Here is a 131002-nt window from a genome sequence, read left to right as displayed (position 1 = left end):
TTTCCCCAGCTGAAAGAGAGAGGAGGTGAGATAACACTTTCGACAGCTTGAGACCGCACCACAGCTTAGGAAACTCCTCCAGCTCTGAAATCCTTTTCCCTGGGGAAAAAAAAAAAACATTCCTGGACAATGGGAAGAGGTTTCCACGGGACCCCAGCTGCACACTAAGGCGGGAGGGTGGAAATTTGGAGCTCCCAGTAACACCAGTATGCCCAGTACGTGGGTGACAGCTCTCTTGTGAGGGTTATGATGTCAGGCTCTTTACAAAAGTCTCTTTTCTCCTGCTTCATTATAGTTCCATGTTAATTGTAGCTAATTGCTTCACTGGGCTAATTGTAGCACAGCAGCTGGAAGTGTTCACACCAAAAATAATCCAAATAAAAGGAGCGAACAGAACCAATAATCCAGCAGTGGAAAAAGGAACAAAAGCAGAACAGGAGATGATCCAATTCCAGCTGCATTGACCCTGAAAGTACAAACGCCCCATTAATTTAAGGAATGAGAAATGTTGGGGCTCAGCTGGCCAGCACCATACACCTCTTGTTTAAAACTCATTTTCTTAATTTCATCTCATCAGAGCTCGCATTTATCCTGCCATAAAGGTCTCCTGGCCAATTTCATGGGTCACCTCCCGCACATCAACGTGCCCAGACCATGAACCTCCAGAACCTTCCTCCCAAGGCCCCTGCGGGCAGCTTTCACCCAAAACGATCAAAAACAGCTTCCCAAGGCCCCTGTGGGCAGCTTTCACCCAAAACTATCAAAAACAGCTTCCCAAGGACCTTTTCCTTAGTGCTGCTCCCCAGGGAACACAGGGATCAGGATCACCACCAGTGCCCCTGCACGTCTGAGTGTCCAATTTACTCAGAATTCCACTGAAAATTCCTGTGCTTATGGAATTTTGAAATCTTAAACAAGATGGTTTTTAGGGGGTTTTTTTGTGGGTTTTTTTTTGGTTGTTTTTTTTGGTCTTTTTATTTTAAGGTTTTCTCATCGTTGTGATTCAGCCATAATCTAAAATTCTTACTTGGGATGCTCCAGTTCTAAATTTAATTCCCTAATTATTTGGAAGTTAGGGGAAAAATTCACACAACTACATGGTAAAAGAAGCCCAGCAGGTGTAGGAGAGTCAGCAGAACCACACGAACAGCAAATCACAGTCGTGCAGCACCCAAAATTGGGACAATTCTCCCAGATGAATTGCTGCACCCCAGGGCACAGACGTGGACAAGTGGCCACGTGCCAGGCTGAGCACTGAAATTAAAGCAGAACAGGCAGATTTGCAAATGAAATATTACAGAACGTGGAATAATTAACTTTCTCTTAATCACACACAATGATCGATATTCATGCAGCAAAAGCAGCCCTGTCCTCTAATCCCTACCCAAATAATTTCAATTATTTTTCCCTCAAACACCAAACAACAGCTGAATATCCTGAAATCCCACCACAAACTGAAAAACTGGAAAGTCAGGAGCAAAGCTGGACTCAAAGTGAAGATTCTCAGGTCCAACATCAAACCACCCAAAGCAGCCCTGCTACAAATGTGTTGTAGTCAAGGGAATCAAGGAGCTGCAATTAATGAAATGTTCAGGCAGAATAATCCCAGGAAATTAAGAATTCAGGGTTTGTGAGCTTACAAAGGAGGACTGATGCCTCCTGAGATGCTCCAAAGGCTGGATCTGAGCTTATCCCAGGACTCCACCAGGAGCAGATAAAAGGAAACGGGCTCCTCTTGACTCTGTCCTCACACCCAGCGAGGGAAACCCAGCCTGCACCAAACAAAGCCCCTTGCTCCAAAGCACCATCAACTTTGTCCTTCATATTCCTTCCAATAAGCAATCTTCTGCCTGAATTTGAGGAGCCCAAATCCTGAGAATATCTCCAGGCAACTTCCATGGGAACTCCCTGGCTGGAAGGCTCTGATTCAGGGGTGGAGGTCGGAATTAACTCCGAGAATTCCCACTTGTCATCATCCCTGCCTGCTCCACCCTTATTGCAGCAGTTGCTCCATCAGGACAGGTAAGAGCTGATAAACTCTGCTGATCCTGGGGTTTCAGGACAGCCAGGACAGCCAAGGCTTCCTTTTTATAGGAATAAGGAGGTCCAAGCTCAAAATAGGCTGTGGAAATTGTTTTGTGTGGCCTGATATAAGTTATAGCCCTCCTCAATTACCGACACACATTAGTCTGGGTTTAAAAGTGAAATTAAACCCATGCACCCTCTGCATCAAAACAAGAATCTCAGTGCTGGGATATGCTCAGGCAAGGGGAAAAAATCAGGAAACAGGACAAAGAGGAGAGGGGAAATATCTACATGACAGAAAATAGGGTAAATCTGGCAAATCCATATTAAAAAAAAAAAATGAAAAAACAGATTCTGCTTTTCTTACAATGACTGAGCAAAGAGGGAGGAAATGAAGGTAAATTGTGGCATGGTCAGGAACAGATCCATTGGCAGCCAGGGTGCTGTTCCCGTTATTTTCTCTGGCAGCTCCCATCTTTGCTTTGTAATCATGGAGTAAATCAGAAATATCTCTTATTTCAAGGTCGTACTCAAGGATGAGTTACACTCTGTGAATTTTTAGGAGCTTTAGGTACTTAAAAAAAAAAAAAAAAGAACAGGGGGAGAAAATGCAGGTAAAACGTTCATCACTGGGAATTTGATACAGAACAAGTGAGGCCAGGCTCAGGATAAAGCAGCCTGGCATGGAAAGGGCTGGGATGGGATTGCAGCACCCTAATTAAAAATGGGGAGCAACAGCCTCACCCATGGGGCTGGCAGAGGAAAGGGCTTCCAGCAGCTCCTTGCATTTCCCACAGCCACAAATTGCACAAGAGAGAAGCCTTGCTGAGGCAGTAATTATCTGCCAAATGCACAGAGATTGAGTGATTTATGAAGGAACAGCTCAAAAAAAGATGCTGCCAACTAATGCAGCAAGTCCAGCTCTGGACACGATGGTGCCTTGCTCAGGGGAAGTTTGGGATGTGTCTGGTATTTCACTTCAGGTAAATAATACATCTCAAGAAGTTTTCTCCACACGTTTTTGATTTCCCTTTCCAATATTTCTCCCCACGTGGGAATTAAAGGTGGAATCAAGTGGAATCAGACTGGTACTGAGGTGTGGGTACCTACACCCAGCAGTCCGTGCTGCCTCAGGCTTGGTGTGGAGACACATCAAAAAATTCCAAGTGCTTCCTGTGCCCAAACCTTCCACAGCTGGCTACAGGTGCCTCATGTGCTATCCAACAAACTGTGGGAATTGGTATCCAAATTTTGGCTAGTTTTGATAACTAAAAGCTCTTCCTTATCACAGATGTATTTTAGTGGCACCACCAAAGTACCTCAGAGCCCCAGTTCAGCATCAGAACTGGATTTTGGAGAGAAATCCTTCCCTGGGAGGGTGGGGAGGCCCTGGCACAGGGTGCCCAGAGAAACGGTGGCTGATCCATCCCTGGAAGTGTCCAAGGCCAGGTTGGACAGGGCTTGGAGCACCCTGGAATAGTGGAAGGTGTCCCCATGGCACTGGATGGGCTTTAAGGTGCCTTCCAACCCAAACCATTCCTCTCCAATCCCCTCCACCCATGCCAGGACTTGGGCACTGAAACAGCCCCTTGCAGCAGCCCTGGCTCCATGGCCTCTTTTCCCCAAGAAATCCTCAACTGCCAAACCAGCATCACTGGGATCATCTTTCATACAAATGCAGATACTCCTAAATAAATAATGAGCTGCAGCAGCGGGATCAGCTGGAGAAGTTTCCACTCCCTTGGCCATGCAGCGAGGCCTGGTTTTGCAATGCTCTGGCTGAGCAGCACCTTTTCCCAGGGATGTGTCAGCATTCCGTGTCGTGCCTGTGCCAGCGAGGTGGGAGCGGTGGGAAGGATCCATCCCACGACAATTGCGACATCTCCCCCCGGGAGTTTATCTCGCTGAATAATTGTAACAGGCAAATGCCATCAGAGAGGACTGGAGCAAGCAGAAAGAAGTCATGAATGGTTAAGAAGAAGGAGATGATTGTCATTTCATTTAGTAAATTTCATTTATTTCAGCACATCTTAGGTTGCCACTGGGAAGATGGTTAATGCTGAAATGTCCCAGTGGTCTGGTGAAGCCCTGGGTGGACAGAGAGTCCATGTCCTCCTCCCACTCCTCCTCCTCCTTTTTCCATGTTTTCCTTCCCTGACTGTTTAAGCAATCTTCATTCACTGAACTGTATTTTTGGCTTTTTCTCTGGTTTTGTCTCCAGCCAGACAGAGTGAGGCAAGGAAAGTCAGGAAAGTGAAGTCTGGAAATGTCAGCTCTCTCCATAATTTTTATATGCAGCTTTTGAGCAGGAATAATGTGCAAAATATTTTTACCTGCATATCGCTCTTCTCATGCTCTCTCATCAGGGAACTCAGAGTGAAAAATACACTCATTTTCCTGATCATAGAATTGCAAAATCATTGAGGTTGGAAAAGATCTCCAAGATCACCAAGTCCAACCTTTAACCCACTAAATCATATCCCAAAGTGCCACATGCAGTGCTGTTCAAACACTTCCAGGGATGTGACTCCACCACTACCCTGGGCAGTCCATTCCAATGCGTAACCACTCCTTCAGTGAAGGAATTCTTCCTGACATCCAACCTGAACGTCTCCTGATGTCCACACTTGTCCTCTCCCAGCAGCTCTCAGCTCACCCCAGCTCTCAGCAGGATTCCTTTAATGGGATGAGATCTTGTAGCTAGCACACGGAAATTACCAAAGGCAAGTGGAAAGCAAACAGCTCCTGTATGATCGTCCTCATGTTTTGATGAGCAAATATTTACCTTTTTAAAACAACTATTTCTTTGGTCTGAGTCTGAGGTTCATGCCTAGTGCAGCCTGGTAACAAACATACCAGGACTAAAGGAACACCTCCTGGCTCCTGTCCATGCTTTGCCTTCAAGTGAAACCTTGGCCATGGCTGTCCATGGTTATCAAGGAAGGATAAGCCGTGATGTTTGAGTTATCACAATTTCACAGAACCACAGAATCCCAGAATGGTTTGGGTTGGAAGGCAAATTAAATCCCATCCCATCCTCTCCCCTGCCATGGCAGGGACACCTTCCATTCTCACAGGCTGCTCCAAGCCCCAGTGTCCAGCCTGGCCTTGGAGACTCCCAGGGATCCTGGGGCAGCCACAGCTGCTCTGGGCACCTGTGCCAGGCCTCACAGGGAACAATCTCCCCCTCATCTCTAATCCAAATCTACTTTCATTAATCTGGGATGTCTCCTTGGTTGAGCAGCTCAATACAGTTTGGATTATGAAGGCTACTAAGAAAAATCCCGCTGCTTGTAAGCCCACGGTAGGCACAGCAGGAGTTTTTGAAAGGTTCCAGGGATTTAGGAAGCAGAGGGTGCTGTTTGGTCCCCTGAGTGCACAATCTCAGCAGCTCTGCCCCTGGCACACTGAGCATCCAGCTGTTCCCAGCTGCCTCAGCAGGGCTGGGGGTTATCCCCCTCTCTGACACAGGGCAGCACTTCCAGAGGTGTCCCTGAACTGCATCCAACGTGTTTGACGTGCAAGTTTCACACACACATGAAAAGCAAGCCAACCCACGGGTATTTGTGCTGTGACAACGCTCATTAAAGCTGGTGATGCAACACGGTTTCACCTCCATCAGCTGAGAGTGGCATGTCACAATATCCCCATCCCTGTCACAAAGCTATTTTAAAGGAGCTCTTCTGGCCCCTTTTGTTCCTGCCTTGAAGTTCAGCGGTGATAATGCTCCTGGCTCGCACTGTAAATTGGATTGCTAATTGGATTCCTCACAAGAACTGAAGAAATAGGCAAGAACTGGAAAATAACTGGAGCATTATCCCAGTAAATTTAGTGCAGGTGAACGCACAGCGAGCAGCCCCTGGAAGTGCCGTGTCCCAGTGGAATCAGGGAATGTTATTCCTCCCGTTCAGACCACGGAGGACACGCTGAAGCAGCAGCCCTTGCTGAAATTACCAGTTTGCAACTTCCCAGCTGCAATCCATGAAAAATAAGAGAGCCCTGCTTTCCAAAGGAATAGACAGCTTGGAGATGTCTGATTACAAACTGGGAGCTGGATCCTGGCTTGGAATAAACCTGGGAGTTGCCACCCCACACACAGGCCAGGCACAATCTGTTCCTGCCCAAGAATGTCTCTGGTGGCACTGGGAACTGAAACAGCTCCCGTAAAAAGCCTGCCTTTAACTCCCCTCTCTGAATCCTGGTGACTCTTCTGTTGCTAATTCCCCTCTCTGAATCCTGGTGACTCCTCTGTTGCTAATTCCCCTCTCTGAATCCTGGTGACTCTTCTGTTAATTCCCCTCTCTGAATCCTGGTGACTCCTCTGTTGCTAATTCCCCTCTGAATCCTGGTGACTCTTCTGTTGTTAATTCCCCTCTCTGAATCCTGGTGACTCTTCTGTTGTTAATTCTCCTCTCTGGAAATTCCTCTGTTGTCAGAATGGGAACTGCTCCATTTTCACTAAATCGTGGCTTCCTGCAATAGGAAGAGGAGCAAAATTGTCGGGAATGTGTGAAGGCTTGTGAGAAATAGATTTGTAAAGAAATACAGACTGGGTACCACCAGGATCCTCCTCAAAACTAAACTGGGCAGCAGTAAAGATCAGAAAGGTGTTTTAGTGTTATTGCACAGCCCTTCCCATGCTGTTACTAAAATCCTGCAGTTAAAGGAGGATATTTTTATTGTTTGTGATGTGGAGGTGCTGTGCACACTGCTCTGAATCCCCAACTTGAATGGGAGTGAATAGGAAAACGTAAGTGTAAAACAGTTTGGTTCTGTTCTTAAATTCCTGGGAGTTTTAAACTGAAATGAGCACAGGTAATGAAAGCAGCAGCCCAGAACAAACCCTCTTTGGGAAGGTCAGAGCAGCTCCTCGGGAGGAGAGGTCCAGGAGCTCCTGGAGCACCTCCTTTCCTGGATGCAGTTTGTGTGAGGGAATAGTGACCTCAGGTGTCTGTGAAATTAATCACAGGGATAGTCCCCATGAATTTACCATCTACTGGACATTCCTACTGAAAATGAAGCTGCTGGAGCTGCTGTCACTGGCACAAAGTCTCCTGGTTTTTCTGGCCTTGCCACTTGAGCTTTCCCAAAAACACCTACAGGGACTTTCTTGAGGGCTCAGCCATCCGCAAATAAGCCTGAGAGCAAATCTATATTGAAACCTGGTTTAAAAGAGTGTGAAATTTTTAAATTTAACATATATTTAAATGGTGTGCCCATTGTCCTTGCCTATGGCACAGATCCTTTAAATTATGTGAAAGAATACAGCAGTGGAGGCAATAAATGCCTATATAAAATCAATATAACATTTAATACTCACTGAAAACCACGCAAGAAATCAGTATAAAGTGATACGGTTTTCACTAGGGGTGAGATTCAGGCTGCTTTGCTTTTTACTTCATTTTGTGCAAAAATATAGAACCCTTCAGAAGTGGTTGTAACACAGTTTAAAACACAAATTTTCCACAGAAGCAACCAGAGCTTGCAGAGGCAACACAAAGTACCTTGATGACCACAAATAACCCAGTTTTGATATTCACTGAGGCTGTGCCTTGAGCTGAGGTGGGATTTGGTGTATCAGCACCAAAATTAAGTGGAGAAAATAAATATGCAGTTGAAAATAAATCTGCAACAGAAACTTTTCCAGCACTCTCAGGATCCAGTTCTCCTCCCAGTGACTTCAAAGATGTGGCTTCCATAAAGGACAGGCTTTGTCCTACCCCTCTCCCAATGCCAGACTCTCCAAATGCCAGCTGGAAGTGTTTTATTTCCAAAATCAAAGATCGAGTGATTCATCAGGGCTTCAAAGTAAAAACTGTGTAACACGCACTGTGTAGCAGAGGTTCTGAAACAAAACTTCAGAGCAGGGAAACATTTCTTTTATTTATTGTGCTTTTTCTTTCATTGTTTTTAATAATATGGTCCATAGTAAGTCTCCAGAGAGGTCTGCAAAGAAACTTAATTTCGAAGGAGCAGAAGTGAGTAACTGTGTGAACACAAGCAGCACACCAAACAAAAATGTGCCAAAGAATTAAAAACACGGCAGACAGCTCAACAGGCTGTGATTTTCTGTCCTCAAGTGAAAGAACTCTTCCATTTCCATCAGGATGTTACCACATTAAATAAATCCCACACAACGTGTTGATGCAATTTAGCTTTATTTTTCTGCGGCATAACCTGCAGGAAACAAATGCTGACCCACAAACAGACCTTGGTGTCACAGGATCATCAAATGACAAAATGCTTTGGGTTGGAAACGACCTTAAAGGTCATTTAATTCTGACCCGCTGCCACGGCGGTTCCCTTTCCATAGGGTACTCATGGTACATCACCAATAGAATACAAAGCGAACGGACTGTACCGGCTCCTCCTTGTAAATAAAAATATCATTTAATTTTTAATTAATAGTAATGTCCCTTAGGGTTCCCGCCCGCTCCATTGCTCCCTCACGCCCTTTCCGGGCTCACTCAGGGCTCCTCCATGGCTCCCTCACGGTTCCCGCCCGCTTCTCCACGTCGGCTCCATCACGGCCCCCTCACGGCTCCCTCACAGCTCCCGCCCGCCTCTCCACGGCCCCATAAAAGCCCTTTCCGCGTTCCCTCAGTTCTGCCATGATCCCCTCACCGTTTCCCCCCCGCCTCTCCATGGCCCCTGACTGCCCTTTCCGCGTTCGGCTCCCTCACGGCTCCCTCACGGCTCCCTCACGGCTCCCTCACGGCTCCCTCACGGCTCCCTCACGGCTCCCTCACGGCTCCCGTCCGCCCCTCCATGGCTCCCTGCCGGCCCTTTCCGTGCTCCCTCACGGCTCCCGCCGGCCTCTCCGTGTCCCCCTCGCTCCACCCTCCCGCGGGCCGGGCTGGGCTCGCCCCGCCGTCTCCTCCTCTTCCTCTGGCGGCCGGAAAGCGCCGCGTGTTCCGCAGCCATGGAGTACCTGCCGGCCCCCGCGGCCCCGGCGCAGGGACACATGTGAGCGGTGGCGGGGGGCCCGGGGTTCCCGGTGGCTGTGACTGTGACTGTGGCTGTGGCCGTGACTAACTGTGCTTCTCTTTGTCCCTGTGTCCCAGCCTGTGCTGCCAGTGCGGCGTCCCCATCCCGCCCAACCCGGCCAACATGTGCGTGGGCTGCCTGCGGGCCCAGGTGGACATCACCGAGGGCATCCCCAAGCAGGGCACGGTGCACTTCTGCAAGCAGTGCGAGAGGTGAGGAGCCGCGAAATCGCTGGGGACGGCAGCAAAATGCCCTTGGAGTGCACTCAGAATGCATCGGTCTCAGGGTTTAGGGAGGCAAAGGCGCTCAGGTTTGGTGAGGAGGAGCTGGGGGGGGCTCAACCTGGAGAAAAGGGGGCTCAGGGGGAACCTCCTGGCTCTGCACAGCCCCTGACAGGAGGCGGCAGGCAGCGAAAGGTTAGTTTGGATATTGGGAAAAATTCTTCATGGAAAGGATTGTCCAGCCTGGCACAGCTGCCCAGGGCTTTGGTGAAATCCCCATCCCTGGAGGGATTTAAAAGCCCTGTGGATGTGGCATTCGGGGATGTGGTTTATTGGTGGCTTTGGCAGTGCGGGGGGGTGAACTCAGTCACCTTAGCCACTTTGCCGTGATTTTATACGATTATAGAAGTTGTAGCTGCATTGGTGTTACTAAGCTGAAAGCTTTGGCAATAGCTGCTGGTCCTTGGAGTGATTTTAGAGTGCTCAAGCAGCTCTAATGTGCTGTAAAATGCTCCCTGCATCCCAGGTATCTCCAGCCTCCAGGAACCTGGATCCAGTGTGCCCTGGAATCGAGAGAGCTCCTGGCTTTGTGTCTGAAGAAAATCAAAGCTTCCCTGAGCAAGGTGAGAAACTGATCACAATTGTTACTGCAGAGATGGGAGCTGAGCAGAATGAACTTTGGGAAGCTGATGTGGTCTTAATGTACCTCAATTTCAGAGTTTTTTGCACATTCCAGAAATTATTTATGCAATATTTTTTCTCACTGGTTTATGATGATATGAAAAAGGGTTGCAGAGGTCTCTACCTAGATTAACTAAAATTCACATGTTTCAGTTGAATAAAGCATCCTCTAGGTTCAGAATATTTTTAGAGGGAAGGACCTGAGATTGAGCATCTAGATTTTATGTCAGTCAGCCTCCATGTTCTAGCTAAGCGCTATTAATTGGATATCTTTAATTCAGATTATTCACTTCTTCAGTTGTTTACTGAACCATAAGTTTCTGTTTGTGGAGTTAGGCTTGGTTTTACTGAGCTCTTGTCCTTCCCCACGGGCAGGTCCGGCTGATTGATGCAGGATTCATTTGGACAGAACCACATTCCAAGAGAATCAAGCTCAAATTGACTGTTCAGAAAGAGGTAACTGGAGCATAACCTTCTCCCTGTGGCTTTTAAAAAGCTTTTATGGCAAACAACGGGATTTTAAAATTATTTATTATTATTATTATTATTAGATTTCATCTTGCCTAAATTTTGTCACTAAAGTGCCATTCATCAGAAGGAAGATGAATGTCTGTTCCAGTAAAGATGGGAAAATACTGCAGTTATTTGTGACCCAAACAGAGCTTAAACCTTGGACACTTTTGTTTTGCAGGTGATAAATGGGGCGGTTCTGCAGCAGGTGTTTGTGGTGGAGTACATTGTTCAGTCTCAGATGTGTGAAGACTGTCACAGGATTGAAGCCAAGGATTTCTGGAAAGCTGTGGTGCAAGTCAGGCAGAAGGTAGAGGCAAACTGAATTTTTATTTGATCGTGGCAGAACAATCAGGCAAAGAACTGGGTGATTTTCTGGATTTCTCACACAAAAATGTACTCACACTTAGCCACAGGGATGTCTTGTGTTCAAGGTTGTTGAATTTTTTCTGAGTTTAGAAAAACTTTCTGCTGTCCAGTATTAACATTCTTTAAAATGGTGCTGGCAGGAGGATCTTATGTGGATAACTAAATACCCTCCTGTATTTTAAGGCAGTTTGGAAACAGTGGGACAAATATTTAATTCTTCTTTAAAGGAAATAGATCTCTCTAGCAACCAGTCACACAAAAAGGAGAAATGGAAGCTTTAAATAATTTGGTATAAGTAGAGCACTCTGAAATCTCTTTGTTTACTTGGATGTTCTTTTCTAGGTGTTCTCTTCATATTAATGTTTATTCTTCAGAGATCCTGCTTTGTACTTGATGCTTCTTAAATAACCTTGGTGCTTTTGTGTTTGTTTGGCTTTAGACTGTGCACAAGAAGACTTTTTACTATTTGGAGCAGCTGATTTTGAAGCACAGGCTCCATCAAAACACACTCAGGATCAAAGAAATCCACGGTGAGTGGCTCTGGAGGCAGAATGACCTGGATTTATGGTGGATGTTTTCATGTGTGTGTGCTGGGAGCTGTGTAGAGAAAAAGCTTATGAATTATATCTGACAGAATAGAACAGAAATAGATTTGTTTCCTTGCTTTTCAGATGGCCTGGATTTTTATTACTCTTCCAAGCAACATGCCCAGAAGATGGTGGACTTCCTTCAGTCTACAGTTCCATCCAGGTACAGCTCTCCTGGTCATTGCCTTGAGCACTCAGAACTTTGAGGAGCTGTCTTAAATCCTTCCTTTTGAAAGAATTTTGTAAGTGCAAGTGTGAGGAGTCTGTATTTTAATTAAAACAGACAAAATCCCTTCTACAGAAGTCCCGTATTTTCCACTTAGCCATGGTAAAATTAACCTCTGTTTCCTTAACATTTCCAGGTGATGTCTCTTGTTTCCTAAAAATTGTGTTTTCGTGTTTTACAGATCCAAATCATCCCAACGTTTGATCTCCCATGACATCCACAGTAATGTCTACAACTACAAAAGCACTTTCTCTGTGGAAATTGTTCCCATATGCAAGGTAGCTTCCCTCTGCTTCACCTTTAGGGTGTTGTGGGAAGAGCTGGGATTCAGAGATTGTAGGGTCTGGGGGGTAGGGAGGGATCCACACAGGAAATGCAGAGGCTACTGGGGCTAGAAAAATAAAACCACAAAGTTAAAACATTTATTTCAGGAGATTTGGTTAAAAATGGAGGAAATAGGAATGCCAATCGATTGTGTTGGTTTGCAGGACAACGTTGTGTGTCTGTCACCCAAGCTGGCCCAGAGCCTGGGGAACATGAGCCAGATCTGTGTGTGCATCAGAGTGACCAGTGCCATCCACCTCATCGACCCCAGAACCCTGCAGAGTGAGTCTGGGGTTTTCCTCAGCACCTCATTGTTCTGCTGGCACGGTTATTGTGGGTTTGCTTCCACAAAATCTTGGAATTTTGGACCTTAGTGTTGTTAAATTTATCTCTACAGCAGAAATTTTGTAGTGAGCTGAGAGTTCTCTGAGCTTGATTGCCATAGGATCCTGGGCAGAATGTGCAGGCTCAGTTTGAGCTTCTGGATGTTCTGAGGATTTACCTGTGTCAGCTTTATTCCCCTACAATTACATGGCATCTGGATTAAATGTTCAGCCACTTCAGTACCAGAAATTCTGTGCTTTGCTTGGTGTGTGCTGCTGAGCTTGGGCAGCAGAATCCCTCTAGAAGGATGGATCCAGGGAATAATTCCTTTGAGTAAAGTCTGCCACAGATCAGCTGCTCCTGCAGCAACGTGGGTCACATCCTAAATGACTGTGTTACAGTGATGAAAACATCGTGTCTGTCGTTAGCTTCATTTTGGTTTATGGTTCTTTTTCCACAAGAAATTCTCTCCCTGCTCATTTTGCAGTTGCTGATATCGATGGCAGCACCTACTGGCGCCACCCCTTCAACAGCCTGTTCCACCCCAAGCAGCTGGAAGAGTTCATCATCATGGACATCAACAGGGTCCATGAGAAGAAAAAAGGTGCTGGGGCAGGGGCTCGATCACTCAAGGTGAGAATGTCTCTCTTTAATTCGTGTTTTGGGCCTTCTGCTCAGCTGAATTCATGATCTGGGTCTGCCTGGAACAGTCAGACTGGGCTGTTCTGGATCTTGCCACTGGCAAAAGATTTTCTTGGGGCCATTTGGTTTGGAAATGGCACGGGCAGGATGTGAATTCCACTTGCAGGAATTCTTCTTGCAGAGATTAAACTCTGCTTGCTACTGGGTATTGAAATATTAACTTTGCAGCTTTAATGACTGAATTGGTTTTGTTAAAACATTTCTTTTTAATCAGAATTAATGGATCTTCTCAGTTAAAAGCTAAAACAGGGGTCTATTTATAGAAGCAGCCTTTGGGAATTCCAGGGAGTTGCTGTGTCCATTTCCTTACTTTTATGTAATGAGAAATGAGGAGTAGCAAGGGATACATTGGGTATGTGATGCAGAAACACAGGTTTAATGACAAGTGGAGTCTAAATCGGTGCAGATGTTGGGGTTAAGCTGGGTTTGGTTAAGGAATGTTTTATTTTCCTTTCCCAAAGCACACTCTGGCTGAAGCCTGGGTCAGGAAAACCTCAGAGCTGGACACGGATCACCAATATTTCTGCTGCACTCACCTGGGGCACATCCTGAATCCTGGGGACCTGGTCTTGGGGTCTGTTCTTCTTTTCTGAAACTTTTATTAAATGAGTATTTAATGACTGAATTCATGTGCTATCAAGAAAGTGTTGCACTGTTTTGGTTTCAAAATGAAAGCAGCAAAAGGGAGGGAATCATCCTGGTCCTAATCCAGGAAATCTCTTTTCTAGAAGGAGTTTTCATAAAAATTCTTAGAAATAAGAGAGCTGATTGCCTTCAGAGTGCAGCTTGGAATCACAATTTAGCCACAAATAAATGGGAAGGATTTTTAAAAACACCAATTAATTATTTGTTTGCTAATAAATATCATATCCACTGATAACAAATGTGAATTCTTTGTAAGATTAGGCAAATTAGGTGATGCTTAAAAAGGTTTAAACATGAATGTTGTGAGCCCAGCAGAACCTCAGTGGATGTTGCAGTTTGATTCCAGAGGTTGGGAAGTGCCAACAGAGCAGGATTTGGGAACAGCAGCTGCTCACACTCAGGAGAGCTGCACGTTAATGTGGATTTTTATTTGTTTCCCTTCCTCTGGAAATATTTCTGCTCCTTAGGAGCTGCACCTTGCACTGTGTTGCCCTTTAGCACAAACATGATACATTGGGGTCAGGGTTTTTATAAAGCAGAATAAAAACCCTGTTTCTGTTTTAGCTTCGACTTGGCCAACTGCAACTTAAATGATGAATTTGCCAACAAGATGAACCCCCAGCACATTCCTGACGTGGTAAGAAAATCCCTTTCTCTGTCCAAAGTTCTCTCCATTAGCCAAGGCTAGGAGGGAGTGTGATTTTATAATGAGCAGTGCCTGAAGGAAGAGAGGATATTAACAGTGAAATTTGAGCATCATCTGATTTTGAAGGATTATTTCCTTAAATATTTTAGTGATGGTTAAATTATACATTTATTGTTGTTTTTTTTTTTTTTTCCAATTGCCATGGTTAGATAATACACTAATTGTTGGTTTTATTCCAATTACCAATCACTGGGTGCTGAATAATAACTCCAGAGTGTGCCTGTCCCTTCAGGACCATTTCCCAACTGTTTGGAAACATTTGAACCAACAAACTCGGTGTAAATTCAATATAACACTGCTGAGTGCCAGTCCAGCTGGTTTTAGGTGCCCAAATGTGGATTTGGGTGCTGATTTGGGATTTTGGGAGGTGCAGAAAGGAGCTGCTTTTCCCTGCAGGTGCTGATCAAGAAGAGCTACGACCGCTCCAAGCGGCAGCGCCGCAGGAACTGGAAGCTGAAGGAGCTGGAGAGGGACAGGGAAGCCCCGGACACAGATGATGAAAGGTTCAGTATCTGCTCTCCCTGTCCAGTGGCAAAGCAGCTTCTAAATAACCTCCAGCTGAGAGGAGAAAAGGAGAAAATTAGAGATAAATGAGTTGGGATTAATAGGTGAGGGTAGAACAGCGGCGAGTTGGTCTCAGCTCTCAGGTCTGATGGGGTTTTGTTTCTGTGATTTTACTTTGTTGTGTGAATTTCCATCAGTCCAAAGGGACGGGGAGTAAATACATCCCACATCTTTTACAGACAATACCAGGACTTCCTGGAAGATCTGGAAGAGGATGAGACCATAAGGAAAAATGTCAACATTTACAGAAGTAAGGCCTTTCTAACTCCTCCAGGGGGTGTAATTAAATCATGTTTAAATCGTGTTTAAGGCAAAACCATTTTACTGAAATTCTCTATTTGCATTCTCCAAACTATTCACGCCTGGAGAAATGCTGTGAAGTGTTTCACAGATGTGCTTCACCTGATGGGTTTTGTTTCCTTGCCTTTAAGTGAAAGAGAACTTTCCTCCTACACCCAAAATCTCTGCTGGGTGAAGGATTTGATACAGAATTCATTTTTGTTCCGTGAGGGGACTGTTGAGTTTTTAGGAGGTATTTTTGGGCTTTTGGTTTTGTGGTTTGTTGGTTGTTTTAGTGTTGTTGGTTTGATATTTTTTTTTTCCCCCCCCATTTTCCCTTGGGGTTGCTCTGGTGGTTTGGGGTTTGTTTTCTTTGCTTAGCTGTTTTTTTGGGGGGGTTTCTGTGTGTTTCTAGATGCAGATATTCCAGTGGAGAGTGACACAGATGATGATGGAGCTCCACGGATCAGCCTGGCTGAAATGCTGGAAGATCTCCACATTTCCCAGGACGCCACTGGAGGGGAGGGAGCAGAAATGCTGACAGAGTAAAGACAGCACCTTACATCCAAGAAATATTCCCTTGGGGAGGAAAAACTCCCCAGACCACAATTAACCATCACAAGGCCAGGAAAAGTGACAAAACTCCCGCTGCACCCCAAAACAATGGCCTGGAATTCATATTTTATGGATGATACTCCAGAGAATCAGCGATTAAAGTTCAATTTCTGGTGGAAGCATTGCAATATCAATTCCACAAGTTCCTCCCATCCCTGAGGGATCTCTCCATGCAATTTCTGCAGTGGAGAAAATAAGGAAGGATGTCCAGAGGGAAAGATTTTACTCCAGTTTCCTGGATTTTAGGTAGAGTGCCTACCTACTGTTACAGCTTTAATTTCCCACATGGGGAAGGTTTTCCCCATTTTTTGGCACAATGGTTTGAAGCCTTTTATGATACTGGTAGATTATTCCATATATCCATATTTTGGGGAAGCTCAAGACTCTAATTTCTGTTCCCTTACACAAAGAAAACTTCCCTGCAAAGCCCTTGATGAGAAAGATTGGAAAATCCTGTGGAGTGTGATGAATATTGAACTATATCCCATGTCTGGATCAGTGGATTAACAGCAACATGCACAGCAATTAATTAATAAATCAGCTATAAAGGATTAAAAACCTCTTGAGATACTGTGATTCATCATTTTTTAGTTCATTTTCAAATCCAGTTGCCCTCTGCAAGTCCAAAGAGGACAGAATAATAAACTCCCTGTTGGTGGCAGGTGATGGGGGAATAATAAAATCTGGATTTAAACTGTGCTGTTTTCATCAATCCTTTTCCTCCTCCCTGTTTCCCTTGCTGGAGTCTCCCAGGAATGCTGGATATTTTTTGTGCTGTCTCATCCCCTTATCCCTGGAGATCTCCCTCTTCCTTTCCCCCTTTCCTTGCTCTGCTGCCAGCCTGGAAAAGCTTTCCTGGATCTTTCAGCAGGAGTTTTGTCTGCTTTGTGCTGCTGAAGCCTCGAATCCAAGGCTTGCCTGGGTTTGTGGGATTTGTTTGGCTGGAGCAGCTCCCCAGAACCAAAGCTGAGTCTCTTTGTAGGTTCTCAAGTTTCAGTGCCCCTCTGGGAGCTCAGAGGGGTTTAGGGAGTGTCCAGCAAATTAAATATTTGCCAATATTTTCACTGGAGTTAACAAAGGTATTCATTGTCATGGATAAAAGCTGCCACTTGCCCTGCAGCTCTTCCTGAAAATCTCTGAGTTAAGCCACAAAAAGCTCCTTTTATATAACAGAAATCCTTCAGGATTTTAAGTCAGACCTGCTCAACGATGCATTTCCACCCAGATGTTGATGAATTTTGAGTTGGAAGTTGTGGGAGAAGCTGTGCAGAACTTTGGAATTACGTTTTACTCAGAGAAAATGGTGGGGAAAAAAAAGTGGTGTATAAGTCAGAGCTTACAGCACAAAAGCTGGATAACTGAGGGGGAAAATGAACAGAAAATGGGGATTGGGGTGTGCAAACACTCATTTTTGATTTATTTTTCCTAGATAAAAGTCTTGTGTGTTAAGGGGATGATTTCACCTTTCACTGCTTTAAAAATCTGTTTGAGGATGGCCTGCTGTAACTCCAGGGGTCTCAAATTTTCCCAAATGGAAATGGCTGAGGTGAAATATTGATGGGAAAACACTTTTAACCTGTTCTTTAACCAGTTCCTGGGCCAATTTTGGGAGCTTGCAAGCTGAGGAATTGAGACACTGATCTGGTGGGGACTTCAACAAAATCAATGTTATTTCAGTCTCTTACTCTTGGAAGTAGCTTAAAATAGGGAATTCCAGAGGAATATTGTGTCAGGAAGTTTCCTATAAAAAGTTACACAAGGGTAGAGATTCCTTCTGCTGGGATTTTGGGATTTGGAATCATTTCACTGCAATGCCAGTGGGAAGAGTCTGGCTCCATTTCCACCCTGGGACTGACAGAGATGGATCCAATCCCATCTCTTCCCCCTTCTCCTGCAGGAGTATCCATGGAAAAATCGGGATGTGCCTGTGCTGAACGTGAGACTCCACCTGGGGTCACTGTTCCTGCACAGCCCCAGGAGCTGCTCCCCGCTCCGAGGGAAAGGTGGCTGAAAACTCAGGAAGAACTCTTGGTGCCCATGCAGTTCTTGGTATCTAAATTCAAAATAACACTGAGCTAAAGAAAAATAAGACAAAAACTGCTTTGAAGCTGGTGTTGGAGGATTTCATGTCAGCAAACTGCTCCTTCTGCAGGTTGATCTCAACTCGGGGCCATTTGTTTCAGCTGCACCTCCCCGAGCAGGTTAAAGGAGTGGGGGAATTGGAAATCCAGAGGCATTTGGGAATGGTTCCTGGAGCTCATTCCAGGACATAATCATGGAACAAAGAATCTTGTTGCTGTCAGAATCTATTTCCTCTTAAATACCTGGTTAAGCCAAGTCAGAAAGAATAAATGAAGTTTAAAACTTGTCAGGGTTTCAGTTCCACAACAAAACCAAAGCCTGATGGAAAAGCAAGAAACTGAAGAGATTTTGTGCAATTTAAATATTCAGCTTCCTAAAATGAAAGCATTTTGGATGACACAAATCCCCAACAAGGACTGAAAAGCCTTGAAAGCCAATTTTAAACTCATTTCTAGTCAGATTTGTGAGATGGAAGGAAACTCCTGAAGCTGTGGTGGTGTTTGTACCTGTGCTCCGAGGATGGTGTTTCACACCTTGATCCCTGGAAAATATCTAAATAAATCCTATTTCATATCCTACTGGAAATGTCAGCAGTGGAGGAGGGAGGAGTTTCCTGTCTCAGGGAGACTGGAACCCAACTGTTGCATGAAGCAGTTTCAGCTGAGCAGGGAAGTGAAGCAGAAACTTTCAGCCAAGCAGGACAGAGGAATTTCAGGTCAGCTCTGGAAAAGCAAACAGATCTGCTGGAAACTTCCCCCCCTGCTCTGAGCAAATCCCTGCAAGATGGAAATGTCCTGTGGGATGCAGAGGCCAGGAAGTGCTGACAGGTTCACTCTACAAGCAGGATTTTCAGGTCAGGTAATGAAGAGCAAAGATAAGAACTGCAATTACACGTGGCTGGAAAGAAAGCAAAGTGCAGCTGTTGGAGTGCAAGGAGTAACAAGGAGGAAGAAATTATCTCAGAAAGCTTCCAAAAACTGAATTGATCAGCAGCAGAGAGGCTAAAATTCGACATGAACACAACCATCTTTAGTGCCTTTAGGAAGTGCAAACTCTTAGGATCAATAAAATTAAAGTTTAATGGGAGATAAGGTGTGAAAGTCCTACAATAAAATCACTCCTAAGGAGGATGCTGGGAATCCACCAGGATGTTCTGGCTGGAAACATCAAAGGTTTCCTGGCGAGCAGCACGAGCAATTTGATTTTAGCAGCTGCTTCTTATTTTGTTCTTTAGTTTCCACTCGTGCTGAACCAGCGTGGGTTGAGTTGTGCAATTTGAATATTTCCCTTCCACATGGCAGGGATGTGAGTGGTGCTGAATGTTATCCTGACATTCCTTTCTGCCAGGACAGAAACTTGCCTCAGACAGACACAGCTGACCTTGGCGTGCTCAGGGAAGGGTGTGCAGGGAATATTCCACTTCCTATTCCTCTTGGAACTCTTCCTGCTCCAACCATGCATCATTTCATTCATTTAGGTTTGGAATGTTGAGCATCAGGTGGGAAAAACTAAATGTTGTGGTCACTCTGTGGAGCTGGTTGTTAAAATCTGGGGAAATATGGAAAGAGCCTGTTCCACCCCAGCAATCCCTCTGTGCATCCCTGGAGTGGTGTCCAAACCCTCCTGGAGCTCCAGCAGCCTTGGGCCATTCCCTGGGGAGCCTGGGCAGTGCCCAGCACCCGCTGGGGGAAGAACCTTTCCCTGCTCTCCACCCTAAACCTCCCTGGCCCAGCTCCAGCTGTGCCTGATCCTGATCCTGTTCCCAGCTGAGCCTGACCTGACAAATCCAGTCCCCCCCGGGCTGCCAGTGCTTCCAGCAGGAACCTGCCCAGGCAGTGCTGGGAACTGAAATGGGATGAAATCTTTTCAATCCTGGAGTCTTGGGACAGGCAGGGAAAAGGGGGTGATGAGGAAAATGAATCAGGAACTCTGGGGAGCTCCAGCTGCCACTTGGCCCCTTGTTTCCTCTGCTGGATTTTGGTGCTTTCCTGGCTCTGTCCCGTTCCTCCAGCCCAGCTGGGATCTGGGGATGGGAGCAGAGCCCCACCCTAATCCCACCCTAATCCCACCCCAATCCCATCCCAATCCTACCCCAGTTATTGTGAACGAGGCACTGGAGGCACCCCAAACACCACGTGGGAAAGGGCAGCAGTGACACAACCAGGGCAGAGTTCCTGCTCCTCCAGCCTGCTGTGGGATCCCTGAGTGCCCAGAAATGCTGGGGATGAACTTGTGGAGTCCTGCTGGAACTGAGGGTGACCTGCTCCTGCCCTGGGCTCGCTCCCTGGCACATCTTGAGCAATATTTATTTACACGGTCTTGAGAAAAACAGATTTGGCACCTGTAATGCAAAGTACTGCCTGTATTTCTCTGTATTAGAGACTGACAGGCTGGGAAAAAAATCACTGTCTCCATAAATAGTCTAATGATCTCCATAAATAGTCTAATAATTAAAATAGTCTGTGCTCCCTCTTATTCCTCAACATCAGTAAATACAAATTATATTGATAAATATCAGTAAATACAATATACAGACTAAGCATGAAAGCAAATCCACACTAATTACTACTTCAACCATTATATTACTGAATAAAACATCCCCTTGGATCCAAATTCAAAAGTATTGAATAGATTTTTTTTTTTTTTTACAAACTTAGAGATACTTGGGCATTGTTTAAAGACTTGGAAGTTTGAGTTCAGCTGTCCTCATTTTCCCAGAGAAATTATTTTCATCTCTTACCTTATTTCCCCATGATTATAAACTGGGAAAGCAGCTGACAAATGACATAATTATTGTCTTCACTTTGTTGTGTTGCCTTCTGTGGCCAAGCCTCATTCCCTAAGTCCCTGGGTTGCCACCTACAGCAAGAATCCACCCTCTGGAAGGAGAGGACATTCCAGGAGCTTGGAGAAAGTCCCAAAACCCACCTCAGTGTGGGTGGAAAAATATGGGTTTGTGTCACCCTGTGTGTCCTGCTCTGCTCCCTTCATCTCCTGAGGATTCCAAATCCCGATTCTCACTGCCAAGCTCATCCCAGTGCAGCTCCTGCCCACTGCAGGGAGCTGGCAGCACAGGAATCTGCTGCTTTGAAGGCTAAAAAGTCATGGAATTTGGAACAAAAACAGTCCCAGGCAAATCCAGCACATTTTTTACAGCTCAGGAGTTCGTGGTTGAGGCACTAAACAGGGAGAGTGTGAAAGGTGAAAAGGAGGGAGTAAAGGGTTAGGAAAAAAGGAGACATTGTATTTTTATATTTTTAAGGGGTTTATTTTCAGCTGACACCCTACCACAAGTGAATCTGTAGTGTTACATTCTCTATATGATGCAATTTGATTTACTCATCTTCTAAAGTAAACCAAAAATTATCTGTTTTTATAAAGCCCAAGAATCTGAGAATTTCATCAGAAATTTTCACAGCAGCACATCCTCTCATGAATCTGTGGCATTGTTTGCATCATGGTAACGAGCCAGCCAAGTCATCCATTGTATAAAACAATCAAGGAGACTGAAAAAATCCTGAAATCATTCCATAAAAACACAGCAAGCTCAGGGAAGCAGCTCCCACTCGTCCAGGATTTTTGCGTGCACATCTCTTCTGGCAGACAAGAACAAAGTCATGCTCATTTCTCCAGATGAAAACTTTCCATATCCAAGCAGCTTTCCCAGGAATAACAAAATCTTCAGGGGGGTTGTTCCTTCCCCCTGGAATAACAAAATCTTCAGGGGGGTTGTTCCTTCCCCCTGGAATACCAAAATCTTCAGGGGGGTTGTTCCTGTCCCAATCCCAGCTCTGTAATTCCAGTGGGTCATTAAAATTGAAAGCTCTTGAAGAAGCAAACAGTAAAAACAGGGATTGATTGGAGGAAAAATAATTTGCTGTCAGAGCAAAACACAAAGAGAGAATAAAGCAGAGTTTGCTGCTCCTGGATAAAAATGGGATAAGGAAACTCTTGGATGCCAAAGCCGGGTTGAGGTTTTACTTCACCACAGAAAGAGCATTTTCCCGTGGGTTTCCCAGGAAGCTGCAGAGGAGCTGGAAGGCCGAGCTGGCGTGGAAAGCCAGGCAGACATAGGTGGTGTAGAGCAGCAGCCCCAGCATGGCCAGGTTGAAGGAGTAGAAGAGCACCTTCTCCCAGGGCTCCATCAGGTAACTGCAGGTGATCAGCTCAAACTGGCAGAAGAGCCAGTACAGGTAGCTCGGGGTGCTCTTCACATCCATCCCCGATCCCAGAGCTCCCTGTGGGATGAAGAGTGGGGGGATCATGGAAATGGGAATCTCATGTTGCACATGAAGAGTGGGAACATGGAACTGGGAACCTCACATTGCACATGAAGTGTGGGGGGATCATGGAAATGGGAACCTCACATTGCACATGAAGAGTGGGAACATGGAAATGGGAACCTCACCTTGCACCTGAAGGGCGGGGATGATGGAAATGGGAATCTCACGTTGCACCTGAAGAGTGGGATCATGGAAATGGGAACCTCACCTTGCACATGAAGAGTGGGGATGATGGAAATGAGAACTTCACCTTCCTCACCTTGCACCTGAAGGATGGGGGGAGATGATGGAAATCAGAACCTCACCTTGCACCTGAAGGATGGGGGGAGATGATGGAAATCAGAACCTCACCTTGCACCTGAAGGATGGGGGATCGTGGAAATGGGACTCACCTGAAGGGTGGGGAGATCATGGAAAGGGGAATCTCACCCTGCACCTGAAGGATGGGGGATCATGGAAATGGGAATCTCATATTTCACATGAAGAGTGGGAACATGGAAATGGGAACCTCACCTTGCACCTGAAGGGTGGGGGATGATGGAAATGGGAATCTTACGTTGCACCTGAAGGATGGGGGATCATGGAAATGGGATTCACCTGAAGGATGGGGGGGATCATGGAAATGGGAACCTCACCTTGCACCTGAAGGATGGGGGATCATGGAAATGGGAATCTCACCTTGCACCTGAAGGATGGGGGATGATGGAAATGGGAACCTCACGTTGCAGCAGCCTCACCAAGGAGGCTCCCTGAGAGCTCATTTCATCCCCGAGCTGTGGCAATTCCATTCCCCAGGCCAAGCTCTGCCAGAATTTCACCTTGCACTGGGTTACTCAAGGCTCTGTTGGAGCAGCTTAATTAAAACTCCCTTTAAACCCTCTCTCCTTCCTCCCCCTCCTCCCCACCTCTGGATTTCTACACAGAATTTGCTACAAGGCTGATTCCTACCACTGCAGACTGGATTTTATGTCTCGTGCTCCAGTCAATGCTGGAAGTTCCAGGTGCAAACTGAGAGCATGGAGAACTCCACACAAACAGAATTCCAATAAAAGGAAACTCCATCCAGGTTATCCAGCTTTTTCTGCAGCAGGGATTGAATTGATCTTTGAATTTCATTGAATTTCATTGCCAGAATGAAATAATAATACTAATAATAATAATAATAATAATAATAATAATAATAATAATGTAAAATAATAATAAACACAGATTTCTTTTAAAGAAAAAATAAATCAGTGCTAGTAGTTACTGAGTATTGCATTATGGCATCAGCAGGACACAGAACTGGAGAGGAGAAGGGGAAATGGGACTATTTCAGTTATTGACACTTTCTGTCCTTTGGTGACTAAGAGGAAACAAACCAAAAACTCTGATTTCACACTTTTTAATTGGGAAGTAAAGAACTCCTGGTGGTGTCAAATTCTGTGGAAAGAAATTTATCCCTCAGAAATGGCATACAATTAACTCCATAGCTACAAATAGAGTGGGTTTTTATCCTAAAAAATCCACTTCCCAGAAATTTTAGTGACATTTTGCTTCCATATCTCCCCCGCCTCTTTTCTTCCTGCCAGGTGAGCGAAACAAACGCCTCTGCAGTTTGAGATATTAACAATTACTTGTGGCAATATCCCCATTAACCATCCCATTTCTGCCCTTCCACAAGTTATTGCTAAATCAGGTGACACCCGAGCCTCTTCCCACCAAATGCATGACTTTGAGGAAAAATTGGGGTTGTAAAAAGCAGAACTCACCTGTCCACGTGGCCCAGCGCGGCCGGGCAGGGGATGCTGCGGAGCTGGGCAGGGAGCAGCTCCCGTGTGGATGGAGAGGCAGAGCCCAGGAGCTTTGATCCTCAATTACAGAGCGTGTCCTCCACTCCCCGCCCTCCTCCTCCTGCTGAAATCTCCTCTGGCCACAGGACTCTGATTTATGCAATAATTTCTGCTCTGTCTGCAGGACACGGCACCTGGTTCTTGGAGCCGAGCCCAAGCTCAAGGACTCCGCAGGGAGGAGCACACCAGGCAAAAAATATTCACAGTTAATGCCTTCCCTGATTTCAAACCTCCCAAAACACCTCTGCCCCTGTGGGGCTTTGAGCTCCTACAAGGGGCAATTTAATGTCTACACAGAATTATGGGGTTAAGCAGCCACAAAAATGTGGCACAGGAAGGTCTGCAGTGAAGCCACCACCTTCTTTTGCAACCTCTGATTAGAATCATTTTCCAACAGCTCCCAATCTCTGCACCTCCCAAACCTCATCCAGAAACTCCAGGGTGGAGGGAATTTGGGGACGAGGTTTGTGTAAGGAAAAGAGAGTGAGTTTTCCTCAGAAAAGCTGCAAAATACGAGCAGGCCGCAAATGCTGGAGGCGTTTTAATGATCTAATTGGGCAAGTAAACGAGGCAGGAATCTGCATAATAGGTGGTGTTCTAAACTATCTGCCTGCAGCCAGATCATTTCCAAATATGAATCAGCTTCGCATGGGGATGATGTGCCACAAGCCATGTCTGAGCCTCACCTTTCCTCCCTCCCTCCCCAAACACAACCTGAGCTCACCTGCCAGCAAACCCCGCCCTACTCCCTCAACCTTCTGCTTTTCCCCCTCGTGTATTCCAACAAAATCCAGTTTTCTCTTTAAGAACTGGCCCTTTCCCCTAGAAAATCCAGCAATGGGGAAGGACTGCCCCAGGCAGCAGCAGTCAAAGTGCTCCATTTTCAACCTTTCAACCAAATTCTCCATGTCCAACCCTTGTCCCTCAGGACTTCCTGCTTCCAACCAGACTTTCTCAGCCATGGATTTCTGTGGAGTCTGGAGGGCTGCGGTGGGATGCTGCAGACAGGCAGAGATATTAGAAAAGGAATAAATAAAATATGGTTTAGGCCCTGCTACTGTAGCTAAGCTAGCAGTAGCTCCTAAGTTCCCTTAAGGAAAAATCATAAGAATGAAGGCAGCTAACACAATCATAAGGCAGTTAACACAACAATCTATTCTAGTAAGAAAAATAAGTTTGCACTTGCATAAACAGTGGATCTGTCCCATGAGAATCAGTGAAGAAAATATGTAAACAATCCAAGAACAGAGAGATCAGATGGGAAGGTAAAATGCCAGTTACTAACCAATGAATTGAGTGGCAAGAAAACTGTAGCCAACTGGAGCTGAACACGAGGTCTGTAAAAACTGTATCAAAATGAGTTATGTGAATAAAGAATTGGCTTTTCTGCACGAAGAAACTGAGTCCTGTTTGCTTTATTACTGCAACAGTGGGACAAGGTGGTTTCAGGTGAAAATCAGAGTTTGATTCCCACAGTGGGACAACATCCCTGTTCCAGGTTCTTCAGCTTCCCTGGCAGGTGGAGCAGCCTCTTCTGAATCCTCCAGCACCAAACCCAGGGCAGCTGAAGGCAGGGCTGGCACCTCAGGCTCCCCGAATCCTCCCCAAAACCATCCTCAGAAAAGCCAGAAAAACTCAGGGGATTCTTCCATCGCTCCCAAATACAAAACCACACAGAGATTTCCAGAATTTCAGTAATTCTCCACTTTTAATAACAAATTCCCTGAGTTGAAACAACACAAGTGAGACTCGTGTGGGTTTGTTTAGCTCCAGCAGTGTTCCCACAGTTTTACCTGATCCATTGGGAAGGAGCTGCAGGTGGGATGATGTTGGAATCCGAAATGCAGGGAACTCTCACAACTTCGGGCCTGTAAGCCAAAGCTTGGAATTAAACCCAGGATTTGATTTAAGACCTTGGAAAAGGCTTCCAAATTTAGGTGCTAGAAGCGAGAATGTGGATTTATGGTTTAAAGCAGAGACACGTTAAGCTAGGTAGAGGAAAGTTTTGAGGTTTAGAGTACAGTGCTGCAGGTTTGTGTGTCATAACACGATTGGCTAAGAAAGCTCACACTGGAGCATGAGTCCATAAGATGAAATACTTAAGGATTGGGTCAAAAGCATAAACATCCTTGCTGGCAGTGTTTTATTGGTCAATAAACCCCTAAAAGGTTTTGTAACTCGGGGTCTTGGCACCTTCTGAGCCATGCAGTGAAGATGTGAGCTGAATTCACCTTTCTTGCCTATGTAGGAAGATAAGAAAAACAAATCACACCATCTAAAGCAGAGGTCCCGTGTCTAATTCATTTGGAATTCCCAAATTCCAAATGGAATTGGAATGAGCAGGATGGAAAAGAATGAGCAGGATCCATTCCCCAGCAGGGCTTGGATGGAGGAGTGGAAAACCCCCAGGCATCCTCTGCTGCTGCTTCCTGAGCTGCTCCCACTGCTTTTTCCAGCTGATATCCCACGGGGAGATAAGGAATCATTAATAACTTTCACACTGCATAATGAAGTGTGGACAGCTTCACTCTGAATACAGGATTTGCTGAGATCTCTACCTTTTAAAGCAATTTTATCTTTTGTGCTCTAAGAGAATTTGTTGCACACTCAACCTAAAAAACATTCCAAAATTCTACAAAGCAACAGCGACGAAAAAATCCCAGACAAAACCATGTTCTGCCTTGGATGGATGACTGGAAATACATTAAAAAAAGCAATTTTTTTTTGCTAGGATCTTACCCTGAAGAGCAGGAATGAGACTCTCCCAGTAGCACTTTGACCCTTGTTTTAGATCTCTTGATCGTGTTCCCCACACAATTGGATTTCAAAATCTCTTTTTATTGCTGCTCCCTGTGCTTTCCCTCCCAAAAAATTTAAACTCAATGATAAAAGTGACACCAGGGCACAAGAATTGTTCCTAGCAAGGGAAAATTAACAGAACAAAGCAGAAATATTCAAATTGCAAAGGAAATCACCAACGTCCCCTTTTCAGTACCAAGTCTTTTTAGCAGTCTGATTAAATGGTGGCTGCAGTCCTCCTGGAGTGGCAGATGTGGTTCTGTTGAAGTGATGCCTCAGGTTTCAGCTTTTCTATTTCTCAGATTCTGTGCTGCTTTAGTGTGTGGGTCTGGGATTCACATTATGGGATGGTGAGCTCTCTGCACAGGGCAGGGAGACAAAACAATTCCTGCTCCAGCTGGGCACCAAGGACAAATGATCCAAAGCTCAGGCCCAGGAGCACAAACAGCGTGGGCTGGAGAGAGAAAAACAAGCAGGATGGGAGTGCCTGGGCTAAAGCTGGAATGGGACAATGAACTGCAAGGTGCAAATGGAGCAGAGCTGATCCCAGTGAGAGCCCCCGGGAGCGCTCGTGCATTTTGGGACCATTTTGGTTCCTCTTGGGTGCAGCCCTGGCTGGGCTCTGGTGCTGCCCAAGGTGGATCCATGGAGGAGATCCTTTGAATGAATCCCTGCTTTATTCTGTGACTCTGCCCAGCCTCTGCTCTAGGGCAGTTTTCACAAGGCATCAGAAGCAGAATCCTGGACAAGGCTGGAGTTTTCCTCTGGAGCTCCAGGGCTGCTGGAGATGGGCCTGGGCTCCCTCTGGGAATGCAGTGGGGCAGAAAGCTGCTCCTCTGGGAATGCAGTGGGCAAAGGCTGCTGTGGTGTTCCCAAGGTCAGATTGGATCCAGGTAGGAATGCTTGGCTCCTCCCCTGGGCAGAGCCTCTCCCCGTGGGATGATGGAATTTTCTCAGCCATGCAGGGACACTCACTGGCCATGAACAGAAGATAATTAATAATTAATGGCCCATGAACAGGAGAGATCTCCTGAAGGGAGGATTGGCTGTGGGAGAGATAAAGAAAAGTGCCCCATGAACAGCAGATAGCTGCCCCACGTGGTTCTAACAGCTGGCCCATGAACAGAGGGTGTCCCGCCGGAGTTCTGAGGGATGGGCCATGGAAGAGATCAAGAACACTGCCCCACCTGCTTTCAGCAGCTGGTGTAGAATACACACCTCTGGTTACATCCTGCATTGCAGCCTGAGACAAGGACACACCACAGAAACTGGATAAGGAATTTCTGGGACTCGATCAGGAATTTATCTGGGCTGCACTGCCGGGACTGACTTGCTGCTGTTTGGGATGCAAATCCCGGAGTTTAATTAGGACATTGCTGCCTGCCAGAGTCACCCCATTTCCCACAGCTCCCTGCACCCGCCAGACCAGTCCAGGAGCTTCCTCAGCTCTGCATCAAGGCTGATCATTAAACCAGGTGAGAGCGTGGAGCTGGGATCTGCAAAAGCACAGGGAGGTGCATGGAATATGCAAGGAATTGGCCCAGAGGATGGGGCACAGCCTATTGCAGCTCGAGGGTGGCACTGACACTGTCACAAATGAGTGTCCCATAAAAGCTGGCCGGGGAATTAGGGCAGCTGTGAAACCCAGAACTGCCCCGAAGGCCTTCAAATAAAGATCCCCTTTTCTATTACCTCCTTACTAAAATCATCTCAAGTTTCGTTTCCAAGTTGGAGAAAAGGCAACACCTGCTCTGCTGGGCTCTGCTTTCTCTGAGCTGGCACCAATATTTACCCCCCTCAGTTCTTCCCCCGTGCTGCCCAGGCTGTGCTTTCAGGGGCAAAACAAATTCCCTGGGAAGGAAAAGCTGCCTGAACCAGGTTGAAATCTAGAATGGCACAGATACAAAGCCATGAGGGACTGGCAGAGCTGAGACTAGGAGCTGATTAAACTGGGAATGCTTGAGACCAAGTTCTGACCATGCTGTTCTCTAATTTCCAGGATCATTCCGTATTTTTACTCTAAATCAGGGGTGATACCACCCTCACTGTCTTGCAGATCTTCAGCACACATTGTACAAGAACTGACTGAAGCAGTAAGAAAGAAATTTTTATTTGCTTATAGTAAAGAAATAACAGCATCTTATAACAGTTTTATACCTGTAGAGGAAAGTTTGGTAGTCATAACAAGCACAGGTCTTGTAGAATTTCCTTAATCTTGATGTATTTTCTTGTAGAAAGCAAACATTATGGGAGATTATATAAACAGGACTTTCAAAGAAAACAAAGTACATTTGGAACTGTCCAACCTGGGATAATGGAAGGTGTCCCTGCCCATGGCAGGGGATGGAACTGGATGAGCTTTAAGGTCCCTTCAACCCAAACCAGTCTGGGATTCTATTTTGTGATTCTCCACCAGATTATTCATTCAAAGAATGAATTGGAATACTCAAAGACTGTTCTGCCTATCATTAATCCATGGAAAATTCCTTCAGAACACCCTGCTAAAAGTGACAGCCCAGCAAAGTGGCCCACGATGGGAATCAGGGATTTTCCACTGCTCAGGGATCTCACATTCCCTCTCACTGCCATTGCCTCTTGTGCCCTCTCCTCCTTATTCAGCTTGGAAGTTGTGAGCAGTGGGAATAAACACACTCCAGAAAAGTTCATCCCTTCTGCAGAAATTCAGCTGCCTGATTCCATCCCCAGAAATGTTCATCCCTTCTGCAGAAATTCAGCTGCCTGATTCCATCCCTAGAAATGTTCATCCCTTCTGCAGGAGGATTCAGCTGCCTGATTCCATCCCCAGAAATGTTCATCCCTTCTCCAGGAGGATTCAGCTGCCTGATTCCATCCCAGAAATGTTCATCCCTTCTCCGGGAGGATTCAGCTGCCTGATTCCATCCCCAGAAATGTTCATCCCTTCTCCAGGAGGATTCAGCTGCCTGATTCCATCCCCAGAAATGTTCATCCCTTCTCCAGAAATTCAGCTGCCTGAATCAATCCCCAGAAATGTTCACCCCTTCTCCGGGAGGATTCAGCTGCCTGATTCCATCCCCAGAAATGTTCATCCCTTCTCCAGGAGGATTCAGCTGCCTGATTCCATCCCCAGCACTGAGGGAACCCCAAAGCTGCCACAAAACTCAGCCCAGCTGCAGCAGAGACTGGAAGGGCTCTTTAGAGAGCAGCAAGGAATTTTAAATCCCTGCAGCACGAAACCTTCCTCCAGCTCATGCTGGGACCACAGGGAATGGTGCACAGGGCCTGGAATGTGCAAAGGAACATTCCAGCAGGGAATCATCAAAAGGACATTTTGGGGTTAATAAGAACATAAATATAATAATGGGGTGTGCTCACTTCCCTCTCCCAGCTGTGCCAACAACCACAGGCAAGAGCTGAGGATCCCCCTGGGCTGTGCAGAAGATGCCTCTGGAAGATAAATCAGTGCAGGGTGAGGCCCAGGGAGCTGGTTTTAGGAGGAAAGGCAGGGAATTAAAATTTGGGCTTTTTAGGAAAATATTCAGGAGGAGAGGATGAGCTCAGTGATTTTTTTTTTTTTTAGGCCCCAAAGTGGCCACATCAATCTGCCTGTGTTTATCTCAAACTTGCATCAAGAGAGTATTTATCAATGTCATCAAAGTCAAACTATTCTTAAGCTTATTTAAACTAAATCTTCTTGTATCTGTACACTTCTAAAATTCTGTTTAGATCCCTGGTGCTTTATAATTCTGAGGAAGAAGAAAATTCCACAGAGCTGTAAAAGGAAAAAGGGGAGTAGGTGATAAATAATAATGGGGATGTTGCCAGAAGTTTCTCTTCCACTGAGGAATCAGCTCATGGGGGAGGCTGAAATACACAAATATATATATTTTTCTAAACTATTTTATACTTCTTGTTCTCCAGGCCCCACAGATTTGGAACCTTCAGCTTCTTTCAGTCAGCTCTGGCCATACTTGGTGGCAAAACCTCTCAGAAAAGTGGATCCACCTTCTCTTTTATTTCTGGGTGACAAAATGAATTAACTGAGAATGAGATTTTTGAGGCCGATTTTTCTTAATCCTGATTAAGAAATCCTTGATTTTTCTTGTAGAATCTTCTTAATCTTGATGTATTTTCTTGTAGAAAGAAAACCCTTCTGCATTTCTGCCCTGCCAACATAATCAGTGCTGCCGCTGCTTTATTCATATTATTTTGACAGAGGTTCAGACCTTTCCCTGGATATGAATCCTCTTTATTTAGATATTTCACTTACACATGTCCTAGTTTTTCTGGGACTGTGGTCCAGAGAAAGAAACAGGAATTTCTTTCTCCTTCTCGTAAGGAAGAGGAATTTCTTTTTAGTGTAAAATTCTGTGGGGAGATTTTTCTGGTCAGTTATTTATTCCCATAAAATCCTGCTTTGTATGAAGTTTCCCGGGTTTTGTTGCTGTCTTCTGGAAACTCTTTCACACTTTGCAGCAGAGGTTTCTGTTGTGCAGATTTATTTGCAATGGAATCTCCACGCACCTAAAAAGTGGATTCTTTGTTAAATATGATTAAATTATTTGGTAAATTAATGAATAAGAATTGGAATTTTGCAGTTTTAATCTTTGTTCTGCCTCGCCTCCCTCAGAGCTGCCACAAGGATCACTTTTAACATTTCTCTTTTCTTTCTCCCCCTTTTTTATCCTCCTCTTATTAAGAGCCATTTGTCACTGTGGAATTTTCAGAATTTTAGTGTAGATGTAAGAATATCTTCTTTTGTACATATCCATCTTTATGATTAATAACAGACTGGCCTAAAAAGAGCAATTATGAAAGGATTTCATCCCATCTCCTCATCCGATCAGAAACAAGAACATTTTGACTCCTGGAAAAAAAAAAAAAAAAAAAATGAGGCATTGCCACTCCTCTAAATCTAAATCTGAGCTCCCAGACTCATTAAATCACCAGAGAGGGATGGAGATTTCCTGGAAAACGCAGCCCTAGTGCTCAAGTGATGGATAACTTCAGCTCAGGGCTAAACCCCACCTCAGCACAGAGATCTGCAGGTGCCAGATTTTATTTCTTTATTTTATTTACTGCCAACCTCTGCAGTGGAACTCTCCCAGGTGTCGAGTCTTAACTTCTTTATTGCCAGGGTGGGGATTAAATGTGTGAGATATTTCTTGTTGGGACTCAGCTGTTTGTTAGTTCTTATCCATGCCACAGTCTCACAAACCCTGAGTTCTGCAGCACTTCACTCTGACAGACTAAAAATGGATCCCATCTCTCTCTCTACAAGGCCTTTTAAGGATAAACTGTCCAATTAACAAATTACACCTAAATTATTTTTGCTTTTAACCCAATAACCAACCACCCATGGCCCTCAATGTGGACTTTTTATCCAATTACACAAAACCACCCAAACCCTTGGAGAAGAAGGAGGAGGAAGAGGAGAAGAAGGAGAAGGAGAAGGAGAAGGAGAAGGAGAAGGAGAAGGAGAAGGAGAAGGAGAAGGAGAAGAAGAAGAAGAAGAAGAAGAAGAAGAAGAAGAAGAAGAAGAAGAAGAAGAAGAAGAAGAAGAAGAAGAAGAAGAAGAAGAAGAAGAAGAAGAAGAAGAAGAAGAAGAAGAAGGAAGAAGAAGAAGGACCAGCCTCCGCCCCAAAATCTCCATCTTGCTTTATATATATTACCATATTCTAAACCCTTAAACTCTGAGTTTTCACCCTGTGATATCACACACTTCTGTCCAAACTCCACACCCACAATCCCAGTTCTACCATTCCATTTTGGAAGCTTCTCCACGGCCTCAGGTCAGTGCAGAGTTCTCCTGGGGGTCAGTGCCTGGCAGCACAGAAAGTCTGGAATTCTCATAACCAGGGTTCCAACACCCAGGAAAACCTTTCCCAGCAGGAATTCGTGCCCAGAGCGGAGCTTTTGGATCCGCAGGGATTTATGAACCACGATCAATTCCATTTTTAATTCTTCCCTCACACACACAACATTTTCATTGCCTCAAACCATAAAAACGGGCTCTGCCACAGGGACTGATTTTTCCAAGACTTTACAGAGTTGCTGTTAAAGTCCATTTCATGTTCCATAAATTTTTATATCAGACATTCCTCCCTGGCTTGCTTTCCTGTCAGAAGCACCTGCTGGATCTTATTTTCAAGATAAATTCAATCCTTTCAGCCACGTTTTCCTTGTGCCAGGTGTAACCGTGGAGGGCTTCTGTAAAATATTGTTTGATGGGGAGAGAAAATAAAGTCAATTTTAACAAAAAAAGGAAAAAAATATCCATAGTTTGTCTCATTACTATTTAAATGTGGGAATCCTCCTCTGCCTGTCTCCATATGCAGAGTCCAACTTAAAATGAAGGATATTTATCAAAATAATCTTAATTTGCTGAGAAAAGGGAAAGCTCTGAGTACACAAAATTGTCCTTTTAGCCAAAATTCTGCCACAGATTCATGTATTAGGCCAAGATTTGGATGTGATTAAATGATCGTGGTGTTCTTGCAAATGATTTTTATTTAAAAGATGGCCAAGAAACAGTTGTCCACCAAAAAAAAAAAAAAAAAAACCAGCCAAACAAACAAACAAAAAAAACCAAAAAAACCAAAAAAGGTGTTATTTTCAAATATTTCAGTGAAAAATTTGGGTTTTATGAAAGCCCTAAAAGCAATGTAAGTGATTCCTGAAGCAGATATTTACAGCAACTTTAAATCTTCTACACCCTTTTAAAATAGGTCTAAAGATCTAAATTAAAGACCAATCCCAGGCCTATTTTAAAACTAAATCCTGAGGCTGTCAGGAGGCAGAGTGGGGATAAGGAGTTATGTGGGAACACTGAGAAAGCAGAGAATTGCAGCCTCTGAAATTCTGGCACTGAGGAAAAAATCCAAAATATTTACACCTTTACACCGTGTTCTTTTACAACTTTGATGGAGTTAAACACACCAAAATACAGCTCAAGGGGGAAATTACACTATTTATCCTTTAAACACACAGCTAGGAATGTGATTAAATAATTGAGCAAATTGCTGTCAAAATATATTCTGTGAGAAGAGCTAGTAGTGAACAGCGATGCAGGAGTGTGGAAAGAATCATTAAATTGGATTTTCCCTTTTTTTTTTTTTTATTTATGCACTGGGCTGTACAAATTCCACATCCCTCCCAGCCAGCCCCCACTGATTCCCCACATTCCCAAAAATCCAGAAGTGTGTGGAGGAGGACACAGGCTGAAGGTCACTGGGACTATTTCTGTGCTGAAAGATTTCCAGAGCAGGGTCCCAGTTAAAAACCTTTTTTCCATTTCAGATTGTTCAGCAGAACTTGGCCGTTTGGAAAAAGCCATTTTAAGCCCCAGCACTTCATTAAATATCCCTTGGTACCAGAGAGGAATAAGTGAACCTTAAGGCAGCAATGGAGCAGCTCGAGAAATGGCAACTTTTCCAAATCTGCATTATTTCACCCCAATATTAGCCAACGTTTAAAATCTATTTTCATTTAAAATGAGGGTTTCTTGCTCCTTCAGACAGGCTCTGTCTGACTGATTTTTTTTTTTTTATTGCTCCTTCTGCCTCGATATTTGTCCCTGTAAGACTTCTCAGACATTTAAGGACCCATTTTATTGGGGTCAGAGGCCTTTCTGGGCTGCCATCAAATTCCCTGGACAGGGACACTTGAACTTCCTCACATCTTCCCAACTTCTGACTCCAAACTGTTTTGGGGGGGAGCTCTTTGTGGTGACTCAGTGCTGAAGGTCACACAAGGCAACATTTACTGCCCCTGCTGCAGCTCCAGCACTGCAGATGCTCCTGAGAGTAAGAAACTTGGGAAGATAAAGAAAAATACCCTAAATGGTTCCAAATAATATGTAATAACTACTAGAGGAACAGAATATTTATGCATTTAGGTGTCGGTTTTATTCATTTCTCTTACAGTATTAATTTATCTTATTTCTCTTACGTGTTCATTCCTCTTCTCTTGCATTCATTTCTCTTTAATCTCCAACATTTGGGGTTTTTCCCCCGTAGTTCTGTTCATCCCCTCAGAGTGGTTCATCCCCTCTCTCTCGGGGCTGCAGTTCTGTTGACAGCAGCAGAGCTTTGGGACACGGATACCTGCGGAGTCCAGGTGTGTCCCGCCCCATTCCCTGTCCCAAAGCTGAGGATCCTCCGCACTGGAGGCGCTGGAGGTGCTCGAGGGTCTCGTGTGCTGTTCCCCAGGAGTCAGGGAGGAAAGCTCTGCGGTGCATGGAAGTGCTGCCGTGTGCTGGAGGGGTGAGCCAGGATTTCCCTGTGTCCCGAGGAGGGGAAGGCTCTGCTCCCATCCCATCCTCTGGATTCCCCTTTTTTTCCCCTGGTTCCTCCCATCCCTGCCTGGTGCTGGGGTGGCTCAGGGAGCCCAGACCTGACCTGCTACAAAAAGGGGCACCAACCCCTCTCTCCTGTGTCACCAGAAGTGACAGCAGGAAGTAGCACAGCCCTTCCCCCACAGGCTCTCATAAAATCCCAGAATGGTTTGGGTTGAAGGGACCCCAAAACCCACCCAGTGCCACCAGGGACACCTCCCACTGTCCCAGGTGCTCCAAGCCCCATCCAACCTGGCCTTGGACACTGCCAGGGATCCAGGGGCAGCCACAGCTGCTCTGGGAATTCCATCCCAGCCCCTCCCCACCCTCCCAGGGAAGGATTTTTTTTCCTACTTCAACTTCTGAGCATAAAGAATGTGCCTGAGGACAGGCAGCTGAGCAGAAACACCTTAATGAGAGAATTAATCCTGGGCTTTGGAAGCAAAGCCAGAGAACTGCGAGCACATCGAGCATTCTCCTTTCTGCTCCTCGCTGTAATGGGAAAAGCAAAGGAGTCAAGAAACAATTTCCCAGCTTGGCTGAGCATTAAGGAACAGCACTTTGTGTGTAACAAATACGTGCTGCTGTGGATTTGGAACAGAACAGGAGGTGGCTGAGGCACTTCTATGAGAGGAGCTGGGCCAGCAGCCAAAATTTGGGTTCTGCTGGTTATGTTCCCAAGCAGGAGCAACAGGAATTAATTCCTGACTTGATGTATGTGAGGACAGAAAAGCAAAACACAGCATAATGTGCAGGATCTGGGGGCTGCCTGCAGATTCACCCATCTTTCCTCGATTGTTTTTCTTTATCTGGCCTGTCTTGAGCTGAAAATGCGTAGAAATCTTGACTCACAGAAGCCTTTGGAAGTGGAGGGAGATGGATTTGCAGCCTGAGGGAGAACACCCCACTCCTGCAGTGCCTTTTCAAGTGTTCCCTCCAGCAAGACTTGCTTCAATCAAGTTCAATCAATGCCCCCTCAAGTTGCTGAGGGGCACTGACCACCCTGAGGGGACATTGACCATCCTGAGGGGCACTGACCACCCTGAGGGGACATTAAACAGTCTGAGGGGACATTGACCACCCTGAGGGGACATTGACCATCCTGAGGGGACATTAAACAGTCTGAGGGGACATTAACCACCCTGAGGGGACATTGACCATCCTGAGGGGCACTGACCACCCTGAGGGGACATTGACCACCCTGAGGGGACATTGACCATCCTGAGGGGACATTAAATAGTCTGAGGGGACATTGACCACCCTGAGGGGACATTGACCATCCTGAGGGACATTAACCACCCAGAGGGGACATTAACCACCCTGAGGGGACATTAAACAGTCTGAGGGGCATTAACCACTCTGAGGGGACATTAACCACCCTGAGGGACATTAACCACTCTGAGGGGACATTAACCACCCTGAGGGGACATTGACCACCCTGAGGCAACATTAACCACCCTGAGGGGACATTAGCCACTCTGAGGGGACATTGACCACCCTGAGGGGACATTAAATAGTCTGAGGGGACATTGACCACCCAGAGGGGACACTGACCACCCTGAGGGGACATTGACCACCCTGAGGGACATTAACCACCCAGAGGGGACATTAACCACCCAGAGGGGACATTAACCACCCTGAGAGACATTGACCACCCTGAGGGGACATTGACCACCTTGAGGGGCATTAACCACACCCCAGGACAGCTCCACTTTTTCCCCACTGCCAAACCCGCTCATCCCAGCTCCTGGGAGGTGTTTGGGAGGGCAGGGATGGGATCCAGGCCAGGGCAGGCTCCCCTCTGCTGCAAACCCCTCATTGCTCTAAGCCCAGCCCAGACCTGGCCTGGGTTTGACACTCAGCAGGCTCCAGAGAGGACAAAGAGCCTGGTTCCTGCTTTCTGTGGCTTTTTTCACAGAGTTCACAGAGTCACCAGGTTGGAAGAGACCTTCAAGATCATCGACTCCAACTCATGCCCTAACACCTCAACTAAACCCTGGTATCAAGTGCCACATCCAGCCTTTTTTTAAACACTTTTTAGGCAGGAATGACTGATTCTGACAGCCAGGAAATGTGCAAATCCCTGCTCCTTATTTGTGGGGCATTACTAATAGATTGGGAATGGGCTGCTGGGAGCCAGAGCCCGGGAAGAGGAGCTGCTGGTGTCAGCAGCTGATCAGGTTGCTGCTTGTGTGTCCTCACCTCCCTTCTTAAGTGCACTTGAGGTGATTTTCTCTCCACATCCCAGGTTTCTTCCGGAGAATCTCAGCTCTCCACAGTGACCAGAGTTGATAATAAGGCAAAAAAAATCATGAGGCACAGCATTAACAGTGGACTCACAACACAAGAAGAAGCTTTCCCCCTGTATTTTAAAGTTGTTTCGTTTACTTGGCAGAGCTGCTCTCCTGACTTCCAATTTGAGCAGGAAGGTCAGCACAGAACAATGTTTTTGGAGAAGTCACGAGCTATAAATAAATCCCTTCATCAGGCAGATAAACAGCAGAGGGATCTGTGGAATTACATCCCAGCCCTTCCAATGCTCCTCCTTTTTTTTGCTCCTTTTCCACCAGCTGAAGGAGCTGCCAGTCACTCCCCACCTTCCCAAACAGAAACTGGGAATGTGGCACATTCTGGGAGCTGGGAATGCTGAAAGTGCTGAGGCTGGCAGGGAGGAAAAGTGCATTTAAGATCATCTTGCTCCCCACCAGCTTTTTCCACGTGCAGAAAGGAGCTGGAAGCAGCAGCAGGGAAGCCCACAGATGTTTGAAGCTCATTCCCACATCTGGTGGCAGCTTCTGGTGCCTCAGGAGACCGAGGAGTGATGTGGGAATTGGAAATTCAAGCAAAGTCATAAAATTAAACGGCAGTCAGACGATTTCCCCCGTTCAAAGCCATCTCCAGTGCAGCAAATCTGCATTCTGAGGAAGCAGATGGTGCTGTGGATGGAGATCTCACCACGTGGGGAGGAGGAGAGACACTTCTGACAGCTGAAGGCTCCAGCCCAGGCAGCTATTTTGGGCCAAACCACGCCATTCCCATCACACCCAACATATTGCCCAGGAGAAGCCATTGTACTGATGCCTCAGGTTTCAGCTTTTATATTTTTCAGATTCTGTGCTGCTTTAGTGTGTGGGTCTGGGATTCACATTATGGGATGGTGAGCTCTCTGCACAGAGCAGGGAGACAAAACAATTCCTGCTCCAGCTGGGCACCAAGGACAAATGATCCAAATCTCAGCCCCAGGAGCACAAACAGCGTGGGCTGGAGAGAGAAAAACAAGCAGGATGGGAGTGCCTGGGCTAAAGCTGGAATGGGACAATGAACTGCAAGGTGCAAATGGAGCAGAGCTGATCCCAGTGAGAGCCCCCGGGAGCGCTCGTGCATTTTGGGACCATTTTGGTTCCTCTTGGCTGCAGCCCTGGCTGGGCTCTGGTGCTGCCCAAGGTGGATCCCTGGAGGAGATCCTTTGAATGAATCCCTGCTTTATTCTGTGACTCTGCCCAGCCTCTGCTCCAGCTCAGCCTGCACAAGGCATCAGAAGCAGGATCCTGGACAAGGCTGGAGTTTTCCTCTGGAGCTCCAGGGCTGCTGGACATGGGCCTGGGCTTCCTCTGGGAATGCAGTGGGGCAGAAAGCTGCTCCTCTGGGAATGCAGTGGGCAAAGGCTGCTGTGGTGTTCCCAAAGTCAGATTGTATCCAGGTAGGAATGCTTGGCTCCTCCCCTGGGCACAGCATCTCCCCATAGCATTACCAATATAAATAATAACCCCCATTATAAACCAGTTCAGTGACCTCCCAGGTGCCTGCAGAAACCGTGGGGTTAGCAGTTTGCCCTGAAAGCTCAGAATCTGGCAAATAACTCCTAAAATAAGGCACCTTTTTCACCAAAATGAAGCCTCCTAGTTCTCTGTGTTGGAAAGGAGTATAGGTGAGGTTTTTTCCTTTATAGAAACATTTTTGAAGGTTTAAATAATATCTAGACACTATTGAGAGAGAAAAAGGAAAAGATGGAGCTGACACACTTTGAAGATGCATCATTATCCATCACTTGAGATCAAGAGGAAGACAGCTTTTACAGGCCAAAGATCCAGGTTCTTATTTAGGGTGGGAAGAAAGAGAAATAGAATGACAGCAGGTGAAATATTACAGCTAAATTACTGATTAAAGCCTTTTAAATTTTGGCATCACTAAATAATATTTTAAAAAACACTGTGTGGTTTCAAACATGCCCCAGCCGATGGCTTGAAGGTTTCTTGAAGCTGTTTACAGTTGTCTTGCAACACACTGAGCTGCTGGGAAGATTCATGGAGCTGGGACAATCCGAGTACTTAACACTTTCCAAGAGTGTGAACCTCCAAATTTCCTGTCAAAATCCATAGCACCAAAAATGGCAGTAGCTTCCTTCAGCTTCACCTCAACCACACAGACTAAAAAACAGTCTTTTTTCTTTTTCTTTTTTTTTTTTTTTTTAACACGTTGTGCCACCCCTGTTACCAATTCAAACACACAATGTTAATGCCTAATGGGAAGTGTTCAGGGAATATCTCACCTGACAGGCAGCACAACCAAGCACCTGGGAATGGAGTGACAGTGAAATGATCCCTGCATTTCCTCCATCCCGGCGCATCTGCTGAAATCTGACTTTTATGTTATTCACAGAAGAGCCATTATCTGAATTTTCACTTCTGCAGTACAAAATCTTCAGCTCTGGTCAAAAGCTGTTTGATTCACAGTCTCAAGCCTGAGCCATCAATTTTGGGCCAGGTGCTCCTGCTGAATAAGCCCCTCTGTCACCTGCGTGTGAGAGTCCAAGAGCGTGCTTGGAGTGTGTGTGAGACTTGAGAGAGTTACCAAATTTAGGGGCCTCAAGAACACCTGGGGATGTCCAGACAGCACTTCAAACACTGTCAGGTGGGAGCTGTAAGTGGGAATTATCCCTCTCCCTGCTGCATTCCCTGCTGATGAACCCAAACCTTGGGTAGGATTCAGTGGAGCACAAACATCTCTGAGCATCCCTGCCCCTGACACTTGATGGGTTTAAATCTTCTCTGAGTGTCCCAAACTGTTGACTCCTGATTTTTTTTTCTTTAATTTCCTTTTGTATTTCTTTCTGTGCTTTTGTACTTTGTATTTTTGAAGAAGGTCGTGGCTGTGTGAGGGAGGTCGTGGCTCCATCCATTCAGTTTTCTCTGCCAGCTCATTAAAGTCTCTCTCCCTTTTCCCATCACTTCCAAAAAACATCTGCCATTCCAGCCCTAGAGGTGGGAATGCTTCATCTCTATTTATTTATTACTTATTGACAGCCCCAACTGGAGCAAATTCCAATACAAATACCACCACTTAAAAAATGGGGCAATTCTTAATAAATTCTCCAGAAGAAGAATCCTTTCGCCGCCCTTATTTGAATATTTCTTTATCTCCATCACCAAAACCTGGTGATAAAGAAGGGAGCCTTTGGAACTGAGTAATGGCAGCGTGTCCTGTGGAAATGGAGCAGGGGGAGAATCCATCCCAAATTCCCAGAGACAAAGGGAGCTCGGGCTGCCAGCTCTGTGCCACTCAGGGAGTCACCAAACCCTTTCATCCGCCTTACCCGAGGAAATATAAATTAGCCCAGAGCTGATTTATCTCAATCCTGCCTCAGAAAGCTTCACTTTTGGGGTTTTAGCAAGAATTTGGTCAAGGGAAGGCATCAGGGCTGGAATGAACCTCTGGAATAGCCAAGGCACCGAGTGAAATGTGGATTTGACACTCTTAGCTGAGGGCACAGCTAATTTTAGCTTCTCTCAGAGAAGTCACCAAAAAAGGCACCTGTAACCTCAGCTCCCCTCTCACCTCAGCTTTGGGACAAGCCTGGCCTAAGGATTTGATCCTGAGTTTAAGCCTGTCATGTTCTGCATCCAAAAGTGCCTCAGAGTGAAAATGTGAGGCATTCAAATGTATAAATCAATTTTGCAGCTCTTTGCTTAATGCAAATTAAACAGTCTGCACCACAGACACAAAACAGCTGCTAAACAGAGTAAAAATTAATGAAGAAGAAAATTAAGATCGCTGCTGCTTTTTATCAATCTGTGCCCAGATCCGAGGAAGGTTTGTGAGAACGCTGCCAGTTTGCAGAGCGATTCCAGATTGCTGAGCTCCTATTTCCATTTTCCTGGCGTGTCCTGGAGTTCCCTGGGAAAGGGAAAGGGGGGAGTTTGTGAGGCTCCTATTTCCATTTTTCTGGCGTGTCCTGGATTTCCCTGGAAAAGGGGGGAGTTTTGTGAGGCATTCATTCCCCAGCAGAAGCCCACAAACACTCCCAGGTGTCTGCACCCTGCAGCCCTGGGTGCCAGGAGCATTTTCAGCTTTATCTGCTGGCTGTTCTGGTGGTACCTCGGTCATTTCCCAATTTTCAGGGAGTTCACACCTGGAAAATGACTGGGAAAATCTGTTTGGAATAATCCCTGTCTCCCAAAATACGTCATGCCCTGGAGATGTGGATGTCAAATCAATATTTTAGGGATTGTGCTGCCACCAAGCAAAAACTCCCAGTGACTTCAGCGGCCAAATTTTTGTGGTAATTCCAGAATTGGGGTAATTCAAGGCTCTGTGAGTGGATAAACCCCAGAATTTTCTTCTGAAATAGATCCCAGGTGAAACTTTTCCATGAAATTAATATTGGCATTTTTCCTCGATGGACCACCAGGCAGTTTGGCTCTGATATTCAAAGTGAGCAAGAAGATGTAAAGGTTCATGAACAACATCCCGTCGTTTACTTGGGAAACGAGATAGATTTTTGTTTTCTTAAAATACTGTTAATTCCAGGTGTAATTTACATCCTATAAAATGAAGATTTTTATATTTAAAATGAAAATTCTATATTTATAATCAAGAATTATATTCTCTGAGTAAGGCAGGTGTGGGATTTCCACCCCAGGCACCTGCAGGTATTTAAGCAGGATGTCTTCATATTGATAATTTATATATAATAATTTCACTGCTCATTTATAGATAACAATTTCAGTATTTTATATATAATAACTTCACAATAGTGAAATATATTTTATATATTTCATTGTATATATTATATACATTTCATTGTATATATTTTATATATTTCATTGTATATATTGTATCTATTTCATTGTCTATATTTTATATATTTCATTGTATACATTATATACATTTCATGGTATATATTTTATATATTTCATTGTGTATATTGTATCTATTTCATTGTAGATATTTTATATATTTCATTGTAGATATTTTATATATTTCATTGTATATATTATATACATTTCATTGTATATATTGTATATATTTAATTGTATATATGATATATATTTCATTGTGTATATTGTATCTATTTCATTGTGTGTATTTTATATATTTCATTGTCTATATTGTATCTATTTCATTGTGTATATTTTATATATTTCATTGTATATATTTTATATATTTCATTGTATATATTTTATATATTTCATTGTCTATATTGTATCTATTGTGTATATTTTATATACTTCATTGTATATATTGTATATATTTCATTGTAGATATTTTATCTATTTCATTATATATATGATATATGTTTCACTGTATATACAATAAATAATAAATATAATAATTTCACACACTGCACTGCGTTTCGGTGCACACCATCCCACAGCAGAATCCTGTGTTTAAATAAAAGCTATTAAAACATCAGTCAGAAACTTCCCTGTGCCTTTCCTTCCCGCTGACACCGAGGTCACTCGACGGCAGCAGGAAAGAAACAAAAATCAGATTTCACACATGGAGATGTCCCGGGATTGAGAACCCTGGAAAAGAGAAAGGAGCAACTTGTGTGGGAAATTGCTGCTTGCATTTCACATCTGCAAATGTTCCTCTTCAGGGCAGGTGCAGAGCAGAACTGCTGGGGTGAGATTTCTCAGGGGGGAGGCAGAATTTCCCTGCGATTCCTGGCGTTTGCTGCGAGATCAAATCCTGGCAATAATAGCAGGAAATGTCGTTTATATCACCAGAGATGAAAGCACCGTCAGGAGAACTCAGCCTCATTTACTGTTATCCAAACGAGCGTACAAAGCAGGTTCTGAGCTTGCCAGCGAGTCATTCCTCTGCAGAGCTGGGCCTGTGTCACCCTCAATGTCCTAAAATCAAATTTTTTCACCTCTCTGGAGAGAAAAGCACAAGATTTCTTTTACTGCATTGCAGCCCTGACATGAAAAACCCCCCTTTTATAGTTGTTATTATCGGTGCTGATTTTGCTATTCGGATTTTCTAGCTCAGCAGAGGAAAAGGGAGGTGAATCCACAGGTTTTGGGGAATATTTTGCTTTCATATTTTCCAGGACTAATCTTCGACGAGTCACGTTATTGTGCGCGTCTGATTTATGCCAATAAAAGTATTTGAACATGAAAATCCTGAGAAAACCTTTTAACTGGGCAGCAGAGTTCAGCAAACAGCAACAGAAACATCCCCCAAATTTTAGCATCCCAGAGAATATTATAGAACAGATATCCTGCAGGTTTTGGGAGTATTTTTATGAGGAAATTTCCATCAAATTAAATGTTTCTTGTAATGATTTTTGGTGACCCCTCAGTGTTGTGTCCTCACTGCTCATCCCCAGGGTGAAATAATGTTAAATTCAGTTTGCAACTACAGGAAATTAAAGAGTTTTTCACATTGTTATTATTCCTATTTAAGTTATGCTTGTAAATACATTCACAAAATGAGGCTTCTTCCAGTCAAAACTACTGAATTTTATTTAATACCAGCAAGAAATGACAATGATAAAAATGTTGGTGTCATTCAGGCTAGCAAATAGTGAGAGCTTCTCCATTATCCCACTCTCTATTTTCATTCTGGGTACCACAAACATTGCCTGGAAAAGCTGAATACTGCTCTGGGCAAGTTGGGAAAATAATTCCCAAGTTTATTCTGTTTATAGCCCACAACTCCTGTGTATTGGAGCGCTGAACAGACAAGGAATTCACGTTTGCAGATTCAGATTATTTGTTTCTGTAGCCAAAATATAAAACCAAATGATGCCCTGATGGTTTCACGTCCGGGCGAGCAGGAGGAGGAGCTGTTGAGCAAGGAATGCTTTTTCCCAATTTTCCAAGCGGATAATTCTCCACTTTACTCACAAACCTGGCTCAGGAATCGCTTTTTCTTTCCTCTCACAAGTGACCAAAACCTAAAATGAAATAGCAGCTGATAGCCCAAATATTGGTGAGGTTTTGATTGCTGATAGCCCAAATATTGGTGAGGTTTTTATTGCTGATTTCCCGAATATTGGTGAGGTTTTGATTGCTGATTTCCCAAATATTGGTGAGGTTTTTATTGCTGATAGCCCAAATATTGGTGAGGTTTTTATTGCTGATTTCCCGAATATTGGTGAGGTTTTTATTGCTGATAGCCCAAATATTGGTGAGGTTTTCTTTGCTGATTTCCCGAATATTGGTGAGGTTTTTATTGCTGATAGCCCAAATATTGGTGAGGTTTTCTTTGCTGATTTCCCGAATATTGGTGAGGTTTTGCTGATTTCCAGCTTTCAAGAGAACCCATGGGTGCTGAAGTTCTGCATCTCCCTGGGAAGAGCTGCTGGAGCACAGAACGAGCCCTGAAATTGGGATTTTTTTTGGCTCAGGCCACTGGGCTGGCTCAATAATTATTGTGTTTTTATCTTTTTTCTTCTCTGTTAGGGTTGGGATTAAAGTGTTTTGTGTTTGGATGGGATGTTTATTATTTCTTATCTATATTCCAGGTTTATAGGTTGTGAGTTCTGTAGTATTTTATTAATAAGTCAGGTTTTTTTAAAGTTAAACTGCCTAATTAAGAAATGCCACTCATTATTTTTACTTTTAACTTAATAATTAACTACTTGAAGTCTGCAATGCAGACTTTTCTAACTAATTACAAAATACTATTTAAACTTACAAAAAAAGAAGGTGAAGAAGAAGAACTAGCTACTGCTTTAAAACTTCTATTTAGCTTTAGATATAAATTACTAGATTTTAAAAATCTGTGGGCTCTGGAACCTCCTCATTTCCCTCCACAATTCCAGGCTCTGGACCCAAACTGCCAAGAGGGAAACACAACCTCACAGGAGCCACAGTGACACATTTATATTGCAGTAAAAAAGACAAATAAATAACGAATTGGTTGGTGGGACAGAGCAGCATCCTTCTTATTTTACATTTATTTTGTCTTCCCTTAAGTGTAAAATTAATAGAACTTAAAAGCCATAATAGAGATAGTGATATAATAATATTGTAGAATATATATTAATATATATTAATAATATTATTAGAATTATTAGCTTGTAGCTAATTATTAATTTAATAATATTATTAGAATTATTAGCTTGTAGCTTATTATTAGTTTGTAGCTAATAGACAGTGACACATTAAATTGTTATCTTTAATATTTGCCATTTATATTGCAGTAAAATGACAAATAAATAGTGAATTGGTTGGTGGGAGAAACCAGCATCCTTCTTATTTTACATTTATTTTATTTTTCCCTAACATAAAACTAATAGAAATTTAAAAGCCCTAATAGAGATAGTGATATTAATGTTATTATTAGAATTATTAGCTACACAGTTTGTAGCTAATAGACAGTGCCACATTTATATTGCAGTGAAATGACAAATAAATAGTGAATTGGTTGGTGAGAGTGAGTACCATCATTCTTATTTTACATTAATTTTACCTCTCCTTAAGTATAAAATTAATATAATTTTAAAAGCTGTAATAGGGATAGTGATATTAATGATATTATTAGAATTATTAGCTGCACAGTTTGTAGCTAATAGACAGTGACACATTTATATTGCAGTGAAATAAATAAAAAATGAATTGGTTGGTGGGAGAGAGCAGCATCCTTCTTATTTTACATTAATTTTACCTCTCCTTAAGTATAAAATTAATATAATTTTAAAAGCTGTAATAGGGATAGTGATATTAATGATATTATTAGAATTATTAGCTGCACAGTTTGTAGCTAATAGACAGTGACACATTTATATTGCAGTGAAATAAATAAAAAATGAATTGGTTGGTGGGAGAGAGCAGCATCCTTCTTATTTTACATTTATTTTATCTTTCCCTAATATAAAACCAATAGAAATGTAAAAGCCACAATAGATATATTAATTACATTATTAGAATTATTAGCTACACACTTTGTAGCTAATAGTGACACATTTATATTGTAGTGAAATAAATAAAAAATGAATTGGTTGGTGGGAGAAACCAGCATCCTTCTTATTTTACACTTATTTTATCTTTGCCTAAGATAAAACTAATAGAAATTTAAAAGCCACAATAGAGATAAATATATTAATTACATTATTAGAATTATTAGCTACACAGTTTGTAGCTAATAGTGACACATTTATACTGCAGTGAAATAAATAAAAAATGAATTGGTTGGTGGGAGAAACCAGCATCCTTCTTATTTTACACTTATTTTATCTTTGCCTAAGATAAAACTAATAGAAATTTAAAAGCCACAATAGAGATAAATATATTAATTACATTATTAGAATTATTAGCTACACAGTTTGTAGCTAATAGTGCCACATTTATATTGCAGTGAAATAAATAAAAAATGAATTGGTTGGTGGGCGAGAGCAGCATCCTTCTTATTTTACATTTATTTTACCTTTCCCTAATATAAAACCAATAGAAATTTAAAAGCCATAACGGAGACAGTGTTACTGATAATATCATTAGAATTATTGGCTACACAGCTTTTTGTCAGCTACACATTTCTGCAGCATCAAAAATATTATTTCCCTGCTGCTTCTTATTTACCAGGACGTTCAGCCTCAGTTTCCCTGGAGCAGTCATTAAGTACTTTAAGTTAATTAATCAGCCTCATTAGCTACAGGTGCCGCATTCCCCAACTCACAGGTGCAGATTTTGGCATTTTGGGTAAAAAAAAAAAAAAAAATCTGTGGCTCCACTCAAGCACATCGTGACAGAGGGGGAGATAAAGGTGAGAGTTTTTCCTAGGCCTGAAATGTAAAATTTTGGATAAAATACTAACAGGGTGGTTTGCACCTCTTACATTTAAAGTGTCGTGGTGATATTTCATAGTTGTCATTAATTTTGCTGCTTCTCGGATGAAAGAGTCAAAATTAAAATTATTAACTTTGGGTTAAGCAGGCTTGGGGTTCCGGCGTTTATTTCAGCCGATCGTTGAAAGAAGTGGCAAAACAAAGAATTTTTAGCACAGCACCAAAAGTCCAGGGCGGGTGGGAGCTGCTGGAAAACCCGGAATGTTCTCATAGCTGGAGTTTGGAGTTTTCCAGTCAGAATTTCAGTTTCGGGGTTTTGTGCTTTGTTCGTTTTGTGTTTGAGGCGTTTGATTCTCGTGCCGGCCCTGACGCTCTCTGAGGTTGGTTGATGGATTTCGTGTTTTGTGCCCCACAGCTCAGGCGCGGAATTTAATTGTTTCCAATTAAACAAAATTAAAAATTTAATTGTTTCCAGTTAAACTTCCGCTCGCACACTCACGGCTCGTGGTTTTCGGTGCTGTCAGTGGCAGCAAAATGGCAATTTACAGACACGGGGCAGAGAAAAAAAGAGAGGTGCTTTGGGGTTTTTTGTGCTACCTTGGCAAACTCTACTCTCTGTTTAATAATTGACAAATTCTGCTTTGTTTCCGTTCTGACTGCGAGCTTGGAAGGGAATTGGGGAGCACGTGAGAGTCAAGTTCATCCTTTAGAAGAATCCCAGGATGGTTTGTGTTGGAAGGGACTTTAAGTGGCACCTCATCCTATGGGAAGGGACACTTCCCGCTATCCCGGGTCGCTCCAACAACACTTTGATTAAATAATTTCTTTAATTACTCTTTGATTAAATAATTTCATTAAATTTCCTGATTAAAAATATTTTTATTTTGATTAAGATCACTCCGATTAAATAATTTTAATTACCCTTTGATTACATAATTTTAATTTTTTTATTTTATTTTTTTTTTAAATTTGATTTTGATTCAAATCCCTTCCATTCAATAATTTTTTCCCCTTTTCCTGGCTCAGCTGCCGGCCTACAACTCCCAGCATGCCCCACATCCGCACCGGCGCGCTGCCGCGGGGGCCGCCGGGATTTGTAGTTGAGCGGCGCGGCGGGGGCGGCGGCCGGGACGCTCCGCCCGGGTGCAAGGAGGGCGGGCCGGCGGCGGGGACACGGGACGCAGGTACCGCGGGCGGCCCTGGCAGCCACCTCCCGGGCCGAGCCGCGGCGGGCAGCGGCGCTCAGGAGGAGGCATCCGGCGGCGGAGGGCTCGGCGCATCCATCGGCGGGCCCGCGCCCCCGCGGCACGGACGGGGCGCCGCGGGGCCGGGGCGCGGCCGCCCGGGAGCAGCGGGAGCGGAGCCGCAGCGGAGCGGAGCGGAGCGGAGCGCGGGGCTCGGCGCTGCCCGGCCGGCCGAGCATGCACTGAGCGAGCGGCCCCGGGCTCGGAGCCGCCCCGCTGCATGGTGTGGGGAGACCCGGTCGCGATAATAAATGATAGAGGATACAATGACTTTGCTGTCTCTGCTGGGTCGGATCATGCGTTACTTCTTGCTCAGACCGGAGACCCTGTTCTTGCTGTGCATCAGCCTGGCCCTGTGGAGTTATTTCTTCCACACGGATGAGGTGAAAACCATTGTTAAGTCCAGCAGGGATGCGGTGAAGATGGTGAAGGGCAAGGTGGCCGAGATCATGCAGAATGACAGGCTCGGGGGTTTAGACGTGCTGGACGCTGAGTTCTCCAAGACCTGGGAGTTCAAGAGCCACAACGTGGCTGTCTACTCCATCCAAGGCCGCAGGGATCACATGGAGGACAGGTTCGAAGTAATCACCGACCTGGTGAACAAGACTCACCCCTCCATCTTCGGGATATTTGATGGGCACGGAGGAGAGGCAAGTGCTCAGCTGGAAAAAAAGCAATAATACAACACCACCAAAAAAAAAAAAAAAAGGGGGGGTGCGGGAGGGAGGATGGTCCAAGGCAAGGCGCGGATGCGTTCTCACCCACCAGGTTTGTGTGGTTGTCTTGTACATTGTGGGGAGGGGGATTTCCTTGTTTTTTGCAGGGGGGCGGACGTCTCTAAAAAAGAGCTGTGTAATCCTCCCTTCCCTTTATCCCTCCTTACCCCTTCCGCGCTCAGCAGGGCGCAAATGTGTCTCCAGCCCCTTTGCCCTTTGCAGTAGTAGAGGTTTAATTGAAGGAAGGGCTGCTGGAGGTGGCTCTGACGTGCGTGGAATAACGATGATGAGCACAAACTCCCCGGAGTCATCTTTTGTTACAGCCAAGTGTGGTGTGATGTGATTTTGGCAGCGGGCTGGCTTCTCCCCCGGACAGAGCCGGGCTCATCGGCAGAGGTGAAACAGGAGCGCTGCTGGAGGAGCCCAGAGTGTGTGTGTGTGTGTGTTTAAAATGTGCTTTCGGTAATTCCCTGTCCAGGGAGCGAGCGTGTGGAAGCGTGTGGAGTTCGTGTCATTCCAAGCGCGCTGTCGCTGCCCCGCTGGAAAAGGCAGCGAGGGCGGCATTGTGGCGCTGGGGAAGCGCTGGCTGGGATGTTCCGTGCCTTGCGGGTGACAGATACTCGGAGCTGCAGCCTCCTCTGCCTTTAGGATGTGCTGCTGCCACGGCAGCTCTTGGTGTGGCACAAGGCACGCGTTTCGTAACTGTGGGGAAGGGAGGACGAGGAGTTTGTCCTTGTGTGGCAAAGCGGCTTCCAGCTGGGCGGCAGAGAACCTGCTGGGGTGATGGGGAGAGATGTTGGGAATTTCCTGGGAGAGAGGGTGTTCCTCCAGCTGCCCGCCCGCATCCAAGAGTCCAAATCCTTCCTGGAAAAGCTCTGGCAGTGCCCAGGCACTCGCGGGGCACGGGGGTGGCAGCTGCTGAACCCTGCTGAGCCTGGAAGGGCTCCTGGAAAATCCAGGCCCTGGGCTCGGCGTCGGGAGCCGCTGCCAGGCTTGGGGAGGCACTCGGGCTCTCCTCGCAGTGTCAGCTGTTTTGCCCCCTTTTAAATTAACACGAACTCTTTGGATATTGAGGTTTGTCAGCTGCATAAAAAACGCTGAGCCCTGTTTTGGGTTGGTTGTTTTGTCTGATTTCAGGCGGGGCACAGCCGTGCCAGCTGCTCCTGGCATTCTCGGGCCAGTTCGCCGTCCCTGGGCATTGGAGGAGCGCACGGGTGGGAATGCCCACGTGTCCCAAAGTGTTCCCAAGCTTTTCCCGGAGCCCTGAGCAGTTCACGGGGGCCATCTGGCCCTTTTGTGCCCGGCAGGGAAGGTGCCTTTGTGTCAGCTGGGTTTCCCTGTGGGAACCGAGCGGCCCCAAACAATCGGGGAAGTGTCTGAGCGCTGGTTTTAAACACAGGACTCCGAGGCTCTGGGATCCAGGGTGAAAGGGGGATCTGATTGCTTTCATTAATTTCCTAGCTGGCCCTGCACAAGATGGCAAGCTGAGGGTGTTAAATAACCCCCAAGAAGCAACAGGGAATGTTGGCGTTTAGTTAATGTGCCCCGCGGATATTGCCTGCTTTGTTGGGCATTCTGAAATTCCATCCATGGCATGCATTAATGTTGGGTCCGTGGAAAACTCATTGGCCCTTTGTGTTCTGCTTCCCCAGAACTTGCTCTGATGGATTCAGCGGCAAAGTACAGGGAGGTTTTCTTAATTTTGAAAGGTTCAGCAGAACTCTCCACGAATCTTTCTAAATTTAGTGGTTTATAAATGTATCCGTCTCGCATCTGTTATTCATAATGGAATCCTAAGTGTTCTTCATGGCCTTTTCTCCTACAGAAATAAATCGAGGACCTAATTAGTTTCGAATTTTAAATTTTGGGTAAAACTGTTCAGAAGAACATGAGCTGTGTGCTGTGCATACAGGAAAAAAAAAAAAAAGAAATAATGAGGAACAGGTTCTATTCTAAGCAGGTTTTGTAATTTTGAGTAGAAAACAAGGGAGAAGAAATAAAAATTTATGCTCTTATTTAACGTCTAGTACGTAATGCTACATTTTGAGTCTCTATTTGAATGGGGGGTTTGTATGTCTTAATTTATTTTAATTTTTTAAAAACATCAACTACTCTGCGAAACACTTCATCTGTGCACGTAGCGAAGCCTTTGTGAAGGTTAAGTTTTCCATATGGGCTCCCATTAAATCTCTTTATGTATATTTAAAGAATAAAGAACAGCTGATCCCTGGGGTTACGTGTGAAACAAACTGTTCTACATGGGGAGATTTTTTCTTTTTTCCAAACAGCCAATACCAGGAATGAGATGCCCAATTAATTATTTCCAGCTATATGCAAGGGAGCCTGTCTCCATTAATTACTTCCTGCCATATCCCATTGAAGTGGAAGGATGGAGGAGCACGATTCAAGCAGCTTCAATTACTGTGCGCTGCTAATTTATGAAGATTTCTGAGCTTTCATATCACCAACATTTGCATAAATTCTGCTTTTCTCTTATGTCATTTCCTCTTCCAGCTTCCAGTTATAGCCTGGATAGGTTGGCAGAGATTGCTTTGGATTTTGTGGGTGGCTTGAGAGAGGAGTAAGCAAAAATAATTATTAATGCTCTGGTTTGCTGCAGTAACTTCTGAAAGGCAGGAATATTTCAGAGAGAAAATTGGATGTGGGGTGTGTAGTGCAAGCTTTCATTAAAAGTTAGTTTCTTGGAGATATAATGATGATGATGATGATGGTAATAATGCAGAGCAAGCAGAGGTCAAAGAAGTAGATTTAGAAAGAATAAAGAAAAGTTGCTGCCTGTTGTCTCACTGAATGGCTTTGGCCAAAGGATCAGCCTTCAAGGTGATTGAACTTACAAAAGAAAAAAATTTCTGTTCTCTCATCAGCTTCTTTTTAAGGTTTAAAAATGGCTTGAGTGCTTTTTTTTTTTCCTTGCCCTTTTCCCTTTATTTAAGAATTTTGGGGCTGTCCAGGCTGGAAGATGGAGCAGTGTCAATCTCCACAAATGACCAAATAACAAATGATGAGCTGAGAAGCTGAGCAGAGGAAAGGCTGCTTAATGAGAATGATTTCCCTATTTTAACTACCATTTACTCTCAAATATTTAAGGTTTAAGCACACAGTTTAATGAGATCTCAGCATTAGACAAGGGCAAAATAGCTCAGCTCCCATCTGCAGTTTTATAGTTATGGCTTTGCTGTAAATCATCGGGTTTTTCCTAACCCTGTGGGGTGAAGGTTTTAAAAATAATTATGGTAATAGATAGTACCTTCCCCTGCCTGGGCTTGTTTGCAGTTGTAAACGGATGTGGGAAATTACAGCTCAGTAACTGTCTCATAAAAAATGTCTCTTTTTATTTTCCTCCACCTCCTGCACGGGGACATGGCAAGACTTGTCCCTCATGATGTGTAGCTGTGGGTAAGAGCTTTTTCTCCCTAGAATAATTGGGTTCTGGAGCTGCTGAGCCAGTGTCTTAGGATGGAAAATACACCTTTTTATTTTTATTTTTTTATTCCCAGCACAGGGAAAGGCTGGGGAGCTGGAATGGGGAAGCAGAGAACGGTGTGGAAGTGGCTCAGGACCTTGGAATCGGCAGCGCCAAGGGCTGGCAGAAGTCTGTGGTTACTGATTAACTTAGAAAGACACCCAAAAAAAAAAAAAAAAAAAAAAAAAAAGGGGGGAAAGGTCAGAAGATAAAAGTTGGAGAGTCCTGAGGAGCCTTGTGTGAGGCTCTGGAAAGGGGAATGCTGAGGTGAGGCCTGGAGGAGAGGGCAGTGTGCCAGCTGTGTTTGGATAAACCTGCTGTGCATTCCAGCCCAGCTCTCTGATCCCAGCAGCAGAAGGTGTTTGTGCTGTGCTGAAAGGAGAGAAAGCTGCCAGTTTTGCCATTTCAGTTCATTTTTTGGTGTTTTGGTGGTTTTTTTTAATCTGCTAATTCTCATTCCAGCCCCATCCCTGTGATGCTGAACTACTTAAACAATCTCAGCAATGAAAATTTATCTGTCAGGCTTTTGAGTCAAGGCCATTCAGGATCGATGGCTTGGGATTTTATAAAAGGTAGGAATAAATCAAACAACAGCTTTGGAGTTTCTCTGGATGTTACAGCCCAGTTGTAAGGTGAAGTCTTTGAGGGTTTGCAGTTTTTAAACAGAAACTGCCAGCATGGTTTTCCTTTTATAGTCATTTCCTTTGGTTTCTAATCTAGAATCCCCTGCAATGTGCCCAAATGTTTGAATAAATATTTACGTAGGTGAGGTCACGTTGATAGGCAAGTCCCAAATCTGCTTATGAATTTCCCTCCAGTGGCCTAAAATACAAGTCAAAAATGATCTGCAGGAACATTCCTGTCATTTTGTTTAGTTTATCTAAGTTTTATTCTTGCATGTCATGCTGCAGGATTATGATTTTCACCCTACAACACCATGCTGATTCGATTTAGGGTTAAACTCTCCGCTCATTTGCTGTACAAAAATTGATTAAAATGCTGTAAAAAGCTGCAACTGGAAGGAGAAACTTTTAATTGCTGCATTCAGGGCTGTATCATTGGGTGTAGGGTTGAGCCTTTTTTCACTTTTGATAAAAATCAAGAAGTCAATTAATTTCTAATGTGTTTTGCCAGCTTGTTTTAATCGCTCTTTCCCTGTCTGGGCTCTCAGGCTGCCGACAGATTGCCACTGGTTTAATGAAATCAATTTTGATTATAAGTTGCTTTCAGATTATGAAAGTCATTGAAGTTTTCCCCGTGAATTGAGGAACTCCACGGGACGTGTTCCTGTTGGGAATTGCTGTGGATGGGGAGGAAACAATCTTGGAGCAGTGGGATTTTAATCATTTCTGTTCCATAGCTCAGGAGTTTGGATATTTTTGTGTTTAATAGTGAGAGAAAAATAATGTTTAATAATGTGAGAGAAAAAAAATTCATGTCCTCTGTCGTGTGGGTTAATTAAACCAGCAGATTGCTCTGCCTCCAATGTCCTGTTTCCAGCAGCTCTTTTGGATCAGACTAGGATTTCTCCTCCCTCCCTTTTTGCTAGAAACCCAAATATTTACGGTGAAAATTGTGCCTTAAAACCGAGATTTGGCTTCTGGCAGTTTCACTTTTGAAACAATCTCCTGGCACGGGGTTGCTGTGTTTTGCTGCTGCCTGGTTTTTGCTGGTGGCTGCAGTTTCCTGCAGCACTTTTGGCACTGTGGGGATGTCCCATGCTCATGGCAGGATTCCCATGCGCTGGATTTGGCACTTCTCGATTTTTTTCTTCGTCTTCTCAGGACTTTTCAGCCCTGCCACTCTTCACCTGGGGTTTTGTGTCTTCCTCAGCACACAGGTGTTGCCTGCTCTGAAGTGAAATTCCACCTTTCCTCAGCCCCAGGAGCCTTTGGACGCGTTGATCCGCTCAGGAACGAGCGGGGTCGTGCTGTGAGATCAGCCAGGTTTTGGGATCCATCCCTGGAAGTGTCCAGAGCCAGGCTGGACAGGGTTTGGAACATCCTGGTCCCTTCCCATGGGGAAACCCCAAACCATTGCAGGAAAGGCAATCCAGGGGTACCTGGCACTAATTGTTCTTAGGTCTCGAGCTTCAGAGGTTCAGGCTTGCTCTTCCCTCAGAGCACAGCCCAGAGACACTGACAGATCTGGCAAAAGGAACAAAACGCTCGTGTGCTCCTCCTGCTTTGAATCTCTGCCCTCGCAGGGAGACTCCCCAAACCTCATTTAAGGGCAGCAGCTGCTCTGATTATGCACAGAAAGCCACACGCCTCTTGCTCCCATTTTTCACTGCAATATTTTTCGGTAAATTCTCGAAGTTTTAAGTGAAGTCACCACCCTTTGGGCCCTACTGCACCTCCTGCTCTGTGCCCCACTCCTCACCCCCATTCCTCATCCCTGCTGGTCCTGGGGCCACACTTGTGTCCCTCATCCCACAAACACTCAGGGAATGCTGTGTCCCAAGGAGCTGTGTCCATTCCAGCCCTCCTGGGATGGATTGTGTGCTTGAAAACAGAGTTTGGAACTCCGGGTTCCCCTTGGCTGCTCCTCCTGCTGCTCAGGTTCACCCGAGCCCAGCCCAGCTGGCCAGACCAGTTCCTCTGGCTCAGCCCCAGCCCAGGAGCTCTCCCAGGCAGGAGAAGGTCATCAACATTTAATGACCCTTTTTCTTTATGAGCCTGTAGAGTTTCACTTCGCCCAGAAGCTCGTGAAACAGCAAAGGCAATCCCGAAAGGAAGTTTTCATCCTGACAAAAATGTCCGTGCTGGATCTCCAGGCTGTTGTCATTTGTGTCTAAAATCAGGAGTTGTAACAAGTTGCAGATTTTTTTTTTCTCTTTTGGGCTGTTTTATGTGCTTTTACTCCTGTTTTTTAGCTGGTGTTAAATGCTGATGGTTCTATTAAAGCAGTTTAAAGCTCGTGCCAAAAGTAGGTTTCATTTGAAAGCAGCATAGCTTTGAAAAAATGCAAATTTCATTACGGTTTACGAGACAAAAAAGGTTTGCAGGTGCCAGAATACTGACAAATACTCAGAGTAAGTAAGAATGGTAACTTTTAGTTGAAATAACTGCTCATCTATGCAGTGAAATTTATGTTTATGTGGCAAACAAGCTTGGACCAGATCAGGCCTGATCCAGGAAGGATCAAGGGAAATATTTTGGTCCTGCTAAAAACCAAATAGAACAGAAAATCGTTGTTAAGAGCAGGCTCTCAGGTCTGGAGTGGTTTGCCATCAAATAATGTGGATGGAGAAGAAATTCACCTTTCTTTGTACTCCTGTGGGAAAACCATCCCAGCAAAGCAGCTGGTGGTGGATACAGTGAGCCGGGATCTCGGGATCAGGGTGCTGGGTGAGAGCAGAGTGGACAGAGGGAAAGAGGGATGAGGGGAAGAAGGGATGAGCAGAGTGGAGAAAGGGAAGGAGGGATGAGCAGAGTGGACAAAGGAAGGAGGGTGAGAAAAGGGGACAGGGAGAAGGAGGGATGAGCAGAATGGAAAAAGGGAAAGGGGTGAGCAGAGTGGATAAATGGAGGGATGAGCAGAGTGGAAAAAGGGAAAGAGGGGTGAGCAAAGGGGACAAGTGGAGGGATGAGCAGAGTGGACAAGGGAAGGAGGGTGAGAAAAGGGGATAGGGAGAAGGAGGGATGAGCAGAGTGGACAAATGGAGGGAGGGATGAGCAGAGTGGACAAAGGGAAGGAAGGATGAGCAAAGGGATCAAGAAGAAGGAGGGATGAGCAAAGGGATCAAGAGGAAGGAGGGATGAGCAGAGTGGACAAGGGAAGGAGGGTGAGCAAAGGGGACAGGGAGAAGGAGGGATGAGCAGAGTGGATACAGGGAGGGAGGGATGAGCAGAGTGGACAAAGGGAAGGAAGGATGAGCAGAGTGGACAAAGGGAAGGAAGGATGAGCAAAGGGATCAAGAGGAAGGAGGGATGAGCAAAGGGATCAAGAGGAAGGAGGGATGAGCAGAGTGGACAAAGGGAGGGAGGGAGGGAGGCAGGGGTGAGCAAAGGGGCCAAGGGCAGGGAGGAAGGAGTGCCTTTCTTTGGGTCAGGCCCCTCGCCAAGCCCCCAGAGCAGCGTGGCAGCACAAAGGACTGTCCTGCTGCTCCTGCAAAGTGCCTGTGATGCTGGAACATCGCCTGCTCTCATCATCTGCGACCTTGTCTGCTCCCCAGCTGTGGGAGCAGCTGCCACCTCCAGCCACACAATCACAGGACGTGTTTTCACTGCTAAGCCACGGCTCCTCGTGTGGGCAAACCTCAAAGCTCCCCTGGAGAAATGAGCACTTATTTGCATTTACTTTCAGCACCAAAATGTTATCCCTTGCAAATTTGCTCATTGTCATAAGTGTTGATAAAGCCTCTTTTATTTTTTTTTCCTCTGAATCCCCTTCAGGGGTAAACATTTGATTTTTATTAAGTTCTGTTATAATAGCTGAAGCTGTCATACAGCACTGCTTTCAATCAATATGCTTTTTAATGTAATAAATCTCTTTACTTTTTCATTCTCTTCCCGATGGAAAACTCCTGGAGGGTGTGAAGTATTTCTTCAGAGGGAAAGCGTGTGGCCCATAATACAGCTCTGTGCTGTGCCACTTCTTTAAACTTCATTTTAAATGGGAATGTGATTTATTTCCAGGTAATCTGTGCATGCACTGCATTTCCCCTGGAATGTGTGCTCCCTCCAGACAAACACTGAGGTATAGAAATATCTCATTGTGGCTGGCATGAAATAAAATCTCTGTCCAAGGCTGTGTGCTTCAGGGATGAAGTGTGGGAGCAGGAGCAAGGGGAGAGGGAACATGCTTGTCTCTTTAGTGTTCTTGATGTTTATACCCCTGAGCTTTCATCTGCTTTCCTGCTTTGCAGTGTGAATGGGTTTTTTTGATTTTTATCCCTTTTTTTTTTATTACTCAAGTGGTTTTGGAGATGTCTAGGACATTATGTAAGATGTAGAAGTGCTTGTCATGTTGTTGTTTTTTTTTTAATGTGGCATATATGTGATGTGGTTCCCGTGGTTTTATGGCTGTTGGGAAGCAGGGAAGTTGGGCAACAGTCTGGATAATCCCACCAAACAAAACTAGTTTTCACTGGATATTTATTCCTAATTATCTGAAGTTTGGCTGTGTATTAATAGTTTTGGGAGAAAAGGGGAACCACAGCTGAAGTTTGGCCCTTTATTGGTGTGGAAGGAAAAGGAAATCCTGGCTGAAGTTTGGTGAACAAAGGGAAATCACATCTCAAGTTTGGCTCTTTGTTGGTGTGGAAGAAAAGGGGAATTAGACCAGGAGAAGTAGGAAAATCCAGTCTCCAGCTCCCAAGGAGCAGAGAAGCAGCAGCCCTGGGAAGGAGACAATCCCATTTTCCCAAAGTGGAGTTAACTCAGGGATGTGCACTTTGGTGGAGATGCCAAACTGGTGGAGTCCATCCGACGCCTGAGGGGCTGGATTTGTTGTAGGTGATTCCCATGGTCAGGATGATCCTGGTTTTCCCTCAGAGCTGCATTTGTTATAGGTGATTCCTGGCTCAGGATGATCCTGGTTTTATTTGGTGCTGGATTTGTTGTAGGTGATTCCCATGTCAGGATGATCCTGGTTTTATTTGGTACTGGATTTGTTGTAGGTGATTCCTGTGTCAGGATGATCCTGGTTTTATTTGGGTACTGGATTTATTTTAGGTGATTCCTGGCTCAGGATGATCCTGGTTTTATTTGGTACTGGATTTGTGTGTGAGGTGATTCCCATGGTCAGGATGATCCTGGTTTTCCCTCTGTGCAGGCTGGGGGAAGCAGCAAGCCCCCTGTTTTGGCACCTCTCCTTTGTGGCTCTCAAGAAAGCCCTTCCAGTGTAACTCGGGGTGTTTTGGGCACTGAACTTTGCCCTCTTTGTTTCTGCCACACCTCTGCCTTGCTGCTGCTCAGGACAGAGGGAACAAAGTGGGAGCAGCTGCCTGCTCCATGGTGCCCGTTGGCATCACCCAGCAGAGGAGAGCAGCCCCCCGTAAATATTAATGCCAGGTGCTGCTTCATTTACAGAGAATTTGGGGTGGCACACCCTCGTTTTCTTAAATGTTTGATGCTGTCATCTAAAAACCATCCCTGAAGTTTGACTTTCTTCAAAGCCTCAGGACCGCAGTGCCAGGAGTGGTTTGGAAGTGAAGCAGTGACGGAGCTCTCAGAGGACGAACGTTGCATGAAAGATTTGTAATCCTTGGCAATTAGGAAATTGTTGCTGAGGTTAATGGGGATATTATTTTTAACTTTGAGGGCAGGAGTAATCTCCTGCCTCCGGGATAGAATTATTTCAATCAGTGCTTTAAATAAGCACTTTCTGTGGTGGTTTAAACTGGCAAACATTTAAATCATCAACCTGAATTCTTTTTTAGCTGTTATGTATCCTGATATATTCCCATTATTTTTATTTTGCATTGAGGCAGAATGGTATTTACTTCTATTCAGTTGTGGGAGGTTGGGGTTTTTCCCTGTTTTTCTCTTTTTTTGTGGGTATCATTACTGTAAGTAAAAGCAGAATGAAAAGCTAAATAAGAAGCCAAATACTGTGATGAGATCAGGAACCTTCTCCTCAGACTCCATTTATTACTGGAATTATAGACAGACAAGAATTGGAGATAATTCTGCTCAAGGTAACCACAGCTCCAAAGAGAATGATGGCAAAATAATCAATTATTTTTAAAAAACACACTCTTTTTTCCCCTGCTTTTAGGAGAAACTCCTGGTAGGAGCTGGTGACCACTTCAATATCTCTATTTTTCTTCAACCTTCAGAGGCAAATACGTGCTGTTTACATCTATAATTCTAATTAATTATCATATTAGGGTGATAGAGTATATTCTAAGACTTTGAAAAATAAACTTTTAAATAGTTTTATTTGTAAACTATTAAAAAAAAAAAAAAGTAAGGCAACTTATGTGCCTTTTTGTGTTGTGTCACAGCTCCAGGCAGTAGCTGGGGTCAGGCTGCAGCACTGCTGGTGATGGGTAGAAAAATACTCCAAGTAAATTTAAATGTAAGGAATCTCTTGGGATGTATTGGAGCACTGCAGGCTTTTCAGCTGCCTGAGCTGGAGTTTGTGTGTTCTGAAGTGCCCATGCAAACATTCCACTGAGAGCTGAACCCCAGACAGCCTCAGATGCCACGGCAGAGGAGCCAAAGGAAGCGTTTCCAGCTGCAGATTGGAGAGAGTTCTCCCAAGTGCAGGCTTTAAAAGCTTTTCTGGCACAGTGGTGTCCATCTGATTAAGGAGAAACCTGACAGAGAGGGAAGGTGGTGTGGATGAATAATAGGAGAGGCTGTAACCTCAAACCTGTTGTAGAAAAGAGATATTTTTACTGGAATGTTTTGCTGAGTTTCCCAGCACCTCCAATTGACAGGAAAGCTAAATACAATTCCAGTGGCAAGCACCATTCAATTTAGACTTTTTTTTTTTTTTTTTTTAATTCACAAATTGAAAACTTCACATTTTTTTCTGTCTCAGTGGCTTTAATTGACCTCCCTGGGCCTCTGATTGGGAGTCTCTCAAAAGTGGGTCACAAAAACATGTTATACCTCTGTGAACAGGTGTTTCCAGCTCATTTTACAGGCTCACATTTCTGCTCATGTCTCTTGGCTGCTCTCATACAAGTCAGGAACACAACTGAAAATAGAAATTTGTAGTCCCCTCTCTTGTTTTCTCCCAGAGGCAACTGCTCTTTTTTTTTTTTTTTTTATTTTTTTGTGAGGCTGCCCCTGTGTGCCTTCTGTTATTTCATGTGACACCAGCACCTTCCTGCTGGGCTCTGCAGGTCCCAGGTTCTTTGTTTAATGGGATTATTAAGAAATTAATGGCACCTAAAACAGAGCAGCACCAATTCTCATTCCAGATCATGGATCTGGTTGGATTTTTCACACCAAAATGAGAAACCTTGATTTGAACCTGGGTCAAGCCCTGAGCTGTTGGTCATGTTTTAGGTGCATTTTGGTTTGAAACAGTGAGTTTAGTTCAAAGAGTGATCTAAATAGGCAGGGTGAGGAAGTGAGGCTTTTTTATCCCAGCCTTCCTCTTTTATGTGCAGGATTTATGGCATTGTGAGACAGCACAAAAAGAGCTTGACTTCTTCATTTATCAAAAAACAAAGTGAAGATCTCAGCAGTCCAAAGGGAGGTTTGAGGGAAAGTTTAAAAACCAACAGTGAAACAAATAAAAGTATTTTCCTTTATCCAGAGGTGTGGTGGTTTCAGGACACCCAGGAGTGAATTAACCCCAGCACTGCCAGCCCTTCTCTCTGAGAACATCAGCCCTGAGCTCGCCTGTTCCTCAGGAACAGGACTTGGTGTTCCCTCTCCTTGCCAGCAGGAGCCTTTCCATGCAGGCAGGATCTGAAAATTTGGAATAATTTGCCCCCTCTCTGGAGCAGCACAAAGGAGAATCTGCAAGAAATGAAAGTGTTGCCTTCAGCTGCAGGGCTGCAGGGTGGGTTCCTGGGGCTGAACGCTTTCTTCTCTCTCATTTTCTGCTGTTGAGACTTAAAAACATGCCCTGGAAAAACTGAAAATCTCCTGGGAGCTTTTCATCCAAGAGCCCAGCTCCTCAGGGAACGGGGATGTGGGCATGGGCAGTGTGTTCTGATTTAAATAAGGAAAAAAAGGTTAAATTAGGGAACATAACAGGGTTTATTCTTCTGATGGAAGCGCTCCAGAAGATGGAGTTCAGTGGTTTTTTGGTTTTCACTTTCAAAGTTACCTCACTAAAAGATTTAAAGCCTCCTGATCTGTCTTGAATTAAAGTTGTGTATTGCAAGAAAACTGCTCTTAGCAGTGAGGGGCATTTCAAGGTGACCTGGGATGAGTTGGGAGCAATAAAAAGAAATTAAATTAATTACATTGTGGCTGAGGTTGCCTGTGTTTTATCCTCCCTCTGCACAGCCACACGAGGAGAGGAAATCAAATGAAGAAAGCTGAACAGGGTTTTTATTATTGCCTAAAGCTTAGACAGCTCCACGTATTATTTTTGTGCAGCAAGAATTGGTGACATGTTAGGGAGAAAAAAAAAAAAGAGAGAGAGGAGAGAGATAATGAATGGTCAAAAGCAGCAAATATGTAAATATTTTGTAGGGAGAAGTAATTAGTGGTAGGAATGAGCTCACACTCAGCCCTGGGCTGCCAGAGGATCTCGATTCCCTAATAAACAGTTTGGAAACACATCAGAGGTGCCTTTTTTCCTGCACTCATTAAGCTGTTCCAGCCAGGGGTGGCATTATTTAAATGTCAGGGTTCGAGAGCGTGCCAGGAAAGTGTTTAGGGGAGGGAAATGCATCAAAACACTCCAGCAAAGCTTTTCTTGCCCCCGTGTGTCTGCAGGTGGCCACGTGCTGCGAGCACAGCTCCCATCCCTGTTCCCTGGGGATTTGTGGCAGCAGCGATGTGCAGCTGATAACGTGGGGTTATCACCGAGCCCTCCCTTCTTCTCTCTTTCAGGTGGGATGATTTTCACTGTCCGAGGCCATCTGAACCTCTGGGAGTTAGCAAACATTTTAATTAGAGCTTATTAAGGTGATAGAGTATATTCTCAGGCTTCGAGAAATACATTTTTGTTGATAGTTTTAGTTTTAAACTTAAAAAAAAAGAAAAAAGAAGAAAAAAAATTTGCCTTTTTGTGTTGTATCGCCGCTCTGGGCAGTGGCTGCACACGGGGTCAGGCTGCAGCTCTGCATGTGATGAGTAGAAAAAATATTCCAAATAAATTTAGGGAATCTCTTGGGATGTATTGGAGCACTGCAGGCTTTTCAGCTGCCTGAGTTGGAATTTGTAAACGTTCACTCTTTCAGGTGGGATGATTTTCAATATCCAACACCATGTGAATCTCTGGGAGTTAGCAAACATTTTAATTAGAGCTTATTAAGGTGATAGAGTATATTCATAGGCTTAGAGAAATACATTTTGTTGATAGTTTTCTTTATATGCAATTAAAAAAAAAAAACTTATTTTCATTTTTATGTTGTATCACAAGGGTCAGGCTGCAGCACTGCATGTGATGAGTAGAAAAAATATTCCAAATAAATTTAGGGAATCTCTTGGGATGTACTGGAGCACTCCAGGCTTTTCAGCTGCCTGAGCTGGAGTTTGTATCCATATAAACATTCACTCTTTCAGGTGGGATGATTTTCACTGTCCGAGGCCATCTGAACCTCTGGGAGTTAGCAAACATTTTAATTAGAGCTTATTAAGGTGATAGAGTATATTCTCAGGCTTCGAGAAATACATTTTTGTTGATAGTTTTAGTTTTAAACTTAAAAAAAAAAAAAAAAAAAAAAAAGAAAAAAAATTTGCCTTTTTGTGTTGTATCATGCTCTGGGCAGTGGCTGCACACGGGGTCAGGCTGCAGCTCTGCATGTGATGAGTAAAAAAAATAAAATTAGGGAATCTCTTGGGATGTATTGGAGCACTGCAGGCTTTTCAGCTGCCTGAGTTGGAATTTGTAAACGTTCACTCTTTCAGGTGGGATGATTTTCACTATCCGAGGCCATGTGAACCTCTGGGAGTTAGCAAACATTGTAATTAGAGCTTATTAAGGTGATAGAGTATATTCATAGGCTTAGAGAAATACATTTTGTTGATAGTTTTCTTTATATGCAATTAAAAAAAAAAAACTTATTTTCATTTTTATGTTGTATCACAAGGGTCAGGCTGCAGCCCTGCATGTGATGAGTAAAAAAAATATTCCAAATAAAATTAGGGATTCTCTTGGGATGTACTGGAGCACTGCAGGCTTTTCAGCTGCCTGAGCTGGAGTTTGTATCCATATAAACATTCACTCTTTCAGGTGGGATGATTTTCTATATCCAACACCATGTGAACCTCTGGGAGCTAGCAAACATTTTAATTAGAACTCATTAAGGTGATAGAGTATACTCCCAGGCTTTGAGAAATACATTTTTGTTGATAGTTTTATTTTTAAACAACGTTTAAAAAAAAAAAAAAGGCAATGTATTTTCATTTTTATGTTGTACCACAAGGGTCAGGCTGCAGCCCTGCATGTGATGAGTGGAAAAATACTCCAAGTAAATTTAGGGAATCTCTTGGGATGTATTGGAGCACTCCAGGCTTTTCAGCTGCCTCAGCTGGAGTTTGTGTATTTTGAAGTATCCATATGAACATTCACTCTTTCAGGGGGGATGATTTTCACTATCTGAGGCCATCTGAACCTCCTGGAGTTAGTAAACATTTTAATTAGATCTCATTTGCATCAACTTGATAAGAGTAGAGCTGTTGTAAACTGCAGCTGGATTCCAAAGGGGCCAAAGTCAGGCTGGGCTGAAGTGTCAGGTGCATTCCTTGGATACCTGGCACTGGAAATGGGGCTTTTTTATCCCAGCCTTCCTCTTTTATGTGCAGAATTTATGGCATGAAGGGGCAGCACAAAAAGAGCTTGACTTCTTCATTTATCAAAAAGCAAACTGAAGATCTCAGCAGTCCAAAGGAGGTTTGAGGGAAAGTTTAAAAACAACAGTGAAACAAGAAAAGTCTTTTCCTTTTCCTTTTCCTTTTCCTTTTCCTTTTCCTTTTCCTTTTCCTTTTCCTTTTCCTTTTCCTTTTCCTTTTTCCTTTTCCTTTTCCTTTTCCTTTTCCTTTTCCTTTTCCTTTTCCCTTTCCCTTTTCCTTTCCTTTCCTTTCCTTTCCTTTCCTTTCCTTTCCTTTCCTTTCCTTTCCTTTCCTTTCCTTTCCTTTCCTTTCCTTTCCTTTCCTTTCCTTTCCTTTCCTTTCCTTTCCTTTCCTTTCCTTTCCTTTCCTTTCCTTTCCTTTCCTTTCCTTTCCTTTCCTTTCCTTTCCCCTTTTCCCTTTTCCCTTTCCCCTTTTTCCTTTCCCCTTTTTCCTTTCCCCTTTCCCCCTTTCCCCTTTCCCTTCCACAGAAAACCAAAATCAATTCATTTGTTAATTGAATTTTGGTAAAGATAAGAATATCTGCTCTGTGTGAGAGATTTTAGTACTAATTACTCATTCTGTGGGTATTAGGTTTTCTTATTTTACATGCAGCTTTTTAAACCCTTATGTCTCAAAAAACCAAATTCTGAATGGAATTTAATTGTCTGGATTTAGTTGGTTTTGAAGCATGAGCAGGGAAGTTTGCAAAGCGCTATCTCTGGATTTCATCAGAGTTAGTAAAGCATTTTTCCTGGACAAGGAATTTGCATAGAAATTCATTTCATGAATCAAGCGTGGGGAGAAGCATTTGTGGGTCACGGTGTGGATGTGAACAGCAGCAGCTCGGGCTCCAAAATCCTCCTGCTCTATTGTAAAAGCAGCTTGGTTTTTTACCCTGAAAATTCATTTAATAGAGATTTATGCACAGCTGAGAGGGGTCATCTTTAAAGTAAAACCAGTCCTTACATCTGGATTGTTTCAGAAATAACCTGAGCAATCTGGGCCAGTGGAATGAGATGATCTTTAAGGTCCCTCCCAACCCAAGGTGTTGTAGGATCAGTGATTTTTAATTTATTTATTGTTACAGGTATCCAAACTGCCTGGAAGTGATGCTTCTCCTCCAATCCTTGCTGTGCCAAGGCAGCTGCAGGTGGGAGAGCTTCTTGGAGTAACTTTTTGCTCCCGTTTTGTAAAGTTTGCTTTGCCCTAAAATTGAAATTCATCAATTTTTTCAGATCGCCCATAGAGGGAAAAAAAGTGTAGATTTATCTTGGCTGAATAATGGATGAAATCCTGATGCACTGCAGGGTCTGAGTTCTCCAGGCTGCTTTCTTTGCAGGGCGTGGATCTGGATGAGATGGAAACAGCACTTGGAGACCAAAAAACCCCCAAGATTTAGCCAGGGTGTGAGGAGAGATGAGAAAGGGCAGAAAGAGGCTGGGGCTGCAGCTGGATCCAGTTCATCCCTGCTTTTTTTTTTTTTTTTTTTTTTTTTGGGATGTCCAGCACTGTTGCCTGTCCTCTCCTGGTTCTCCCAGCTGGTGTTTGCAGCCCGTGCTTGGCTGACAGAACGTGAGTGGAATGACAACAATTTCTGATGTCAGGGAACGCCCTGGGACCTGTTCAGAGCCTGGGTGTCAGTCCAGCAGAACAAAACCACGAGGGGAAACCCAGCTAAACAAAGCTTGGTGCCTTAGGGAAGAAAAAGTGGAGATTTCTGTAGCAAAAATTAAAAATACTCCAAGGAAACGCTGTGATATTTCCCCAGCTACAAAGAAGAAGAGGTCCCACTGAAAAGTTGCCTTTTGAATTTATCAGAGCCAAGTGTCAGGAGCTGAAGTCAAAACCACGTGGGAGGTGAAAAATCTGTGGGCATTGTTGGTGTTCAGGTCTGTTAGTCAAGAGGGGCTGGAAGATTTGTCATTTTAAATTGTTCCAGGTGAAAACTTGGATTGGCACGTGAGAGGCTGAGCTTTTGCCACATGTGATGTTCCTGCCCCCAAAATGGGGTGCTGATCCCAAAACCTCCCCTCACTGATCCTTTCTGGGGCAAACCACAGCCTGCCTTCCAAATATCTTGAGTAGGTGCTGTAAACACGAGCCTTTACAACCATTTTTGTGTTGGTGGATTGATTAGTGCCCATCTGGAATTAATCATGTCTTAAGATGTGAATTCTCTTCAGAGAAATAATGCAATTTAATTTTTAAAACGTGGATGTGATCATTTTCATTTTATACTCATTTCATATTCACTTTATACTCACTTCATACTCATTTCATACTCATTTTACACTAATTTCATACTCCTTGTCATACTCTGATTATTTGATCTTTCTCAATCCCAGTAAATAACAGGGTTTTCCTGGAATGCTTTAGGGTTGTTTTGAGGTAATGACCATCCTGTGGTAAATATTCACTGCAGAGCTCAGTGCATATTTCCTTTTCAAAAAGTTAATGTTTGAAAAACTTGCCATTAGTTCTATGTTGAAGGAAGGTAGCAAAGAAGAGAAAATTCTGCTGAAGTGTAAAGGCTGTTAATCTCAAACAACTGCAGGTTTTCAGTCTCAATTTTATTCTTTCTTACTGTACCAAAACCACGCTGTTATTATTAAGTTTCTGCACTTAAAATTATGACTATTTTAGTTTATTATCTTTAATAATAATAGTAAATATTATTATTATTAAGTTTCTGAACCACTCTGTAGAAATCATGCAGATGAAACTTTTTCTTTTAATTTTTATTTTTTTAATTTCATTTTTATGTCATCAATTGAGCAGCTGTGTTGCAAGCAAACATCTCATTCCAAGACCCATGGAAATTCACTTTTTGGAAATGACCATCACAGCTGTGATGCAAACTGGAGGAACTTCCTATCAGAGCAAGAGTGCCTGCAAATTAATCTCTTTTTTTTATATATATATATAGAAATGAAAACAAATAGAAACAAAACCCCTCTGTAATTTGATAATATTTTGACTGGACAAGCAATTTCCTTCAGGCCTCAGCAGTCCAATATAAATAAAACACCAGAATTGCTGCTCCAGGAGGTGTCTGCAGCAGGATCTCTTTGGGATGAGCTCTTGCTCCTTGTTTTTCCTGGCAGAATTGATGGGATGTTATTCCCCATCTTCTTTTTGCTTTCTCCTACATTAAAAAAAAAAAAAAAAAAACCTTCATGTTTTTGTGCAGCCTTCATCCTCTGATGGTAACAGGGAGAAAATTCCCATATTCTGGGAGCACCTCCAGTGTCCTGAGTGTGACAGCACATCCCAGTGATGGTCACAAACAACCCCTCCCTTGGGCTGCCTTGCCAGGGAGAAAATATTCTTTATGGTGCATAAAATTCACTTGGTATTCTTAAATATGCATGAAATGAAATAGATATTTCTCCCAAGGCAGGGTTTTTATACAGAGAAAGAAATGCTTTCCCAGAGATGCTCCTTGCTTACCCTGCCGTGGAGGAAACCTGCAGCAGCAATGTTGGATGTTAGTAAAAAAAAAAAAAAAAAAAAAGTTAATATGTCAGAATTTTGGGGTTAAAACATTTGAAAATAGGGAAACTTCAGCATGGGTTGTGGTGGGTCTTTTGGAGGAGTGTGTTGTAGTTTCTTTAAGAAGAAGGGAAATGCTGGAAAAGCATTTCAGCACAGGACAAGTGTAAAATCCCTGAGTGCAGAGGGTGAGCCCAGCTCAGGATATTCCAGGTGTCTCCAGGAAATCTGCCCCATTTCCATCCTCCTGCTTTGGCTTTACAGCCAGGGACTAATTTCTCCCCAAGTTCACCAAAAAAAAAATCTCTGTTTTCAGTAGCCTGGATTGCAGAGGTTCTGCTGGATTGACATTTAATTTACCTGCACTGAATTACTTTGCATCAACACACAGCTCCTAAAAATCCTCTGGTGCAGGATTCCCCCTTTTCCTGCCCTGCTCCTTCTCCTGTTTTTTCTGGCCACTCAAAACACTTCAGCTAAACTTTTCCCCCTCTCTTAGGTTAATTCTCCGTGGGTTTTTGCTTCCTCCACTGTGCTAAAAACAAAAAAAAAAAAAAAGGGGGATGGCATTCCTAATTCCACAGTTCCCCTGGGTGCTGTCCTAATAAAAACCCAGCAGGGCAGACTTGAAATGAGGTTGGTTTGTGCAGGTGGGTTGGCACTTGCCTCTCCAAGTCCAAAAATTCGGTGGTTTGGGGGGGGTTTGTTCTTGTTTGTGAGCTGCTTTGTCAGGGAAAAGAAGCCAGAGAAAACCCCTGGAGCTCCTCCCCAGCAGTTGTGTGTACAGTGCCATTTGCTGAAGTAGAGTGTAAAAAAATTATGGAAATGTAAAGAGGAAAAAGGGGGGAAATATATTTTTTTAAATATATATTATATATTAAATTAAATTATATAGATTATATATTCAATTCTGTATATAAATCATATATTAAATTATATATATTATATAGAATAGATATAAATTTTATAGAATAATTTCTATTCCTATTTAGCTAATTAATAAATAATTATTGCTTATTTCATTAATATTTAGCTAATTTCAGTGGAGATATATATATAAACAAATATATATATATATATATATATACTTTTTTTTTTCTTTAATATATATATCCACTGAAATTAGCTAAATCCAGGGATTAGTTCAGAGCTCTGGAAGTGGAGGCGCCCCAGGAAGGAGCTTCCCTGAAGGACCTGTGTTTTTATTTTTCAGCTAAAAATACATGAATTAATTTATTCCAGAGAGGTGACTGAACATATAAAAATGGCTTTTTTGCTTCTCCCCGAGGTGGCTGTGTCACAGCCCACCTGCTCCAGCTCAAGAGGTACCCAGGGTGTGGTTTTGGGGTGCAAAGCTGATGTAAAAAACACAATTTCCTCTTGTTGCAGCTCCAGCCCTGATTTCCTCCTGCCCTGACGCTGCTCTGCCCATCAGGAGCAGCTCTGGGAAGCTGAATTGGCAGAAATTTGGATTTTTTTTCAGTTTTTTCCTCCTGGTACCCACAGGCAGGAGCCAGCCCTGGAGCCAGGGAGAGGAGAGGGACAGAGCAGGGATCCCCTGCACAGACAGGGCAGTTCCCACTTGTTTTTCAGAATAACCACGACATAAAAATCTGCTTTTCCTCCCAAATCCTCAGCTGAAGCTCCCTGGGGCAACCTTCAGATACTGCTGTGACTTTCAGCTGTTCTTTCCTTGTGGGTTTTACACCTGTGTCTCATCAGAAATATTTTTCCTTTTCTTTTCCAACCCTTTCCCTGCCTCCAAGGATCATCTTAGCTCCTCCAGCCTTGCTTTTTTGTGTTTATTTTGTTGGCTCTGGGTCAGGTTTGGACATTGCTGCTGGGTTTGACTTCTGGGAAGCTTCTGGATCCCTCAGCAGCTCCAGAGGTGTGGAGGGGTTTTTAAAGAGCAGAATTCATCCAGAATATCCTGGGAAAGGCTCTGTTTGGTGGGAAGGAGGCAGGAGAGGGAGCTCAGGTGAGCTCTGAAATAATTGGAATATTTCTTTAAAATATTTTTGAAATATTTTTCCTTTTCCAACCCTTTCCCTGCCTCCAAGGATCATCTTAGCTCCTCCAGCCTTGCTGTTCCAGGTGTTCCCTGCTCACCTTTTTCTGTGTTTATTTTGTTGGCTCTGGGTCAGGTTTGGACATTGCTGCTGGGTTTGACTTCTGGGAAGCTTCTGGATCCCTCAGCAGCTCCAGAGGTGTGGAGGGGTTTTTAAACAGCAGAATTCATCCAGAATATTTTGGGAAAGGTTCTCTTTGGTGGGCAGGAGGCAGGACAGGTGATTGAGGTGGTGTTTGAGCTCTGAAATAATTTTCCTTTTCCTTTCCAACCCTTTCCCTGCCGCCAAGGATCATCTTAGCTCCTCCAGCCTCGCTGTTCCAGGTGTTCCCTGCTCACTTTTGTCTGTGTTTATTTTGATGGCTTTGGATGAAGTCAGGATATTGCTGCTGGGTTTGACTTCTGGGAAGCTTCTGGACCCCTCAGCAGCTCCAGAGGTGTGGAGGGGTTTTTAAACAGCAGAATTCATCCAGAATATCCTGGGAAAGGCTCTGTTTGGTGGGAAGGAGGCAGGAGAGGGAGCTCAGGTGAGCTCTGAAATAATTGGAATATTTCTTTAAAATATTTTTGAAATATTTTTCCTTTTCCAACCCTTTCCCTGCCTCCAAGGATTATCTTAGCTCCTCCAGCCTTGCTGTTCCAGGTGTTCCCTGCTCACCTTTTTCTGTGTTTATTTTGTTGGCTCTGGGTCAGGTTTGGACATTGCTGCTGGGTTTGAGTTCTGGGAAGCTTCTGGATCCCTCAGCAGCTCCAGAGGTGTGGAGGGGTTTTTAAAGAGCAGAATTCATCCAGAATATCCTGGGAAAGGCTCTGTTTGGTGGGCAGGAGGCAGGAGAGGTGTCTCAGGTGCTGTTTGAGCACAGGGGTCTGTCTGTGCCTGCTGTGGGCAGGGTCACAGTGCCTGCCTTGGCTCTGGTGTCATCAACTCTTAGTGCAGATTTAAAAGCACCCTGGAATAGGCATGGCTTAGCAGATCTCCCCAAAGGCTGGATTAGTATTCATCCCAGAGTTAACAGCATTCCAAGGCTCCCAAACAGAACAGGGAGAGGGCATTTTGTGTGGGGAGCTGGAGCTGAGGCCTCCATGATCTAAAAGCAGCGGCTGCAGTCTGGGAGCCGAAGGAATTTTGGCAGCAGGATGAGCAGCACTCCTCTCCTCCCAGGCACGGCAAGACAAGGGAAGCACAGCTTTGCAAAGGCTTGCTATTTGCAGCTCCATAAATTCTCTGGGAACAGAGGAATGGGCCCCCTGGCTCGGGCTCCAGGCTGGCACACATCCAGGGATGTGCCACACGCTGGCACTTGGGGCTCCCTCAGAGGCCACTTGGAGAAGGGCTCCGTGAGGGAACACCTCCCTCAGAGTGTGTGTGGCTGCTGTGTTCAAATAAATCTTCAACATTGAAATTTCTGCTCAGCTTCAAACCCAGCTCTGTGTGCAGCTTTGGATGTGGGTGGTGTTTGTGGAGTTAAAGTGGTGTATTCTTTGTTTTATTCTTCATTTTATCAGTGGTAATTGGTGAAGTGAGAGGCAGCTCGTGGAGACAGGGTGGCTGCAATGGAGCACTTTGGTCCTGGGAAAGCTGCCAGTGAAAAGGAACGGGAATTCTGAGCTAAAGAGCTCCGTGAGGGAGCTGGGATGGTGTTTCTGTGCCAGGTCACTACAGAACCTGCCTGGGCTCTGAAGTGCCACGCGCTGGCACTTGGGGCTCCCTCAGAGGCCACTTGGAGAAGGGCTCCGTGAGGGAACACCTCCCTCAGAGTGTGTGTGGCTGCTGTGTTCAAATAAATCTTCAATATTGAAATTTCTGCTCAGCTTCAAACCCAGCTCTGTGTGCAGCTTTGGATGTGGGTGGAGTTTAAGTGGTGTATTCTTTGTTTTATTCTTTATTTTATCAGTGGTAATTGGTGAAGTGAGAGGCAGCTCATGGAGACAGGAGCACTTTGGTCCTGGAAAAGCTGCCAGTGAAAAAGAATGGGAATTCTGGAGCTAAAGAGCTCCCTGAGGGAGCTGGGATGTGGAGAGGACAGCGGTGGATCCATCTTGGTGTCACTTGTTTGCAGAGTGACTCGGTCCTGTGGTGTTCTACCTACACCCCTGTGGATTCTTTTGGGGTTTTTTTTGTTAAGTTTGGGATTAAATGTGTGAGATTTATTATTTTTTACTTCTATCAGATCACTACAGAAACTGGCAGGGCTCTGAAGTGCCACACGCTGGCACTTGTGGCTCCCTCAGAGGCCACTTGGAGAAGGGCTCCGTGAGGGAACACCTCCCTCAGAGTGTGTGTGGCTGCTGTGTTCAAATAAATCTTCTGTACTGAAACCCCTGCTCAGCTTCAAACCCAGCTCTGTGTGTGCAGCTTTGGATGTGGGTGGAGTTTAAGTGGTGTATTCTTTGTTTTATTCTTTATTTTATCAGTGGTAATTGGTGAAGTGAGAGGCAGCTCATGGAGACAGGGTGGCTGCAATGGAGCACTTTGGTCCTGGAAAAGCTGCCAGTGAAAAAGAACGGGAATTCTGAGCTAAAGAGCTCCGTGAGGGAGCTGGGATGGTGTTTCTGTGCCAGGTCACTACAGAACCTGCCTGGGCTCTGAAGTGCCACGCGCTGGCACTTGGGGCTCCCTCAGAGGCCACTTGGAGAAGGGCTCCGTGAGGGAACACCTCCCTCAGAGTGTGTGTGGCTGCTGTGTTCAAATAAATCTTCAATATTGAAATTTCTGCTCAGCTTCAAACCAAATTCTGTCTGTATAGCTTTAGATGTGGGTGGTGTTTGTGGAGTTAAAGTGGTTTATTCGTTATTTTCTCAGTGGTAATTGGTGAAGTGAGAGGCCCTTTGTGGAGACAGGGTGGCTGCAATGGTGTCACCCTACAACACCAAATAACTCACACACTCACTCAAGGTGCAAAAGAAGGAAAAGAGGAAGATTTATTTCTGACTTTGTAATATACAGAATTCTAAAAGTGACAGTGGATTGGAGGGTGAAATTGCCACACTGGTCAAACCAACAGCCCATCAATTCTCTCCTCCCACAAAGAAGAATGCAAAACAATCATTATTTACATGAACAGTGGTGAGAACTCCAGCAGAAATATGTAAACATCAGAAGGCATAGAAAATATTTAAAAGAGCTTTAAAACTTTTCAAAGAAACAGGGCGATAAAATGGAGCACTTTGGAAAAGCTGCCTGTGAAAAAGAAGATCTGGAATGGGAATTCTGGGGCTGAAGAGCTCCGTGAGGGAGCTGGGATGGTGTTTCTGTGCCTGCCTGGGCTCTGAAGTGAGGGGATGCTGATAAACTCCCAATAAATCAAATCTGTGCCGTGTTATTCCAGCATTTTTATTTGATCCAGTTGCTCCAATGCTCTTTTTTTTTTTGTTTATTTGACAGTGGTACCACTATAAATTAAGTTGGGGAGAAGCTGGGGCTCAGCTGCTGCCTTCATCAAACCAATTATTGATGAATACATTAATAATTTCAATCTATCAATAACTTCCATCTTACTGAAATGCCACATTATTACATTTATTTAGCAACTTCTTGTTCTCTTGCCCTCGTGGCTTGCACTTCACACATTCTCACTATCCCATTTCTTTTCATTTTTCAATGGAAAATGTGTGCAATTCCAAGTGGGCTTTTTGTGCTTCCTGACCTGTTTGGCATCCATCTCAGCCACATTTCTGAATTTTTAATTGCTTTAATGTGAAAGCAGCCATCCCATTTGATGTTTGTTCCATGAAAAGTCACAGATAATCTAATAATAGCTGCAAGTTTGCTAAATAAGGCTCTCACCAGCACATTTTCTTCTGGCAATAAAGATGTGTTAATTAGTTTTGCTCTCTGTGGTGAGGGGAACCTGGAATAGGTGGAAATCAGCTCTGATCTGATGAGTTTGGGGACCCAAGGGGCTAAACCTCATCAATGGTTGGATAATTTATTTATAAAAATAAATCTGTTTCTTTTTAAAGTAATTGTCTAGGCTGGGTGTTTTAAGGTGATTTTTTTTGTCTATTTAAGTGTGTCTGTCTGCAGTGGAATCAGTCTGGGCAATAATAAATTAATTTAATGGTATTAAAGGCTCCTGATTGCTCTGATGAAAATTATGACTAAAATCAGGCAGAATGCAACAAAAGGGAAACATTTTCATAATTATGAAAATAATTAAATAATAACTTAATAATTAAAATAACTAAATAATTGAAATAATAAATAATTTAAATAACTAAATCATTAAAATAACTAAATCATTAAAATAACTAAATAGTAAAATAACTAAATAATAAAAATAGCTGCCTAATTAAATCTTTTGGAAATATCCATTTTTTTAAAAGGCAATGCAGTTAAGATTATTCTATTTGTAAATAACTTCCACGGAGGAAATCTTAATTTGTGCTTTATTCATGTGTATAAAAGGAAGTTCAAAAGAATGCAGGTCCTGAGGAGGAACCAAGTTTGCCAAGTGCTTTTAAAGTGCTTTTTGCTGTGGTGTGAGATGTTCATTCCCTGCAGGGCTCATCCCACAGCAGGAATTCCTGGATCAGCCTCCCAGGGCAGCCCTGTTTGGGTCAGACCCAGATTTGTGTTTTTGTCCGAGTGCCAAGAGCCACCCAGGGGAGAGAAAAGCTTCACATCCCACAAATTCACTCGAAAAATCAGAGTAGGTGACAGAAATGACATCATTTGGTCTCTTTCCTGCACATATTTCAGAGAAATGTGCTGCTCATCCTGCCAGACGTGGCAAAAGGGAGGAGGATTTGTTTATCTGCCTCATCTGCCCTACAAAAAATCTCTTTAGAGGTTGATTAAAATCAAATCTGACATTGGATTTTAAACCAGGGATGATGTTCACACAGCAAATTTTGGAGGGGAAAGTTTTTCCTCCACAGTAGAGAAAAAATTGTGGTTTTTTAAGAAGGGACCTTAAATCCCACCCCAGCCATGGCAGGGACACCTCCCACTGTCCCAGGTGCTCCAAACCCACCCAGCCTGGCCTGGGACACCTCCAGGGATCCAGGGGCAGCCACAGCTGCTCTGGGAATCCATCCCAGCCCCTCCCCACCCTCCCAGGGAAGGACTCCTTCCCAAAATCCCACCCAGCCCTGCCCTCTGTGCCATGTGCCTTTTGAGTCCTGATGTGTTCCTTTGCTGGAAAAGCTGATTTTCTGTACCTGGACAGATTTCCTGTTCCAGCACTCAGCCCTACAAACGTGAAACCGAGCTGAGGGAGCAGGGTACAAAGTGTTGCTATTGGACACAAAGTACACAGACGCTTGGCAGGTTCAAAGGAGAAGAAAAAAAAAAAAAAAAAACGTTTTATTCGAGTATTTAGTATTTATAGAATTCCAAAAGTGACAGTGGATTGGAGGATGGAATTGCCACCTCTCCAACCACACTGGTTAAATTAACAGTCTGTCAATTCTCTCTTCTCACAAAGAAGAATGCAAAACAATCATTATTTACATGGACAGTGCGTGAGAGCTCCAGCAGAAATATGTAAACATTATCAGAAGGTTAATGAAGTTCTATGAGAACTTTAAAACTTTCAAAAGAATCTATAAAGGAAAACTTAACGCTTTCAAAAATCAGGGCAACATACAAAGTGTAGTTACATTTTGTCTGTGTATTTCTGAATGAATAAATGCCTTCTTTTGTGGCTGTTTGTAGAATTCCCTGCTCATCTGTGATCTCCTGGCTCCCGGCTTTGTCCTGCCAGGGGAGGATGGAGGGTGAGGATTGTCCTGCACTGCTGTGGCTCTCCCATCAGAGATATCTCAGCTGCTCCTCTGATGGAATTCCAGACAAATCCGTGGCTGAGCACAGCCCCAAGGCACCTCCCCGGCACTTGGGAGGGGAGGAAAAGCAAAGAACAATGAGTTGTGTGTGCAGGACAACAAAACACTGGAAAAAAAAAAAACCCAAATCTGCCTGCCTGGCGTGGTGTGCTCATAGAAGGGAATTGTTCTTGCAAAGCTTTTCCCCTTTGTCATCCCAGCCATCCCCCCCAGGCCTGCTGTGCTGACAAAAGAGCTTTTTATTGCATTATTAGCACTCAGAAATGGGCTGTGGTCGTACATACCTGCCTTAAAAAAACTGCTTTTCCCCAGGTTTGTGGAGAGGGGACAGCAGTGGATCCATCCTGCTGTCACTTGTTTGTCCTGTGGTGTTCTAATTACACACCTGTGGATTTTTTTGGGGTTTTTTTTTTTGGTTTTTTTTTGGATTTTTTTTTGTTAAGGTTGGGATTAAATGTGTGAGCTTTACTATTTTTTTATTTCTATCATACCCTCACAAACGGTGAGTTTTACAGCACTTTATTTTAACAAACGAAAAATGAAGTTGTATCTCCCCATAAGGTTTTTTAAGGATAAACTGTCTAATTAAGAAATTGCACTTATATTATTTTTATTTTTCACTCAATAACTAACTTATTGTGGCTTGTAATGTGGACTTTTTTATCTAATTATAATTCTAATCAATCTCATTACAATCTAATTACACAATACTACTTAAACTTGTGAAGAAGAAGGATTACCTTCTGCTCTAAAATCTCTATCTTGATTTTATATATTACTGTATTCTAAAACATTAAACTCTAAAGTTTTCTGCTATGTGATATACACACTTTTATTCAAACTTCATACTCATAATCTCAGTTTTTTCATTCCGCTTTGGAAGCTTCTCCACGGGCTCAGGTCAATGCAGAGTTCTCCTGGGGGTCAGAAAATCCAGCACAGAAAATCCAAAATTCTCCTAAGCAGGGTTCCAACACACCCCGTGGTGTTTGATGAGCTTTGGGGGGAGGTGGCTGCCCCTGGCAGAGCTGAATGAGGAGAAAAATCACTATTTAATTACTCAGCCAGGGCCAGATATGTGCAGTGCATCCCTCAGCTGAGCCAGGCCTGCTCCTTCTCCCAGCAGCTCCATCGTTATGGGAATCAGCATCTCCAAAACACCTTCCAGGACTTTCTGCTGTTTCATAATTCAGGAACAGTTTTAACAGCAGCCCAATGAATTCACTGGATTAGGCCTTAATCATTTCAAGGCAGATGGGCACAAATTAGCTATCACAGGGCTCTGTGAGTATGGAGCTAAGTGTTTAATGACACAAAACCCAAAAACGAGCTCTGCCACAGGCAGGGGAATACGAGGAGTGAAAAAACACCCGGTGCCGTTTCACTGAACGTGAGTGGCTTTGGGATGTGCACAGCAAACACTCCTGGGCTCCTGGGGGGGAATCAAATTCCAGCACAGGGCTTCATCCCAGCCTGGGTCCACCTTGTGCAGGCTGAGCTAGAGCAGAGTCACAGAATAAAGCAGGGATTCATTCAAAGGATCTCCTCCATGGATCCACCTTGGGCAGCACCAGAGCCCAGCCAGGGCTGCAGCCAAGAGGAACCAAAATGGTCCCAAAATGCACGAGCGCTCCCGGGGGCTCTCACTGGGATCAGCTCTGCTCCATTTGCACCTTGCAGTTCATTGTCCCATTCCAGCTTTAGCCCAGGCACTCCCATCCTGCTTGTTTTTCTCTCTCCAGCCCACGCTGTTTGTGCTCCTGGGGCTGAGCTTTGGATCATTTGTCCTTGGTGCCCAGCTGGAGCAGGAATTGTTTTGTCTCCCTGCTCTGTGCACAGAGCTCACCATCCCATAATGTGAATCCCAGACCCACACACTAAAGCAGCACAGAATCTGAGAAACAGAAAAGCTGAAACCTGAGGCATCAGGGGAGTGAAGCCTTCCATGGCTTCCACTGGGATGTGGTTGCTTTTTGCTTGGTGAGTGGAAAACCCTTTGCCTGTGACAGGAGTTCCCTGGGATCCTTTAGCAATTGGGAATAAATGATCACAGGACTTTGTTCTCCTCAGTTGTTTCAGTCCCAGTTTCCCTTTCCCCTTTTATTCACTTTTTTCATTTCCCCCCCCTTTTCCTCCCCCTTCCCCCCTTCTTTCCCTCCCTTTTCCCTTTCCTTTCCTTTCCCCCTTCTTTCCCCTTTCCTTTCCTTGTCCCATGAGCACTCTGTGGATAACTCATGGAGTCCCAGCTGGATGCTTCCCAAGGGAATCCATGTGATTTAGGGAGGTGGGACCAGGCTCTGCTGTGGCCTGTCGATTGAGGAAAATCCACATTTCCTGCTGAATTGTTCTGTTGGCTTTGTATTTACACATTCCCACTCCAAAACTGAAGGAATTAACTGGCTGGGGATAAATACTCCCAGCTAACATTAATATTAAATAAATAGAATGATCAGATTAATCCCTTTTTATGTATTATCAAAAGTTTGTTTGTCCTTTTTGTAATCTTACAAATGAATGACATCAACCCTTCTCCCTCCATGGCTTTGCCTCCTGATAAACTCTGGGCATTCTGGAAGAATCCTTGTCTTAAAAGCTCTCAGCTTTGCAGTCCCAGGAGGATCCCCTTCAGTTGGTAACAACTTAAAAAATAAATCACGTCATATAAATGTGTACAACCCTGCATTAAGCAGGAAGTTTGCAAGTGAGGAGAAAATCTTAAATCAGGCTCCAAAAGCTCTGCCTAAAGAGCTGCCTCTCCTCATTACCTGCTTGCCACTGATTTGAAGGTTTAGTATTTCACCCTCCTGCGTCTGTTTAAAGTTTAAAACCCTTCCTGGGAGTGCCAGCTCCTCTTAGCAGGAACCTGAAACCAGCTCCTGGTTCTTCCAGGGAGCTGCTGGGGGGAGCTGAGCTCCCGCAGGTGAGCAAACAGAGCCTGCAGCTTCTCTTGGCTTTTCTCTTCCTCTTCTGTTTGCCCTGGGCTCAGACATTTCTGTGCTCACTCCCCAGCAACGTTTGTCTTTGTTCGGGAGCTTCTGGCCAGCGTTGGATTCAGCCTTTCCTGGCCCAGAGATGGGGCAGCTGAGAGGTGCTTTAAAAACTTTTATTCCATTTTCAGTCTCACGAGAAGGGTGAGACAATGCAGATGTTAGAATTCATGCCATCGCCGTCAGAAGCCAATTATTGCCTAATTACAATACATTATGAGCATTTCTTGGCCTGTCAGCTTTTTGCCACACCATGCTGTAAATGCCTTAAAAGCCAGTAATCTGTTTATTTCAGGTCACACTTCTAACTTAATATAAAATTTAAGCACAATTTTTGGTAGGCACTTTTAAGTTTATGGAGTTTGTTTTGTTTGGAGGGTTTTTTGGTTTTTTTTTTTTGGGGGGGGGGTTAAGGTTTTATTTATTTGTTTTGGTTTTGTTTTGCTGTTTCGCTTTTTTTTTTTTTTTTTTTTTTGGTAGATTTTTTTAACAGCTGTTGAGGAATTTAAGATTTTTTTAAATGGCTGAAAAGTTGTTTGACAAGAACTGCTGTGAAAAACTTCCAGAAGCAGCCGAAGTTGCAGCTCTGAGCCTGTTCCAGTGATGTTCAGGGAGCAAAACATGCAGTTTTCCTGATAAATACAGTCACTTTTAATTAGCCAGCCTTAATGAACTCAGCTTTTCATTTACAAATTGCCAGGGCAGAGCATGTGGACTTGTTGGAATAATTGTGGCTTTCAGCAGGAAGGAAGAAATGAGAAGAAAATGGCTTTTTGAGCCTGTTCCTATGGAAAGGCTGTGGCAAACAGCAGCAGTGCTGAGAGTCCTTTTTTTGTGCATCTGTTACAGAAACGCTCACTTCTCTTTACTTTGTAGCAAGTTGAATAATCTGATTTATTAATGCTCACCCAGTGCTTGAAGGCTCAGTAGTGCTGAAGAGATGGCGCTTGGATATTGCTCCCTTCCATAAAATCCTCAATTTGGTGTTTTTTTTTTTTTTTTTTGCCATCCCTCAAGACAAACATTCCCTGGGCACTCCTGTGTTGGGTTTTTTTTGGTTGTTTAAGTGTGGCATGGAGTGATGTCCCCAAGTCAGGTGGCTTTGCCTGGAGCCTGTTGGGTGACACAGCACTGCAGGAGAATTTGCACTATTTATAGAGTGTTCTTTGAGCCAGAAAGTTCTGTTTTAAAAGATAGCATTCCGTGATTTTTCTCTTTTTCCTGCCTGGCTTCACAGGGAAGGAAGGAAGGAGCCTTTGGGCAATTAGCTGTGATTTTTACCCTGACTTTTCTGTGAGTTGAGTTTATCAGGTGAGAAATTCAGCGGGGTTTCAGTTTAAAAAGGCTTTTTTTTCCCCAAAGGAAGACGAAATTGGTGGTGGCACTGCCTGGCACATTCTTAACCCCTCACTCCAGCCTTGCCCTCAGAAAATGCCATGGTCCATATGCAAGGATAACAAATTCCTTGTTTAATTAACTTGCTGAAGCAAAGAGGTGCCCAGGCTTATTCTAACCTGTTTAAAGCAGTTTTACAAAGATATTTTGTCGCTCTTTAGTGTTTATACAACTGCAAAGGAATAAGGTCTGCACCTGGAATTTGTATTTTCCTGGCTGGTTTGATTGGAGTTTCTTGAAATAATGTGTTTATCCCTGCTGGGTTTTGGGCAGTCTGGGGCACAAACCCGTTTTGGATGTGCTGTTGGCAGCTCCTCCTGCACTGCTCAATCCCCCCATCCCTCCTGGATCCAGGATTGTCCCACTCTCCCTGGATTTAGGGTCTGAGGTGTGAAGATCTGTGAGTTATTAATGGAAACACCCCCTTGGGATCTCCAGGAACACGGATGTGTCAAGTCTATCAATGGGAGAAAATTATCCTGAAAAACAAATTTATCTGGCAGCAAAACAACCCAGGAAAAAGGATCCAGGCCTGGCTTATTTTGGGCAGAAGTGCCCCCAGCTCCCTCTGTCTCTGTCCAAAGTGCAGACTCAAAGGCTCTTCAGCTTCCCTAAACCAAGGAATTATTCATAGCAGAGTGTGCACCAGAGCTGTTTTTAGAACGTGCAGACTCCACATTATTCATTTTGTATTTACTTGGGGATTTGGACTCTGTTTCATGCTGGGAAGCACGAAGTTAAAATACCCCGTTTAAAACACCCTGTTAAAGTACCCTGTTTAAAACACCCTGTTAAAATACCCTGTTTAAAACACCCTGTTTAAAATACCCTGTTAAAATATCCTGTTTAAATACCCTGTTAAAATACCCTTTTAAAAACAACCTCTTAAAATACCCTGTTTAAAACAACCTGTTTAAAATACCCTGTTAAAATACCCCGTTTAAATACCCCGTTTAAAATACCCCGTTTAAAATACCCTGTTAAAGTACCCTGTTTAAAGTACCCTGTTTAAAACACCCTGTTTAAAACAACCTGTTTAAAATACCCCGTTTAAATACCCCGTTTAAAATACCCTGTTTAAAAAACCCTGTTTAAAACACCCTGTTAAAATACCCCGTTTAAAATACCCTGTTAAAGTACCCTGTTTAAAATACCCTGTTAAAATACCCTTTTTAAAACAACCTCTTAAAATAGCCCGTTTAAAACACCCCGTTTAAAACACCCTTTTTAAAATACCCTGTTAAAATACCCTTTTTGAAACAACCTCTTAAAACACCCTGTTTGAAACACCCTGTTAAAATACCCTTTTTAAAACACTCTTTTTAAAATACCCCGTTTAAAACACCCTGAGCTCTCAGAGGGAGGGAGGGAGCAAACCCTGGGCCTTGAGGGGTGGTTTGTGCATTATTGGGAGAGGCTTTGGTCTCCTTAATTAATTTTCCACTCATTCCAGGAAAGAAAGACAACCTTAAACGAAACACCAGCTCCACAGGAGGCACTGCCAGGCCACAGACACATCCACACTGCCTTCATCCCCTGTGAAATGCAGGAATGTCATATTTGCAAAGAGATTTTTAACAGAATTGGGCCCTGGATGTGCAATTTGTGTTTTCACACAGGATACATGGCTGCTGTCCAATATTTTTTGGGCCCTGAGCATCCTTTTCTCAGAGCGTGGCGTTGCTGGTGGTGTTGTGTTGGAGGGTGAGCCCTCAGAGATGAAATCCACCTTGCAAAATCACCCCTCGGAGGGGGCTTTTCCTGCCAGCAAAGAAGAAAAACTGCGTTTTGCAGTTTCAGGAAAAATTTCAGTAAAAAAAAAAAACTTGCATTTTTCTGCCACAGAGGTGCTCTCCCCACACGTGGCAGCTCAGCACCAACCCCAAACCCAGTTTTGTTCGAGCCTTCAAATGGCACCGAGGAGAAACCCAAGCAAAGCCTAGAAAATATGGGAAAAAAACCCTTTAGAGTGGGGGGAAAAAAACCACTTTAAAGGGTTATTTAGTCTGAAATAGCTGCGAGGAGTCACTGGAGTGTTCCCTCCGTGCTTGGCCATTAATATTTATCTTGGAGGAGCTGAGAAGGCAGAAAGGGAAATGCTTTGGTGCTGCTCCATTAGGCTGGAGGGCAGACAGGAGATCACATGGAGGTGCTCACTGACCCTGCATGATGTATTTCTTGCAATAACAGAAATCTATTCCTATTTTTGGGGCTCCTGAGGGAAGCTTTGGTGTTCATGGATTCCCCTGGGTTCAAGCTGGGACCTGCTCAGCCTTCCCAGGCAGGTCTTGGGAGGGCAAGACTGGAAAAAAAGGAGCTGGAAAAAAAGGAGCTGGAAAAAAGGAGTTGGAAAAAAGGAGCTGGAAAAAGGAGCTGGAATAAAGGAACTGGAAAAAAGGAGTTGGTAAAAAGGAGCTGGAAAAAAGGAGCTGGAAAAAAGGAGCTGGAAGTTTCTTCCCAGCCCCAAAAGCACCCCCAGAGCCGTGTCTGAGACCCAGGGTCACAATTCCAACCCTGAGTTAAATCTGTAGAAGAATTTGGCTCTTGAGATAGCTCAGAGTTGGTTTCCAGGCTGTTCTTCACAGGGAATTTGCAGCTGGAGCTGTTTCTTGGTGTGGATCTAAAAAGAGGCAACTTTTCTCCAGGAACTGGTTCCTAAAATGAAACAGAAATTCCTTTGCCCTGGCTCCAACATCCTGACAAAATCATCAAATAGTGCCCAGTGATGGCCTTGACACAAAGAGGGTGCCCTGCTCTTCGGGGTTTTTTTGGGATTCCTATTTCCAGTTCCTGTTTTCACTGGAATTCTGTCACAGGTCATAAAAACAAAACACACCTTGCGTTCACAAGCGAGGTGTAAGTCCCTGGTGAAGCCCCAAATACAGTAATTTATCAGAGGAGCTCTGAGGAGGTGCACCCAAAACCTGAGTTAGGAGTATCTGTCCCTTATCTCTCGTGTTTTGCAGGAAAATCTGTCTTGTCAGCTTGGCTGGGCTGGATGGGATTATGGCACTAAACTGAATATATTGATATATAAGAATGCTGGAGAGCAGCTGCAAAACCACGGGCAGCAGAGTCTTACCAAGAATTAAAAATCACAAAAGTGTTTTAAACTCTCCAGGCTTCACTGCAATTATTGTGGCCTGTTAATTATTCGAGTTTTCTTGTTCATTCTTTATGAGTGGCTGCAGAGACTGCTGTAGTACATGTGTGTGTATATATAAATATATATAAATAATAGACATCTTATTTTATATATTTATATAATAAATATATATAAATGTGTGTATATATATAAATTTTATATCTATATTTTAATATATTTATAATTATATAGATTTTTCTATTTCTTCTTACATAAGTATATATTTTTTTATATATTATATATAATTATAACTATTTATCTATAAAATGTATTTTCTTAAAAAAAATTCATATATATATATAATGAAAATATATCATATATATTTTCTATGATGCATACTATATTTTATATATATGTGTGTGTGTATGTGTGATTTTTTATATATATGTGTGTATGTATATATATATATGTATATGTATATATATATATGTGTATATATATATATATATATATAAAATGTTGGGATTTGACCCTCTGTGACAGAAATACCAAATTCTGAATCATGGGCTGCCTGGATATGTGGAATTTGGATGTAATACATGAATTTTAAGTTGGCAAAATTCCCCTTTCCCTTGAACCATCCCATCCCATTCCTTCTTACCCTCCTTCCTGTGCTGTCCCTGTGAGGGAGGGCAACTCTTATTCCCTTTTTTTCCCAGAATTTCCTTTCTCTGGTTCTCTCCTTTCCTCTTGCCTCTGTGCAGACACTTCCCCTCATCCCCTGCCTGCCCCAGCATTTCTCCCTGGCACTGGGAGGGGAGCATCCCTTCACTGACTGGGGGATTATTTATTTTGTATTTACCCGGGGATGTTGATGGAGTTCCTGGCAGTTTGCAGGCTGGGATTCAGCAGGGCAGCTCTGACACTTTCAATTCAGCAGGAACCTGCCCTTGGGTTGTATCAATAATGTCATTTTAAATTCCTAACAGTCAGCCTGACAGCTCCCCCCTGGAAGGAGAGCTTCCCCCTGGAACAGGAGCTGCTGCTCAACGAGCCTCAGATCCCAGAGTGGGAGGAAGTTATGGAGGTTGTAAAGTTTCCCAAAAGTGGCTTTCAGGTGGTGTTTTTTGTCCCTGGGAGTGAAATCCTGCTTTCCCCTGCCAGAGTGGGATTGGGATGGTGATGCCTGGAGAGTTAAAGGAATAAAGCAGGGATTTATTAAAATACTTCTAAGGATACGTGTTGGTATTGGACATGAAATGAGTACACAGAAGCTTGGTGAGTTCAAGAGAGGAAAAGAGCCAATTTTATTTCTGACTTGGCAATATACAGAATTCCAAAAGTAACAGTGGATTGGAGGATGGAATTGCCACCTCTCCAACCACACTGGTCAAACCAACAGCCCAGCAATTCTCTCCTCCCACAAAGAAGAATGCAGAACAATTATTGGTTATATGAACAGTGTGTGAGAATTCCAGTAGAAATATGTAAACATTACTGGAAGGTTAAAGAGGTTTTATGAGAACTTTAAAACTTTCAAAAGAACTATAAAAGAAAACTTAACACTTTTAAAAATCAGGGCAACAGGTACACCTTGGGCAGCACAAGAGCCTGACCAGGGCTGCACCCAAGATGGACCCAAGAGGGACTCCTGGCCATGAGTTTTCACACTTTTACAAGTTTTGGTCCATTTCCATCTTGGGGTTCATGGTCCAGCCCCAGCTCCAGATTGTGCAGTCCCATCCTCCCAGTTTGCTCTCCTCCATTCCCTGCTGTTTGCACTTTTTGGGCCTGAAACATCCCAAAAGCTGCCACGGTGTTTTTGGTTCTCAGATGGAAAAGGATTGTTGTGTGTGCCTGGGCTGTGAGGAGAGCTGCTGGCACTCTGTGTGGAGTTCAGAGTCACACACAGTTATAATTCAGTACAGAATCTGGAAAATACAAAGCAAAAACTCAAGGCATCAACAGGACAGAGCTGTGTGCTGCTTTTCGGGGTGCACAGCCTGCAGGACAAAGGCTGGAGTCAGGGCTGTGCTTTAGGAAAATGGTCATTCCAGCTGGATTTCACCTTGGAATTGGTGAAATTCCAGTTGGAATTCGCCTTGGCCCCAGCTCTTGGTATTTGGGCTGTTCAGGGAGTGGCCCCCAAGTTGTGTGCACACATTTTTCCTGCCCTGCACAAGTACAGGGTTGTTTTAGGTCCATCCCATCATTTCTCAGGGCGTGAGGTGAATTCCTGCCTGTGCAGGAATTGTTTGCTCTGGGTGGCTGAGTGGGCTCCCAAGTGTTGCTGTGTCTCCTGAAAGCAGCTCACCTTGAGGGCTGAGTTTTGAGTTTCCCCATCATTTTGGGAGGGATTTGGGTGGTAAAAGCTGCTCAGGGATGATGGAAAGCCTGGCTGTGAACAGTTTGCCTTTTATTGCTATTTATTGTAGCATTTTCCCTCGCTAATTGTTCTTGTTTTCTGTGGTGGACCCACATCAGCCCTCAGCGTAAAGCCAAGCCCCAGGATTCTGAAGCTGATTCAATTTGTGTGCATATTTTGAACAGCAGCATCATCAACCCCAGTGCCAGGCTTGCCCTGATAAAGAATTGATGAAAACAGATCATGTTACTGCAGATTTACCAGGCAGCTGATTTTGTGTACACAAGGTTTGTCACTTTTATATCATGTCCCAACTCCAGCACCTGTGTTGAAGTCCATTCTTTTGGTTTTGAAAAGCCAACAAAAAAAAAAGCTAAAAATATAATTTATTTTATTTTGTAAAAATAAAAGCTAAAAATATAAATGGCCTTGTGTAGATGAAATCCCATCAGCGCTCACTGTTCCTCTGGGTCCCATCACAGATATAAATCCTGCCAGTTCCTGCATCACCCCCAAAAAATGGGCCAAATGCTGCAAATTGTTCTTCTCCAAGTGATGCTGGAACATGTATTAGGAATAAATGTTGTTCCTGGGATACCAAACCCTGGCTTCTCTGTGCCACTTCCAGGCTTCAGGTTGGCACCAAGGGCTACAGAACTCCAAGTCCCCAAATTACTCCAAACTCCTCCTCCCAAACCAAATCATCTCCTCCTTTACTCCACCGCTGCGTCAGAAACAACAAAGCAGCCAGAAGGAGGGAGAGCATTTCCCTGCATTTCCCTCCCAGCTTTTCTGGCAAGGGCTGCACATCATTTATCTTTAAACACTTTTGCTTTGCTCTGAGTTGGCTCTGGAGTTCAAAGAGACGACAGCTTTGGGGAGAGGAATTTTGTTGCAGTGTGTGTAAAGCAAGAGAGTGTTTGTGTAGTACTTGCCTGGCACTAGAGAGGCTGGATTTATTATTTATAAATGTGTTATAATCCAGCTAGACAGTGAATGTGTTTATTAGAGCTTGTGTTGCTCCTAGGGAGGTCGTTCCTGCGATATTCCAAGTGCTGCTGCCCTCAGCGAGGTGTAAGCAGCTTTAATGAGATATTTTATTGAATTAATGTGGTCAGGGATGCTGGGAGCACCCTCAGCTCCCTGTCAGAAACATTCTAACTGGTCACTGCTGAAGCCACCGTGTCCCCAAACGCTGCTCTGGGTGCTTGTGCACGGAGAGATGGAGCAATCCCACATTTTTTTTGGCAGGAAAATCCCAAACCAACAGCTTCACCTGTGCTGGTTTTGTCATCCCTGGAGCAGCAGCAATTTCAGGGTGCAGAGGGAAGGGCCATCAACAGGAGTGGCTACAAGAGGGGCTACTGGACCCATGCCTGGAACTACACCCTGACCTCTCCTTCTGCTTTTCCTCCATCTCCAGAGGGATTTTAGAGAGGCAGAAATCCCATCTCTGATTTTGAAACATTGCATTGCAAAGGCAGCACTGGGGAAGCAGCAGCAAAAGGTGCAAGTTGTTCTTGTCTTACTGACATGAACAAATGTGAGGTCTTCCTTAATCCAGGAAAGCCAGGGCTTTGTAGGTTATCCATTTATTAATAACATTTAAGAATGGTGCTCACATCTTCCAAAATGCTCAATTCTGGATTGATACATGGCTTTGCATTCACATCTGAAGCAAAAATTATATCTGAAATTCAAATCTTAACTCTATTACAGTTCTCTGCTTCTCTATTCTTAGTTCTCTGCTGAGGTTTTCATTTGGGTTCTGGAATCTGTTTCTAAAATGTTTGTGCCATTATAAATTCAGGGAGAAAAAATCCTGATGTGTGAGTCCCATGTCAGCAGCAATTTGGGCACTTTTGTCAGGAATAAAACCCCCTGATTAATGATTTTTAAGCATTGCATGTTATGTGCTCAGTAAACTCTACAACTGCAGAGGTGAAGGCGCTCACAATTATAGTGAGAGTAAGAAAACGCCCTTTCATTTTTGCTGTAAATGTTTGAAAAATTAGAAAAGCAGAGTTAACATTCTTAAGGCTGCAATCCCCTAAATTCAAAAGTGGAGTTAAGTTTCTGCTCTTTGCAATGTGTCCCACACTTCCCCCACACTCATTCTGTGCTGTTCACACTATCAGATTTCATTTGTAGGGTTTTTTTTTTTTTCTTTTTAAAGATGCTAATTTTGCATTAACAGAAGGAAAAAAAAAAATCCTTCCAGCTGATTGAATTAAAATTCATGGTCGTGATTCCATCTTGGCGCCGTGCTCGGGATGAAGCTCCTGAGCTGGGAGGGTGCCTGAGGACAGGGATGGGACGGAGCTGTGCCCCTGAGAGGGAATCTCTCATCAGACATTCCCAAATCACAGTTTATTTCCCTGTTTTCCCTGGGGTTCAGCACTCAGGTGTGCCAGGAGAGCCAACAGCAGCACCAAGCTCTGCCTGCAGTCACAAATAACTTCAGCCAAGCACTTTGTGTTTGGCTTTCCTTAATTCCAGGGGTTTCATTCCTGCTCCCTCTGCTCCATACAACCAAACTGGCTCCCATGTCAGCGCCAGTTCCACTGCTGCGGTTTCCCTTTCGCAGTAGCCCATCTTGGATGGAGTGCAGAAGAAAATCTAAATGCCAGCTGCTTGTGGGGCTGCTGCTGCAGGCACCAGAGGGTGGCATGGCTCTTGAGTGCCTTGGAGCAGCATTCCTGGGATTGGCCAGGAGCTGGGATCTTGATCATCGTCATCACCATCACCTCACCACCATCATCATCACCACCACCATCATCACCACCATCATCATCACCATCATCATCATCACCACCATCATCATCATCACCACCATCATCACCATCATCATCACCACCATCATCATCATCACCATCATCATCACCACCACCATCATCACCACCATCATCATCACCATCATCATCACCATCATCATCATCACCATCATCATCACCATCATCATCACCACCATCATCACCACCACCATCATCACATCACCATCATCACCATCATCACCATCACCACCATCACAATCATCATCACCATCATCATCACCATCATCATCACCACCACCATCATCACCATCACCATTATCACCATCTCAGCATCACCATCACCACCATCATCATCATCACACATCATCACCATCACCACCAATCACGAGGAGCCTCCTTAGCCCCACACTTCTCCTCCTCCTCCAGGTTTCCATCTCCTTATCCGAGCCCAGGAGCTCAGACTGAAGCACCTCTTTGGTTTAAGCATAAATTTATCCATTTTCTGCAGCCTGCTCATTCAGTTTTAACTTCTGCACTCTTTTCCAGAAGGGCTTGGAGCAGGATTTTCCCTCTGCTGGGATCAGTTACTGCTCTCTGGAGATGCTGGGGCTGTGGGCTGTTGAAGGGTGATGTTGCACAGGTCCTAAAGCTGGCAAACACCATTATATTTATTGAATTAATCTCTGAACTTGCTTGAGAATAGCTCAAAACACCCGACACACAGCAGACAGCTTTTTTTGGTTTATAGCCACAGTTTGGGTATAATTTACTTCATTTGTCATCTTCTATAATTATTTTTCTAATGCTGCATCTACTGCAGGGACAATATGTGAATTTGAATAAGCTGTGAAAAGCTGCTCATGAGGGGAATAACAATTCAGAAGTGTGGAGGTAGTTACTTACACTCATTCATTTATTTTTAAAGGAGTTTCTCTATCCTCTTTACTTTCAAGCTTTATTACTAATAACGTTGTGGCTTGTCCCCAGAACCTGCAGGGGGTGTGAGTTGTGTGTTTTTGGGAGGGCAATTCCTTTCTATTAACCTGAATTAGCTAAAAAGGTGTCAGATCACCAGGCAGGGACTGGAGCTGCTCACCTGAGCAGCAGAACTGAAATGAGGAGCAAACCTCTGCAGGGAGCTGTGAGAGAATGGAGAGTCTGGCAATAAAGTGCTTTGATGGTGGAGTCACCAGACCTGGAGTGTTCAAAAAAGGAGAGGATGTGGCACCTGAGGACGTGGTTTAGTGGTGACCGTGGTGGTGGTGAGCTGGACTCAATGGCCTTGAAGATCTTCCCCAAATTTAAGGGTTCTCTGATTAATCTGACCCATCCTGGTCATTTCCTGGTGTGTTACCCTGCTCATCTTCCAGCCTTTTAAACTCTGGGAGGGGTCCCACGTGCCCTGGTGTGAAGGAGGCTCCACATCTGGCATGGCAGGATGAGAGGAGATGGTCTCAAACTGAAAAAGGAAAGGTTTGGATTAGGAAAAACTCCCTCCCTGTGAGGCTGGGGAGGCCTTGGCACAGAGCAGCTGTGGCTGCTCCACCCCTGGAAGTGTCCCAGGCCAGCTTGGACAGGGCTTGGAGCAGCCTGGGACAGTGGAAGGGGTCCCTGCCCGTGGAAGGGGATTTAAGGTCACCTGGCAGTGTTCCTTGGACAAGGCTTGGAGCAGCCTGGGACAGTGGAAGGGGTCCCTGCCCGTGGAATGGGGTGGGATTTGAGGTCCTTGCACCCCGCAGCACTCTCTGATTCCATGATTCTGCTCCCCTTTGTCTTCCACCAGGCCTGCAGAAGCCCAGGTTTTTGGGCCAACCATCTGGTTTCATCCTCCTTCTCCCCCTGGCTGGGAAGTTGTGTCAGGAGCTCTGAGCCCAGCCCAGTTTTCCCCTCTTGCTGTCCTTGTCCTGCTGTTCCCGAGCCCTTCCTGCCCTGCTGCTGAGCCAGGCTGTTCTCACTTCTCCTGCTCCTTCTCCTCTGAGCTCCTGGCAGTGCCTCTCTCTGCTCTCCCAGGTTCTGACCTTCACAACTGCACCAGATGCCTTTTCTTCTCTTACTCATAAATCACTTCCCATTCTTTTAGCAGGGATTTTTTTCCCCCCCTCATCTCTTTTTTTTGCCGAGTGCAGAGCTTTATTTTCCAGCTGTCAGCACTTATTTAAAGGGTACCAATGTCACTCCCCCTGAAATGCTGCCAGCTGGGGACAGAACTTCCTTATCACCTGCTGATCTCTTCCTGAAGCATCTCTCTACACTGATTTATCTCCACTATTGAAGATCTCTCATCTCAGGCTCTTTATTTAGGAGAAACTCAACAATTCTTGTGTTATTGTGGCCTATAGGAGTTTTGGTTTATATTTGGATTTTACAGTTCTTCTTCTTCATGAAGGAGAGACCAGGTTGGTGAAATAAGATAAAAAAGCATTTATCCAGAGGGATGTTCCATGCAGGAATCTGCACTCTGAGCAGATCAGAGCTGGGCAACTCTCTCTCCCCAGCTCTCCTATTTTCCCACTGAATTCCATGAAGGAATTACGTGATTTGTTCTTTTCTCTCAGTAAAGAATATTTCCTCAGTCTCGCAGGACTAAGCTGCACTCCTCCTCGGTCATGTGCTTTGGGCAAATTCACTGTTCTGTTTCTTCACATTCCCTCCCAAGCCCTTGTGGCTGCACTGAAAGGAAAAAGAAAGGAATTTTGTAAATACCATTCACTGAGTTTGATTTTCCTGTCCGTCCCTTTGGCCTCATGCTGTGTATTGGAAATGTGGAACGTGCAGTGCAATCAAGCAAGAGCACAGTTCATTAAAACCCACAGCAAAGCTCTGGATTTTGGGATAGACTCACAGGAGCCTCTTGGAGCAATCCCATGTTTCAGCCCAGCCAACAGCACCCTTTGGAAATGTCCTTGGACAGCACCACGCCAAGCGGTGACGGTGAAAAGCTTTCATGGTACAAATTTGCTGGTGGCTAAATACAGAATTAGGAGGGCTCTCCCTGACAGCTGGCACGTGGAAAATGAGGGGATATCGGGATTTAGTGGCAAAAGAAACAAAGCTGGGAAAAAATCCTTGCTGGACTGCTGGTGGATGAGGAGCAGCAGAGGTGGCACTGTGGGATTATTAACGTGGAATTGAGCCCATCCAAGGGCAATCTTTTTTTTTTTTGGGGGGTGTAATGTCAGTGCCATGGGAGCGTGGTGGGAAGGAGCAGGGCTGTCCCTGCAGAGGATAATTTGTGTTAAATCAAGTTTGTCTTGCATCTGTGTGGGCAAACCGTGTGGCCAAGGAGCTTTCCTTGGTGTTTTATCAGGTCACATTCCTGTTTTTCCATGTCCCTTCTCCTCCCAAACCGCCTGCATTTTAGCAGTTCTTGGTTTTTAATAATTTGCTACTCATTGCTTCAATTTTCTACCAACATTCCTCTGTTGGATGTGTTCAGGCTCTGTTTCCCAAGGTCCCATCCCTGTCTCCAGGTGTTTGTTGGATGTTGGTGGGAGTGGGATGTGAAAACCTACCCCAGGCTGGATTCTGGACCAGCAATTTCTGAATGCTATTCCAGCTTTTATCCTGGCAGCTTCCAGGCAAAGCCTGTGTTTTGCACATCAGGACACAATAATTCTATTTTCAAAAGCAGAATTCACAAACATCCTGTCCACTCGTGTGGTGACACCACTTCCAAAAAACGCCTCCTGAAATAATCCTGAAAGGGACACACCAAAGAGGGACCTTGTCAAAATCTCCCCCAAAATAAACCTGCAAACAAAGCCCTGGCTAGGATCTTGGAATTCATAATATTTTGTGTTGTTTCCTTGCGAAAAGATCTGTGAACTTCAAGGTTTGTTATCTATTTATAAAGCAGTTTCTCTCTCAGTGGTTTTGGTACGGTGGATTTTAATTTGATTTATGAGTTATGGTTAAGGTAGGATGGCTTTTCCTTCAGTTCTACGTCTCTGTACAGGCAGCAGTGAAAAATTAATTAAATTATGCTGCCCAGAATGATTACATTGTTCCCTGGAATGGGACACACCAGGAATGGGACGCTCCAAGCACTTTATTTAGAAATTATATAGAAATTATAGACATAAATTACACCCACAGCACATCTTGTTCTACACAGGAAAATGAGATTCTTTTTCCTCTATTTATTGAGGTTTAGGAATCTGCCAGAGCTCCTGCTCTGTTCACACCATTGCTCTGTAGCTTCCTTCCATTTTCCTTCACTTCCAAGGAATTTTTTAATCATGGCCACACCATTTTTTCCCCAGGAAGCCTCCGTGCAAACTGATTTAAATGCTTCATGCCCTTGGTTTTGTCTTTCTGTGACCTGACTGAGCAACAAAACCCCCAAGTTTTACCCTGCCACATCCAGTGGTGCCACCCAGACTTCAGGCAGGCCAAAACATTCTGATTTTACACCCAAAATAATGCTTTGAAGTATTTATTCCAGCCAGAAAAGGCACTGGGATCAGCACAAACTGTATTTTATTTATGCCTGAGGTACAAAACAGAGGTTTTTGCTCAGAGACAGGCAGAGATTTAGGCCTGGAAATGGGAATATTTTCTTTTTTTTTTTTTTTACCCTGCTTGGCCATTCCTTGGCTAAAAGATTTTTTTTGTTTCTTCGTTGGTTTCTTTCTATTCAAAGGAATAATTGCTGCCACAAAGCTCCCTCTGGGGTGAATTGTTTTGGGTATTAATGCAGATTTCAACTGGTCAGATTTCCAGCTGTCAGCATATCTGGTAGATTTATATTTCTTTCTTTTATATACACAATATATATTATACATATTACATAGATATTCTCTAATTTAGAATAGATAATATAGAATATATAAATATATATATACACGATATTTAATATATAGTGCATTATATATTTATTGTACATTTCTATATTAAATATTATATCTTCTAATATATTTTTAAATATTTTATATATTTCCAAATATATATTTTATATATTCCAGTGGTGGAAACGGGGGAAAAGCCTCTCTCCTTCCCTCTCCCAATGTCCCACAAAGCAGAAACTTCAGGATTTGCATCCCCTGCTTTTCCCTCTGGGATTGCTGCAGTTGTTCACGGCCAAAAAACACAAGAAGGTTCCAAAAAAAAAGAAATATGGAAATATGGAGGGAAAGCTTTTGCTTCCCTTCTCTCTGGTTCCACCATTTGGTGTTGGATTAAAAACTCCAAATCCGGCTTCTTTTTTTTATGCAAAACACCTCGAGTTGGAAACAGTCAAACGTGAAAAGTGGGGTTTATCCCCAATTCCCAGTGGGAATTATCCCCAATTCCCCATGGGATTTATACTGAATTCCCTGTGGGAATTATCCCAATATCCCCATGGGATTTATCCTCAATTTCCAGTGGGAATTATCCCGAATTCCCTGTGGGATTTATACTGAATTCCCTGTGGGAATTATCCCAATATCCCCATGGGATTTATACTGAATTCCCTGTGGGAATTATCCCAATATCCCCATGGGATTTATCCTCAATTTCCAGTGGGAATTATCCCAAATTCCCTGTGGGATTTATACTGAATTCCCAGTGGGATTTATCCCCAATTCCCTGTGGGGATTATCCCAAATTCCCCATGGGATTGATCCCCAATTCCCTGTGGGGATTATCCCAAATTCCCTATGGGATTGATCCCCAATTCCCTGTGGTATTTATCCCCAATTCCCTGTGGGAATTATCCCAAATTCTCTGTGGGATAAATCCCCAATTCCCTATGGGATTTATCCCGAACTCCCCATGGAATTTATCCCCAGTTCCCCGTGGAATTTATCCTCCATTCCCTGTGGGATTTATCCTGCATTCCCTGTGGGATTGATCCCAAATTCCCTGTGGGAATTATCCCAAATTCCCAGTGGGATTTATACTGAATTCCCTGTGGGATTTATCCCGAATTCCCTGTGGGGATTATCCCCAATTCCCTGTGGATAAATCCCCAGTTCCCTGTGGGAATTATCCCAAATTCTCTGTGGGATAAATCCCCAATTCCCTATGGGATTTATCCCGAACTCCCCGTGGAATTTATCCTGCATTCCCTGTGGGATTTATCCTGCATTCCCTGTGGGATTGATCCCAAACTCCCTGTGGGAATTATCCCGAATTCCCAGTGGGATTTCTCCAAATATCCCTGTGGGATTTGTCCCCAGTTCCCAGTGGCAATTTATCCCAAATTCCCTGTGGCATTTATCCCAATATCCCTGTGGGATTGATCCGAAATTCCCTGTGGGATTTATCTCCAGTTCCCCATGGGATTTGCCCCCAGTTCCCTGTGGGATTTATCCTGATTCCCTGTGGGATTTATCCTGATTCCCTGTGGGATTTCCAGCTCCTGGCATTTTCTGTGTGAATACTCGGACAAATTGCATGGAAATGATTTTATTAGCTGCCTTTCAAGGTTAAATGCGTGTTAGTCCTGGTAGAAAGGAAGGAGCTGCAGGTTATTTTGGCAATATTTGGTAAGAGAAAAACAGATTTTTCTCGTAATTGATTTCACTTTAAAAACCCACAACGCTAAATCACCAAGAGTTGTTGTTTGAGTGGGTTCCTCGCTCGGTTTCTAAGAGAAAATCTGATTATTTCGTGGCCACCTACCTATGAAAACATTTTAACAGCTTTTTTCTTGACCCTATAGTTACATATTTTATTTTAAATAATTCCTGTGAGCACTGAGAAAGGCCAAAGAAAAAACCACAGGAATCAGCAGGGAAAAGCGTTTTCTCTCAAGCACATCCTCCTGGTGCACATAAAGTACAATTTAAAAAGATTTTAAGGAGTTTTATTCCACCTCAGTTATCCTCCCTAAATGTGGAGTCCTCAGAGTTTAATTTTGAGGCCCAGCTGAGCTTCACTGCTTTATTTATTCCCTGTTTATTTAATATATTAAAGAACCACAGAATCATTTCGGTTGGAAAAAACCTTTCAGATCATCAAGCCCAATAATATTTAGCAGATCATAAAGCCCCCCAAAAAAAATCTACAAAATGCACTTTAATATTCCAAATTCATGATGCAAAAATAGCACAGTGGGCACCAGAGGTTGGGTAGCAGTGTTTGGGCTCTGCTGGAAAGTTGAGGCCTTAAATTCAAAGTTTTTAAGGACTTTTAAGGAGAATAAAAGGAGATTCTGTAAGGAAGGATGCGAATAACTGGGATTGGGGGAGGAATGGGAGTGGGAAAGCTGTGCAGAGAGGCCAAGGGCAAAAGCACAGCAGTGAGAAGTAAAAATAGCAGGATAAAGATCATTCTGGGACCAAAAAATAGCCTGTAGCTCCTCGTGTGCATGTGAAAGGGGAATAGTGACCAAAATAACCTGCATGGAAAAGAAATGCAGGATGTTTCCCCAGCAGCTCTCCAGAAAATCTGTGTACGGATGGGAGCGAGGGAACATCTCCTGTGAAACAGCTTTCGATCCATAAAACCCGGAGGAACTCCATTTTTAGTTCTTAATTTGATTGCTGGGGTTTTCATAACTTTTTTATAATTTCATAATAAATGAAAATATTTCATTTTTCAGGTGGTTTAATCCGCAGGTCTTTAAAAATATAATGTGCCCTAATTGTATGCAATGAAAGCATTCATTGCATAATTTTGTGTTTGGTTTCATTCACCCTCTGATTTCCACCTGATTTCCAGGCAGCAGAGTTTATTGCAAAGCTTTAGAAAACCAGATTAGAATATTATTTTAAGTGTCAGGAAACATCGAGCATTTTATCATGATTTCCTGCAGTCGTTGCTCTTGCAAATTTGATTTCTTACTTCACTAAAATCCACTTTATGAAAATACTGCAGCCACGTGTGGGGGAAAGGGCTCCAAAATTGGGATAAGGAGTTCAGAAATAGCCCTGATTCAATTTTCCTGGGCTTTTTTTCCTCGTGTGTTTTGTTCTGCTGGAGCCTCTTAGCTGGGAAATTAAATTAAATGTTTCCTTTAAAGCAGGATTTTCGCCTCCCAGAGCAACACATTCATTTGCTCCCAGGTTTTCCTCCTGGGATATTTTTGGGCTGCTGCAGGATTATCAGCAGCTCCTTAAGGTGAGGCTCCCCCTCAGCGTTTATTTTGCAGGGAATTTTCTGCTCCCTCGAATGAGGTGGAATTAAAATAGCCAAGATTCAATCCCAAGGCCAAGCAAGGCAAAATAATCTGGTTTTGAGCTGCTGGGCTGGCACGAACTCCTGGGCAGGGATCAGCTCCAGGCTTTTCCTGGGGCTTTGCAGCTGGAAAAGCCACCTGGACCTCCCAGTTCCTTCCTGAGCCCAGCTCAGTGCTCCTGTCAGCCCTGATCCCAAGCCAAGAGGCTTTTCACCAAAACCAGGGATTTAATTCCTGCCAGGATTTGCCAGCAGAAACCTCCCAGATGCTGGGCCAGCAGCAGGAAGGTCTCAAGCAGCGATTTTCCTTCTCCTTGGGAAAATGGGAGTGGTTTTTGTGGGATTGGAGGCTGGTCTAAGGGTTTGGGCTCCCCACGGATGAGGCTTGGGAGCTTTTCATCTCTAGCACCTCTCCTTTCTTCTGGCCTCTCAGCAAAGCTCATCCTTGAGGGTGTCTCCCAAAATTCCCTTTCCTTCCTCTCCCAAAATTCCCTTTCCTTTTACTTTCCTTTAATTTCCCCAAATTCCCTTTCCTTTAACTTTACTCTAATCTCCCAAAATTCCCTTTCCTTTAGCTTTACTCTAATCTCCCAAAATTCCCTTTCCTTGAACTTTTATCTCCCAAAATTCCCTTTCCTGTAGCTTTACTCTAATCTCCCAAGATTCCCTTTCCTTTAACTTTCCTTTAATTTCCCCAAATTCCCTTTCCTTTAACTTTAATCTCCCAAAATTCCCTTTCCTTTATCTTTCCTTTAATCTCCCAAAATTCCCTTTCCTTTAACTTTACTCTAATCTCCCAAAATTCCCTTTCCTTGAACTTTCCTTTTATCTCCCAAAATTCCCTTTCCTTTAACTTCCCAAGATTCCCTTTCCTTGAACTTTTATCTCCCAAAATTCCCTTTCCTTTAACAAGCTCCTTGGTGCTCAGCCTTCCCTTTTGTCCCTTTTCCTTCTTCCAGAGTTCCTCCCTCAGAAATGCCATTTTTTGGCTGTACCATCGTGTTGGCTCCAAAATAAGTTTCTCACTCTTCCACACACCAGGTTTCCCCCCCCCCCCTCAACATTTCCTGCTGGTATTTTATTTGTCTCAATTTAGATGAGTTTCTATCACACCCACAAGATTCCCAAATCCTGTTTTTACCCTTTATTTTTTGCTCAGTGTTGGCAGCTTTTCTTTGAGCCTCAACGATTCTTTCAGATGTTGTTTTCTCATTCCCTGTTTGTGTCCCGCCGTCGGCCGTCAGGAAGCAAACCCACTTTTTTTGGGGTGGAAAGCTGCAATTCCTGCCCACAATTATTCTCTCACATTTTTTTTTTGTCCCGATCTGTCGAGACACTTCAAGCTGTTGAGATTTTTTTTTTTTTTTTTTTTTTTCTTTTCCATTCTGCTCTTCTCCTTTGGTTTCACCACAGTTCATCCCTTTTGGCGTTTACTGCTCCGAGTGTTGCTGGGAACAAATCTGGATTTATTATTTAAATGTATTTATTCCAGCAGCTGGCATTGGGCAGTGCCTGGAGGGAAGGGGTTGTGTAGGTGGATTTAAAAGCAGCTGCACGTGGTGCTGGAAGGTTTGGGCATGGTTTAGTGATCAGGTGTGGTAAACAGAGCTCAGCAGAGGTAACACCTTGGATACATCATCCCGAGAATAATCCTGGAGTTGTGGGGGATAAGAGGATGAGAGGAGAGAAGATTTAGAGTGATGCTCCCACTGCTTCATCTGGGGGTGTTCCCAGAGCTGCCTGGCTCGGCTTGGAGTCCAGGAGTTTCAAGACTGGGAAGTCATCGGTTGGGAGTGATCCTTGGACAACTGTTAGGGAACTCTCTGGGAAATAATATGGAAAAACTGTCTGGAAAATGATGGAAAGCCTGGTGGAGTGGGATTAGTTCTGTGGAGATGATCCAGGTGGAATAATGGGGCAGCAGGGGGAGAAACCCCCACAGCGTTCCCCCATCCTGAGGGATGAAGTGAGGGAACAGCCCCAGGGTGAGGGACAGAGCACGGCACCAAAGAGCCCAGAGACTCTGGGGAGAAATATTAATGATTTTGGGACATAATTAATCAACGCCTGAGTGACAGCAAACCATTGATTTGCTAGCAGCTGTTTTGCTGAGAAATAAACCTGATCTCCCCAGCTTCCACCCCAGAGGCTGTCAGAGACCTGGCTCAGGACTTGTTCACTGCCATGGCATGAAAGCCCAAGCAGCCCCTGGGATACCTTGGGTTTCTCTGAATTTCAAATTTGTTTTTCTTCCGAAACGCTGGCTCAGGTTTGCTTACATTTCTGTTTAAACCCCTGGAAGTGGAAGGTTGAATATTTTTGGGAACGCTGCCAAAATATTGAGCTGTGCTGCGTGAGTTGCTTTGCTCCACGCTCTCGATAAAAGGTATTTGCTTTTTGTTGTCTCAAGGCTTGCCATGAAATCTGAAAACTCCAGGCTGTGTCACTTTAATATACAAACACTCCAAGCAATACAAAAGCCTTAAAATCAAAGCTGTGCTGTTATCTCTTCAGAGCAGGAGCTTTTTCAAGGAGCTTCTAATGCAGAAGTAGAATCACTTCCAGTTGCTGCTTTGAAGTTTTTTTATAGTGTGCTATCATGGACCTTTAATCCCTGCTGGGACTGCTCTTAAAAATTGGAGGAAATTGCAAAGTGAAGCAGTAAAGAAAGAGCTTGGACATTTAATCAGCCTCACTTGGGAGAGGTGCTGGTGCTGCCCCTGGTCACGGCTGGAATGGCCCTGTCTGGGTGCCCTGCAGCCTGGCCAGGAATAAAGATATAAAAAAAGATATCATAAAAGATATAAAATCTGCTCCACAACACTCTGATGTCACCCAGAGTGTCAGTGCTGGAGGTCTCAGCTCGTGGCAGGCACTGTTTATTCCTCTCTTTATTCAGGATGGGTCAGCCTGTCCTGAAGTTATTTTCCCCCCTCAGCTGGATAATTCCCTGCTCAGGTCCCTGTTCTCAATCCATTCAGAGATGCAAATAGCTGGGAACCTCCTTGACCTTCTGCCTTGATAATAAGTGCAATTAACAACCCGTGTCCTAACGAGCTGGAGAAACACAATGACTGTGTACCATTTTATTTAATTAAGCTGTGTTTCAGGAAAATTTCCTTTAAATGGCCACTTATATGGCCACTTATATGGCCACTTATGGCCATTTAAAGGAAAAGATTTCCAGTCTTTTGGCAAGATTTCCGTGGCGTTGAATCACTGAGGTTGGAAAAGATTTCCAAGACCTTCGAGTCTGACCTGTGCCTGATCCCCACCTTGTCACCAGCCCAGAGCACTGAGTGCCAGCTCCAGGTGTTCTTTGATTGGTTTCATCTTTCCTTTTTCTGACTGTTCCACTTCCCTTGATGCCTCAGGTTTCAGCTTTTCTATTTCTCACATTCTGTGCTGCTTTAGTCTGTGGGTCTGGGATTCACATTAAGGGATGGTGAGCTCTCTGCACAGAGCAGGGAGACAAAACAATTCCTGCTCCAGCTGGGCACCAAGGACAAATGATCCAAAGCTCAGGCCCAGGAGCACAAACAGCGTGGGCTGGAGAGAGAAAAACAAGCAGGATGGGAGTGCCTGGGCTAAAGCTGGAATGGGACAATGAACTGCAAGGTGCAAATGGAGCAGAGCTGATCCCAGTGAGAGCCCCCGGGAGCGCTCGTGCATTTTGGGACCATTTTGGTTCCTCTTGGGTGCAGCCCTGGCTGGGCTCTGGTGCTGCCCAAGGTGGATCCATGGAGGAGATCCTTTGAATGAATCCCTGCTTTATTCTGTGACTCTGCCCAGCCTCTGCTCCAGCTCAGCCTGCACAAAGCAGCACACTCACTGCTCTCCCTTCCATCAGTATCTGTCTCCCTTCTTTTCTCCTGCATCTGCCTCCTCCCTCCTTGTTTTCCCATCTTTTGGAATGAACTGCTCATGAACTCAAGGAATAGGAACAAAAACACCTCCAGACCATTCCCTGCTCCCCACGTGCCTTTGGGCTCAATAACCAGAGATGTTCTGATCCCACAGGCAGGAAAAATCCTCCTTTTATTCTTTCACATGTACATTTGTAGAGGGAAGAAGGAATAACATCCAGGCATTGGTGTTTGTCTTAACCAGGGCCTGATTTATCTGGGGCCTGATTTATGTCCCTCCTGCTCCCCTGGGTGCAGCTCTCAGAGTTTGTGTAGTGAAATGCCTCTAGAAAAGGAGCAGGCTTTGGAAACTATTTATGGGTTCCAACTGGCTGCTGTGCTATTTAATGAAGTCCCTGTCTTTGAGCCTCTGCCATTTAATTAAGTGCTTTATATAATTACTCTGTGACATCAATTCTGTCCACTCTGGAAGGCTTGTCTGTTCTTCCTGTAGGAGGTGTTTCGTTTAATGGGAGTTTTTGGGACCTTCAGCTCGGCAGGAGAAGCTGCAGCTGAATTCCAGGGCAGTCACTGTGCAGCAGGGTGGGATCCTGAGATCCTGATCTGGCCATTCTTTTTTTCCCCTCCATCACTTGTGTCCCTAAAATTTCTCTGATTCCTCCTGTTTTTAAGGAAAGGAGCTGTGTCACTACAACCAAAGCACCTCTTCCCTCAGAGCCTTCACATCCTCACCTCTCTGAGCTCATCGGAGGGAAAGTTTCCTTCTCTGGGGGGGAAAAAAAAAAACCCAAAAACTTTTAAAATAAATGTTCCCCCTTTTATTATTGTTTCCTGAAACCCTCAGATACTCTCTCGATCCTCAAATTCCAGGTGCAATGAGCAGACAGGGTTTTCCATGAACAATTCCCTCATAACCTTCCCCCAGTCCATCATTATTACCCCACTATTTACACATCCTGGGATTCCAGGAGCCTTTTTAAGCACTAAGTTGTGCCACAATCTCATGTTTCAGCTGCTTATCACCCACATGATCCCAAAAAATCTCTTTTCCTGGCAGCCTGCTGCTCCAGGAGCACACGGAGAGGACACAAAAGTTTGCTTTATTCCGGATTAGTTTCACAGGGACCAGGAATGTGGCTTGTGAAAGTGTTTTCCTCGCTGGGAAATGGGAAATAATTGGGATTTCATGGGTTGTCACCCGTGCTGCAGCAGTGTCACACGTGTGTCCCTGCAGTGTCACCCTGGGACTGCTGGGCACAGGGAGAGCAGAATTTAGCATTTTTCCACCCCGGATCTTGTTGACTTCCTCGCTCCTCATTCCAGCTTTCCTGGCTGCCTCCAGCTCATTATTCGGGTCAGTACAGTGGATTTTTCAAACCCAGAGGGAGGGGAGGACCCCAGGAAATAGCCATCATTACATTTAACCAGAGCTCATTGAATCTGCAAGTTGCTCCCCTCCGAAATTTTAACTCCTGAAGGAAAATTTAAATCCTGAAGAAAAGTTAACTCTTTGTGTGCAGGGCTCGTCCCAGCTGTGGAAGGGACAGAGCCAAGTCCCAGTGGTGGCTCCATTCCTGGGTCCCTCTGGAAGAGCTGCTGGGATGAGCCCCGAGGCTCCCCAGCTCCTCTTCCTCACCCCAAAATGTTTTATCTCCATCTCAGCTCCTCCTCACAGCTTCGGGTGCAACACGAGGCTAATTATGAATGGGATTCCTTAACAGAGAACTTTTTAAGGTCAGACTTAAACGGAAGCTGGAGGATTGTTCCCAGCTTTAGATTTATCTCGTGTAGGAAAAGCCTTATCAAGGGACAGCATCTCCTGCTCCAGGAGCTTTCCTGCTCCCCTCAGGGGATTTATGGCTGGGGAAGGCAAAATGATAATATTTTACACATGAGCACTCTGCTGTTATTTGAAAATCCTGTGTGTTTATTTGAAAATCCTGTGTGTTTGCTGCTTGCTGAGCTTTGGGGCTGTGCTGTGTGGAATGACAGAAATATTCCATGTAGAGGTGCTGGGAGGAGTGGGAGACAGGTTTGTGACCAGCTGGTGAAATTCTAAGCAGGTGAAAACAGATTTTATTTTTTTTTTTTTCTCCTTGATCTCCTGTGTAAATCACCCAGACTGAATCTTCCCAGCTCTTGATTCCTGCTTGGCACAGAGTGAAGTCTCTAAATCAGGAGAGACCATTTAGGCTGAAATATTCCACTCCTCTCCCTCAGTGCTTGGAGGGAGAGAACAATGGCAGAGAGAAAGATGAATGCTTCTTGCTCTTTAATTGAGTCTAATGGGCTATAAATACATTTTTTCCCTCAACTACAGGAGCAGAATGAAAGGCTGATGGTAAAATTGGTTTTTCACTTAAAAAAAAAAAAAAAAAAACCACCTGCTCTTTGGAAAAGCTTCTGCACAGAGACACCTGTGGAAATCCCCTGGAGCAGTTTTAAGGCATTTTAATTCCTAATAAAAGCTTTCAGTTCAGGGGCTGCGCTGATGGGGGGTTACAGGGTTGGAAATGTCATTTAAAGTTGAGTCATTTTGCAAACCTCCTTTTTTTTGTTTTTTTTTACCTTCAGTGTTGCACTTGATGAGCTCAGTAAAATCCAAAATGCAGCATTTTGTATCAAAAACAGGCTTGGAAAATGAGCAGTTCAACACCTGTAGAGGGTTTATGACACCCTGACCATCATTTTTAGGGTTATTGCTCTTTCTCTCTCTTCTGCCTGTTTATGCCAATATAAAAAAAATGATCTCTTTTGCTTAGATTTGATTACAGGGATATAAGAAAAGGTTTCAGTTAATCCTGCCTGGGTGAAATGCTCCTGGCTGGCCTTCACGTGCAACCCCTGCTCACAAAATTTAGGAAATAAACTGGAATTTGGGACCTGGGTTTTTCTGCATTGTTACCTGGTAATGGCCAAGTCTTTTCAGGCGTTTTAAAACCTTTTATTTACAGAGCTTCATTTCATATTCAGCTCATCTCCGTTAATAGTTCCACCCAATTAGCATCAAAATCTTGACATCCCTAATTTTTTTTTTATTTTTTTTTTTTTTAGCACTTCAATCACACCTATTTTGCTTTGTGCCATTACCTCAATCGTGCCTTTGGTAAATTCAGATATGAGTCGAACGTTCAGGTCCTTTCCTCGTGGCCACGGGGGTGTTTGTCAGAATGATTTGTCAGAACTGACAGCAGTTGTATCAAACACCTGCTTTGGGCCTCATTTTCACTTTCATTTCCCCACTAATTTCCCAATTTTTCCTCCTAAAAGAGGCACGGGTAATGATTGGCTTTCTAATTACGATCCAGGGTTTGTGCATGTGCACTTTAAACGCTGGTGCTTTTCGTTTTGCTGCAGGAAGAATTCCTTTTCTCTCATTATATTCTTAATTTTGGGTGTGTGTGTGTGTGTGTGTGGTCCTCAGAACAAATATTCAGGGTGGGATAACCCAGCCCAGCTGGGATTTGATATTTCCATATCAAACAGAAATTTGGTGACTCCACAGCCTCTCAGGGCACCCTGTTTGACCAGGAAAAAAGAAGTTTTTATTTAAGTTCCTCTGGAATTTCCTGCATTTCCCTCTGTGCCCAATCAGGATAAACAGAAATTGTTCACTTGGAAGATTGTCCTGTGACTTCTCCAATTTTTGATGGAATTGTCGATAAATAATTCATAAATCCAGAGGAATTGCACTCATTTGCTGGGGGGGGGGCACCTGCAAATAACTTGCAATTAATAAATCCAAGCACAATTCTGGATATCTGATATTGCCCAGGGTGCTCCTAAAGGAAAATTTAGGGGCTCCACGAGCTCCCAGGGCAGTGGTGAGCCCATAATGGCCATAATTAATACAAGGAATAAATATTGATAAAGTATTAAAGTACTAAAGTGTTAAAATACTAAATAATAACATAATAAATAAAAAGTAATACATAAAAATAATAAATATTCTCTCTTAAATAATAAATATTATTTGTTAAATCCATGAGCTCCCAGGGCAGTGGTGAGCCCATAATGGCCATAATTAATACAAGGAATAAATATTGATAAAGTATTAAAGTACTAAAGTGTTAAAATACTACTAATAATAACATAATAAATAAAAAGTAATACATAAAAATAATAATTATCTTTTAAATAATAAATATTATTTGTTAAATCCACGAGCTCCCAGGGCAGTGGTGAGCCCATAATGGCCATAATTAATACAAGGAATAAATATTGATAAAGTATTAAAGTACTAAAGTGTTAAAATACTAAATAATAACATAATAAATAAAAAGTAATACATAAAAATAATAAATATTCTCTTTTAAATAATAAATATTATTTGTTAAATCCATGAGCTCCCAGGGCAGTGGTGAGCCCATAATGGCCATAATTAATACAAGGAATAAATATTGATAAAGTATTAAAATACTAAAGTGTTAAAATATTAAATAATAATAACATAATAAATAAAAAGTAATACCTAAAAACAATAATTATCTTTTAAATAATAAATATTATTTGCTAAATCCATGAGCTCCCAGGGCAGTGGTGAGCCCATAATGGCCATAATTAATACAAGGAATAAATAATAATAAAGAATTAAAATAAAGTACTAACATATTAAATAGTAATAATGTAATAGATAAAAAGGAATGCATAAAAATAATAAACATTATTTATTAAATAATAAATATTATTTGTTAAATCCACGAGCTCCCAGGGCAGTGGTGAGCCCATAATGGCCATAATTAATACAAGGAATAAATATTGATAAAGTATTAAAATAAAGTACTAAAATATTAAATAATAATAACATAATAAATAAAAAGTAATACCTAAAAACAATAATTATCTTTTAAATAATAAATATTATTTGCTAAATCCATGAGCTCCCAGGGCAGTGGTGAGCCCATAATGGCCATAATTAATACAGGGAATAAATATTGATAAAGTATTAAAGTCTTGAAGTGTTAAAATACTAATAATAATAACATAATAAATAAAAAGTAATACATAAAAATAATAAATATTATCTCTTAAATAATAAATATTATTTGTTAAATCCACGAGCTCCCAGGGCAGTGGTGAGCCCATAATGGCCATAATTAATACAAGGAATAAATAATAATAAAGTATTAAAATAAAGTACTAACATATTAAATAGTAATAATGTAATAGATAAAAAGGAATGCATAAAAATAATAAACATTATTTATTAAATAATAAATATTATTTGTTAAATCCACGAGCTCCCAGGGCAGTGGTGAGCCCATAATGGCCATAATTAATACAAGGAATAAATATTGATAAAGTATTAAAATAAAGTACTAAAATATTAAATAATAATAACATAATAAATAAAAAGTAATACATAAAAATAATAAATATTCTCTCTTAAATAATAAATATTATTTCTTAAATCCATGAGCTCCCAGGGCACTGGTGAGCCCATAATGGACATAATTAACAAAATGTTAATTATTAGATATCAAATGTTAATAAAGTATTAAAATAAAGTACTAAATATTTAAATATTAATACGTTAGTATTAATATATAATAAATAGTCTTGATAAATATTCTTTATTAATAAATAGTATTAATGAATATTATTTATCAATAGTAAATGTAATAAATAATATTGATAAATATTTTATTAATAAAATAAATACTATTTGTTGTTACATTTAATAATTTATTTATCATTTGGAACCGTGAAATTTGGGATATTCTGAAATTTGGAACCACAGAATTTGGGATATTCTGGAATTTGGGATATTCTGAAATTTGGAACCATTAAATTTGGGATATTCTAGAATTTGAGATATTCTGGAATTTGGAACCACAGAATTTGGGATATTCTGAAATTTGGGATATTCTTGAATTTTGGAAGCACAGAATTCGGGATATTCTGAAATTTGGAACGTCGGAATTTGAGATATTCTGAAATTTGGAACCTCGGAATTTGGGATATTTTGGAATTTGGGATATTCTGAAATTTGGAACCATGAAATTTGGGATATTCTGGAATTTGGAACCACAAAATTTGGGATATTCTGAAATTTGGAACCTTGGAATTTGGGATATTCTGGAATTTGAAACCATGAAATTTGGGATATTCTGAAATTTGGAACCACAAAATTTGGGATATTCTGGAATTTGGGATATTCTGAAATTTGGAACCACAGAATTTGGGATATTCTGATATTTGGAACCCCGGAATTTGGGATATTTTGGAATTTGGGATATTCTGAAATTTGGAACCTCGGAATTTGGGATATTCTGGAATTTGGTACCCCAGAATTTGGGATATTCTGAAATTTGGAACCATGAAATTTGGGATATTCTGGAATTTGGGATATTCTGAAATTTGGAACAACAGAATTTGGGGTATTCTGATATTTGGAACCCCGGAATTTGGGATATTCTGGAATTTGGGATATTCTGGAATTTGGAACCATGAAATTTGGGATATTCTGAAATTTGGAACCACAAAATTTAGGATATTCTGGAATTTGGGATATTCTGCCTCCTCCGTGGATGAGCAGCATTCCCAAGGCTTTCCCTTTTGGGGAGGGATTTCCACGGAGCCGCGTTTAAAACAGAATTAATTAAAATTTATTTGGGCATTTCAGTGCCAGAAACGTGGGATTTTGGGGGGAAATAGGAATTTTAAAGGTTTGGGGGGTTGGAGAGATCAGGATGTGGGATGTGATGAGGATGGGGAAGGATGCAAATTTCCCCAAATTATCCCAAATTTCCCCAAATTTCCCCAGATTTCCCCAAATTTCCCCAGATTTCCCATTCAGCAAGGGAGGAGATGCGTTCTCCAGGCGCCACTTGGTTTTGTGCCTTAATATTTTGAATAAAAAATTTAGAAGAAATACATTGAGCTTTATCCAACTCTGCCACGTGATGCTTTAAAATTTAGAATAAAAATTCCGAATAAACACATTAATTTCGATTCCGCTCTGCCACTTTGTGGCTTAAAATTTCGAATAAAAATGTAGAATAAAAATGTAGAATAAAAATGTAGAATAAAAATGTAGAATAAAGCCATTAAATTTTGTTCCACTCTGCCACTTTGTGTCTTGAAATTTCAAATAAAAATTTAGAATAAAAATTCCGAATAAACACATTAATTTTGATTCCGCTCTGCCACTTTGTGGCTTAAAATTTCGAATAAAAATTTTGAATAAAAATTTAGAAGAAAAAAAATCAGATTAAAGCCATTAAATCTGGTTCCACTCTGTTACTTTGTGCCTTAAAATTTCGAATGAAAATTTAGGGAAAAAAAAAATCAGATTAAAGCCATTAAATTTGGTTTCACTCTGCCACTTTGTGCCTTGAAATTTCAAATAAAAATTTCGAATAAACACATTAATTTCGATTCTGCTCTGCCACTTTGTGCCTTAAAATTCCAAATAAAAATTTAGAATAAAAATTCCGAATAAACACATTAATTTGGATTCTGCTCTGCCACTCTGTGCCTTGAAATTTCGAATAAAAATTTCGAACATAAATTTCGAATAAAGCCATTAAGTTTGGTTCCACTGTGCCACTTTGTGCCTTAAAGTTTAGAATAAAAATTTAGGAAAAAAAATCAGATTAAAGCCATTAAATCTGGTTCCACTCTGCCACTTTGTGCCTTAAAATTTCGAATAAAAATTCCGAATAAACACATTAATTTCGATTCTGCTCTGCCACTTTGTGCCTTAAAATTTCGAATAAAAATTTAGGGAAAAAAAAATCAGATTAAAGCCATTAAATTTGGTTTCACTCTGCCACTTTGTGCCTTGAAATTTCGAATAAAAATTTCGAATAAAAATTTCTAATAAAGCCATTAAGTTTGGTTTCACTGTGCCACTCTGTGCCTTAAAATTTAGAATAAAAATTTCGAACATAAATTTCGAATAAAGCCATTAAGTTTGGCTTCACTCTGCCACTTTGTGCCTTAAAATTTAGAATAAAAATTTAGGAAAAAAAATCAGATTAAAGCCATTAAATCTGGTTCCACTCTGCCACTTTGTGCCTTAAAATTTAGAATAAAAATTTAGAATAAAAATTTAGAATAAACACATTAAATTTGATTCCGCTGTACCACTTTGTGCCTTAAAATTCTGAGTAAACACATTAATTTCGATTCCGCTCTGCCACTTTCTGACTTAAAATTTCGAATAAAAATTTAGGAAAAAAAAATCAGATTAAAGCCATTAAATCTGGTTCCACTCTGCCACTTTGTGCCTTAAAATTTTGAATAAAAATTCCGAATAAACACATTAATTTCGATTCTGCTCTGACATTTTGTGCCTTAAAATTTCGAATAAAAATTTAGGAAAAAAAATCAGATTAAAGCCATTAAATTTGGTTCCACTCTGCCACTTTGTGCCTTGAAATTTAGAATAAAAATTTCGAATAAAAATTTCTAATAAAGCCATTAAGTTTGGTTTCACTGTGCCACTCTGTGCCTTAAAATTTAGAATAAAAATTCTGAATAAACACATTAATTTCGATTCCGCTCTGCCAATTTCTGCCTTAAAATTTAGAATAAAAATTTAAAACAAAAAAAAATTTAGAACAAAGCCATTAAATCTGCTTCCACTCTGCCACTTTGTGCCTTGAAATTCCGAATAAAAATTCCGAGCCAGAATTCCGAATGGAGGCGCTGACTCTGGTTCCCTGTGCCCCGCAGTCGGCGGCGGAGTACGTGAAGGCGCGGCTGCCCGAGGTGCTGAAGCAGCACCTGCAGGACTACGAGCGGGACAAGGAGAACAGCGTGCTGTCCTACCAGAGCATCCTGGAGCAGCAGATCCTCTCCATCGACAGGGAGATGCTGGAGAAGCTCACGGTGTCCTACGACGAGGCAGGTATGGCTGGGCTGGAATTCCCATTTGCCTGCCCCAAAAATGGCTCAATTCCCCAAAAACCTTGTGCAGGTTCAACTTTGTCCTTGTCTTTGTGAAATGTTTGATCTTCCTCAAGTGGTTCCTCATGATTCCCATTTTCCTGCCCCAAAAATGGCTCAATTCCCCAAAACCCTGGGGCAGGTTGAGCTTTTGTCCTTGTTTTTGTGAAATGCTTCTTCCTCCTCAAGTGGTTCCTCTTAATTCTTATTTTCCTGCCCCAAAAATCACTGATTTCCCCAAACTCCTTGTGCAGTTTGTTCTTGTTTTTGTGAAATGTTTGATCCTCCTCAAGTGGTTCCTCATAATTCCCATTTTCCTGCCCCAAAAATCACTGATTTCTCCAAACCCCTTGTGCACATTGAGCTTTTGTCCTTGTCTTTCTGAAATGCTTCTTCCTCCTGAAATGGTTCCTCATAATTCCCATTTTTTTGCCCCAAGAATGGCTCCTTTTCCCAAAAACCTTGTGCAGGTTCAACTTTGTCCTTGTCTTTGTGAAATGTTTGATCTTCCTCAAGTGGTTCCTCATGATTCCCATTTTTCTGCCCCAAGAATGGCTCAATTCCCCAAAAACGTTGTGCAGGTTCAACTTTGTCCTTGTCTTTGTGAAATGCTTCTTCCTCCTGAGGTAGTTCATCATAATTCTCATTCTTCTGCCCCAAAAATGGCTCAATTCCCCAAAAACGTTGTGCAGGTTCAACTTTCTCCTTGTCTTTGTGAAATGTTTCTTCCTCCTCATAATTCTCATTTTCCTGCCCCAAAAATGGCCCCTTTTCCCAAAACCCTGGTGCAGGATGAGCTTTTGTCCTTGTTTTTGTGAAATGCTTCTTCCTCCTCAAGTGGTTCCTCTTAATTCTCATTTTCCTGCCCCAAAAATGGCTCCTTTTCCCAAAAACCTTGTGCAGGTTCAACTTTGTCCTTGTCTTTGTGAAATGTTTGATCTTCCTCAAGTGGTTCCTCATGATTCCCATTTTTCTGCCCCAAAAATGGCTCAATTCACCAAGTCCCTGGTGCAGGTTCAACTTTGTCCTTGTTTTTGTGAAATGCTTCTTCCTCCTCAAGTGGTTCCTCTTAATTCTTATTTTCCTGCCCCAAAAATCACTGATTTCCCCAAACTCCTTGTGCAGTTTGTTCTTGTTTTTGTGAAATGTTTGATCCTCCTCAAGTGGTTCCTCATAATTCCCATTTTCCTGCCCCAAAAATCACTGATTTCTCCAAACCCCTTGTGCACATTGAGCTTTTGTCCTTGTCTTTCTGAAATGCTTCTTCCTCCTGAAATGGTTCCTCATAATTCCCATTTTTTTGCCCCAAGAATGGCTCCTTTTCCCAAAAACCTTGTGCAGGTTCAACTTTGTCCTTGTCTTTGTGAAATGTTTGATCCTCCTCAAGTGGTTCCTCATAATTCTCATTTTCCTGCCCCAAAAATGGCTCCTTTTCCCAAAACCCTGGTGCAGGATGAGCTTTTGTCTTTGTCTTTGTGAAATGCTTCTTCCTCCTCAAGTGGTTCCTCTTAATTCTTATTTTCCTGCCCCAAGAATGGCTCCTTTTCCCAAAAACCTTGTGCAGGTTCAACTTTGTCCTTGTCTTTGTGAAATGTTTGATCTTCCTCAAGTGGTTCCTCATGATTCTCATTTTCCTGCCCCAAAAATGGCTCAATTCACCAAGTCCCTGGTGCAGGTTCAACTTTGTCCTTGTTTTTGTGAAATGCTTCTTCCTCCTCAAGTGGTTCCTCATAGTTCTCATTTTCCTGCCCCAAAAATCACTGATTTCCCCAAACTCCTTGTGCAGTTTGTTCTTGTTTTTGTGAAATGTTTGATCCTCCTCAAGTGCTTCCTCTTAATTCTCATTTTTCTGCCCCAAAAATCACTGATTTCCCCAAACTCCTTGTGCAGGTTGAGCTTTTGTCCTTGTTCTTGTGAAATTTTTTTTCCTCCTGAAGTGGTTCCTTAGAATTCTCATTTTACCACCCTGAAAAATCGCTCATTTTCAGTCTTTCCCTTGTTTTTGTGAAGTGTTTGTTCCTCCTGAAGTGGTTCCTTAGAATTCACAATTTTTGCCCCAAAAATGGTTCATTTTCAGTCCTTCCCCTTGTGTAGGTTGAATTTTTGCCCTTGTTTTTGTGAAATGTTTGTTCCTCCTCAAGTGGTTCCTTAGAATTCTCATTTTTCTGTGAAAAAAAAAAAAAAAAATCACTCATTTTCAGCCTTTCCCCAAACCCCTCGTGCAGGTTCAACTTTTCTCCTTTCACAAATTCCTGATTTTTGGGCTTTCCCAGCTGAGAGTGGACTGGGCAGGCACAAAACCTGATTTTGAACCTGCCACGAGGCCGTGGGCAGCCAAACCTGCTTTTAATGATGCAGAAAAAATATACTTCAAAATTTGTTGCTTTCTGTCACCTCTGTTGATCTTTTCTCACACAGAATTTCCCAAAATCCTGTAATTTTTTTTTTTTTTTTTTTTCTCCCTTAGTTTGGTCACTCCAGCTCTTCTCCACTTATTTTCATTTAAAGGAGTTTGTTAGGGAGGAGAAAATGCAGGGAAATTACGGATTCCTGTCAGAAGGAAAAGAAAGCTTCTTCCTTGATGGAAATCTCCGTGTTTGCACGGCGAAAATAAAGATTAAAACTGCCTGAAACGCATATTTGGGGATTTGCCTCACCCAGCAAAAATCATGTGGAAATGAGAAGCTCCATAATTACTGGCTTAGAAAATTCCCAGCTGTAAATGAAAGCCCAAAATTCCAGAGATGAAAACACAGCAGTGGAGCCCCTCATCCTCCAAATTGTGTCCCCTATTTATGAGAAAGGCAGAAATGGCTCTACCTGCCCTTGAAACGAGAGCTGACTGTGAGCAAAGCACAGAAAATGGGCAGTTAAATGTAATTACAGCAGCTGCTGCTGGGCCTGGCTGCTCCAGCCCTTGGAGCTGGCATTTCCCCTTTTTTTGGCTTTTTTTTTTTTTTTTTTTTTTATCCAGCAAAATCAACTGAATGAGGGACTCGAGCTGCTGGTGGGGCAGGAAAAGTGAAGGGAACAGTCCTTCAAAATTGGCAAAATAGAGGTGAAAGGGGAGAAAAGACAGTTTTGTCTGGCAGGGGGTGACGTGGGGGGATCCCCCAGACCCCTCCTGGAGCATTGGCAGGGTTTCCTCTCTGCAGAAAGGATGGGCAGGTGGAATTCCAGCCTGGAAGCTGCAGAAGGAGGGGTTGGAGGGGCTCCAAGGGCTCGGACACCGATCCTGGCTGGGTGTGGTGGACAGGGAAGCACTTCCACACCTTTCCCATCCCTCTTGGGAGGACCATTTTGCACCCCCAGGTAAATCCTTTCTCCCCTGGGATGTTTTCCCAGAGCGGGTTGAGTTCAGCTGCGTCCATTTGCCAGAAGAAAGCTGAACTGCTCTGGGTCTGGCACAATTTTGGGTGTTAATTTGGCCTTTTTTGGCAACATCCAGCGTTAATAAAGTGCGGCCTTGGTGGACTCCACATCCCAATGTGGATCTTTGCCTCTTTTTGTGAATCTTTCCCTTTAGGAAATCAATCCATCAGAGCTACAAATAAAATGAGTTTGTCTGGAAATAGTCAAATGCTGGCAAGATTTTTTTTTTTTTTTTTTTGTGAGGTTTGAGTAAGGAAGCATTAAAAAGTGAAAGGAGGCCAAAAGTGACAGATGGGGACAAATCCTCTCCTAATCTCTAAATCCTTTAGTTTAAAAAGTGGCATTCTTGACTAGCTAAGGCTGGGGTAATTTTGTGCAAGAATATTTTCTCCCAACAAAGCTTTGCTGGCTCTTAATCCCATTCCTTTGATTTACAGCATTCCTAAACATCTGAGGTGGTCAGTGCCTGATCTGTGGCAAATTTTGGTTATTTAAAGGCATTTTGGCATTTAATTCCAGTGTGCCAGGGATTTCCAGCCTGCTGGGAGGTTCTGGAGGTTGTTTTGTCCTGTGGGAAATTGTTTTTTGTTTTTTTTTTCCTTAATGGATGGCCCTTCTTCCCCAGGAGTCCTGAAAAAATTGAGTTTCATTACTGCACAACAGAAAAAGAGATGGGATTCATTTTTCCCTGCTGTCAAGCAGTCCCAGAGATGTTGATATTTAGGGATTGCATCCAGAGCTGGGTGCCAGCCCCAAAATGGGATTTTTTTTAGCTGATATTTGGGGTGAGAGGGGCAGGAAGGGGAAGATGGGAATGGAGAGGAGATAAATGGGAAATGGGAAATATTCCTGCAATTTTGAGGAGGGCTCAGTGCTTGGGGGGGTCACAGCTGGGACTCCCCAGCCTTGGAAGTTTTTCCCACCCTCCACCACGCTGGCATTCCGTGACAGGAACAACATTTCCTTGCTGGTCAGGAATATCCATTTCATGAGAGAAAAACGATGTTTTTTCACACCTAAACGCAGCCCCTGCTGTTCCTGCAGGCACCACGTGTCTGATCGCCCTCCTGTCCGACAAGGAGCTGACCGTGGCCAACGTGGGCGACTCCCGGGGCGTCCTCTGTGACAAGGATGGCAATGCCATCCCCCTGTCCCACGACCACAAGCCCTACCAGCTGAAGGAGAGGAAGAGGATTAAGAGAGCTGGTGAGTTGTTGGAAGGTTCGGCTTTTATTTGTCACTAAAATTGACATTTTTCACCTGGGAGAGGTGGGAAGCGCCCGACTGAGGTGGCAGCAGATCAAATCTCCTGTTTTCCACCCAAAATTCCAGTGGGATGTCCCAGGGCAGAGGTGGCAGCAGACCAAATCTCCTGTTTTCCACCCAAAATTCCAGTGGGATGTCCCAGGGCAGAGGTGGCAGCAGATCAAATCTCCTGTTTTCCACCCAAAATTCCAGTGGGATGTCCCAGGGCAGAGGTGGCAGCAGATCAAATCTCCTGTTTTCCACCCAAAATTCCAGTGGGATGTCCCAGGGCAGAGGTGGCAGCAGATCAAATCCCATGTTTTCCACCCAAAATTCCAGTGGGATGTCCCAGGGCAGAGGTGGCAGCAGATCAAATCTCCTGTTTTCCACCCAAAATTCCAGTGGGATGTCCCAGGGCAGAGGTGGCAGCAGATCAAATCTCCTGTTTTCCACCCAAAATTCCAGTGGGATGTCCCAGGGCAGAGGTGGCAGCAGATCAAATCCCATGTTTTCCACCCAAAATTCCAGTGGGATGTCCCAGGGCAGAGGTGGCAGCAGATCAAATCTCCTGTTTTCCACCCAAAATTCCAGTGGGATGTCCCAGGGCAGAGGTGGCAGCAGATCAAATCTCCTGTTTTCCACCCAAAATTCCAGTGGGATGTCCCAGGGCAGAGGTGGCAGCAGGTGACCCATCCCTTACCCAGCTGGTTGGGGTAGGGAGAGCAGCCTTCAACAGCCCAGTGACCATCCCTTGGGATCTCCACGTGGATAACCAGGAGCATCCCAGGAGCTTCATCCCCAGCCCTGCCCAAAGCCTGGCTTTGAGAGGCCTGGTCTGAGCCTGAGGGAGGTTTAGTGCTAAAATCAGCTTGGGTATTCTAAAGAGCTCCTTGGATGTTCCCAAAATGCTCCTCGGATGTTCCCAAGAGCAGCTTGGATGTCCCAAAGAGCTCCTTGGATATCCCAGAGAGCTCCTTGAATGTCCCAAAGAGCAGATTGGATATTCCAAAGAGCTGCCTGGATGTCCCAAAGAGGAGCATGGATGTCCCAAAGAGCTTCTTGGATATTCCCAAGAGCTCCTTGGATATTCCAAAGAGCTGCCTGGATGTCCCAAAGAGGTCCTTGGATGTCCCAAAGAGCTCCTTGGATATTCCAAAGAGTTGCCTGGATATTTCAAAGAGCAGCTTGGATGTTCCAAAGAGCTCCTTGGATCTTCCCAAGTGTTGCCTGGATGTCCCAGAGAGCTCCTTGGATGTCCCAAAGAGGAGCCTGGATGTCCCAAAGAGCTCCCTGGATGTCCCAAAGAGCAGATTGGATGTCCCAAAGAGCTTCTTGGATATTCCAAAGAGCTCCTTGGATATTCCAAAGAGCTGCCTGGATGTTCCCAAGTGCTGCCTGGATGTGCCAAAGAGGAGCTTGGATGTTCCAAAGAGCAGATTGGATGTTCCCAAGTGCTGCCTGGATGTCCCAGAGAGCTCCTTGGATGTCCCAAAGAGCTCCCTGGATGTCCCAAAGAGCTCCTTGGATGTCCCAAAGAGCTCCTTGGATATTCCAAAGAGTTGCCTGGATATTTCAAAGAGCAGCTTGGATGTTCCAAAGAGCTCCTTGGATGTTCCCAAGTGCTGCCTGGATGTCCCAGAGAGCTCCTTGGATGTTCCAAAGAGCTCCTTGGATCTTCCCAAGTGTTGCCTGGATGTCCCAGAGAGCTCCTTGGATGTTCCAAAGAGCTCCTTGGATCTTCCCAAGTGCTGCCTGGATGTCCCAGAGAGCTCCTTGGATGTCCCAAAGAGGAGCCTGGATGTCCCAAAGAGCTCCCTGGATGTCCCAAAGAGCTCCCTGGATGTCCCAAAGAGCTTCTTGGATATTCCAAAGAGCTCCTTGGATATTCCAAAGAGCTGCCTGGATGTTCCCAAGTGCTGCCTGGATGTGCCAAAGAGGAGCTTGGATGTTCCAAAGAGCAGATTGGATGTTCCCAAGTGCTGCCTGGATGTCCCAGAGAGCTCCTTGGATGTCCCAAAGAGCTCCCTGGATGTCCCAAAGAGTTCCTTGGATATTCCAAAGAGCTCCTTGGATATTCCAAAGAGCTGCCTGGATGTTCCAAAGAGCTCCTTGGATGTCCCAAAGAGCTCCTTGGATGTTCCCAAGAGCTCCTTGGATGTCCCAAAGAGCTCCTTGGATATTCCAAAGAGCTGCCTGGATGTTCCAAAGAGCTCCCTGGATGTCCCAAAGAGCTCCTTGGATGTTCCCACGAGCTGCTCTAAGCGTTGCTGTTTCCCCCCAGGTGGATTCATCAGCTTCAACGGCTCGTGGCGCGTGCAGGGCATCCTGGCCATGTCGCGCTCGCTGGGCGATTACCCCCTGAAGAACCTGAACGTGGTGATCCCCGACCCCGACATCCTGAGCTTTGACCTGGACAAACTGCAGCCAGAGTTCATGATCCTGGCCTCGGACGGGCTGTGGGACGCCTTCAGCAACGAGGAGGCCGTGCGGTTCATCAAGGAGCGCCTGGACGAGCCGCACTTCGGGGCCAAGAGCATCGTGCTGCAGTCCTTCTACAGAGGCTGCCCCGACAACATCACGGTCATGGTGGTGAAGTTCAGGAATAGCAGCAAAGCGGAGGAGCAGCAGTGAGGAGCCCCCGGGCCCGCTCAGGACTCAGAACAGTTTGTCCGTGGTGGGAAGCTCCAGGAACGCCGTGCGGGCTCTCCCGCAGCAGCGGATCTCTCTGGGCTCTGCTCGTGGCTTGACAAAAGGAGCAATACAACAAATCCATGCTGAGCGACCACAAGAACCCAGTTTGTCCCCCGTGTCCCTGCCCTGTGCCCTCGCTGCTCCTTAGGAACCGACTGGAACCCCCCCCCCGCCCCCATTTCTCACGTTTCTTTAGGAATCCTGTGTAGGTTTTTGGTTTGATTGGTCCCCTCTGGTGTGGCAGCCCCAGGCTGGCTCGGGGGCACGGCAGGGTCAGGGCAGTGCTGCTGCTTTTCCCTCCTGGGTGTCACCGCTCAGGAGCTGCTCTCGTGTTCCTCGTCTCTGTCCCCTGCGGTGGAAGGGGTGGGTAGGAGAAAGGTTTGTGATGTGAAGGAGGAAGAGGAGCCAACTCTCAGCCTGCTGCCGCTGCTGGCTCTCGCTTTCTTTAACCGCCCCCCGAAACAAACCCCTGCCGAGCATGTGAGTAGGTAGAGCTCCTGAATGACCACGTTTATTCAGGCTGTGCATTACTCCAGAACAGTTCTTCTAGGCCATATTGTATCCAAGCCAACTCATGGTGGGCTTCAGCAAAGCCCTGGGAGTTCTGAACCTCCTGGACAGGAGCAGAGCTCAGCTGGGATAGCACAATGTCTGTCCTTCACCGAGAATCACCCCGACCTTATTTCTGTGGCACGGGCTTGGAAAGTGATGTGAGAGAAAATGAATTTCGCTGGTGACTGTTGGGAAGCTCACCCAAGCAGGGCGTTCCTCAGAGCTACCTAGCTGGGAGTCAAGCCTGTGAAAAGACTTCCTTGTACCACTGCAGATGGATTTGTGGTGTTAATCCCAGGGCAGACCCCCCTGGAACGGGCTTTTGGGATGACATGCAAATGCCAGGCAGCATCAGTGCACTGTAGAGATGAAAGGTTGTGTTAAATCTAGATTTCAAAAAGTATGTTTAGATCTAACTTTCAGTATTTAATTGTATTTTGGGATCTGTGGCTGCTGTAAGTTGGAATGAGGACAGTTTGGGTTCGCTGCACCTCTGGTACCAGCTGTGTCATGGCAGAGGGACAGGGCAGGCAGGATTTTGGATGGCTCCTTTTTCCTTATCCTGCCTCACAGAAGTCCTTGGGATCTCCCCAGAACGTGGTCCTGGACAATCTGCTCAAGTCTTCAGGGTGATGGAGGCTGCCCGTGTTTGGGTGTGGAGCTGGGTCAGGGATGTGATGGATTCCTGGCCTTGCCTGTTCCTTGGGAAAGGAGAATATTCCTCATTCCCAGCTGCCTGGCCCCCCTGCTCACCTGCAGGGCTTTGGGGTGGGGCTGAGCTGTGCTGGGAAGGTGCTGAGGGGGTCAAGGTCTCTCAAGGCAAAAAATCAAAGAGCACAAACTCCTGCTCGAGAAGGAATCCCCACCTTTGTCTTGTTTTGCCCCTAGGTCACCTCTCCCCCAAGAAACTTCCCTCCTTTAATTTGTTTGGGGATAATCTCAGCCCTCAATTGGCTCTGGTGGTATTTCCAAAATGTGTCTGGACCCCCGTGCTCGTGCTGAAGTCCAGGGCCCCTGAGAAGTGTCCAGCAGCCTCTGTGCAGCAGGCAGGCAGCACTGCTCCATTCCCAGGGGATGGGATGGGATGGGATGGGATGGGATGGGAGCTTCCTGACGTTCCAATCCTGCACTCAGTGCAGCCGAGCTGCAGCCTGGCTGCTCAGCTGAGCAGCTACAGGAATTGGGAATAATTGCTTCAGTGCTGTTCAGTGTGCAGAGGTCGCTGAGGTCAGAGTGCTGCAAGTGCAGCCCTTGGGTGATGGTTCCATGGCAGTGCTGGGTCCTGGGCTGGGATGGCACAGCAGGAGCAGGGGAGCAGCTCCAGGCAGAGCTCGGTGTGTGGAGTTTGCCTTCCCTGTCCCCTTCACGGTTCCCGTCGTTCCCCTTTGGAGGGCAAAGGGAAAGAGGAATTCCAGCCAGCAGCTCTGAAGGAGAGGGATGTTTGTGTGCACAGGCGTCCCCCCTGCACTGCACAGGCTGGGATGATGGTCACGCCCAGGAAAACAGCCCAGGGTGGGAGCTCCTGGCTGCACGAAGCATCCCAGGGCCAGTGAGCATCGCTGAGGGATCCGTGAGCTCCGAGCACAGCCCTGGCACAGCCGGGAACACGAGCTGGCAGGAGCTGCAGCCAGGAGGGAGCGCTGGGAGAGCAGCTCACGCTGGAAGTGAGCCTCTGCCCAGGATTCAGGCAGACACAGCGGGGCAGGAGTGGTTTGCAGGTTTGCCTGGATCATTCCAGGATCGTTCCAGGATCATTCCCTGTCCCTCCAGGCCGATCCCAACCAGCCCACTGGCTGCAGCCGCAGCAAGAACTGGTTCAGCACCTTCAGCTCCCTCTCCCCTTTCCCTGGCAGGGCTGTCCTGGCCAGAGCCGTCCATGCCAACGATCTCTGCTCAGCCCGAGGGTTTCTGCTTCGATGGCTTTAAAAAAGGAGCTTCAGCCGCTTCGTGTTTAAAGAGGAAGGACTGGCGGAGGTGAGAGGCTTTGTGTGCTCTCCCACATCCACGTGCAGTGCCTACCTGTGCTCCCAGCTGGAAGGTTTGGAAGCTTTCCCTCCAAATGAAGGCATTTCCGACTTTCCAGTGGTGCTGATTTGTGCCAAAACTCTGTCGTGACACAGCTGGAGGCTGACAGGATGAATTCCTTGTACATTTTGCTTATGCAACCTGACCAGTGCAGGGTTCTCCCACTGCCTTAACAGCCCCTCCTCCATCTGGGAAGGGCTGCCGGGTGCCCTGGCCGGGAATGTCCCTCTGGCTGTGGCAGCAGGGCTCCAGCCTTGCTGCTGCTCTCCTCCCAACACCAGGGAGCTGCCTCGGCACAGCTGGGAGCTCCTCCTGCTCACCCAGGGCAGCTTGGTGGCTTCATCCCGCCCTGGGGACACCTGGAGCCTCAGGGCACAGGCAGTGGCCAAAGAGTATCTGTGGGTGGCCCGAGGTGACAAATGGACCTTGAGCCTGTGCTGAGCCAGGCTCGGGAACTGGGCTGTTCCCAAACTGGGCTGTTCCCAAACTGGGCTGTTCCCAAATTGAGCTGTGCCCAAACTGGGCTGTTCCCAAACTGGGTTGTTCCCAAACTGGGCTGTTCCCAAATTCATCTGTTCCCAGGGATGTCCCAGCTCCCAGTGCTGGGGAACTGGGCTGTTCCCAAATTAATCTGTTCCCAAATTCATCTGTTCCTAGGGATGTCCCAGTACTCTGGAATTGGGCTGTTCTCAAATTGGGCTGTTCCAGGGATGTCCCAGCTCCTAGTGCCAGGGAACTGGGCTGTTCCCAAATTCATCTGTTCCTAAATTCATCTGTTCCCAGGGATGTCCCATCTCCCAGTGCTGGGGAGTTGGGCTGTTCCCAAATTGGGCTGTTCTCAGATTGGGCTGTTCCCAGGGACATCCCAGCACTCTGGAATTAGGCTGTTCCCAAATTCATCTGTTCCCAGGGATGTCCCAGCTCCCAGTGCTGGGGAACTGGGCTGTTCCCAAACTGGGCTGTTCTCAAATTGGGCTGTTCCCAAATTCATCTGTTCCCAGGGATGTCCCAGCTCCCAGTGCTGGGGAGTTGGGTGTTCCTAGGGATGTCCCAGCACTCTGGAATTTGGCTGTTCCCAAACTGGGCTGTTCCCAGGGATGTCCCAGTGCTCAGGAATTCAGCTGTTCCCAGGGATGTCCCAGTGCTCAGGAATTCAGCTGTTCCCAGGGATGTCCCAGCTCCCAGGTCACTCCCCTGGGATGCTCTGATGATTCCCTCAGCCTGCAGCACGGATTGCTGTGGGGTTCATCCATCCCTTGGATCCTTCCTGGAATTCCTGGCGGGGCTGGGGCTGTCCCAGCCTGTCCCTGGCTTGGTGGCACCGTGGCTCCTTCTGCTGGCCTGAGACATTCCCACAAACCCCACAGCAGCCCCCGGGATAAAGGATTTCAACTCCCACTGCTGCTGTTGTTGCAGGATTAAACCATTCCCAGAGGTAAAATTAAAAATATTGTGAAGATTTTAGAATCCAGGGGTCAGAATTAAAGTGCTGCAGCAGCTTGAGCAGTGTTGGCTGCAGAAACACCAATGCCACAGCCTCAAAAAAAAAAAAAAAAAAAAAGGGAATTTTGTGTCCCGGGATACAGGACAGCCCTGCTTTAAATAATATGGATTTATTGCTAATGTAGCTGATACTTGTTTTACACAGAGAAGCATTTAGTCAGTGATTGTCTTACAGAAAAAACACCTCACCAGCCTTTCATCCCCCAAAGAAGGATTTTAGGCCTCTGAACAAAATTCCAGGTGAGAATGTTCGGCTGGAATTTGGCCACTGCAGAGCCCAGAGCTGCTGCCCCTTGTGCCCAATAATATATTCATAAATGGCCTTTCCAAAACTCCCAGAGAAAAAGATCTGTACAGATAATTAATAACGAGCTGAGCTTTTGTTACTTTTATTTTTCCAGCGCTGACTGGACAAGGCTTAGGGGAGCAGGTGGATAAATGAGGATTTTCCTGAGGTAATTTCAAATTCCAGGGACCAGCTCTGGGAAGTAAAACCTGGTGGGTTTCTGGCAGCTGGAGCCCTGCCAGAACCACAAACAAAGCTTTGAGGGCAATGCTTGAGGGAAAAACGTGTGGATTTCATGGATTTGGGCAGCTCCTGTGCCTGCTCTGCTCAGGTGGTTTTTAAGGTCCTTTCCAACCCAAACCAAGTCTGGGATTCTGGGAATTAAATTATCTGAGCAATAGGGAACTAAAGGATTTTTTTTTTTTTTTTCCCAAGCATATTTCATGGCCAATCCTGCATTTTTTGAAGCCTGTGGAGTTGCATCCATGGACACAGGCAGCCTCTCTGACACAAACCATCCATCAGTGTGAGGCAAAACTTAGGGAAATTTCCCAAACTTCCTATTGTACTGACCCCAGGGAGCGCTGCCCCTGCATCTCCCTTATGATTTACAGGGAATTTCTTTGTGCCGGGATGCACACAAAGCATTGCAGCATTTTAACTGCTCTGAAATAACAGCCAGACTGGGAATTTCACCTTGGAACCCACTTTTGCTCCCTACCCAGCAGCAACTTCCAAACATCTTTGCCCAATGAAATATTATTATTATTATTATTATTATTATTATTATTAGGCTTTTCAAGTCAGGAAACCTCACAGTTTTCCTATAAAAATCACAAATATTTTGAATTCTGATTTAATACAGCTGCATGAGAAAAAAAATTGGGAAACCTTTAGTCTGTGTTTTACACTTTGTTTTCAGTACAATATTCTAGGCAGATGCAATAAAATTTGCCACCACCCCCCCCCCAGTTCAATGCCCAGATTATTTCATGCTTTTAAGGTTTTTCACCTTTTGCCAGGCTGCTCACACTAAAAACCTCCCTAAGAATGGCTTTGAGCAGAAACAGGAGCTCAGTTAGGAATTTTACAGCCTTTTAAGCAATAATAAAGTCAGAATCAAATACAAGCCAGATTTGGAAATGAGGTTTTTTTTAGGAAAACCAGGAGCAGGGTGGATGTTTTTCCAACGCTGCTGGCACTGTAAATGACAATTAACTTCAGGTGGCACAAAGAGATCACTGTGTATAAACCTAAGCCTTGGAACCTGTGAGCAGTGTCAGCATTTGGGGCACCAAAACCCCAAATTCCTGCAGGTGACAGGAGAATTTCTGGCCATCCTCACCTCCCCAGGACTCTCATTCCTCCCTCACCACGAGCACTCTGTGCTTTATCCATTGTCTGAAGGCGGCAGAGTCGTAATTCCATTTTTATTTTGGAAAAAGCAATACAAGCTGTGCTGTAGTATCAGTGTTCTTGTGGTAAATAATTTATTTCTAAGCATTTCACACGGCAGGCTTAGAGCAGAACGGAGGGGTTTGGGATGTGAAAACAACCACAGAACAAGGCAGTTCTGCAGTTCTCCCAGGACCTGCACGAGAGTAATCAAATCCCAGTTCCTAAACCCACAGCACAGCTGGAATTTCACCTGGATCTCGGAATACAAGAGCATCATTCCCTCAGTTATGCAATACTGTATTACACCCCCCCCCCTCCAAAAAAAAAAAAAATAGCCTTTATTTTTTAAAAGCTTTGACCTTTTCACCATCAGAACACTGACATCTGAAACCCTTGTCTGGAGAGTGTTGTCCCCAAGACTTTTTCATCCCTAAAGAAACACAAGCCCCTCCTGAAATGCCACCCCAGCCCCAGGTGCAGCTGTGGAGCAGAGCAGAAGGCAGCAGTGTCCCTCGGGTGCTGGAGGCACTGGTGACCCCTCAGCCCTGCTCCTGCAGCTCTGGGCAGCCCTGAGCTCTGGCTCTGGGAGCCTCCAGGGCTGTGGGGTCGTGCCAGCCCGAGGGGAAGCCCTGGGAGCGTGGCCAGCACGTCTCCGTAGTCCCTCCCCCGTGTAGTGGATGTGTCCAGGTTAATTCTGTTCATGCAATTGCAAATTCTGTATCGTTGTCCATTAGAAGTGTAAACTACTGAAAAACTGGGCCTTGCTGATATGAATAAAGTGATTAAAAAAATGGTCTTTACACACAGGGAGGAGTTGGTCTTCTTTAAAGTAGCAATGGGGGGGATTTCTTCCTTTTACCAATTTTAAAACTGGAACCAAAAAACTCATTTAGAAACAGGCATAAATCACAACAGGGTTCCAGAACTCCTGGGATGCGTCACAAACTCACACAGGGGTGGGGGGATTGATGATCCCAATGTTTTTGGGATGTCCAAATTGATGGTGAGCTCCACGGGTCTGGGAACACCAACAGAAACACCAGAGTTTAACATGGACACACAAAGTGCATCACATTTCCAGCATTTCTCACCAGCTCCTGCAGATCCCACAGGATCCCCAGGCTGGGAACACTCCTGGAAGCCTTGTGGAGGTAACAAATTTAAACAACAAGGTGTGACAGACTCAGCAGGGTTACACAGAAAAAAAAAGGGTTGGGTTGGGTTAAATTCCGTACTGAGAACAAACAAAGGAGAGTGGCAATAAAACAATAAAACTAATCCAGGCAAGAATTCAGGAAGCATCCTCCAAGGTGCTTTCTTGGCAGGAGCACCTTTCCTCGGTGGCATTTTGTGCATTCCAGAAGATTCAGGGGGAAATCCCAGGGTTGCCCCGAGGCAGACAGGACAGAGCGTTCCAAGGCACCCTCTGGGTGTGGGATGCACACCTGGAAAAGTGCTTTGTGAATCCCTGTTTTCACTGAAAGCACTGGAATGCTGCCCCAGCAGTCAGAATCATCTCTAGAGCAAATCGAAGCTTCTAAATAAATCCACCATCAAAGGCAGGTTTTTGTAGTGTTGGATGACAAATCCTGCCAAAACTGGACCAGTTCACTTGAGGTAAGGCCGTGAACTGCAATCAAATGTCTGTACTTACAGATATCAAAGTTGATTTTATAGAGAAAGAATTGTTCTGCATCTTCTGGAGCAGTGATGTTGACTTTGAGTATATTTACGCAAATTCCCACATAAACATCCTCAAACTTCAGAGGTTTGACGTGGCCCATGAGCTCGTAAGTCCTCAGAGCCAGTTTTCCATCCAGGATGTATCCCAGGCCGCTGCAGTAGGGAGGATAGAGCTTGAAGGGATACTCCTGGTAGGAGATGTACCTTTTCCTGTGGAAGCCTCTGTAGGCGAAGTTGTCGATGAGGGGATAGCCGGTGAAAACGTTCTCCGAGGAATTCAGCCGCAGCAGGAACTTCACCAGGTTGGGAGTGTTGATGAAGACATCGGCGTCGGTCTTCATGAAGAACCTGGCGTTGGAACAGAACTCGGAGAGCCACTGGAAGGCCATGATGGTCTTCAGGGTGAGGTTGTCGTAAGTGTCCACGAAATCCTGGCGGATGATGTCCCCGTAGAGGATGCTCTCGTCCTCCACCGCCAGCGCCGCCGCCCTGTCCTCCCTCTGCGTGTCCTGCCCCAGCAGGAACAGGGTCAGGATGTGCTGGCCCCACCAGGAATCCCGGGAGCCCCACGTGATCCTGATGGCCTGCCTGGCTTTCAGGTCCCTGGGGCTGGAAGCCACCAGGATGACCAGGAAGGGGTGGAGGTCGGCGCACCGGGGGCGCGCGCGCAGCGTGAACGGGCGCGGCCGCCGGTACACGGGCTCCTTCTCGTAGAAGTACAGAGGGTTCACGTTCTCCAGGCCAGCCCTGGAGGAGAAGGTTATGTACCACATGGTGATCAGGGAAAACAGCAGCAGCCACAGGAAAATCCATTTCAGGGGTCTCATGTACAAGGAGCTGACCAGGACCAGGGTCATGGTCAGGATCTGCTGGTGCCCCTCAGAATCTGTTCCATGAGTCCTGGAGCATCTTCCTTGCTGAAGAGGAAAGGGGAAAGTGGCATTCAGAGTGCTGTTAGTCAAATATTACCTTTCCCTCGTGCTGCCTGAAGTGCCAGCTGGGATTGTGCTGTGGTGTCAGCCAAACCAAGCATTCCTGATCCAGCTGTCATGGCCCTGATCCCAGGGATGGCAGCAGGGCACAGAGCCCCTGCCCAGCAGGGTTTGCAGGGTTTGCAGGGTCTGCAGGGTTTGCAGGGTTTGCAGAGCAGGGCACAGACCCCGTGGCCAGCAGGGTTTGCAGGGTTTGCACTGAAAGCTCGTGGCTTTCACCCTGGAAATCCCCCCCTGCACAGACCTGATCTCCAGCTCCAAGGGCTGTGATCCCAGGCTCCACCTCCAGGGTAGAACACCGTGCACAAAACCCAACAAATGCCCAGGGAATGGATGCTCAGAGCTTCAGAATTTTGTTGTTTCTCTTAAAGACAAAGTCTGACTGATCTGCGTGAGCTGGAGCACGTGGGACAAGAAAGCAAGGATTTCATCATCGTTCAAGGCTTGAGCAGATCCTTGTTCTGAGGGAGAGGGGGAGAAGGTAAAAATCAACTTCCTTAAACCAAGCTATGTATTAAAGCTGGTTTTGACCAAAATCATGGCTGTTTTTACCATTAGCCAGGTAATTTTTGGATTTAAGGCACACAAATCCACAGCAGGTCCTTCCAAACTCCTGTGGAATCCGTGCTGAAGCCGCTGCTCCAATGTCAGGATTAGAGATTCCAATGGATAAATCTTCATAAAACTCAGTTTAAAACCAGACCCCCAGGCCTGTACCCTCGTGTAGTTTTATTTCCTTAAAACCACACGTGCTCTATCATCTATTTTAGACATCTTTAAGCCAAAATAACTCCCGTGCCTAACTGTGGGAATTCCAAATGGTTCCTGATGTTTGCAGTAATAATATTTATCCTGCACGAGCACACACAAAGACACAGTCAGGATGATGGAAGGTTTGATTTCACAGCACAATTAATTGCTCTTTATCTTCAAAAATATCACCACAGGGCTCATAAATGTTTTAGATTTGACAAATAAATCCAACCCCCAGAATAGTACTCTGGAATCCAGGGGAATTTGATTTTCCAGAGCCCACCTGCCTCGTGTTTCTGTGTAGGATCTGATTTTAAATTAATAATCTTTAAACAAAGCATTTAGAGAACATTTCACCAACAATGGCCTCAAAACGGATCAAAGCAATTTTATATAAAGCATTTAAATAGAAGAATTTTGGACTGATTCCTCTCAAAATCAGTGATTAACTAATAGGAATCTTCTCTTTTTATGCATCAATCTGACTTTCAGTGGACAATAGGAAATACATACTGGAAGAAAACAACCTAATTTATGTATCAGTGCTTATTATCTGATTTTAGATCAATAACATTTATTTGGATGATCAACTTTAAAGCATATCAGTGAAAACTGATCCGTTTGATCAGTTCTTGGCTGCCTAAAGGAAAAAAAAAATATTACAAATGTTTTGATTCTTTATAGGAAGAAAAGCCTGGCTTCATGACACTGTGAACAACAAAATTGGACACAAATCCTCATCTGCTACGTACGGAAAAATCTGGGAAAATAAACATCCATTCAGGTGCTTCAGGAAACCCCAGCCACAGAGGGAAATAAATCCCCACCTTCTCCTATTTCGAGTGCTTGAAGCAAAGTGAGGCAGTTGAGTCAGCGGGGGCTGAGCACTTCTGGGCATGGCGCAGGTTCTGCCCTTGCAGCTCCTCCTCCGCTTCCAGACTTTGTGCCGGCACCTTCTCCCTTCCAGCAGTGGACGGCGGCTCCTTCCAGGGCGTTCCTTTCATTTTCTTCCAAGCTGAGATTGTGCAAAAAGATAAAACTGGCGACTTTTGAAATAAATGTGAGGCAACACAAGGCTCAGAATGCTCCACAGGGATTTAGATCCATCTCCCACACAGGTAGGGGATTGTGGAGTGGGGACGGAAAAAGGTGGGAAGTTCTCATATTCATTAAAGATTGCTAATTATAATAACCAATAGTCCAGTATGATGCTTTTAAAATACCATAATGACAGGTGTACAGGAAAATAAATCCTTTTTAAAGCTACCAGCAGAAACTGTTTGGAAATATATGATTTAAAGCCGGCTTTGAGGCCGGCTTGGGCACGGCCTGGGCTATGGGAGGTGTCCTTGCACACGGCAGCAGGTGAACGAGATAACATTTCCAGTCCTTCCAGCCCAAACCAGCCATTGATTCTACGTGTTTGAACTTAAAACCAAGCGAAACTAGAGGCGGTTTTGCAAAAAACCCGGGCTGCGTTGCTCTAATATAACAAAACTTCAAGGTTTTTATGTAAAAAAATATAAAAAACAAACAAACAAACAAACAAAAAAAACTTTAAAAGTCCTTTACCAGCGACTCGCTGTCACTCGTGCGTGCCCGGTCCATCGGAGCTCTCTTTTCCGAGGGCGGGGATGAGCGGGGAGGTCCCGGCCGGGCAGGAGGGGATGGCAGCGGGGATGTGCCGCCCTCTGCCGAGCCCGGGCTCCCATTCCAGCCCTTTTCTGGGCTTTCTCATCCAGCCCGGCAGCGCAGCAGCGGCGCTCGGGGCTCTCTCGCACGAGTCTCGCTCCGCCCTGGGCTGCCCCAAGGCCGTGTCCCCGCTCTCCATCCCATCCCATCCCATCCCATCCCATCCCATCCCATCCCATCCCATCCCATCCCAACCCCATCCCCATTACCGTGTCCCGCTCGGGGCGCTCCGCTCCGGCCGCAGCGAGAAGGAGCCGCCTCCTCTTCCTCCTCCCCGAGCGCTGCCCGCTCCTCCGCCCTCCCCGGCAGCCGCCGCCGGCTCCCCGGCTTCCCTCCGGCAGCCAAGGCCGGGCAGAGACAGCGGAGCTGCCTCCCCTTCGTGCCTCGGCCGCTGGAAGTGCCCGCAGTGAGGCTTCGCTGCCGATTTAGTGCATCCATCACACGGCGTCGCCTCGCCAAGCGCTGGGACAGCCGGCCCGGACGAGCTGGGGACGTGCAGGGTTCACGTTCGGCTGCTCCGTTTTCGGAAGGGTTACCGGGCAGAGCTGAGCTCAGGTTAGTCAGTGCTCCATCAGCTCTCCCGGGTCTATGGCTCGGCTTGTGCAGGGGGACTGGAAGGCAAGCTCAGCACAGGCGGGGTGGTCGCAGCCCGGCGGAGCAAACCCACCCTTGGCCGAGGCAAAGGTGGGGTTCGGTCCGCTCCGGCTGCCGGCGGCGCTGCGGGGGCAGAGCAGCTCGGGAGCCTCTGTCCTGCGCTTCGACTCGGGGGATCCTGCCTGGGAGCGCCTCTGGCTCTGGGCTCCGGCACGGTCAGAAACCTGCAAAGTCCTACCTCGTGAAAAAGTCAAGTTCTGCTCGATCCCTGCTTAGAAGTGACAGCTGGTGGGGGAAATTACAGCTGTGATCAGAAGCACCCGGTGCAGGTGGAGCACGCAGAGCACAGAACTGTGAGTGATCTTCGAATCGCAGCTGGGGACAGACCATCCATCCCTGCCTTGCTCAAAATATCCATATTTTATTGGAATCTCATCAGGGAATTGTGGTCCATTTGACGTGTTAACCCCGTGTTCTGCAGTTTGCTGCCTCCCCCATCTTTCAATTCCTTCATGTCCATTCATTTGTAAAGAAATGCAAACACTTTCTTCCCCGGTTTAATACATCCTGACCTGCTCCTGAAAAACCCTGCACATAATCCATCCGTGTTATTAACTGTGAAAAACGTGCAGCAGTGAGTGCATCTCTCGTTGCCCCCAGTTAGTCCCGGTCTAACCCTTTTAGCCTCGAGAGAAACCAGATTATAACTTGTCTGTCAGGGCTGAGGTGGATTTTACGCAACCAATGTCGTAATTATCGAAATGATTGCTCTATCAGTCAGCAGCTTGTTACAAGACCTTTACATCTTCTTGCTGATTCTGGACTTTCTGAAGCAAAGAGAAATGCTTTCCTGGGTGTAAGGGCAACTCCTGCAGTACTCAGGATGTGTCAGAGCAGCCCAACGTGCATCCACTATCAGGAAAATGAACAGTCAATAGGAACTCATTAATAGCTGACTACATTTTTTATCTCCTCTTGTTTTGTTCTGCTACTTGGAATGGTGGCCAAAAATAAAAAAATGATCAAGACTCGGTTATTTCCTCGCTTCTGACCCTTTCCTGAAGGAAATCTTCATTGGGAAACCATGGAGTAGAGCGAAATGAAGTTAACAGGAATTTTTAATGTGAGGCAGCGGGATCTCAGTGATGACCAGACCATCAGGCTCCACCTTGTGGGGTGCAGTTAAACTCGTTCACCAACGGCACAAACAAACTCCCGGAGTTTACACCCTGGCAGGAGGAGTCACTGAGGCAGCTGCTTAGAGCAGAGCCCAGTTTTAGTGGAGTTCTCTTAAGGTTTCATTGAGTCCATGGGCTGGAACTCACATTTGAGACCACCTAAGATCAGCTTGTGGGAGATGAGATGCACTGATAAATCAGCTACCTGCTCATTTTGTGGCTTGCTAAGTATGGACAAACCTTAAACCTTAAATCTCCCCTCCTCACTGCTTGTGTTCATATCCAGATGCCTTGTGCAGGCTGAGCTAGAGCAGGGGCTGGGCAGAGTCACAGAATAAAGCAGGGATTCATTCCAAGGATCTCCTCCATGGATCCACCTTGGGCAGCACCAGAGCCCAGCCAGGGCTGCACCCAAGAGGAACCAAAATGGTCCCAAAATGCACGAGCGCTCCCGGGGGCTCTCACTGGGATCAGCTCTGCTCCATTTGCACCTTGCAGTTCATTGTCCCATTCCAGCTTTAGCCCAGGCACTCCCATCCTGCTTGTTTTTCTCTCTCCAGCCCACGGTGTTTGTGCTCTTGGGCCTGAGATTTGTCCTTGGTGCCCAGCTGGAGCAGGAATTGTTTTGTCTCCCTGCTCTGTGCAGAGAGCTCACCAATGCTTAACATGAAGCTCAGACCCACACACTAAAGCAGCACAGAATGTGAATATACAACATCAGAATATAAAAGCTAAAACTTAAGGCATCAATCTCATTTTTCTCTGAGATGCCTGTGGACGCTCAGGGGGATTCTCTCGGAGCCAGGACCCGGCTGTGATCAGGGAATCCATGGGTCAGGCTGCAGGTGCTGTTCAAACAAGCTGGCAGCCTGTAACCTTTGTGCCTGTGCCAGTGGGGCCGTGGTTACTCATCCCAGTCCCACCCACAGGCTTGGCACGGAGCTCTTCACCTTCCAAAGCCCCGTGGCTCCTTATCGCCTCGATAAAAGCAGCGTGTGTTTGTGCAGAGTCTGGCTGCTCCAGAGCTCACAGCTGCCTCTTCTCCCTCTCTGCTCGTGCCTCACCTCAGGAGGGGGAAAGGCAGCGACACAAATTGGGCCCAGGGAAGGGGGGGAGTATCCCTGGAATAGAGAATTCCCCGGGATAAATGGGCCTCCAGAACGCCAAGCCCTCAATGAAGGGGGCCAACGTCGTGATGCTGGGGCTGGACTCCGCGGGGAAATCCACGCTGCTCTACAAGCTCAGGTACAACGATGCTTTTATAACAATGCCAACGATCGGCTTCAATGTGGATATGATTGAAGCAGGGAAAGATTTCACACTGACATTCTGGGATGTTGGAGGACAGAAGAAAATGAGAGAGCTCTGGAGCAATTTCCTGGAAGACGCCGGCGTGCTGCTGTACGTGGCGGACAGCTCTGACAAGCGGCGGCTGGAGGAGTCCAGGAGGGAACTTGAGCTCATTTTAAAGAATGAATCCATAAAAAACGTCCCGGTGGTCGTGCTGGCGAACAAGCAGGATTTGCCTGGAGCTCTGAACGCTGAGGAGATCACCAGGAAGCTCAAGATGAAGAAGTACTGCAGTGACAGGAACTGGTACGTGCAGCCCTGCTGTGCCATCACGGGAGAGGGGCTGGCAGAAGCTCTCCAGAGGGTGGCCACGTTTGCCAGGCAGTACAAGAAGTCAAAGGAGACTTTCATCACCCTGAAGGAACTCAACTCCTTTTAAGGATTTCTGTCATCCACTTCTGGTGACTCTTTGTTGGACAGATTAAATCTGGAATACTGGAATATTTTATGCATAAATATTTATAAAGGACTTTGATAATATTAAATTCTACTGTTATACCTGCAGATACTTGATATACCTGATGGGATATCTCATACCTGAGATAGGACTCTGTAGCATTTTATTATTTTTTTTTATTATTGACTTGCGTTTATTCAAGTTGAATGATGGGAAAGGGGCAGTCAAGCACATGGAAATAAAATAGGTGAGCAGTGTTTAAGTGGCTTAAATGAAATGAAGATTCTAATCCATTTTTTTTCAAGATGTAAACCAGCCAAGTAATTTGGTCAGCAGTGATCAAATGCTGTTTTGTAATAAATGTAAATAGACGTGTTTCTTATTTGAAAATAGAGTGGGGTGAGAGCTTCAACTCTCAGTTGATTCTGCACTCTGGAAACAATCCCTGCAGAGAGGTGGTGGCGAGCAGGACGAGCTCCTCACCCAGCCCCAGGCAGAGCCTGGCTCCAGGGCTGTCCCCAG

General features: G+C 44.5%; 6 protein-coding genes across 6 annotated transcripts; 4 read left to right on the top strand and 2 right to left on the bottom strand.

Moving 5' to 3' along the window:
* The first annotated feature begins 8729 nt into the window (after window positions 1–8729).
* NMD3 (NMD3 ribosome export adaptor) lies at window positions 8730–16463 on the top strand. Its single transcript, XM_053986759.1, has 15 exons — window positions 8730–8991; window positions 9090–9224; window positions 9760–9856; window positions 10290–10370; window positions 10606–10734; window positions 11233–11323; window positions 11465–11543; window positions 11788–11884; window positions 12095–12212; window positions 12742–12887; window positions 13418–13530; window positions 14166–14238; window positions 14704–14810; window positions 15051–15121; window positions 15566–16463. The coding sequence occupies exons 1-15, from the start codon at window positions 8948–8950 to the stop codon at window positions 15697–15699; spliced, it is 1515 nt and encodes a 504-aa protein (XP_053842734.1). The 5' UTR covers window positions 8730–8947; the 3' UTR covers window positions 15700–16463.
* Window positions 16464–21824: 5361 nt separating this feature from the next.
* LOC128811879 (serine palmitoyltransferase small subunit B-like) lies at window positions 21825–22067 on the bottom strand. The gene has a single exon (XM_053985796.1). It carries the CDS (start codon window positions 22065–22067, stop codon window positions 21825–21827), a length of 243 nt encoding a protein of 80 aa, XP_053841771.1.
* A 26350-nt stretch (window positions 22068–48417) lies between these two features.
* Window positions 48418–117680, top strand: PPM1L (protein phosphatase, Mg2+/Mn2+ dependent 1L). The gene is made up of 4 exons (XM_053986272.1): window positions 48418–48985; window positions 108557–108731; window positions 113186–113347; window positions 115668–117680. Exons 1-4 carry the CDS (start codon window positions 48587–48589, stop codon window positions 116015–116017), a joined length of 1086 nt encoding a protein of 361 aa, XP_053842247.1. The 5' UTR covers window positions 48418–48586; the 3' UTR covers window positions 116018–117680.
* A 66-nt stretch (window positions 117681–117746) lies between these two features.
* LOC128812348 (uncharacterized) lies at window positions 117747–122647 on the top strand. Its single transcript, XM_053986688.1, has 2 exons — window positions 117747–118603; window positions 121602–122647. Exons 1-2 carry the CDS (start codon window positions 117888–117890, stop codon window positions 121648–121650), a joined length of 765 nt encoding a protein of 254 aa, XP_053842663.1. The 5' UTR covers window positions 117747–117887; the 3' UTR covers window positions 121651–122647.
* Window positions 122634–124398, bottom strand: B3GALNT1 (beta-1,3-N-acetylgalactosaminyltransferase 1 (globoside blood group)). Its single transcript, XM_053986687.1, has one exon. The coding sequence runs from the start codon at window positions 124379–124381 to the stop codon at window positions 123395–123397; it is 987 nt and encodes a 328-aa protein (XP_053842662.1). The 5' UTR covers window positions 124382–124398; the 3' UTR covers window positions 122634–123394.
* A 5426-nt stretch (window positions 124399–129824) lies between these two features.
* On the top strand, window positions 129825–130518 carry ARL14 (ADP ribosylation factor like GTPase 14). The gene has a single exon (XM_053986527.1). It carries the CDS (start codon window positions 129881–129883, stop codon window positions 130460–130462), a length of 582 nt encoding a protein of 193 aa, XP_053842502.1. The 5' UTR covers window positions 129825–129880; the 3' UTR covers window positions 130463–130518.
* The last annotated feature ends 484 nt before the right edge of the window (window positions 130519–131002 follow it).

The sequence above is a fragment of the Vidua macroura genome, chromosome 10, assembly GCF_024509145.1.
Source record: "Vidua macroura isolate BioBank_ID:100142 chromosome 10, ASM2450914v1, whole genome shotgun sequence".
NCBI classification, from domain to species: Eukaryota; Metazoa; Chordata; class Aves; order Passeriformes; family Viduidae; genus Vidua; species Vidua macroura.
The sequence above is the reverse complement of the archived record's forward strand: the minus strand, read 5'-3'. Positions and strand labels throughout refer to the sequence as shown.

Excerpts from the sequence above, each read along its gene's own strand:
- NMD3 (XM_053986759.1), top strand. The coding sequence starts at position 8,948 with ATGGAGTACCTGCCGGCCCCCGCGGCCCCGGCGCAGGGACACAT. Across the intron at positions 8,992-9,089 it reads GCCCCGGCGCAGGGACACAT|CCTGTGCTGCCAGTGCGGCG; the intron begins GTGAGCGGTGGC and ends CCTGTGTCCCAG. Across the intron at positions 14,811-15,050 it reads CCGGACACAGATGATGAAAG|ACAATACCAGGACTTCCTGG; the intron begins GTTCAGTATCTG and ends CATCTTTTACAG.
- LOC128811879 (XM_053985796.1), bottom strand. The coding sequence starts at position 22,067 with ATGGATGTGAAGAGCACCCCGAGCTACCTGTACTGGCTCTTCTGCCAG.
- PPM1L (XM_053986272.1), top strand. The coding sequence starts at position 48,587 with ATGATAGAGGATACAATGACTTTGCTGTCTCTGCTGGGTCGGATCATG. Across the intron at positions 48,986-108,556 it reads TTGATGGGCACGGAGGAGAG|TCGGCGGCGGAGTACGTGAA; the intron begins GCAAGTGCTCAG and ends TGTGCCCCGCAG. Across the intron at positions 113,348-115,667 it reads GAAGAGGATTAAGAGAGCTG|GTGGATTCATCAGCTTCAAC; the intron begins GTGAGTTGTTGG and ends GTTTCCCCCCAG.
- LOC128812348 (XM_053986688.1), top strand. The coding sequence starts at position 117,888 with ATGGTTCCATGGCAGTGCTGGGTCCTGGGCTGGGATGGCACAGCAGGA. Across the intron at positions 118,604-121,601 it reads AAGAGGAAGGACTGGCGGAG|GAAAACCAGGAGCAGGGTGG; the intron begins GTGAGAGGCTTT and ends GGTTTTTTTTAG.
- B3GALNT1 (XM_053986687.1), bottom strand. The coding sequence starts at position 124,381 with ATGACCCTGGTCCTGGTCAGCTCCTTGTACATGAGACCCCTGAAATGG.
- ARL14 (XM_053986527.1), top strand. The coding sequence starts at position 129,881 with ATGGGCCTCCAGAACGCCAAGCCCTCAATGAAGGGGGCCAACGTCGTG.